Source organism: Perna viridis, chromosome 14 (genome assembly GCF_037379345.1).
Source record: "Perna viridis isolate PV_CMFRI_1.1 ecotype Kerala chromosome 14, ASM3737934v1, whole genome shotgun sequence".
NCBI classification, from domain to species: Eukaryota; Metazoa; Mollusca; class Bivalvia; order Mytilida; family Mytilidae; genus Perna; species Perna viridis.
In genome coordinates, this window is record NC_142458.1 from 8,016,379 (window position 1) to 8,160,557 (window position 144,179).

Genomic DNA, 144,179 nt, shown 5'->3' on the forward strand with positions numbered 1-144,179 from the left:
GGAAAGGCGGCGTGAAAGCCATCATTGGTAAATTTTAGCCATAGAAATGCACAAATTAACAAAAAGGGTTCAACTTTTGTTTCATTATAGATTTCAAAAAGGCATATGATTCCATAGATGGATCATTATTGTTTAATAAATTAAATAATTTGGGTTTAAGTACTAAGTTTATGTTTGTGTGTTGTATTCGTTTGAATGGCAATACTTCGGATTGGTTTAATATAAAGACTGGTTTGAAGCAGGGTTGTGTTTTGTCAACTGTAATGTTTAATATTTTCATTAATAATTTATTTACTTATGTAAAAGAATTAGATAATGGTATAGATACTGACGGTCAAAAGGTTGCTATTTTGTTATATGCAGATGACTTAATTCTTATGTCAGAAAATGGAGAAGATATGCAAGAACTGCTAGATATTTTTAGTGTATGGTGTAATAATAATTGCTTGAATATTAATCTTAATAAATCCAAAATGATTCAATTTAGAAACCAATCAATACCAAGATCTGAATGTACTTTTCAGATCAATGGTGAAAATATAAAATATGTATCAAGTTATCAATATTTGGGACTGGTTTTAAATGATTTTTTTAGATTATAATGGAATGGCCAAAGCAGTGGCTAAATCTGCCAGTCGAGCACTAGGTTTACTTATTGTAAAATGTAAATCTTATGGCGGTTTCCAACACGATATTCTCAATAAACTATTTGACACTTTAGTTTGGCCAGTAATTAATTATGACTCAGCAATTTGGGACACGAAAGAGTTCTCCTGTATTTTAGCAGTTCAGAACCGACCCATGAGATTTTATATGGTGGTTGGAAAATACACCCCTAATAATGCAGTAGCTGGTGATATGGGTTGGAAACCCTTATACGTTCGACAATGGGTTAACGTTTTTAGACACTGGTCTAGATGTAGTGAAATGGATGTAGATAGAATAAATTATAAAGTTTTTAAGTGGTCTATTAGAAAAGGCAGTTATAAAATTAAAAACTGGAGTTACGGAGTTATGGAAATGTTAAAATTTTATAATAAGGAACAATTTTGTAATATGATAGTAAATATACTTGATAAGAGTACCATTTGTCATTTAGAGGAAAAAATGTTTGATAAATATAAAACTGACTGGTGTAAAAGGATGAGTCAATATGGTCAAGATGATAAATTTAGAACATATAAATTGTTTAAATTTTCATATTTTACTGAACAATATTTGTTGCAAAATATACCTTTACGTTATCGTAGTGCATTTGCAAAATTTAGATGTGGTGTAGCACCTTTAAAGATTGAAACTGGTCGTTATGAAAAGTTAGCATTAAACGAACTGTCTCAGCTGTAATGATATAGAGGATGAAAACCATGTATTATTAGCATGCCCATTGTATGATGATCTAAGACAGTCATTATTTTTAGATATTATTAATAATAATGAATTTTTTTTTGTCATTGTCTGTTGATGATAAATTTACATTTTTATGTAACAATGAAAATGTATGTAGCTTAGTTGCCAAAACCTGCCATAGTATTTTACAGAGAAAAAATTGTATTTTATATCATTCAACTATGATACTTTTTATAAATCGTACCCTTTTTCAACTGTATTTAAGATGTATATATTACTATGTTCTCAATAGTCTCTCATAATTCTTTTTAAAATGTCTCATGCATTTTAATTTGTATGTTTTATCTCTTATTGTTATCATGTTTTATATCGATGTTTGTGGTGAGACTTGATTAAACTATTGAATCCAACCACAGGAATAGGGTATGTAAGTCTCGTTCTAGTTTCAGTTTTCCTTCCGGAATTTTAGATGTAGAACGTATTGAAATCCGAAGGCCGATCTGCATTTTATTGTTCACTTTCGGGAAATGAAAACGCTGTATGACTATGCAAAATCTGTTATTTCCATGCTTTTCTTAACATCTTTATTCAGTAGAACTAGATATTTGTCATTTTTATCAGTATTTTTTTCACAAAAATATATTTTGCTTCTAACATTGAACTCAAAGCTATGTTAATGACGAATCTCTATGCATTTGAATGGGAGATGAGGACCCCTTCTCGTGAAATCACGGAGTCACGTGACAAGACTTACATACCCTATTGCCAGCCAAGGCGAACTAGAACTTAATTTGATTACTGAAGAAAATAATTTCTGATTATCAAAACAAATATTATGCATTACGTGATTATATTGGTAAAATATGATTGACGTGTGAATACTTAGTCTAACTAAAGACCTGTCTGACTGACATGTTCATCCCGGCGGGGTTGTTGTCTCTTTGACATATATACACAGTATACCTATTCTCGTTATATTTTACCTTTCAGAGGAAGCATGCATTGTCGTTCTTCAAGTTATGGCATCCCCCCTTTTATTGGAAAGTTTGTCATTTTCATGTGTAAAATTGACAAAAAATGGCAAATAATGTCCGAGCACCCCCTTTTTCTGTGAAACCTCGGATGGCACCCCACCCTTTTCAAAGTGTCTGGATTCGGCCCTGTTGATTGTATCTAACATTCATGCATGGTATACTTTTGAATTTATATCTTTTACGGTTTTGGTTGTTAGAGATTGTGGTTTTAGTTTGAATTTATAGATTGCAGTTTGAGATTAGATTGCGGATCCACACTGAGTTAAAATTGTGGTTCCACTTTGAGTTTATACTGTTGTTTCAGTATGAATCAAGGTGGCTGTTACTCACCGAGTTAAGATTGTGGTTTCAGTATGAATTTAGACTGCAAATCCACTTTGAGTTAAAATTGTAGTTCCACTTTGAGTTTATATTGTTTCAGTATGAATCAAGGTGGCGGTTACTCACTGAGTTATAGTTGTGGTTCCACTTTGAGGTTATATTGTTGTTTCAGTATGAATTAAGATTGTGGTTTCAATATGAGTATGAATTTAGACTGCGGTACGTTCCACTTTGAGTTTAGATTATGGATTCAGTAGATTCAGTATGAGTTTAGATAGCGGTTTCAGTTTGAGTTAGATTGCGGCTTCAGTTTGAGTTTAGATAGCGGTTTCAGCATGAATGTAGATTGCTGATAGCTAAATTACCCGTTACAAAACATACGTTTGATTAAAACGTGGCTTGCAAGCTTTATGAGATCAGTACGACACGTAAATAGTTCTTAGTTCTTGAATCGGAAAAAAGTTCCTTATTGTGCATAAATTTTGAACATCCAATAAAAAGTCCACGGTTCTTTGTTACTTTGAAGACTCTAACAGAACTAGTTCACCCTTAACAAAAGAGTTACTATATATCAATAATATTTCATAACATGAAAACACAAACAGAATGGTGCCCGACTTTCCCCCCAATAATAAACGTTGAAATTCAATAAATGAACAAAAGTCACGCTGTTAATCAGCTGTTTCTTTAGAATTACAAGTAATTCACACAAAAGAGAAGGCAATTCTAATGCTTATACTACAGTTGTTGTCCAACAAAAAAAGTAAACGATACATGGAACATCTCGGAAGTCGTATTTATTCCCGACAAAATGTAAGGCTAAAGTACGGCATAGGTGCGAGACCCATAAGGATAGTCGAGGATGTTATAAGCATCCCCTCGTTAATTTGTAATACCGAGTACGTAGGTAAGCATGTCACCCTGCTCGAACACTTCATTCACACTCCCAGTCCTTACTAAATTTAGACACAACGAACCGCGGGCATATCAAACTCCGCGGCTCAGCATTCGCTGTGTCGCTCCGGTTCGTTGTATTAGGATATACCAGACGTGGTTTATAGTTGGCTGAGAAGCATTGACTACCAATTTTTAAAACTCAGCCAGGGATAGTAAGCTAGTGCTCCTGATGTCGTGCCTAAGCTATTTAATCAAGGAAGGGAGACGCACATGGACCCCGAACTTGGGTCAACTTGAAAACCAATCCCAAAATTCCACATCAAAGATACACCGACTCGGCATTTCAAAGTACCGCTAGAAGTAAAGATCGGCTTCTGAATGTTGATTCAGCTAAAATAAGACCAGCACCAAACTAGCAAACTTAATTGCCATTTTGCTGGAACCAGCCAGATTTGACCATGGAGAGTATTTTGCAGGTTCGCAAAATGTTCAAAATGGCATAACTCGAAAAACATTTTTTGATTTTGCTGTTAATTGAACTTATCCTGTATCTTATGGTACATGTACTAAACAACCGTGCAAATTATAAGAAAAAAAGGATTCATCTGAAGTTTTCACCGGGAAACAGTTGAGGGATGGACACACGTGGATTGGCATGCACCTTTATGGAGGGTATCATATAATACCTAGCCACTTTCGTTCCTAAAACCTATGGTGATTGAGAGGAGGACCATTCAGAATGAGTACTAGTACATTTTTTTATTTTAACTATAAAATTTCACTTCTTCTAATATATCACAGATAGTACAATACAACATATATGGAAAGAACTATTGTTTGTGGGATACCAAAATTTTGTGGTGTTTATTATTTCGTCAATTCACAAATTCAAAGAAATGTATAATTTCCATTAAAAGCAGTAATGAAATCTGTAATTGAAAATTCCATGAACATATGAAAAATTGACAAACCATGAAAATTTGGTACCCACAAATAAATGTACCTTCACAATGATACAAAATAAAAAATATCAATAAATATTCTAAAATTGGCTACAAGTCCCTAGGATCATATTAAACTGGACATTTCCTGAAATGTACTTTTATTTTAGACATTTTCTTGATCTGAGTGTCTACTGCTTCAGAATATTGTTCTCTACTCAAAATATCAAAGTTTTCGGACACTAAGGGCATAAATACAATCTTGCCTAATTTAGAAATTAAGTACAACTTTTTGCAAGGATCAGAAATATAGAAAAATCCCAAACATGCATGTCAAAAACCTAACAATATGACAATATGATTTTACTTAAAAGAGTATTGTCCAATTTTAGAAATTTTCCATTAGATTTTTAAAAAAACTGAGGTTTTTGACAAGAGTTATCTGACCTTGAAATTGCATGTCAATATTTTCACTCATTTTACTGTGATATGGAAAATCTTGTCTTTATTCCTTGATGTTGATGATAGAAGAACTAAAAATACACTGTCAAAGTGACAAGTTTTTTTCATACCATGTTTTACCTACTACCTGATTCTTACAAAGGCTGACACTGAAATACACTGTATTTTAAAAATAGGTCAAGAAGTAAGTTTTAAACTAATATCAATTCCTACATTTGCTAGTTGAAAGTACAATGTAGCTCTACAAATGACAATGTTATTCTGTAACTATGAAAATTGAATGTGTTAAGTAAAAATTGATTTCTAAAGGTATCTTTTTGCCATATAAATGGAAGCATAATGAATATTTAATACTCTATTCATATTTGGTAATAAAACCTACAATACCACAGTACAATATTGAATTAAAATGGAAAAAAAAATTTCAACAGAATAGCTATAAGGCTTAAAAGCACTGTAACTATCAAGTATCCCTGTGTAAAAGCATTAAGTACCATTCTGTGTAAGAATCAGGCAATGGGTAGCACATCATAATTTTCTGTTTGGTCTTTTTTGCCTTTAATATATTCAATACATCTAAAACAGAATCTGAACAGATATTTAAATTTATCCTGAAGCATATGTGACATAGATATTTTTTGACTGCTTATATAAGGAAAAAGGGTGGGAAAATTTTCCAACCATTTTTCTATAGTGCATTTTTAACTAAATTTGACCTATCAATATTTTTAAAAGGCAAACTTTACAAACACTTTGACAGTAATTTCTTGAGGTTATGAGGTATAAATACTTGAATAATGCAATAAAATCTCTGTGTATATTTTCTTCATATGCCACACTGTATACATATTTTGCCTGATTCTTAGACGGAGGAGTACTTAATTACAAAACAAATGTATTGGAATGTAAACAAAGCAAAGATAAAAAAAATCAAAAAACGAATACAACTTTGTAGTAATTACATCATATTTATATTACACCATTTATTATGTTGTTGAAATTACATGTTATGGGGCATTTATTGACGCTCGTTATGAACATGCAAATTTAATACCAAGTAGCACAAATGTTGCAATATGTACTTATTGAACATAGCAAAGTGTAAAAAATGAGGTATTTATACTTTATACAGTGAAAAATGTTTAAACAAAATCCTGACTTAATTGATGCCCATTACAAACCAAATTTCGTCTTAAGTCCTTTTGTATCGATTTCAATACATATCTCAATAGTGGATCCAAAATCACCTAAGAGAGCCCACAAAAAAAATCCCTGATAAACATATCTGAATGCATGCATTTACACACAAAAATATGCTATTTTCATCAATTTTGCAAATTGATAAGAGGGTCAGGTCCCCTATGGCCACCTAGGTCACCCCATGAGTATTGAGCCAGTATAGAACTTTCATCTCCATAATCAGTCCTAAAGAGGTTCTGTTTAGACAAATTTTACAGTACTTCAACATGTAGTATACCATCACTGATTGAATACATTTAATAATACAGTGAAACCCACCTAAACCAAACTCTAAATAAACCAAAAACCTGTCTGTACCAGACACTTCCTTTGAAGTCCCTTAATAAGAGTTTAAATGTTCTCAAACCTGTGTAAACCAAACAACTGTCTGAACCAATCAAATTTTTCAGTCTAAAAGAGATTCATCTTAGACAGATTTCACTGTATGTATCACATTGTTTGGAAGTTACCAGGATGTCACTCACTTTGCATCAAAAGGATTTTCAGGCTTAAAATATTGATCTTTAAACAAAATTCCCTGCGTTGTTATAGACAAAAGCATTGCATTTACTTTACTAAAATGTTCTATATTGACCTGCCTAAATAAAAAATTTAAACAAATAGGGCCAACTTCAAGTTATCTTATCCAGCCCTTTTCTGGATGATCTTAAACGGGATGCCTAACATCTGTAAAATTTTCTTCTTGAAATTTTATCCAGTGTTTTACAAAAAGAAGCAAACTATATAATTTTAAAATGTTTCATGGGAGTAATTTCAATGAACATATAGTAGCTTCACCATAAATTATGATCACTAAGATGCTTTAAGTTTGATATCAGAATGTCACAAAATAAAACGCTTTGCTGATTTTTACAGAGTTATTTCCCTTAGATGTTGTGTACCGACTTTAATGAAAATGACCTTAGAAATAAGAAAATGTAATTTAAATGGTTTAAATAAAATAATTGTTGAATATAAATGTACATGTTTAAAACTCCCATTTTCTTTTTTCCCATACCATAAATACAACAATGAATGACATGATCTGGTGATTTGGAATGACTTGAGTTTGAGTCCAGACTATCAAAGACCACATTATCAATCAGAGTCTGTAGTGCTATCTGGTACCTTCCATGGTGTCTCTGGGAAAAGTCTGGCAGCTGAAAAAAACACAATTATAAGTTAATGAAACCCAAATAGTAATAATTAATGACAATGCATTGTATATGCACTACACTTTTTCTTCAATTTCAGCTCAATTTTTGCACCTCCTGACAGGTATGAGAAAAAGAGTTCTCCTTTTTAGGGACATTATATTTCCACCAAGAAAGATGACTGGTTGAGTTCCATTGCAACATAAGCTAACTAAGTTGCTTTATGATGTTATGCACAAAGACCACAACTATTTTTAACTTTGCAAAGATAAAATAATGATGAAAAAAAAGGCAATGGCAAAATGTTCAAAATGCCCAAACTCAATAACAACAGTTTGGATTTTGCTGAAAATGGAACTTAGCCTGTATTTTATGGTACTTAACTGTGCAAAGTCCAAAAAGAATTTACTGATTTGTTGTCATCTAGAAACTGTTGAGGAAGGGACAGACGGAAGGCTGGACACACAACTTCAAGGTGGGTATCACATAATACCTGGCCACTTCGTGTGGGAGAGAAACCCCCTTTATATATTTTTGGATTAGTCTCAGAGTAGCAATGACTAGACAATGTTCACATGTTTTTGTTCATCTGGATTGGAATCCCTGTTTTATTATATTTTTTTTAAATTTTGTATTCACCTCTGAATAATGACAGAAAAAACAGTAATCATGTTCTTTTATCAATGGTAAAAACACCAAAATTTAGTATACTATGATAAAAAAAACTGTCACAGTAATTAAAATAGAAAACTTACTAGGTGGGTCTCTCTCAGATCTAGCTGTTGGTGGCTGTGATATCTTTTGTGTAGGGTTAACATGACCATGCTGCATTTTAGTCTTTGTCAAATTTTTATCAAACGATACATTGATATTCTGTGTCTGGTGATCTTCCTTAGCCCACGTAGGTCTTTCTGTAGTCATTGCCTCCATAGAATACATCAGTCGCTGGAAAGTAAAAAAACAAAAAGTTATGAATTATTGGTAGTGTACCAGTAAGTTATTGTCAGAAGTGTACCTGTAAGAGTCTGCACACTTTGTCGGTACTGTCAGTCCTGATTGACAAAATTTTAACACTGTCTGTTCAGGATTGGCAATATTTGTGATATTTGCAACAAAGATGCTAGATGGAAATAACAGGATTTTTTGAAGGATCACCTAGGAAATATTTGTTTTTTTTTTTTTTGGCAAACTCTTGATCTGCTTACCCCAAAACTCCAACAGCGTACTATTTTGATTATAATCAGTTACATCTGCTTATAATATTCATGAAATTAGTGGTAACCTACTATTTTGGAGAGAGTTATATGCAGTGAATATCTGTATAAGTTACAGAAAATCAGAAAAATATTGACATTTCTGCTTAGGTCAAAATGAAGAATATCCTAGATTCTTACCTCCTTTCTCCCCCCCCATCCCCCCCCCAAAAAAAAAGATTTAGATTTTGTGTCTAATTTAGGTCAATTTCTTTAAGACTGACAGCATATTCACAAAAATTGATAAAATAAAAAAAAAATAAATTAAAATAAGCCTGCCTGTCCAAAATTTCACACAAAGTTTGAAGAGAATCTAGGATCTTTTTTTTGTGGCCTAAGTATTTTCGGAAAATGTTTCTTACAGACATAGACTGAGACTTTCGTGTTTGGTTGGGTAATGATTTACAGACATAGACTGAGACTTTCATGCTTGGTTATGTAATGACTTACAGACATAGACTGAGACTTTCGTGCTTGGTTGAGTATATTTTGTCCAGTTTTCACTTTACTTCTGGCATTCTGGTTAATATAGTCTGAGTGGGGTCCATAAACCTTTCTCTGCCGTCTGAAAATATGGATAAAAAATTCAGTGAAAGAGAATTGTATGAGATTACAAGTAAATTAGGAAAAAATAAGAATACAAGAAAATAAGAATAACTATGAGCAAAGCTCATTGTATGTAGGTAATTATCTCTCTGCTCTCCATTCCAGAAACCACAAAAGTCATTCAGGTGGTTATATAAAACAGACAGCAATAATGGCATAATTTGATGAAGAACGTATGGAAGTTTCTTAGAATTCTATTCAGTGGTTTCAGAGGAGTTGCAGATTAGATGGTGGTTTCTTCTTGATTGACAAGACAAAGTCCACATTTTGCATCAGGAAACCGCAGCAACCACTCAGACTGAAATAGGAGTTGCACAATGCATCATCTGATGAAAAGTGTGTGCTAATTTCATTGAATTTCATTCTGCTGTTTGTGAAAAGTTGTTAATTTAAACTGGGGATAGCTAGACAAATGGATGGACAGCAGGATCACGATATATACCTCTTGCTTTTGAATGGGATAACTTTCTAAGTTCTATTTTAATTTTATGACATTGAAAACTAATGACTTAGATATTCATAATAATTATATGCAAAGTTTGATTGAAATTTGTTTGAGGATGCTAAATCTAGTCTTACAGATGGAAATAAGGGTGCTTTCCACGGAAACACCAGAACATTGTTTAATTAAACTTTTAGTAACCATGGAAACATCATTAAATCATGTCATGGATTAATTTACCTTTTTGAAACATCAGCGACAACATCGTCATTCTCTAGAACATTATATCTCCATGTATCTTTTGGTACTGGGTCAGACCCTCGCCATGGAGTTTGCGTTTTTGGCTTTCCTTTAGAATGTTTCATAGCACGTTCTTGTTTTATTCTTAATCTTTCTAGTTCAAGTAAAGCTTCATGCTAGAAAAGAGTAATGATTAATTTGTATGCACATGAATTTCTATATACAATAGTGTCTGTGCTATTTCTTTTCTTTCTTTTCCAAGGGCTCATTTGATTTAGCTGTTCAAAACAAAACTCCAGCTCAGCACAAATATTAGTTCTTCTCATGAGGTAAAAGACAAAACAAAAAATAAAGTAATGATGAAAAATAACAAGAAAAGAAAGAAAGGAAAAAGAAAGTGAATAAGATTGAATGTTGTAAAAAATCACAAAAAAACATTTGTTGCATTTATTTCATACAAACTTTCTAAAATTTAAATTTTCTATATCTGAGGCAAAAAAAGTTCTTTTTTAAAAAAATAAATCAGATTAATTGATCGATTGTGGTTAAACATCCTATGGCAATCATTGAATGCATTTTAGGACAAGGAAGTATTTAAGATGCTATCTAACAAAAGCAACAACCTGCACGTTAAAAGCTTAACTCTACACATCTACTATTCCATGATTTCATATTTTCCGAAAGGAATGTAAATATGGCCTAAAAATATACACCTGCGATTCCACCATCCCTACCAACCCAAATTTTTTGTGACTAAACAAAAGTTTCTTTTTGCCATTTTTTGCCAAGCACTATTAAAGTCTACAACACAAACCAGCCAAATACTCTGGAAAAATAAAAGAAGTCCTGCTTACCTACAGATCTTAGTTTTTCAGAGCAGAAACACAGGTGTTTTTTTTCTTGGCCTAATACTGTCTTAAAAATAGCTCAAAAAGTATTACATTTAGTTACATGTATCTTACAGTTCATGTACTTATCTATGTACATGTATCTAGTATTCAAACTTTATGAAATAACCAACACCACAGTGGCACAAATACATGTAGTACATGTACATGTACGTTATAAAGCCTTTAAACAAGTTAGTACAATAGTCCCTTTTCCAAATTAGTTCTATTTTAGTTACTACTGTTTCCATTAAAAGCGATATTTTAGAAGTACTGGAATTTGTTTTAAAATATTAGGTATTCTAGATAATAATCTAATTTCAGAAGTAACATGCCTTTTGATTGGATAAAAAATTTTGTCCATCATCCAACAGACCAAATATGACTGTGATGTCATCAACCTTATTAAATGATTAACTCTGGGATTTTTGCTATTAAAATCAAAATTATAAGGAGTGGCTGTTAATTTTTTTCACTCTCTGAAATAACCTCAATGCCCATGGTGCACATTTGAAAATAAGCCGCTATGCAGGTTTTTAGTGTGAACCATGAGACTGAGGTTATTTCCTCATAGACCAAAAAAGAAATAAAAAATAAACAAATAAACAGTCATTCCTTAAATAATCGATTATTCTTTTTTCCCTGTAAGATATGTATTTTAAGATGTAAAACATGCATATACATGTATTTTCAGATCTACTGAATTGTACATCTATGTGTACTCCCAATTTCACTACACCATACACAATAATAGCACTATTTATTCAAACAATACAGAAATCTAATCTGCACATGCATACATTTCAATGACCTACTGACAAATATTACATGCATGCATGACAAATGCAGGTACAGTTTTGCTAACTTAATGTGTTGCCAAAATTCTGCCCTTAAAACACTCCTGATGGGACATTCTAAATAACCCATTACAAAGTATCAGAAAAATTATTTCATTTCCCCATTGTTAGATATATTTGCTGTTCCATATTACATTATATGGACTGCCTTGCTTTCAAATTAAGGAGGTAGACCTAGGGTAAGGGATACAACTCTTACAAACCATTGGAATGTTTGTATTCAGCATTTTACATCAATCTCATGTCAGCACCACAGTAACTTTGACTGATTTCATTCTGTTTCAAATGAAAGCTTGAAAGGTTTTGGTGTATTGAATATGATACAAACATATCACCGATTTCAAGAGTTACTGTATACCCTAGGTCTACCTCCTTAAGAACATGTTTTCTATCAAAAAATGAAATATGATTTTTCTCTTTCCTTACACAATAACACTCAAGAGTAAACTACATTTGAAAAATATAATATAACAAATAGTTCAGACTGGTTCACTTAACCATTTTGGTACACCATCCAGTCCATTAATTGTCATATGAATCTCAGTACCATGAACAATTTGCTTTATAACATAGAATTTTTTTTTCAATTAAATCAACTTGATACACAGACAATATGTTAAAAAGCACTTCCAAGTTATAGCTACAAGTACCCTAGCAATCTACACCAACTGACCTTTTTGTACTCATAGTCCAGCTATGAACAATCAAGACAAACAGTTAGAAATAATTTTATAATGTACATTGTATTAATTAAGTATCAGTCTTCATAAAAATCAGGCAGGATGTGATTCATGCATGACAAAATAGTCAAAAAATTTCTATATAAGAACACTTAGATCACATAAAAATTAAAGAGTTTGTAATTGGTTTGTTGCACTTTTGAGATAAAATTTATATAGATTATGTATGAAATTGGTTCATTTTTTGTACATTGCAAGAGTTATTGTTCTTGATTTGGTTGATTTCATTGGGAGATGAATGCATGGTATTCTCAAATATCTTACAAGTATTACAGAGACACTTAAGTTTATGTAAAACTATAGCATATGTAGACCTCTCTGCTCTCCCCCCAAAAAACCCATTTTTTGGCACCATGAATCACCTCTGCCAATCATAATTGGTAGTGTCTGATTTTTTTATGGAATGGTACTTGAAGCAAAAACCTATCATCCTATCATACAAAGTCATACATGTATAAAAATTTATACGACTTTTCAAACAATTTCTCTATAAACTAAACATGCAAATTTAACAACTAGTTTTCACATGCAACTCAAATTAACCAATCATAATTCATATTTCATGTGTAAGTCTATAAAAGCAAAGCCCTGCTGTTATAATATGTACACTGTAGCAAACAGAGAAAATTTTAAAATCATGCGATTTATCAAAAGAGTTACTTCATCATTGAAAAGAACTTTCTTTCTTCTGCTGTTGTTGGGGCTTAGTATGAGGTCTTTATATTCAAAAACAAGTTTCTGCAAGTTCAAATAAAATGTGTTATATTGTTTCGGAATGTTTGTGATCTAGCAAATCTACTGTTACATGTGTACAAGGTATAATTATATAATGAAGTGAAAGTAAAACAATAAAAGAGTAGGTAGCTCTCCAGCTATGAATCATGCAAAATGTGATTCATGGATTAAAAGCCTACATATTTTTATTTTTGATATTTTGTTTGAATTGCCATTGTAAACAGAAATAAACATTCAGTTTTTCATATAACCCTTGTTCTTATTAGATAAAAATTATATAGAATGCACTGTAGATTTCAAAATTAAGGGAGATAACTCTGTAAATGACACTCAAATACAATAGAATCTATTTCATTTTCATTGTTGATTATCTCTTAAGAACAGGCAGATTTGAAAGAATAATTACACATTTAATCATATAGACCTATAAAGCAACTTAATAACAAAAATAAAAATATGTAGCCTTTTTTGAGGTGTATCACATTTTGTATAATTTGCATGATTCTTACAAAGACTGCTACTTAAATTACAAAATTTATATATTAGGCAGACCAAGAATAAGGATCAGGAGGGAGTATTCTAAGGGTTGGAACCCACCAGAGATGAATCCAGACACTTTGAAAAGAAGGGGTGCCAGGACATTATTTACCATTATTTTGTCAATTTTACACATAAAAATGACAAATTAAAAAGGAGGGGTGCCAACTCCCCTGCACTCCCTGGTTCTGTCAATGCCCAATTTTTGTCGGAAAATTTGGTAAATTTCATTCTTAATAAGATAAAAGTTAGCAAATAACAATTTGAATCCCAATCTATTTTTATAAATTATTGATCCAACCCCGTTTCTGTCACAACAGCCCTTCCTTGTCTATTATCAATTTCACTGATGAATTATTGTTCATTTTTTAGCTAAAAATAACAAGCAAACAAACAAACACACAAAAAAAAAAAAAAAAAAAAAACATATTCCTCCAAGGACACTTTTCCCCTGGATATAGACAATGCTAAAAGCACTCTCATCACTTTTTGAGTGCTATAGGATAGTAAAAATGCCTCCCTTATATATTAGATTTCATAAAAATGTTCCTGAGAACCCAGATTTAACTTGGAATGGCCTATTATTTGAACTGCTACTTCTTTGAGTAAAGGCTTCATCATTAAAACATTGATTTGTGCAGACCAGGTTGAAAAGAAAAAAAAAGGTGAACAAACTTGTCTTCTATATTCAATTTCCTATTCATGACAGCTAGTTAAACTAAAATTAAAAGAAAAACTTAATTGAACCAACAACTATACCAATGCTATATTTTGTATAATTTTTCATGGAACTTACAAAAAAATATGAAATTAATAATATCTTTTCATAGGCATTTATTAATTTCAACAAAATTGCATTGAACACTCACAATCCACAGTTGAAAAAAATATCAGCTCCAGGAAATATTAAAATGGAATTGAAAAAAGGGGAGAAACATTGACATTTGTACCTATTAATGTAAAAAAAAATACCAAGCACCACAGAACTTGGGCTTATCCTAAAAAAATAAATAGAGCTTAATGATGTCACAAACAGTTAGGACTATTCTCAGACTTTTTCTTTGTATTTTTTTCAAGTTTATGAACCCCACTTTCACTTCAAAAGAAAACTAGCAGCTACCTTAGGTCTTAACACCTGTAGACTTTTGATATTCTCTATATAATTTCTCTTCCAGACTCCAGTTTCATATGGACTGGGAGTAAATGGTAGAGTCCATCCTAGACGGAGACATTTGGGCATCCAAAGCTGGTCTGATTCTGTCAGGAACTTCCAATACCAACATACCTAAATAATAACAATTTTTTTCTGGTTTATCATATTTTACTTCTACAGTGTAGATCTACATGTGCATTCCATTATTATGAAAACAGGTAAATTACCGGTATGAAAAATTAAATTGGTTTATTTACAACAAATGACCCACACTTCTATATTGTGCAGATTTTTTAGAGGTTATCTGGACAAAATGTTCTGGATTTTAGTAGGGCACAGTTGCACATCCAACTTAAACATGTTTTTAACAGTCTGTAGTGCTCTTCTCTTTCCAAAGTGTAGTGGTGGTTCATATTCCCCTGTCTATAGGCCAGTATATGAAATTAAATCAAAAGTGATTTTATCAGAACTTTTAAAAATAAAGTAATGTGACAGCTAATAGTCACAGAAGGTGTACTATCAAGGTGGAAGGCTGCTTCTCATTTGGCTTTATGTGCAAATTAAAGAAGAGCTTATAAAGTCTGTACCTTAATACAGAGATGATTTTACAGTAAAAGAAAACGTAACGGTAAAATATCCAGATTTGAAATAGGGGAATACCGCTAAAAAGCAGAAAAAATCATACATTTTGTATCTGTTAACAAAGGACAAAATTCTTACCCTTGAGCAACGACACAAACTCCTTGGGTCTAAAAATGAGAAAAGGTAGACACAAAGAACTTTAGGTAGCACCCTAGTAAAGTCTTCTTGTTTCATAGGAACTTTTTCATTGACTAGTATTTGGGCAAACTGTAACTGTTTTAGCTTGGATCCATGTACCAGATCTTCTATAATTCTCTTTCTCTGCTCATCTGACCACTTTTCATACTGTTGGAAAGGTAAATAAAGGCAAGAAAAATTAACTTTTTGTACAAAACATGGTATACACATGTATGTATTGAAATATTTTTCACTTTAAAAGTTTCAACTGCAGTAAGAAAATATTAAAAAGATATTTACAGTCCCTGAACTGACCAGGCGACTTTTACGAATAAATGATGGCTGACTTAATGATCGCTATGGATCAATAACTGATGACTGATCTGATCGGTAAAATGATGGCTCATCAGTTCATGTAAATTTAACAAATTCAATATACCACCATATCAAATTTACTTTAAATTTAAGATATTAAATTCACATATTGTGTTTCGTTTAAAATAAAACAAATGTAAAACAGAAGTAATTAATTGATGTTTAAATCTATAACATTATGTAAATACATGTATGTGAAAAAATTGACAAATGAAACAATGGAATCCGTAACATAAATTGACCACTTTGTGGTCGCACGATGGTATCACTAGTTTAATGGATAAGTTTGACCGTTCAATGTCTGATCTGAAACTGATCGGTGACTGATTACCAATCACAATTTTAGTTACACATATCGGTTCAGGTACTGTATAAATATATACAGATATTTATTCAAATGATCTTATGGTACATGCATTTTTGTACATTCGGTACATGTTATTTGATGTTTACCTTAAACAGCTTAAAAATGGGAAAAAATGCAGTTGACTCCTTCTGAAAGTAGCAAATTTTAGCAACTTGTGTAATGTTCAATCAACATGTGTACTTAAGTACCAGTCCACATAAAATTCAGACAGTGTAAAATATTTTACGTTGTTTATGATATGATAAAGATAATTCATTAGGTACCAGTCCACATAAAATTCAGACACTACCAATGGTAAAGTGATTCATGGTGTAGAAAAACCCACCAAACAAACGATGATTTTCCGTTTACATATGATATACATTTTTATTTTCACATTAAAATAATTATTTTTGTATTCAGATCTGCACTTTTGAGAAAATCATACATTTATCTCCCATTAAAACCAACCAAAAGTTTAACAACGAAATGAAAAACTTAGACTGGTTATGTGATCAGTAACTGTTTCTGCACAAGAAAAAAAATTGAATCTGGTGAGTTTCTGACATGCATGAATCACCTTCCGTCCATACATGTACATTTGAACGTGTAAACAAAGAACCTACCCATTTCTTCAAGAGTCCTCTCCTCTCTTCAAATATCTGAAAAAGAGAAATAGATACAGTGTACATATAAAAAAATCCATTTCACTTATTATTCTCATGTCTTTAAGTAGCACTCCACATAAGAATCATGTAAAATGTGATTCATGGTTGGAAAGCCTACATATTTTTATTTTGGACATTTTGTTTAAAATGTCATATTAAACAGAGAGTAACATGTGGGTTTTCATACAACCCATGTTCACAGGAGATAAAAATTATATAGAATGCACTGTAGATTTCAAATTTAAGGGAGATAACTCTGTAAATGACACTCAAATACAATAGAATCTATTGGATTTTCAATGTTGATTATCTCCTGAGAGCAGAAAGATCTGAACAAATAATTACACATTGCATAATATACACCCATAAAACAACTCAATAAAAAAAATAAAAATATGTAACCTTTTTGGGGTGTATCACATTTTTCAGATTTCGCTTGATTCTTACAAAGACAGCTAGTTAATAATTTTGGTTTAGAGCATGTATTTTGGTTATTGAAGTCTCATCAGTAACACTCTATGCCAAAATGTTTTAGGTTAATGCTTTATTTGATGTTTTCTGGGGAATACACTTTTCTCTTTTATTGACACTAAGCTTGTCGTAAAAGGCGACTAAATAGTGCTCAGAACCTTGGCCGGGGGCTAGGCGCTCTGCCCACAGAGCAACTGGAATGTGTGCCCCAGGTGGTGGAATGGGGTACCCCTGGCATGTTACATGCTGGGGTTGTCAGGCTATAATAAAATTTCCAAATATCCAATATCTTTACATATTCTTTACAGACATCAAGGAGTTTGAAATATACTATAAAAATCCTTGCATACATTATTTTAATGAACAAATAATGAATTATTAATTTGTGAGTGTAGCTATATATATCTATAAAAAATCGTCATTCTAATTCTCTTACACCAATGATTTTTTTAATATAGAAATGAAATTCTATGAAAATACCTATTTCACTCCTTCGAGCTTTGGATATTTGGAAATTTTAATTCTGGTATTAGTTATAAAAAAATTATAAAAATCCTCCATTCTTCAAAAATATTACATATAGTATTTTGTCAAATATTTGGGTGAGTTTATTATATTAAATTGGTTATTAATTTTCGAAGGTAAAGAAGAAGTGAAAGTTGTTTTGCTAAACATCAAAATTATGTCATAATCAAATGATACCGTCTTACAATGTATAATGAAATTAGGTGTACAAGTGAAAATACAGTGTTATACCTTCTGGTTATGTAAATTATAATTCCTGTTCTAAAAAGTAAGGTGATATGCTGGTACATTTTTTTGCTTTCAATCCTTTTAATTATTACAAAGACAATTTTATTTTGAACAAGCATTCTGACAGTATTGCTGACGCAATACAGTCTCCCCTTTCGGCCTTTGAACTCATTGCCATTATGAGATTTTTTTTTTTACAACTAACAATGGAAGGTGTTATTTTTTAACAATCAAGAGAAAATAACTCTTGAACAGCAAAAGCAAATTCCATCAAAATCAAACCTGAGCTTCATTTTACAGTAGATAATAACATTTTTGCATTACAGAATTCATAAAGACATTCTCTTTCTATCACCTGGAAAGTTGAAAAAAACTTTGTTATTATGAATTAAAGGGCAAATAACTCCAGAATGACAGCAGCAATTTGCATCAAAATGATGAAACATAAAATTTTATGTAATTTTCTATGTCAAAGGGCCATAAGTTCCATATAAACCATTTTGCCGCAATAATATTTAAATTTAATTTGTAACTTGTCATGATAAGACTATATACCAAATATGAAATCAATTGGATGAGGCATTACAAAAAAAAAGTCCAGAAAACATAAAATTTCATGAAATTTTCTATGTCCATAACTTCTTTAAAAATCGTTCAATGGTAACGTCTTTCGAATTTAACTTGTAACTTGTCATGATAAGACTATATACCAAATATGAAATAAATAGGATGAGGCATTACAAAAAAGGTCAGGAAAACCAAGTGTGACTGATGGACTGACAGACTGACTGACGGACAGACGGACGAAGTGCAAACCTAAGTCCCCTTCGGCATTTGCCAAAAGGGGACAATAAGTGATCTTACTGTTTTAATAATGAAATGGTGTAATATTTTTCATTGAAATAAAATTTATGAAAAGAACAAAGTATTTTCACTCAATATATTAAAGGTAGCAAGGATTTTTATTATCTAAAAAATATCAGTGGAGAAAGAAAAATGCATGTTTGTAATAATTACTATAATTTTTAGACACTAGACAATAAAATCTTAGACACATGGAATGGTATGATGATAGTCTAAGCAAGGGAGGGTGTTCTATTTTTTTAATTCGAGTACATGTAGACATAGACATTAAATACTTACTACTGACAGATTTTTTCCTGATAACTTGTTGCCAGACAAAATTAATATGGAATACATTTAATTTTTTCTGTGTTCTAAATTGTGGAAACTCGATAAATTTGACAACCATACCAGTATTTCATCAAGTTTTGCAGTGCTAGTGGGTAAAGCTACCATGAAAATAGCAACAATATTTTTTTTATTTTAGTTTGTATGAGAACAAATCTATGTAGAACCAATTACAGTCCCATATGTACCAAATTGATTTCATGGCAGCGAATTTTGAAATAAATGCGATCCTACATGTTTCTGTAAATAAATGTATTTAAAATTATAGTATATATCTTTTTGTGTAAAATAAAGAGGTGAGGTGTCAAAATGCAACAAGTACTTATTATTTCCGAATTTTACTGACACTTCCAAACACAGTTGCCCCCCGCAGGCAGCGATTTTTTGACAAGGGGTTGGTCTAGAAAAAGCTGACAGAAGCTCTTCTGTGTGATATTTTGGCTTTTTATTCCTATATTTTAATAATAAAATGAACAGAGATTCGCAGCATATCAGTTAATTTTGCCGATGTAATTGATGAAGAGTCGATTTTTCAGTGCATGTTTTGGCAGTGAAAAATATGGCCATTCTGGGGTCATGTGTCACGTGACTTTTGCAGACTGGCATCGCCATTTTATTGACTTTGCTTTTCGGCTGTTTTATTGCTTCTTGGCACTTATTAGTGAGACCGGACAACATCAATAGTCTTGACAAATTCTCTAATTTGTGGATTATTACTATTAGCATGAAACAGTGTTTTATGGTATAACATTAACTAGACCCGTAATGAGTAAATACAATAAAAATGTAATAGAACTGTTCATGTACAAATTAATGTTAAAATGTTTGCAAAGGATTGTACATGTTGTAGACGTACATGTACATGTACAAATGTCTCGTACATGTATGTTGACACATAAATTTTACCTTGTTGTTCGTTTCTCCATTACTGAGAGGTGTCCATGCACTTTTGATTCTATTTTTAGCAATTTGTGACATCTTTCACGAGTGAAGAAACTGATGATCTCTATTCAAATGAGCCTAACTGTTGGTTTTTTAACAGTCATTCATGTCCAAACATTCCCATTTAGCCGCCATATTGATGCCACCGACGTTACCATGTCGAACTTTACCGAACATATATTTATGGAGAAATAAAAGTAAGGGATTAAATAGACATTTTAATTTTTTAATTGACGCAATAACATCCAATTTAAAAGAGTAATTTAATTAATAAGCAGGTGCCCGTTAATTTTAATTGGATCGTCGTTTCTTATGCGCTTGTGAAGACAGATTGGATTTAAATGGCATTAGAGCGCAGATTTGACATCGATTCGGTACTTTGGGTGCAGACAAACATGGCCGCATGAGTTGTCTGAAATTTTCTTTAATGTTTGCCAAATGAAGTGACGTTTTGAAAAGTAATTTACAACACAAAAATCATACAGAACTCCAATAATTAATTATACTCTCTCAAACAAGATCAAAACAACCAAAATGGTATGTAAAATGGTATCCACCCCACGTGTTTTTAATTCGCCGGGCCCCGTTCAGGTCCGGGTGTTAAAAGAATAGGCCTGCAGCAGCGCTAAGCTTGTCGTAAAAGGGGAATAAACAGTGCTCAGAATACTAGCCGGGGGCTAGGGCGCTCTGCGCACAGAGCAACTGGGATGTGTGCCCCAGGTGGTGGAATGGGGTACCTCTGGCGTGTTACATGCTGGGATTGTAAGGCTATAATACTGAAAACCTGACCGCAAACCATAGTGGTGTACCGTATTGGGAAAGATGCCACGTTCCTCGCATGTTAAAGAACCCTACTGTGGTATTCTCCCGGAGTAGGAACCATAGGGCTCCGCCACAGGAGGCTAAATTGCCCGATCCTACCCACCTCTCCCTATTTCCAGTGGCAATCAAAATTTGTCGACCCCATTGTCCTTGTGTCCCATCCCTTTTTCATTTCATCATCATTTCATGTTCATTTTATCATCAATTTCATGTTCATCGTCTGAATATAGCAGAAGTATTGCTGCTGGGACGTTAAACCCCAACAAACAAACAAACAAATTAATTCGCCGGTTGGCATGTTTAAGATGTCAGCTTCCTCGACATGTTTTTCATAGTTTGTCTCATTGATGAAACATTACAATTACTATAAGTAGTTTAGGGTTACAAGGAAGCTACATAAACTTCATGCTGGACAGGTTCTAATTTATTTACTTGCACAGTCTTTGACTCAAAGTGCCACTGAGTCAATTGATGAAATTTTCAAACAAGCAGTATTTCAAAATTGAAAATAGAAAATTTGTAGAAGCTATTGCCATTACTCTCCTTTATTGCCAGTCACTTTGAAAACAATTTTTTTTCTGGTGAAACCAATGTGCTTATTTGTCATAGACACACCTTAACCCTTGTTGTGCTGCACCCGAATTTATATGGGTAAGGGTCTGGTTCTGCTTTATTGATTGTGGTAGTTTTAATCTTACTTTCGGAAAACACAATTTGGGTCCATCTGCAGGCAGCGTGACTGTGCTTTAAAATGAGGCTATCTGATATAGAGTTTGTTAAAAGTAATGTTGGAGAGCTGAAAAAAAAGGTCATGGGTTTCTGCCTCCCAAAAAAGTGAGATTTTTTAGGGGGTAGGATTCATTTCTTGGCCCTTCGTCAGAGCAGAATTAATGTTTAGTGCTCTATTTCACCTGGAATCACATGAGTGACCCTTCAGGGCTCTTCTTATCCCCTACTCTTGACTGTGACAAACCTTTTTTGGCTTCAGTGGCATTCACAGGGTACAGGCTGTGGGATGAACATGGTTTGGTTCCTGTTTTGCTCCAGCCGAACCTTGCATTTAGCAAAAATGACATTTTTCGAGTGACAGACCCATTTAACTGTGCTGGCCCACCCACCCTCCTTCAAATAAAGAATAATACTTCAAAATTCATACCTGCCAGCATTTCAAAAAGCTCATCCAAGATATTACACTTCATGAGCCTCAGTATTAAGTGTTTTATATAAAATGAATGAATATTTAAAGCATTTCTACACAGATTTATGTTACAGATTAAAAAGTTAATAGTGCAACTAACAATATGAACAACAGCTTTGTCATCAAATTAACAAATATTTGCAGACACTAAAATAACAACTCTAAGCTTAATATTTGGGGTTCATAATTATTGAGTCAGCAGGTATGAAAGTTTTGAACATTTTATAAAAGTTACTGTTTACTCTATAATTATTTCGACCTGTATATAGTTTCAATGTCAGTTTTTGTGGTAGTTTAGAAAATTTTTATTTGCCAAATTCTTAGGTATGAAATAGGCAGAAATTTTCTTATTGTCTCAATTTGATGAACTTTCAAATTTCAATCAGCTTTCAGCTATGTGAATGTTGCTTCTGTCTAGGGCTTACACAACAAGGGATATTTTTTTCTCTCAAAACTGGGAGGAGGTCACACTTTTGAATTAAGGTAAACAAGTCGCACATAGGCTTCAACGTCAAAACAATGATAAAGAAAAATGAATGTGTCCTCGGATACTCTTCTCTAGCTAGATTATCTCTACTGTAGTAAACTTGGTTCAGTTTACTTCTTGTAAGAGTTTCATGTATTGTCCTTGAAATGAAACAATGCATTGTTTCTATTTTAAGCTATTATAATATATAGAATTAAATTGATAATAATAATTCTTAAAATCAGCTGCATATCTATCCAAACTTTAATTTGGCCAACATTGTATGGTGGCTTTTTTCCTTTGAAATGTACTCTCTTTTCAGTTTTTTTTTTATCTGAAAACTTGCAATAAACAGATGGATAAAAACTTTCAGTAGTACATGTAATTTATTAATCATCACCATTTCTTTCCAATAAAAAGCATTCACAAAGTTAAAGATATAGACATCTTATTGTTACTCTTACATGTAGTATAAGTAAACTTAAATCCGATATTATTCATTGCAGCAACACAGTATGAACTCATTTCCACCTCAACACAATCAAGGGATACCACAACCTATGCCTCAAAGACAACAACATAACAGTAAGTTTGACCTGCATGTCACTCATTGATTGATATACCTCTAATTTAATATAAGAGAATGACAGACTGGCATTGCTGATGGTTTGATAAATGTATTGATTAAGGAGAAAATGGTTGATGGTTTGATAAATCTATTGATTCAGGAGAAAATGGTTGATGGTTTGATAAATCTATTGATTCAGGAGAAAATGGTTGATACTATTTCTTCTATCAGTAAATCTTTGGGATTGTTATGCACAAATTAAGTAAGTCAGTATTGCAAGACCATAAAAGTAAAGGTATCCTTATGGATCTCATTTCTATGCAGCCAGGCATTTAAAATTAAAATTGGCCCTACATGCATATCTGTTCTATTCCAAATTTGATTTAGAAATAAGAGACTGTCCAGGTTTTTGAAACTTAAATGTTTGGATGTCTGTGATCACTAGATACATATTTTCTTGTTTTTTATAAAAGTAAATATTGTTTTAATGTGGATCATTTAGTATTTATTCAAGGATTTATGGTTTGTTTGCTATCCTTGCAGGAAATCAAAGGAACAAAGGAGGCATGATGGGTCCAGGGATGACTCAGACAGCCCCAACTATTTTACAACACACCCCAGGCATGGGTCAGCCAAGTATACTCCAGCAGAACCCTGCTGCATACCCCAATTCTCTCCCTCCAACATCTATCATGCCTCCCTTTGCAACCCAGCAGCAGAAACCTGCTCCCTCTGCTGTTTCACAACCTAGCCAGAATGGAATCATCCATTTGAAAGGTGGTGCTACTGCTGTTGGTGCGCAGAATGGTTCAGCCCAGCCATCTGGTGAGCAACAACAGCAGACCCAGGAAAAGGAAGATACAAAAGATGAACAAAATACAACAACAGCTGAATCAGCTACAAAAGAAACGTTGGCAAACACAAAAGAGAAAACCCCAATGTGTCTCATCAATGAGTTAGCTCGTTACAATAAGGTATACTATTAGCTATCATAAAAGGTGATAAACAGAGGATTAATACTTATAATTAAATATTCGAAATAAACTGTCAAATATAGATTACTTTCAGGTACAGTCTAACTTCCATAGCTCAAACATCAAGGGACCATTCAATGTGCTCAAGTTATTAGGAGTTTAAAAAAATTGGAGTTTGAAGATTTCTGTTTTTTTTTTCTTCGCGTGTTGAAGTTTGAATTTTTTGTTTTTGAAAACTTTCAGAGTTTGAGTTCATGGGTCAATAATTTGTTTTCATTCAGTTTTCTTAGCTGCCTTAATTGTGCCAACTTAGGAACATATTCAAATTTCATTCAGCGCAATTTTAAGACTTGTTTCTTTTATGGACTCAAGTCGTAAAAGAAAAAAGTTTGAATATAACTTAAGGATCCTGTTGTAATTTACGCATAGTGATATAATGCAGCATAAATGTGGTCAGTAAATGTCATTATTTTTTTAAAACTAATCAGGAAATGGATGAAATGGAATGAAAACAAAACACATGCTTACCTTTGTATCTGTTCTTGCTATTTTTAACCAAGGTAAAAGTATTTTTAACTCAGGTGAATATCCTGTCAGCAATCTTCGGAAGTAATGGCGAAATATAATTAGGTTAGAGCTATCGATCTTTCTTGGTTTAAAAAAATGTTGTTTTCACAATATTCTGTGGGTATTATCAACATTTATTGCTTCAGTTGCATTACTGCAAACTCATTCATTGAATCAGCAAAATTCAGTAGAATCAAAACTGAATAAATTTGGCACTAAAGCAGGTTTAAAGTGAATGAGAAATCACAAGGTTATTTACATTGATTACTAAGAATAAAATTTTGGTACTTTGAATTGTATTCAAGAAAACCTGGGTATTAGAGTCATCCGTGTTTGATTGAGTGAAGTTCCAATGTACTTGTTTTTGTGATGTTAAACAAAAATTGTCATGCTTTCCAAGCAAATGCAATTTTACATTTTCAAGCACTGATTGATTAGAATCCTGTAGGAAAATTTTACATTTTACATCTTTACATTTTTACATCTTTACATTTTTACATCTGGAGATATGTTGATTGTGCTGTTTAATTATTAAAAAATGTGTAAATGATGTAGTTTTATTTTTGTAATTCTAAGAGCACAGCTAATGTTAATTGGATGTCGAAACCTGACAATTTTTTTTTAAGTGGTCCATTTACACATTTAAGTTAGCAATTTCAATATGCTGGCATTTACATGTAGATAAAATTTACATTTTAGATCTCACACCAGTACACTTTGGATGATGAACAAGGTCCTGCTCACAAGAAGACTTTTTATGTGACGCTGAAGTTGGGTGAAAATGAGACCTATGCTGAAAATGGACCTAGTATAAAGAAAGCTCAGCACGCAGCAGCTGCTGTCGCTTTAGAAAAGACAGCCTATACTCACCCACCACCTAAACCACCTAAGAACAGAACACCTCATGACCGTAAGATATTATTTTAATGTCCAAAAATTGAATTCTTAAAATTACATTTTTGAATTTAATGAAGAGTTAAGGTATGTGTATCAGACATAATTTTCTTCCACTTTTCCAAATCCTTATTTTTACCTCCCATTTCACCAATTTCCGTTTCCTTTTTTTTTGTTGGCTTTGTAAAATTAGTTTTGATTTATATCTCTGATTATATTTTATTGGATTTATTTTTATATCATGTGCTTTTATACCTTCTCTATTGCCATGACCGGTAGAATTGATTTTAGGTGGGTGAAAATTCTAATTTTCATAAGGATGTGAAAGAAAAGTTATTGAAATTGACCCTGTTAGGCTAGCAGCTCTGTTTTTGATATTGATTGACATTTATAGACTGATTTTAATTTACCAAAATTTTGCATGAAATTTTGTAGATGGAGAGAAATAATTGTTGAAAAATGGTACTTTTCTTCACAATAATTACTGTGTAATTAATTTTGCAGATTCTGTCAAATGAACTTATTCGTGAATATCAATTTTTGCAGTTTCAAAAAATTATTAATGTAATATGATGTTGCAGGTACTTTTTTTGTGGTTTTCTGTCCACTGCGAAAATAGTGAAAAATTAGTACACTGCAAAATTTGTTACGTTTAGAATAACTGTAAATAAAAAGATAGGTATGACAAAGATAACATAATATATGAAAATGTCATCACAAACTTGAAGTGAATTATTATAAATATGATTCAGTGAAATCAGTGTTCTAGGATTTTCAGGAAAAAAATGGTTTCCACGGGAAGACTCCACAAGAAAAGTATGCTTTCCAAACTTAACAAATTCTGTAAATATTGAAGTTTTCTACTTGCCAAAAGGAAAACTGGAATATAATAATGAAAAAAAACACACACCAATTTGCACTTGCCCTGGTGTGACAGGGAAGTGGAATCCTAGAACACTGGGAATGGGTGGAAAATAAAGTTGAATGGGCTTGAGTGTTGTATTTTACTTCCTGCTTAGATGTCATTGACATCTGATTGGGGTTTTGTGTATGTTTTCTGTAGCTGATAATATTACTCCAACAGTTGAATTAAACGCCCTGGCAATGAAGCGCGGAGAACAGACTTTCTACAAGCCCTTGGACACTCGATACCCACATTACCCCAACTATAACTACAGAGGAGTCTACAATCAAAGGTATGACAGTAGATATTTATCCCCCTTCAAACAAACTGGGGGTGGCATTAAGGAAACCTCATATCAAGATTTTTATGCACCCCTGCAAACAAACTGTGGGGGCATAAAGGAAACCTCTTATCAAGATTTTTATGCACCCCTGCATACAAACTGTGGGAGAGGGCATAAAGGAAATGTATCTGTCTTGTATAAGTATTATTCAGGAAATAGTGGAAATTTATGGATACTTGTCCTGTAAGCAAATTTCTGTTTTTGTAAAAATCAAGGACCAAAACAGCGATTTAATTATGTTGTCATTATTAAGATGACTGTTTATAATACATGTACATGTATGTGTTCTGTTTTTTTTGTTTGGGGTCTCCAATGGAGATTATTTTTACTTTATCTCATACAGGGTAAAAATTGGGGCATGGATTATACTCTTGTGAAGACTATGCACTTCATTATGTAAACCATAAAACCCAAGTAAGCATTACAAAATGAAAAACCATGAGGAAGTGATACTGTTCTCAAATGACACAATTTGTGATGCATTCTAATGATAAATCAAGCTAACTAGACTGGAACCCAGAGACACCGAAGAAGGGGAGGCCATAACATGCCTGACAGAGGGGACTCAAAATTATTAATACAAAAGAACAGCATTGGACGGGAATAGATAGAAAGAAACTGTAGTGACCCTATGTCCCACTATTGGATGAAGTGGACAAAGACAAGTCTAATGATGAAACTGCTTATTTTCAGGTATCATTATCCAAGAATGCCAAGAGTGTTCTATGTGTCCTTAAAAGTAGGACAACGAGAGTTTATAGGTGAAGGACATAATAGACAAGAGGCCAGAAACGATGCGGCTTCTAAGGCCCTCAATATCCTCAAGAAGCTTCCATTGCCCAATGAAGATGCAGCAAAAAAACCTGAGCCTGAAAAACAAGAAACAAGTAAGACAATATCTTGGTTAGATAGAAATAAAGGGTGCCTACCCCTTCATGATATCTGTGCACCTCTGCCCTTTCAGAGTGGTTATGTGTCCCTCTTCAAAGTTTCTTAGTGATTTGTTAAAATTTGTATTAGGAGTTTTGAATCCATCTTAATATGATGATGAAATATGATCTGTTTTCATATTTTAGTTTTTTGTTCTTCTCATTGTCGATTGTTTTCAAACCCCACCATGTTCAGTGGCCATTTTCATCAACAGATGTAAATCAGTCAGTCAGTTTGTCTGCTTGTCTGTCCTTCCTCCCTCCAATGGTTTCCAGATGAATTTTTTTGTAAACTTAGCACATATGTATTGTACTGCATGTGTAAAATACTGACAGAACAAGAAATATTGCTTATATTTTGCACAGATCTGATCTCATTGTAGAATGTAATCATACGATCCAATTTTTTCCAGGTGAGAAAGATCTGTTAAAGTCCGAGATAAGCTTAGTTCATGAGATTGCTCTGAGAAGGAATTTGAATGTCATCTTTGATGTGAGTATTACAGCAGAATAAAGTAAGAATGGTACCTCTTTTAATACAACTCCTGGTAAAGCTTCTGGGTATGAAGATTGCATTTCAGTCAGAATTCAGAAATAGGTAGTAGGAAACTTTTTATGCAATCTTTATATATTGACATACCCCAAATAAACAAGAAACTCAACTAAAAGGGACACTTGTTAATTCCCTTGTTTCCTTTTAAGTATTTTGATCTTGAATGAAGTAAACACTTGTGTAAACCAAAGAAATTCTATAGGTCGATAGAGGTTTTACTGTACTTTGTAAAAACATTTCAGATTTATTTGAAAATAATTATTGGCAACTTTTTTTGTTTAAATATCAGGAACAGATCCAGGATTTGAGTTTAGGGGGGGCGTTAATTGAATTAAATGTTGTGCAAAGCACGACAAAAAAATATTATGGGGTGAAACTTTTGGTGAACATTTTTTTCTTACTGATTTAAGGGGGCGTACGCCCAGTACACCAGCCCTTGGATCCGCGCCTGAATATTGTAAATCAGTAATTTTTTACTTTATTGATTTTTTCTTTCTATGAATCCTGATTTTGCTTGTTTTTTATTTTATGGTGACTTCTGCTTTAGCCAATATCTGCTTCTTTTTGTTGGGTTTATAAAAACAGATTTGTATTTACTAAATGCAGTATCCTAGAACTTTTATGCTTGTAGGTAATAAGAGAATCTGGACCTCCTCACATGAAGAGCTTTGTCACCAAGTGTAGAGTTGGAGAAAATGAGACGGAGGCTGAGGGTAATAGTAAGAAGGTGTCCAAGAAAAAAGCAGCTGAGCTGATGCTGGAGAAATTGAAAGACTTGTCTCCCCTTCCACCAGCTACACAAAAGCCAAAAAATAAACAGAACCAGACCAAGAAGAAATCCAAAAACATTATCAAGGTAATATGTGATTTGGGTTAATCAAGAACCATACATTACTGTTCGCTACCATGCAATGATGTTGTTCAAGTAGTACTTTACATCTCCCTCCATGCAATGGTGCCGTTCTAGTAGGTTAGAGTTTATTTTACTCTTCATCTCCATGCAGTGGTGCCATTATATTAGGCTAGTGTTATTTTTTTCTGTTCCCTTCCATGCAGTGGTGCCGTTCTAGTAGGTTAGTGTTAATTTTTCTGTTCTGTGCCATGCAGTGGTGCCATTCTAGTAGGCTAGTGTTAGTTTTTCTGTTGATTGCCATGCAGTGGTGCCAGTTGTATATTAGGCTAGTGTAATTTTTTTTTCTGTTCCCTTCCATGCAGTGGTGCCGTTCTAGTAGGCTAGCTTTAATTCTGTTGTTCGCTTGCATTCCGTGTTTCCAGTATAGTAGGCTAGTGTTATTTATGTTTTTGTTCCCTTCCATGCAGTTGTGTCGTCAAGTATTCTGTCAAGATTTTTGTAGGGTTAAAAATTCTAATGAAGAAGTCTAGTAAATTCTGTTTCTGAATTGGAAGTATGTCTTTTTCCCTTGTCAGTCTGTCACACTTTTATATGCGCTACTCCTTAGAAACTACTGCATCAAATTTCATGAAACATTGTAGTTATTAGGACATGATATGTAATTGTGCATATTACTGGGTATTTATGATTCACTGAATTGTGTGGGTATTACACCCCTTCGAACTTTGGAATGGAGAAAGATGTTTTTGAAGGAAAAAACAAAAATGATGAAGGCAAAAACAAATTTTATATAAATTGGTGTTTTTTGGTGAATTGAAAAAAGCAAGTATCACATTCAGTATGGTTCTAGGTGGAGTAACTAAGGTAGCTTCTAAGTTGAATTCTTTCCTCCATTAAAGTAAAAGTAAAAGCACAATTTAACCATCCCATGTGATAATTATTATTACATGATCCAAATGTTGTACATTGTACATGTATTCAATTTCAATAGCTGTCAATTATGACCATTTTGTTATAATTGACTCCATAATTGACAGCTATTTGAACTTGAAAGACAGTGTCCAAAAGATCACACAGGTGTTCTGTGGTATTAAAGTATGATGAATTAGTATAATGTAGGATAGATTTTTACCCAGAGAGCTATTGAAATCTCTGAGTAGTCTAGCTAAGTTTATATTAAAATGGGTATCGCTAAAGTTCTATAATCCTAATAACTTACAACACTTAACTGGTGAAGTAATCTGATTTCAGCAGAATCAGAAGACAGACCCTAACTACGGAGTTGGTATCAACCCTATCAGTAGACTGATACAGGTCCAACAAGCTGAGCAGAAAAAGGAACCAGTTTTTACACTGATCACAGAGAGAAGTCTTCTTAGGAGAAGGGAATTTGTCATGCAGGTTAGTTCATTTTTCTTCAAGTCAGAATGAATTTTGTATCACTGCTGGCTCAGGTAACGACAGTAATGACCATGCACAGTCAAAATGTAACTTAGACAAAAAAAACTGTTTAAGGAGGTAGACCTAGGGTAAGGGATACAACTCTTACAAACGATTGGAACATTTGTATTCAGCATTTTACATCAATCTCATGTAAGCATGTAAGTAACTTTGACTGATTTCATTCCATTTGAAAAGAAAGCTTGATAGGCTTTGGTGAAATTTAATATGATATAAACATTACGCTGATTTCAATAGTTATGTCCCTTACCCTAGGTCTACCTCCTGAAGCCACGAGTTAATATTTTCTTTTGGTGTTTTTAGACAGACCGCTAAAATACATTAAAATAAGCACCCCATGAAAATTACTGAAATGTATATGAAAAATGTATATCATATCGTTTAACCTGTTGTTTTGTTTCAGGTTCAGATAGATGATAAGATATGTACTGGTGTGGGACCCAACAAGAAGTTAGCCAAGCGACATGCAGCTGAACAAATGCTCACGTTGCTTGGCTACAACAAGCCATCCCCTCAGCCAACTAAACCTGCCATCAAAACAGCTTCTACTCCCGAGGTAAGACATATGTTTCAGAAGTTTATATCTGATTTAATTATACCACAGATCATAAAGTTGGGGGTTATAAATAAGAATTTCCTGTCTGTCTGTCTGTCTGTCCTTCTATTCATTTGTCTGTCCACATTTCTTGTCAGCTGTAATCCTCTTTAACAGCTGTAGGTCTTTTGATGAAACTTGATAGGCAAGTTGGACGTCATGTGCATTTGGGAATATGATAGAAAATGGTAGAAAATAGTGAAAAATTTCGCATTTTGTGGTAGAAATCTATAGGAAGATGATTCAACTTTAGGGATTTTGAATGTTATTACCAACTAAATGCAAGTCATTTTGCCCACTTATGGGATCTTGGTATTTTTTTGGAAGATCAGGTATCATATGTAAATATGCATGAAGGAATACAATTATTGTTAGAGAATATTTGACTATCTATGAATGTACTTTTGAAATACAGTTCTTCCCTAAACCAGTCAGTTAAATTTTGTGATACTTCACTTAAAGGTTGGGCATCATCTATAAATGTACATGTTGATGTGCATGAAGCAAGATTCTTTGAAAGGGAGATAACTCAACTTCAAGGTTTTTACATGTTGCAAGTTGGGTCTATTCATTTGTAAGCTCATTCCCAGTTCTAGTATTTGTTCAAGTTATTGAATGTCATTCTGACAGTGGTGGTGTTGGTAGTAAATCTATTTATTTTTGTGGCTACTTATTTTTTCTCAATTTAGGATGTCCATCTATACTCACAGCAATTTAATTTAGGATGTCCATCTGTACTCACGGCAATTTAGTTTAGGATGTCCATCTGTACTTAGACAATTTAATGTTGGTGGGGGGGGGGGACGACTTGCTCACAAAATTAGTGGAAATAAATTGTGTGTGAAAGCAAGTTGGTTTACAGTGCAAGTTTTCTTGATTCTTTTACAGTTCTCTAAAATGCAGTAGAATAACATGTTAAAGAAACACATTTTATACATGAAAGAAATCTAAAAACAAAGAAGAATATTTTGATCAATTACAATGTCATTGTATCTTTTTTATAGCAAACAACATCAGCAGAGAAGAAAGTTACCTTCCAAGAAAAGCAGGAAACTTCAACACCTAGTGCAGGTAACTAGTAATCTTAATTAGAATTATATGTATGACAGTTTTAATTGAACTGTATACAGGCATAATTTCACCAAAATTGAGCTAATGAAATTTAAGTCAGAATTAAGGTGAAATTCTTGAGAATCAAGCTTTCTCATGTTAATGTTAAGTTCATTTTATGTGAATTTCAAATGAAAGCAGAGTGTGTCTTTCTATATTACAACTGGACATAAACAGTCGAGATGGTGGATAGTTAGAATTCTGAGGTTATCTCAATTTACAGCTATTCATAATGAATGAAACCAAACTTTAACACTGGCAAAATTTTTTTTACATGAATTGAACTAGTGAAATTTGTGAAATTCAGGCGAATAGAGTCTTCACGTGAATTCATATGAAATTCGTGTGAATTTTTCACATGAAACTCATTTAAAGTAAATTTCAATTCACATGAATTTCTTATGAAGAAGATTTGCCAGTTTACAATTTGTACCTTTTTACCAATAGTAAGATATTGTCGTCATCACCCTGTAAATCGATGTCTGTATATTTAATTTTCACAGCTGTAACTGTGTCTCCAGGAGAAATTGCCAATGGTAAGAGTGGGAGACAGTTAATGCCTGGCTTACTATTACTTAGAGATAATAATTATACTGGAGGCAATCAGAACATGTATCAAGGTTGGTATTACATTATGACACTGGCAGCTTACTTGGAAAATAGATACAGTGAAAGCTGTCTTAACCAACCACATTTAAATTTATTTATTTTTTTTGGTTTAGACAGGTTTTTGGTTAACCAAGGTTCAAAATACTTTTAAATTGATGTAAAGGGACTGTAAGAACTGTCTGGTATAGACAGGTGTTTGGATTATTCAGGGTTCAGTTTAGGCAGGTTTCAATGTATTTGGTCTTCTTTGTGGAAGGTATATAGTGACTGGTGTCTGTGCATCTGTGCAGTTTCCATCTACAAAATTTCCATTACAGTTTTCTCTGCAGCTACATTTGTTGTACCTATCACAGTCAATTGACATTTTAACTGAAGCTTTATATAGGTATGGTGTATTGTGGAATTCGATTTTAGACTGAATAAGGGTAATAATAAAATTACCGAACACTAATCCGATTCATAATCAAGTCAAGTCCAAAATAAAACTGGCTAAATAGATAATACACCGCCGGAGCAGCTGGTACTGCAACGTTCCTGACTTAATGCAGGCACTTCAGACAAAATGGTGGGTTAAATCTAGGTTTTACAGTGGGCTAAACCTCCCTCTCCCATTGTGACGTTACTATACCAGTGGTAATTAAAAAGGATTTGCATGCTATTGTCATAATTGGTAAATCAGTGGTCACATCAGCACAGCCTCTTACCCCTGATTCAGGTGTAGGTTTCACAAAAAGTGGTAAGTGTGAAATTGATCGTAAATCATGACGTCACAATGCTAAATTACTTACGATCAACTTTACACTTACAACTTTTTGTGAAATCGAGACCAGGAGTCTATTGCACAGATATTTATGGCATTCAAGTAAATCAGAGTAGTTTGTTTAACAAGTTTGATTCATTATTGACCATATAGTTTCTGATATGGTGAATAGGGAATATTCATTTGTATTTTATAGATAGCACTGCTTTACTGAATGTTCCCAGTGTAAAAGTTTTCAATAATTCACACTGTGAAATTTCACTCTCGCACTTTCTCCCCCCAAAACAACATGAATATCAATCCCGCCATTCACAAAATTGAAAATAGCAATGAATAATGGAGAAAACCTATATAATAAATAGTATCAATTGTGATCGTGAATAACCCAAATATAATCACTCGTGCCAAGAAAGCATTACGATTTAACTTGTGCGTGGAACAAGCTTTGCACACTCGTTAAATCTAGGCCTTCATCAGCACTTGTGATCATATTTTGGTTACTCACTCTTTCCAATTAATTATCCTATTAGTATTTGCTTGGATCACAGTTTTTCTAGTATTTACTTCACTGATTCATCAGAAGGATTTCAACCTTTTTTAGTTATAAGAAAGGGTTACATGGACATGAAACTTAATATACATGTATATGTATACATGGTCCTGATGTCAGTACACTTTGACATGTTGAAAATTTAATTCCTTTTTAATTATTTCAATTAACATTAATTTATAATTTCCTTAACAAATATTTATTTTTTTAGCCAGGTAGAGCAATGTTCAGTTAATCTCTAATACAATTTTTTGTTATTTCATTTCTTTTTAGAATGAACTTTATATTTCCATTTGAATATGAAAATGAGTTGTTGATTTTACCTGTACAAGGTGTGTTTGATAGATAAAAAGGTATCAGATCTTCAAAAAAATTCTATATGGGTTGGTAACATCTATTTTACATGTATGTAAAAAAGTTAGTTGAAGCAGAGAATATTCATCCTTCATTTGATTATTTTTATTTTCAGCCCAGCCACCAGAACCTTTGATGTTTGGTGGTGGTCCTACCAGGCCAGAACTACAGCTCAGAGATATTGCCACCAAGAGTAAACTAGAAATTAAATTTGATGAGTTTGCTGGCAAGGTAAGGAAAATTCATTAATTACACTAAAATATGGCATGCTGGCAAGGTTAGTAAAATCCACGAATAACATTGAAACGTGGCATGCTGGCATGGTAAGTAAAATCCACGAATAACATTGAAATGTGGCATGCTGGCATGGTAAGTCAAATCCACGAATAACATTGAAACGTGGCATGCTGGCAAGGTAAGTAAAATCCACAAATAACATTGAAACGTGGCATGCTGGCAAGGTAAGTCAAACCCATGAATAGCACTAAAAATGGCATGCTGGCAAGGTAAGTAAAATCCATGATGAACACTGAATGATGACAAAAAGTAGAATGTTAAATCAGCTGATCTTTCACAGCTGCCTGTGCCACACATGGGAGTCATATGAAGTGCATCATATGTTTCACTTTGCATTTGATTATTGCGTGATTATCATCTGATAATTATATGTCATATTTGCATATGAGAATCATATGACTAACATATGTAAATTTTAATGATTATCTTAATAATCAAGCAATGCATGATTATCACCTGTAGCATTATTGCCCATGGATATCATACACTTGCCATTGGTTGATCTAGAGGGGAGCATGCAGGGTGTAGGCGCCCCTTTTTTAATGGAAAATTGTCATTTTCATGTGTAAAATTGACCAATAATGGCAAATAATGTCTAAGCACCCCCCTTTTTCTGAGGAACCTTGGCTGGCATCCCTTCTTTTAAAAGTGTCTGGATACGACCCTGAGTTGCAGTAGCTTCCACTTAATTGGATACCTGTTAGTTGTATTTTTCTGATAAATGTAATTGCAAAGGAACTCAAAACTTAAATCATTCCCTATTAAAGCCATTTAAAAATTTCACTGCTTAATGGTTAAAAAATCATGTGTATTTTTAATCACAGATTTAGAATGAGAGAAATAATTTTTCAAGATACATGTATACACAAAAATAAAAAAAAAAGAGTTCAGTAGCCAATTGTCTGTACTTTTACAGTGTAAATTAGTGTAAAATATACTTTGAAAAATATACTTTTTAAATACAAGCACCCCTTCCCAGTGTAGATCCTCATTATGTGTATGAGATTTTTTCAAGCATTTTTACTCTCATTTTTAATTCGATAAGATATGAAGAATTTTCACCAGCACAGGCATTACAATGTTGAAATAATGATCCATTTTTATCAAAATCTTCAACTTGAATGCTTCCTATTTCTGAACACAGAAATTTTATATCAAGTGACATTGCTAACTAACACTCATCTATACTGCTGGGCCCAGCTGAGTATGCCAAAAATTTTACATGTTTTTCTCAATTTCAGAACATTGATTTTATGTCGAGTAACATTGCTGACAAACCCTCATCAGATGTTCCATGTGGCTGGCCCCAACTCAGAGTATGCTAAGAATTTAACATGTTTTGCTCTGTTTCAGAACACAGAGATTTTATGTCGTGTTACATTGCTGACAAACCCTCATCAGATGTTTCATGGGACTGGCCCCAGCTCAGAGTATGCCAAAGATGCTGCTGCTCTTGAAGCCCTGAAGTTTCTGGCAGAACTTGGAAAGGAAGAGATGAAAATGAAAATGGCACAAGGGGATGGGTATGAAACTATTTTATTTTGGGTCTTAGTTATTTCATAGATGCCAACCTTTACAATTTTGTCAATTTTTTTGTTGAATTTTTGGGTAGAGTATTAAAGGTCTTACAATCAACAGTCTATTATTACAGATTTCAAATCTTTTTAAGTACAAGCCATTCCTGGTTTAGAAAACTATTCTGATCATTTAGACTCTTCACAGAGACTGTTGAAATAAGCGAAAATGGGGATGGATTATGCAGGGCATTAAATTTCATGAATGTTATTAGTCTTGGTAAAGATAAATCTTATTGATTCCAAATAGTGAAATTAACACATATTCAGCCGAGACAAATTTGAAAGCCAAAAATGTAATCGATTACAGATGATTACGATTATTGATTATGATTACCCAATCCCTGATTTGAGATGATAAGATCAATTTTTATGCTGATTACTGACAAAAGACCCAAATTATGGACAATTGTTTTGTCTTGGTTTAGACAGGTTTTGGGAGTATGGATTATTAGGGATTGTTCATGTTCATGTATGTCAAATTAAAAAAAAATTTCCAACAGATTGCTGATATTTTGCTCTCAAAAATGAGCTATCATACTATGATTTTCATCAAGGAATAAAATTTTGGTGAGCAGATTGGTGAGAACTGCTTCTGTCTTAAATATTTAATTGTTGACAGCTTTGTAACTATTTATTTATATTTTTTTTCAGCCCTCACATTAAGACTGAGGATCAGCTAGCTAACTCATCACTAGGTGGCGCTCCTGGACGAGTCGTCCCGATGTAGACACGGAAGTTTTACCTACCCAATTTGAAGAATAACTTTTTATCCAGTTCGTTATACTGGCATTCACAATTTGTTCAAGATTACTACCTTGTAGCTTATAAAACTGCAGTGTTATCGTTTGATTGAGAATTGTAATTGTTGAAATTACACCAATTTGCCTTGTTGTGGCCGCAATCCATTACTGTATATTCAGAAATTATATTTGTCATTAAATATGTAAAATTTCTTAAATTTTTGTCAGAGAGGAAAATGTGTGGAACAGTTTAAAATCTTCATTTGTATTAGATACTGTTCTTTCTTGGTTGTAAAATTTCTGTCAAAGAAAGAAAGCATTTGACCATGCATTTTTTGTTTAAGAGTAAAATATATTATTTTAAAAAAAATGTTAGGCTTTTTTTTGACTGGAAATTAATTTATGATTTCTGAACCTACAGTTGATTCTGGAACCAGTTTTTGCATGTAGTAGCATTTAATGTCAGCATGTACTTTTGAGCATATATTTGTTTCATGTTTTTATGTATATTTCATTTCATGCAACAACTGGTCCCTGTATTTAAATTATTCTCCCCTTTTAGTATTTAAACTTATTTAAAAATTTTCACTCTAACATATATGGAGCTTGCATTTTAAAAACTTGGAGTTACAAATTTAAAAAAAACATAAATGAATTTTGTATCCATTTTTGGTGTACACTTCAATATTTTTCTTGAAATTGTTGTGAATTTTTCTTCAGCATGGGTTGGTTACCATGTCAACGCAATGAATACATGTGAAGACAACATGAATTTATTTATAATCTTGAACTTTTTACTACTTTGTATTCTTTCTGTCACTTTGTCTTCTATCACCAAGAACAAGATCTAGATTCGTTTTTCATAACAAAATTCACCTGCTGTTTGAACAAGATTCAAGATGGGTTTTGGATTATTTCAAAAATATAGAAATTGGTGATTTTTGTTCATATAACCCCAGTTATTAACTAGTTTTTTTCTGTGCTTTTAGATTTTAATAGTGTTGTCTTCATGTATAATCATAAATTGTATTTGTATAAGGTTTGATTTGGTCGTATTAATCTTCAAGTCAACTTCATCAACAACAAGGATGGGAGTTAGTGGTGCAGAAACTTTTATGATTGTGATAGAGAACTCAATTAATTTTAAACAAGACATGTTTAATAAAAGACTTATAATTGACTATATAAACTTTCTTATGATAAGTATAGACCTAAAAGAAATGGAAAAAGATTAATTATGTTTTGTTTACGGATCTAAACAACTGATTGAAATGACTTGAAGATGATTTGATCGAAAGTATTCAGATATTATGTTGCATTCATTTTGTTTACATTGAGGAAATCCAACTGTCAAAATTTTTACAAAACATGTGACTTAATGAAATATTAAGTTCATTTTTTTTATCTGTGTTCATAATTGTTCCACTGTTACATGTATTCTTATTAATCTGAACTTTGTGCCTGTACAAGATTCTAAATCTGCACTAGGAAATTGATGATAACATTTAATTGAGCAAAGATTTCTATTGGAGCACATGATCTGTTTCTATTTTAAGAAGTCACATGGTTTTGTGTATTTCCTTGTCATGTGATTTAAATCATTTGTTGTTACATGTTAGTTGTCATTGTAGTTTGATTTCAAATGAGAAGGAAATAGCCATGTTTTATTAACAAATTCAGAGTGTTCAGCTTCAGGAAAAAAATACCTCAAATCTTGTCATGATTCAACATGGTTTGCCTATAAGGAACTCAAAATGGGAATCAAAGATGTTGAAAAACAGCACTTGCTACACGAGTTTTTCAAACGGCATTGTTAAAAGTTGTCAATTTTTTTGTCATTTTGTCAACTCCTGAACTCACTGCAAAATGTTAAAAAAGTTGTTGCATGCTGTTTTTTTTACACTAGACCATAATAATAAAATAAAAAAGTTGTACATTGGTATACATGTAAGCTGAGCACTTGATTTTGGTTAGTATGTCTTTACATTTGGTTTAGATATACAGTTTGATTTCCTCAACATGTGGGTTTTTGTATTGGAACTTCTGTTTTTAGGTTTTAATGCTTGCAATGGAAGAACCCACTGCTATATCTTTTTGTCTAAATATAAAATTTTTCTTAAAATCAATTAAAAAAAAATTTCAAAAGTTGAATGATTTTTTTTCTTTTATTCTGTAGTAGAATGAATTGTTCATACTGGAAAGGCCTTATTTATGGAGATAAGTTGAATGTCCAAGGTCCCAGTAGACTTTAGGGATGATTTTCTTCCATTATTTAGCGGATTTTTGCTAATTCAAATCTGGAATTTACCGTAACGATTCCTGTTTTTTACTTTATATTTACTTCCTATTTTGCCAATTTCCGCTTTGTTTGAAGACCTTGTAAAATCATCTCTGAGACTTTGCACTTTACCCCTGCTGTATTTTTTGTGCCTGCCCTAATTCAGGAATTTCAGGACTCAGTATGTGTTGTTTCATTTTCACTTTCAATTTACTTTTATGATGCTGTAGTATATAGGGGCAACATTTTCCTGTACCTGCATATTATGTTGTTTAGGGGCCAGTTGCTGCCTGCCCTGTTGGGTGAGTTTCGCAGTATTTCATTGTAAACCTATTCTCGTTATTTTGTCTGTGGGCCGAGTGGGCCCATACACTATTTGCATTACGTGATTTGCAAAGCTGGCCACTTCCTTATTAGACTGAAATCAGAACCTCAGTGGTTTTATGGTCATAGGTTAAATTCATATAGATTCTTTATAATATACAAGGAGTGTAAAATCAAAAGAAGCCTAGTCTACAGGTTGCTAATTTTTGCTGAATATGTCGATTAAACATATTCATGGTTTCAAAAATAACCAGTGTTATATAGTGTTAAAAATCCATTTTGTGGGTACAAATTTTAGCTCACCTTGCCAAAGGCCATGTGAGCTATTTCCATCACTTGGCGTCCGTCGTCCTTGTTAACAATTTTTCAAAACTCTTTTTCCTCTGACACCACTTGACCAATTAGAACTAAACTTGGTATGATTGTTACTTGGGGTATCCTGCATAGAACTGATGTGGAGATTTTTGATCTGTCGAAAAACATGGCTGCTGTTACTAAAAATAGAACATAGGGGTCAGACAACAGTTTTTCGCATATATCTCCAAAACCGTAAGGTTTAGCCTATTCTGACTTGGAGTAAAAATGTTCAGCATGATGAGATCTATCTGTGGTCAAATTTTCATTCTGATATGTTAAGCCATGTGTTACTGCCTTTTTTTTTGGACATTTTTTTGCTATTTTGAATGTTATTTCTTTCAAAAATCTCCTTTGACACTACCTGACCAATTGGAACCAAACTTGATATGATTGTTCCTTCGGGTATCGTGCATAGAACTGATGAGATTATTGATCTGTTGAAAAACATGGCTGCTGTTACTAAAAATAGAACAAAGGGGTCAGACAGTAGTTTTTCACAAGTATCAACAAAACCGTTAGGTTTAGCAAAGTTATTTCTGCAGCTGAAATGACCCTATTAAAAGGCCTTCAAAGGTTGTCAGGTGACTCCTGTAAGAGTTATTGCCCTTGAAAGAAAAAGTTTTCAGCCAATATCTTTAAAACTATAAAAGAAAGAAACTTTTTATCGCTGAAATGATCCTTATGATAGTCCTTCCAAAGTTTTCTTGAGTCAAAATTGTTGGACAACTCTTTGATAAATTCATTACCCTTGAAAGACAAACTTGAACCAGGTGAGCAATTCAGGCTCCTGGTAGCCTCTTGTTTGTGGTTTTCTGCCCATGCCGAAAATTGATGCATTTATAGTTACTGAATCCAGATGAACATTGTACCAAAAAAAATCCTCAAACCATTTTGAGTTATCATAAGATGTATAAACTGACAATGTTGTACTATAAAGCATCTGTCAAACAAACAAGAGGTACACCAGAAAGTTACTTTAACCTTGGTACTTGGTACAAGGTTACAAGAAAAGATTGTTGATCCCTGCTTCCAAGTCCTATGGAATAAGACAAGAGGCTCTCAGGAGCCTGAATCGCTCACCTTTTTTTTGACTCCATGAAGACTTTGGTAGGACTGATCATAAGGATCATTTCATCAGTTGAAAGTTTCATTCTATCTATTATAGTTTGCTGATGAGAGGTTACTCCTTGAAACACGAGTACAGCATATTGAAATTTACAATATATAAAACTGGTATTTTTGGTATTCAAGATTTCACTGAAAACTGCCAAAAATGTGATTTTTTGCTTTTCAAGAGCAATAACTCTTACATGGAATTGTCTGACAACTTTGATCTCTGGAGACTTTCCTAGGACTTATAATAAGAATCATTTCAGCCATTGAAAATTTTATTCTATCATAGTTTTCAAGAAAACTAAAAAAAAAGTCATTTTTCACCTCTCAAGGGCAATAACTCTTACATGGAGTCATCTGACAACTTCGTTCCCTGGAGACTTTTGTAGGCCTTATAATAAGGATCATTTCAGCAATTGAAAGGTATTGGCTAAACCTAACAGTTTTGGAGATATATGCAAAAAACTACTGTCTGATCCCTATAACGGTGGCCATGTTTTTTAACCGATCAAAAATCCATACAGTCATTTTATTTAGGATACCCTAAAAAACAAAAATACTAACTTTCATTGAATTCTGTATAGTAGTTTCTGAGAAGATTTTTGAAAACATCAACAACACCTAAAAACATCCAAAAAGGGCAATAACTCCAACCTGAGTCAACAGATTTTCACCAAATTTTGGCCACAGATAGATCTCATCATGCTGAACACTTTAACATATGTCAGACTTTGGTTGGTGGCCAAGTTGTTTAATCAATCAAAAATCCAATCATCATTTTGTGCAGGATATTCTAAGGAACAATCGTAATAAGTTTCATCCAAATCCATTCACTAGTTTCAGAGGAGAAGATGTTTGAAGAAATTGTTAATTACAAGGACAACGACAGACACCTAATGATGGCAATAGTTCATACATGGCCTATGGCCAGGTGAACTAAAAAACATAGATTGAGAATGATTGTTATGCTAATGCTAGAATAGAAAAATCCTAATAGACACAAATACCATGCAAATTTCTTGCAAAAACTTCTACATGCTTTGGATCTGGAGTGGAACAACACACACAGAGCTGTTTCGGAATACATATTGAATGCGTCACTATAGAGGTAATATTAATCTAGACACAACAATCCACAGACACATCAAACTCTATGGTCAATTGTGTCCAGATAAACATTATCTCCATAGAAATGTATTCATCCTGATCTCCTAGCCCCACATACATTGTATTGGGATACCTAGAGTATGCTGTACTAGTGCGTTCCTGGCAAATTTTAAGAATTTTGTGTATATCCCACATCTCACATGGGATATTCCACCAGATTTCTATTTTCTAGTATTAAAACCATAAAAAATAAAATGCTTCACAGGATGCAGCTTGATACAACTGTGGAGGTTAAATCTTGAATGTTTTGGGAATGTGAGCATACCATTCAAGTTTGACAGAGTTCTTAATTTGGGTTGCGATAAAATGTAAATGACAAGATTTTGACTAGAATCATAGTAGCCCTATTTTGGCCCCTAATGCCAAAAAAAAATTCAAGTCCTGAACCTCCAAAGCCTTCTTCTGTTGGTATGGCACCTTGTACAATTTCAAAGAGATGCATACATTTTACTCAAGCATTTGTCCAGACATTTAAAACACATGTCCCAGACGACTTTTTCCTAAGTCATAACCACATAAATCAACCCCAAACTTGTGGGGCAATTCGAAGAGATCCATACATTTTTAATAAAGTATACAATTTTCTAGACACCTAATGTTTACAGATAAGAATGACAACGACAGCACATATATATATCCAAAACCATTAGGTTTAGCCAAATTCTTGCAATTGCTGAAATGATCCTTATTATAAGGCCCACAAGTCTTCAAGGGAACAAAGTTGTCTGATTACTCTTTGTAAGAGTTTTTGTCCTTATCTTGAAAAATATGATAGATAAAATGTAACTTTCAATTGATGAAATGATCCTTATGATAAGTCCTACTGAAGTCTTCTTTGAGTCAATATTGTCAGACAACTCCTTGTTAGAGTTATTGCCCTTGAAAGGCCAAAAAATTAACCAGGTAAGCAATTCATGCTCCTGGGAGCCTCTCGCTTTATTTTTGAGGTTTAAATAAGTAAAAGCATTTAGTTGAATTATCTCCCTTAACAGGCACTGAAAAAGAACTATGTTCCGTCATGCACGTCTGATGCCTAAAATTTCTTATCAAATTTTAGCAAAAAAACATGTTGACCAGTTAAGTTGAGCTTATGAGGTTAAATGCGTAAAAAACTTCAAGATTATCTCCCCTGTTAGTCAAAAGTGATCTTCTTTATGCACATCTACATATAGTACCTTACCTTCAATATAAACTCATTAAAATACATTAAGCAGTTTGGAAGGAGATAAGTGACTCCCCATGTTCTTTTTTTTTTGGCAAAAATTCTATAGTGCTTACAATGTAGAATAGATGCAGATTTAGATTTCCTGTCTTACTTCATTTCTGCACAGAGAGTAGCAGGAGAAACAATCATTCAAAATTCAAGGACCATAACTTGGACAAAAATCATCAGAGCGGAACAAAACATAAACTTGATCTGTAACTCATAAGGGTAGACTCACATACCAACAAGCATTCTGAGAGTATTGTAAAACAATATGTAGTTCCCAACCAGCTGTTTACATCACTGACCAAAATACTACTTTGGATCATCAAGTATAAATGACAAACTGAGGAAATGATCTTGGTTTTGAACAGAAGAAGGGATATGGATAGACAAGAAAGATGTTTAAATCTATTTAAAGGATGCAGATCTGCAAAGTTTAATGCACAGACCATTGGACAGATTAGGTTGCAAATAATGGTCGACTGATTTTGTCGAAAAACAACTCAATATCTAAAAACTATTCTAAAACAAGGGGTAGTGAAATAACAAATGAAGCTAACCTGAATGAGCCATCAACAAAAAGTTAAATAAATAATAAGGAAGTAGATAAGCAAGGAACCTAGAACAGAGAGACAGGACAAGTCATCATGCTTAGCATTATACCAAATATCCTTGCATTTCTTCCAATAGCAGTTGAGAACTGTATTATGGAGAAGTGTTATGAATGGACTGAGGTTCAAGGTGATTGTAATATAGCCCAAACTCTAATACATGGGAGCATAATATATAAAACGAATTTATTTTGGTCTATACCAATCCATGGGTACTCAACACTACCCCAAACTGAGGCTGTGTTTACAAGAGACATTTTTTATACTACATCAAGGTTTATTTTATCAAATGATAAATGCACCAAACAAATATAATATCCACCTATTATACAAGAACTCTGAAAGCAACTAAACATTGCCCTTGACCTGATCACAAAAGTACAGCAAATTTCAAGATACAGTATAACCTGTATAAAACAGAATAATCTTGAAACCTGTCTAAACCAAACCTTTTTTTTAAAGGCCTTTAATATCATTTTAAATGTATACTGAGCCTTGGTAAACATAAGGCTGACCTTAAAAAATTGTTTGTTTAAGGACTAATTAAAAACCTACCTACTATATTTTTCTTTCGTCCTTTCCAGAACATTTTTTTTTAAATTCTATTTTCAGTACATTGGTGTCACTTTTTGGTATTTTTCAGAAAAAATTCATCTACCCACCTACTCATATCTAAAATTATATTAAAGTCGATAAACTGCAAACCAACATTTTTTTAAGGATGGCCTAATGCCCGTCTGAGCAATATCAATTTTAAGGTCCAAAAGAGGGTTCAGTTTAGACAGGTTTCACTGTACACAACACGCATCACCTGAAATTTAATGTTCTAATGAAATCCAATTAACAAATATTTTGCAAAAAAAAACTCAAAATAAAGCAGATTTTTTGTCTTTATATCCTTTTTAAAATATTTTTTTATTTAGTATACAATTTTTTAGTTGTTTTTTTCATTCCTTTGTATCCATTTTGTTATCATCATCTTTCCTTTTCTGTTGCTCTTGCATGGCTTTAACAAATGCTTCTAAATCTGAAAATAGAAAAAAAAAAACAGAAAATATTTTTATAAGAAAAAAATTGTGTGTTGGATAATCAAGTGACCTACTGACCTACAGAAAATACCTAAATTGGAAAGCTTGCTTAATGGATGGATTTTTCGAGGTCAACAAAGCGGAAATTGGCAAAATCAGAAGTAAAATATACTGTAAAATAGCAAAAAAAAAAAGATCATCCCTGATAAAAAGTGTGCTTACACGTATACAAGATATTTCCAGTCCTTTAAGTTGAATATAAGGATTATACATGTATGTCTAGTTACCTATTTCACAAAATGTAATGCAACATCGATCGTGGTCGGTCTGTCCCAAATTTTTTTTAGCTTCTAAACCCTCAACTCCCATTATTCCAATATATATATTCAAACAAGCTTTAACCCAAACTGGCCAGGTACGCCCATGTCATTTTTACTAGTCTTGGTCATAGGGATATTAAATAAGACACAGATCACTATGCTCATCATGTCATGATGGAACACAGAATTGTAATAGCTAAACATGACTTGATTGTCGTAAGTGGAAATATTTCCAAAATTTTTTGGCCAAACCTTAAGTTTCATACATTGTCCAGCTAGGTGTACTCCTACTTGTACAGGAAGATGATATCAGACAGCATCCAAAAGCTTATATGTGCAATGCATGCCCCATATACATGTACATAAAACCATAAACCAAATTTGAAAGTGATCCATCTAGTGGGACCAGAGATAATTGTAAGGAAATTCTAACAGATTGATGGACATGGTGATTCCATTGTTGATGTTTTGATATATAAATTAGATGTATCCACTTGTCCTATCTTGAGATGTATGTGTATCACTTCTGGGGTCAGTTCATAAAATCTCCAATTGAGATTTTCCTCAAATCCTCCCTTACCTCAAATTTGGACCAATCAAATCACTTAAATTGGAGATTAAAGGGAAAACTGAAGGATTTGAGGAAAATCTCAATTTGAGATGTTTTTTTTTTTATGAAACTGGGCCCTGTCCTCTATTTATACCTACCTCCTTGTGCTGCAGCATTGGCCACATCTTCCCCCAAACCAAACTGTGACATAAGAGGTCCCAACTGGCCAGACTGTAGAGCTGAGCTGAAGGATGATAATGCCTGAGACAGAAATATGTAAACAAATTGTAGATGATGCATACATGGAAAATAAAAGTTATTTCAATTGTGAGATACTGACAATATTATTTGGGACTGTCTTGATGAGTGTGTAAGCACAATTGAGATATTCCACGATATTGTCAGTATCATATTGAAAGTAATTATTATTCTGTTTATGGGTAATTTAAATCATTTAATGGACTACATTTGTTGGTCGCTGTAAGAGTCCGATAGTGAGTGAAACATGGCATGACAAAACCCATGATTTTGACAGTGTAATTTGACGAATCAAGGAAACAAAGACAAGATTATGCCTGATTCTTACAAAAACTTACACATAAAAGATGTTTGACAAGAATTTGAGCAGAATGGAAGTTGTCTAAGAACTATAAAATTTGTAATTACACACAGAGAGTAGCTCTCCAGATAAGAATCATGCAAAATGTGTACCGTTGTAGGAAAGCCTACATATTTTTATTTTTGATATTTTGTTTAAAACACTATAGTAAACAGAAATAAACATGTAAATAAAAAAGAAAAGAAACAAAAACTGTAGAATTCAAAATTAAGAGAGATAACTCTGTAAATGACATTAACATACAATAGAAGCTACGGGATTTTCAATGTGAATAAACGTGTCTGGGTCAGAAAGCCACCTCCCTATGTAGTATCAAAAACACTGAACCTACATCTAAGCAGAGTAAGTGCATTATTTGTGTGTAGTCTGATCAAAAGTAGTCAATCAAAAGTAGACAAAATAAAGCTGAGAATATGTATTTTAAAATTACATTTGTAATTTACTGCAAAAATGTATGAATATTGTTTACATGTGAGTAATTTGTCTCCATGCTGTCAGTTAGCAGAAAAGGTGAGAATGTGGATTTTCAGTATTATTTCTTCAGGTAAATTTTGTGAAGAATTTTTACTATCATTGTACCATTAGCATGTGATTTTAAAGGCCTTATTTTCTAAGCCTCGCAACTGTATGTAACTTCAAGGTGTCATTTTTCAAGGAAATTCATAGTGAAACTTTGAAAATTACTTTTAAGTAATGGAAACGTTAGAAGTGGTTGGTGACACCACAGGTTTTACTGCACATGTAGAGTCAAACCTGTTTCGAGTGACCTTTCAAGGAAGAGCATGGTAGTTTTTATATACAGGTTAATTTGACATAGTCAGTGCAACTAAATAGATATTTTTATCATACACTTGTAAGACAGGTTATAACTAAAACCAGAAGGTTGCTAAAGACACCTTTGACAATAATTCATTTTTTCACATATACCTGTTGGAATTGAGGGGATTGTATTGTATTTCTGAGCTCCTGTTCTGTTTTTGGCAATGACTCCCCATCTGGTAGAAACTTGACTAATCTCTCCTGTACTTCTGCATTGGCAAGAATGGGAATCATGGACTCAGGGTTGAGAGCCTGTACTAAATCTACATCTACAAAATATTTAATGAAACATGAAACTGGAATATACATGTTATGACATAACCAATCTTAATTTTTGTCTCCTGTCTTTTTTTGGCAATTGCTGTAAGAAACCACTATCTATTGGTAATTAGAGTACAGAAAGAGACATACCATGACTGATCACCGACATAGTGGTACACTACCTGATTAGTAGTAACCCACATTTTTGTATCCAATTAGATACAGGATATATCCCAATTTTTTTGGAAATTTTGAAAGGTTATGCCCAACAACTTTCATAAAAAATTTGCAAGAAATCTTAAGGAATAATAATGTTATTGGCTACCACTCTAAGAGTGGTGGTCCACTACGTCGGTGATCAGTCGCGGTATGTCTCTTTCTGTACTGTACATGTAGTAGAGATATGATGTAGGTTAGAATATCCATGAGACGGCAGCATTCCAAGCACATTATGATTAAATAAAATATGAAAGGGCACTTAATAGATCTCAACACAGAGAATTACCCACACTTTTGTGCTGAAAGACTGCTTTAGTGTTGTTTTAATGTGATGCTCCATAAAAGAAATACTGATATGTTTTCCACATCAATGATGTATGGGGTCATAATATGATTGGAAATTATAACATTTTTTTTTTTTTTGCTTTTTCAGATTTTAATTAATTTCAGCCCTTCTTGAACTAGTAGTCAGGTTAGTATTGGAAGCTTAAGATAGGCAATTACATGATTGATTGACACAAATTTACATCTCCCTAGAAAGGGACTAAATGAATTATATTTTAAAGGTACTTACTATCCTTAGGTGTGGTGGGAACTGAAAAGGAAAGAACAATACATTTAGAAACAAAATTATAGCAAAACAATTGAAATTACAATTCCTAAGTATAGTTATGAGTACATGTATATTCAACCATGATTACATGTATGTTTATTCATAATAAACAATATCAGTATTAATAGACCATGAGAAAGGTACAACATGGCAATAATTGGTAAAATCTCAAATATACTAGACTTGAATCATATTAACCAATATAGTATGCTAATACTGGCATCAATACATGCTTTTTCTACAAGATATGACAAAAAAGTAAAGTTTGGATACAAAACAAGCTGAAGAAAATCATGTCTGTTGTATGGCTTGTTGACAGACAGACAGACAGACAGTGGTGTACCATAAGATAGCATACAACCTCCATGAGAATCATGGCAGACAGACAGACAAAGGTATACCGTAAGATAGCATACAACCTCCATGAGAATCATGGCAGACAGACAGACAAAGGTATACCATAAGATAGCATACGACCTCCATGAGAATCATGACAGACAGACATGAGTGTACCATAAAATAGCATACAACCTCCATGAGAATCATGTCAGACAGAAAGACAGAGGTGTACCATAAAATAACATACAACCTCCATGAGAATCATGGCAGACAGACAGACAAAGGTATACCATAAGATAGCATGCAACCTCCATGAGAATCATGGCAGACAGACAGACAGTGGTATACCATAAGATAGCATACAACCTCCATGAGAATCATGGCAAACAGACAGACAAAGGTATACCATAAGATAGCATACGACCTCCAAGAGAATCATGGCAGACAGACAGACAAGGTATACCATAAGATGGCATGCAAACTCCATGCGAATCATGGCAGACAGACAGACAAAGGTATACCATAAGATGGCATACAAACTCCATGAGAATTAATCTTTCTTATCACATTACACTTACCATTCATTGTAGAGAGTATATTCTGTAGATCGCTAAGCTGTATGGGTGTCTTCCCGCCACCAGCGCTTCCTGCAGCACCAGCTGTGGTCCCTGTAGCTCCAGTCGTTGTAGTTGAAGTAGCTGTTGCTGTAGTTTGAGAAGGTAGGGCTGCAGCTGTGACTGGTCTCTGTTGTTCATTGCTAGTGCCTCTGGTACCAGGAGAGGACTGGACTCTCAAAGGTCTGGTAGAGTAAACAAGAAAAGATTAATTGGTTCTCATGCAAGATCCTATGTACATATGGGTTAACAATACATCTACATCATAGTACTATACAACAGCATGTTGTCCTATATATTTTTTTCAATTTGGAATAAAAAATATTCAGCCGATTTAAAAATGATGAATTTTGTTGAAGACAGGCTTCATTCTTAAGAGTCTTTAACTCGGATCTTAACAAATATTAATGGATTTTTTCCCTCAGAAGACATGTCCTACTTTACCATTTGCTTTAGTAATTTCTCCAATTGTTTGAAAAAAAAGTAGATTTTGACTTTTGTGTCATATTGTATTGAAATCTCAGTCAAATGTATTGCATCGTTACTGAAAGTATTGTGATCAATATCTTGATAAATTTTTTCAACCCAAATGTAAATTTGGTATCATTTCACAGAATTTTGTTCTCTTCAGGACTGCCACATTGATGAAATCAGAAAGCTTTTATAAGGACAAAGATCATGCAGTGTTCTTAGATTCCTGTCACTCGAGGCAAGTATTTGGGAAAGCAGAGTATGCGAAAACTTGTTTTGCCCTGTCAGTCATGGGACTGGCTGGTTAGATTGTCCAGTCAGTCCAACAGATATTAAGCCAGTCCCACTCATTTTCGTAAATTTACTGTTAGCGAATTAAAATTCTTTAATGACTTTATGGTATGCCAAGTTGCTTTTCATTTTGTTGTATTGACTTGGTTGTAGAGCTTTTTTCTCAACCTGTTTTCAGAAATGGCTATTAATACAAGTTTATTTATTTCCCATTTTGCATGTGATTAGTTTAGTACCTTTAGTTTGTATCAATATAGTTATCTGAATATCAATAATTTTATTTTATCATAATCATTCTTCAACAGCATATTATTTAATCCATGAAAAGTTTTCTGCTTCAGTCTGCTCAAAGTCAAACTCATCACCACTGTCCATTTCCCCATTTGTTGCTAAACCGTAGCTCATGAATTTTTTCTGTTTTTGTGATCAAACGTTAAAATCACAAAAAAAAAAAAAAAAAAAAAATACGAACAATGTTTCACAGCCATTTCCCCATGATCATCATCACCTTTTATGTATTATTAGTCTGAATGGCATATGACAGTTGCTTGGCCGTACGCCAGGAACAGCACTGGTTAAGTGTTGAATAGGCCACATTAGTCATTAGCACGATATCAACAATCTGGTACCTGATGTTAAACCGGAAATGGAATTACGCAAACCAGTCAACATCTAATAACCAAACAAGCACTGTGATGGCCATAAAATACATCATGGTTGATAGTCCATCTCCTAGACCACCCATACTGGACCTTGAACCCCGTTCAAACCTAAAATACATCATGGTTGATTGTCCATCTCCTAGACCACCCATACTGGACCTTGAACCCCGTTCAAACCTAAATTCATTATGGTTGATAGTCCATCTCCTGAACAACCCATACAGGACCTTGAACAGTTAATATAAAACTGAGCACTACTTGCAAATATCTGAGTGAAGGCTTACACTGTCAAAAGACTGGTAGATTGAACACCACTTCAATCAGGGTTGACAGCCAAGTTCCTCAACTACTCAAACCCAAAAGGCCTAAACAATACTTACGGCTCTGAGGCAGTAGATTGAGCACTACTTGGTCTGGCACCCATCAGGGCTGAAAGCCCTCCTCCAGGACCACCCATACCCATTGGACCTGCAAAAATTGAAGAAAGTACCTATTTTATACTTTGAAATATGGAATCGACTTTCATGGTGTGTCATTTCTTAGCATGTGGAATAGTCAAGTTTTAGGACTTATTTCATGCACAGAAGTTTTCAATGTAAATTTTACAGTTCAGTCTGGATTAAACCAAAAACAGCAGGATATTAATAGGTATTTCACAATAGCATGTTTTAACAGTTACTCTGTACATGTTGTCTAAAACAAGCATTTTTTAGCTCAAATCTATAAATTCTCACTTTGAGACAAGAGCATACTTGTACTTATTTTTAGCAATATGAGTTTAATACATGTAGCATAATTAATAGGAAAGAGTGAGTAACTAAAATATGATCGTGAGTGCCAATGAACTTCAACCTTACTTGTTCCGCTCACGAGTTAAATCTTGATGTGTTCTTTGCACAAGTAATTATACTTAGGTTATTAAATATAACCAATTAAATACATACGGAACATTGGATAAATCACTGCTTTTAATATAATACATCCTTTTTTGATCTGTTGGTGCCATAGTTGACATCCTTGGACAAGGTTACGATGTTCTCTTAAATTTATAAAACCTTTTGAGTAACTTAAAATCATCTTAGCCTTTGGTGTTTAAAATTATCTGTCTTGTACTCTGAACAATGACAGACCAAGTAAAGGATAATCAAAGGGGTGAAACTCCCACAAAATTCAATGGATCATAAATTCCTGGTAACATGCACACGTACATATCAAGTCCTAACTACCCACACAGTTTCATGAAATTAGGTGCAGTAGTTTCTGAGGAGTTGTGCTTACAAAAGTGTGACAGATAAACAGGGCAAAAACACTATGTTTCTCAACCAAAGTGAGGGGGGACAGGGAGACATAATTTTAATTTCACCTAGTAACTGCATCAACTGTTGCTGGCTCATTCCACCCAAGATACTTTGAAGGTCAGAATCACCTGAAATTATTAAATGACATTCTTAGAAAGTTTACAACAGACACATTCCAGGTTGCAGGAAATTTTCAAAGACACCTAAAACAGTATATATCTTGCAACTCTGTAGGCCCTTCTAAACCTGTATAAACCATGAAGCTGTTGGTTGCAATAATGAATCCTAATATGAAGTGCTTCAAAGCTCTTTAGACCACAGCCATTGTTAAAAAGTGATAAACATATGGCCGACATCATAGACTGTGTCTATTAAAAAATATAAAGAAACTAGTCCTATTAATACCAAAATATATCAATGAAACTCCATTTTATCATTGTTTTACCATGGGACGGCCATTTACGTCATTACTTAACCTCTCGCTCGGGGTAAAACAATGTGTCATAAATGGCCAGCACATGGTACTACAATGATAAAATGAACTTTCCATGATTAATTTCTTAAATAACTATGGAGGGCCATGTTACTGGTTATTTCATTGGTTAGTGGTTGTTGACCTCTTTTTACTATGTTCACATACAATAATGTACATATACAGTCAAACCTCGGTAGCTCGAACTCCAAGGGACTATTGAAATGTGTTCGAGTTATCGGGAGTTCGAGAAATTGAAGTTCGTATATTTCTGGATTTTTTTCAGTGCCGGTCCGAATTCGACTTTATCGTTAGAAATTGCCTACTTCCTACAAAGTTTTGTTAGTTCGTAGATCTTTTTTGTTCGCTTTCGGAAGATTATGTTGATTTTTTGACATTAAAAATGCTGTGTTCGCTTTTTAAAATGTTCAGAATTTGAGTTCCTTGGTCAATAATTTGTTTTCATCTGATTTTCTTTCATGCTTTTATCATACCAACTTCGGAACATTCTCGAAATTCAATCAGTGTTATGTTAAAGATCAAAACTACCTTATTAGTGATGACTTAAATTTTACCTGTAATTAACTAAAATGACACTGATTAATGATAGGGTTTCAGTTTTTCACACATTTTATTACCCAAGCTGACAAAATTGCTAATGAGTTCGAGTTGGTGAGGGTTATTTTCTAAGATTTACTACCGAACGGACCGACTAGTCAGTTCGAGTGTTCGAGAAATCCAAGGTTATTTATATTGATTATATAGGAGAAAATTTTGGTACTTTGAATTGTGTTTGAGAAATCCAGTGTGTTCGAGCCATCTGAGTTCGAGCGAGTGAAGTTTGACAATACATGTTTGTAACTTTCATGTAGAATTTTACTCAGATTCTCCTGAAAATTATAATTGAATACTTTGTATATTTTTTTACCATTGATCAGTTAAAAACCTCTACTTACCCAATCCTGATATATCAGATGGGAGACCGGCTCCTCCTCTACTAGATCCTGGAGTAGGAGGATTATTCAGGTACTCATTCACCTTTTTCCGGTATTCCTCATCTTTATCAGATTTAGGCTCCTACAAAATAATATTAAGTTCTAACTTGGCTTATAATTATAAAAGCATTTGCTGAAAATCTTGGAAAGAAATAAAATATGTGTATCTTACCTCTTTAACATATACACATAGCTATTGATGTAGGTGTGAGTTAAATTGTTTGAGTTGATTTACTGAAGACAAGATATGGTAAACAAAAAATAAGTCTTGTTTCATGCTACCAGCAAGAAAAAAAACAGGAAAACATTTTACATTGAGTTAATGGGGAAATGATCTTAACTGTAACAGTAACCATAAAACATGATTAAGGTAGGTATGGTAGACGGAATCAGACATATTATATTTTTTGCCTAAACATGATTCCTATGACAGGTATTTCAAGACTCTTTGATTATTTATACAGACCCTGTTTTTGTAATACATGAAGTCTGTCACAGTGAACCAGATGGGCTAGCTAAACAGCCCTAAAGAAGGTATTTCATTCCACTCAAGACACCAAGCTAACCAATCACCTTTCTTACATGTATCTCCTATAAGAGGCGAAGCAGTTACTGTCTTATAAAAAGGTTTCTGGTGAGACCCCTGTCATGGATTGAACTCACGATAGCCGGCACTAAAGGCAAGCAGTCACCGCCACAAGACAACAAATATGGCAAATGCAAGTTAAATGCTCTATATTTTGTATCTTCAGAGTTCTAGGATTCCTATTTCATGTTATCCCGGCCAAGTATGTACTTAGTTACACTTTCCCAAGTTGAAAACCTCATATGCTGTAAGGATTTGTTTAGTTAGGAAAGCAGTCATTGACTGTGGAAAAGTTGATTTTATATGGATTTTTCCCGTGGAAACCTCAATTTCTGAAAAATCCCAGAACACTGATCTTGCTACAAGATCAGTCCAATTTTCAACCTGATAGTGATACTGGTGCCCTAATTTTCCTAATATCAAGTTGAAGGTCTCTTTTTTATGTGGTTTACATATACTCATGGCGGAATATAACAACCCCCCCCCCCCCCAAAAAAAAAAAAAAAAAAAATGAGGTAAGAATTTGGAAAAAAGACAGTCCATCTGCTATTTGCTAACGTGTATATTGAAACTTAAACCATATTATTCAATTATGTATTCCTCATGGAAAAGGATTTATTTCTTTAAAAGAACTATTTCAACACTGAAGTTGTAACTTGACATGCTAAAAACTTTACTGGTGGTTCTACATGTAAAAGAGTGAAACTTACTTGCATCCAAAAGAAAAATTTTCTGCTTGAAGTTTTGAACTTCAGAACAAAAACTCTACCAGTTGTACATTGGGTCACTTTCTTGAAATCAACATCATCTGGGAAAATGATCAAATCCTGAAAAGAGACAGTTTCTTTTTTAAGTTATGTAGTGCCATGCGATTTTCAGACCAAGAAACTTTTCCTACTAATAACTGATTTCAGTTCAATTTAAAAAAAAACCAAACAATCCAATGGTGTATCTAAAATGTGACATAGATATAAAAAATGCAGGGTTCTCCATGGATTAAAATTTAACCATGGAGGAAAATTTTACTGCACTATTTTTGCTGACACTGATGCAATCAAGGTATGACAATTGTTCATTTTATTGTTTTTAGGTTTTGTTAGAATAATGATATTTATACCATTAAATGCATTCTTCCATAACTTTTAAAGTTTTCTATATTTTGTCATTACTTCCATTTTTTAGCATTAATAACTATTACCCTGGCCTTCAAAAATATGTTGCCACAAATTGTAGCTAATTTTCAGGAAGTCATTATAATGAAACCAGCATGATATACATTAAGGTGCAAAAATACACTGATGTACATGTGTATGTGCATGAATAAGAGAAGCTGACATGGGGGAGTTTTTATTGACAGTAATCCCATTTACAGTCATAAAATCTGGACTGATATGGGGCAAAGCATGTGCATATAGTTAGACAGTCCATTTTTCTTCATCCTATTGTTGGTACTATGTTTAGACTTCAGGAAATTTGCTTTCTATTTTCCCGCCAAAACGTGTTCTCCTGACAATGGTAGGATGATACACAAGACAACAGCATGGCTGTGAAAACAGAAGCCAGCCATTTATTTTCAATTCAAAGTGTTTTACCAAGCATCAATTGGAATAAACATTGTTTTTAGGGATTATATATATTCCTTATAAAGGTAAATCAGTTTCTATATGTTGAAAAGTTTTAAAATTCAACCCTCAGTAAACTTTGATTTTAAAAATAGCCATGTGCATTAAGCTGACTTACCATTGACCATAGTCACTTTTGATTGGCTCACTATAAATGTTTTCATCTGATTGACATTAAAGATTATTTTGGGTGGGATAACTAATTAAGAATCTTATGGGCAATGTCATAATTATCTTCAGATTGGCTTTAGCTTTATATAATCTGAGTCAGTAATTGGTGGGCTTCTCTGGCATTGTAGGCAGAAAATGGTAATTAAAAGTTAATCATGGCAGATAACAATTTAACCATGAGGGCTAATTTTTTATCACGGCGGTCCGCCATGCCGAGACAGCTCAAGGAGAACCCTGAAAATGTACATGTGAAAAAAATGCAAGTCTTTTCTTTACTAGTATTTCTTTTTGTATTGTGATAAAGAGTGTGACAATTGTAGTTCCATGATCTGGTAAAATGTACAATAGGGGGTGTCAAATGAGTTATTTTGTGCAAAATTTGGGAATAAATGATAGATTAGAGCCCCTTCTATTGATGTCCTGATTTGTGGACCATACTTTTCTAAATCTTAGCCTAGGTTTTGGATCTGTTCCTGCATTTTAAGCCCTACTGTCTATACAGTTCATTTTACTGGAACACCAACCTGAGGTTCAGCTTGAGCAAACTGCTTCATTAAATTTGACGACATATTTGTGTCTTATCAATCTGATGTTTGAAGCTAAAATTGTTATGGAATACCTTGCATATAATTGGAGAACTTATGATATACACACCATTGTGAAAATGTGGAATAAACAAAAATTGGATAACCTGCACTGGTTGTATGAACGTGTACTTTTATACTTAGTTATAGACAATAAAGTTGCCTATAATTGGATTGTTTGGAAATGTTTTTTAAACATCTTCAACTTAAATAGTTGCAAATTGAAATTTTACTTTCTAGTTAATGGTAAAGGGTCAAACAAAGACTAAAATCATGTAATCTTGGAGAAAAGGGAGAAAAAAATAAATGTGACATTGCAAAATTGAATATTTCCATACATCTTCCACGGTGCCGGTTGTACGATCTTTCCAACAGAAGTGCATTAGGGAGTCGTCTGCTTGATAAACATAGAGCAACCCCTTCCTTTTATCTGGATGCACCATTTTCTCTTTCATAAACATTTTTCCTGCCCTAAATTCTACCAAATTCTTGCTTGTTGAGCGGCTACTAGTCCCGAATAATGCTCCACTCGCCATCTTTGTGTATTGGGTACCGGAAGTGAGATGGAATCATTCATTTTAATCCTTGTAGGGTTCTAGGTAATTTTTTATTTGGTGTTCATTAAAAACAAAATTAAAAGTAAAAGATAAGTCACAAAGAATGTAAAATTTTGCTAAAACGTTCGTTTAAAGTAGGATTCGCATTACCAAAATTTCTTCATATCCCCTGATAGATTGCAAGATTGAATGCAATCCCCTCTAAAATGAAATAGTCTGTCTGACCAGTTATTTGGGGTTACAAGGGAGATAATTTGACATTTCCATCACATGTTCGGCATTCTGCAAAGGGTGTGGAGCCGAAGATGGAAGGGCTGTCAAATTTTTGTTCAGATAATGCATCAGCTTTGATAGTTCTTGCATTTGTATTGTCATATGTTGTGTATTATTACATGTTTGTTGTGAAGGTAAGTTTAGACTAAGAAATAAAACAAAAAATGTTCTTTCCTATCTTATGACATCGCATCTTAAAAGTGGAATTAATACTTAATGATCATGCAGTCTATGAGTGATGTTATTTTTACCAGAATTTCTTTGAAAATATTACAAATAAAAAAATATTTTAAAAAATCAGACAAGAAAAGATTATGCTATTAAAGCAAAATCTACCTTTTCATTCCTTAATGGAAAAAAATGTCAATTTAAAAAAAAAAACTGAAATTATTCGAAGTAAATGTACATTTGTACATGCAATACTATATATTTATTACATGTTGTATATCCCAACTGGTATTCAAATCAATAGAGATGTTGTTTAATATTTCCCGTCTAAGCCCATGATTGTTATTAAATAAAAAAAACTCAGAACTTAAGCATTTTGACTCTGAGGCTGTATGTAAAATTCAGACAGGTCCTATGATATCAGTGGCACAGTATAAATTTCTTGTTTTTTTGTTTTGTTTTGTTTTTAGATGTATGTAATGTATATACCACATTTTGCCCCAAATATATTCAATACATTGTAGAAAACAACTGAAAACAGGGCCATTTCCAGACACTCTGAAAAGGAGTGGTGCTAGGCGAGGTTCCTTGGAAAAAGAGGGGGTACTAGAACATTATTTGTCATTTACTCATGAAAATAACAAAATTTCCAATAAAATGAAGGGTGCCAACCCCTGCACCCTCTCTGGATCTGCCACTGGAATTGCTATTTAAATTTATCCTGAGGCATCTGTGACATAGATATTTCTTGACTGCTTATAAATAGGGAAATTTTCCTTCCATTTTTCCATATTGCATTTCTACTGAAGTTGACCTATCAAAATCTGTAAAAGGCAAACTTTACAAACATCTTCAATTTTTTCTTTATGTGCCACAACTTATATTCATTTTGCCTGATTCTTAAAGAGCGAAGTACATGTACTTATTTAATTTAACTGCAATTCAAGTTTATTTACTGTACCGTAACTTTTTAATATTATTCAAAGTCCCCTTGAAAAAAGGAAGATAGGATAGCTTTGAAAAAAGTAAATATTACATAAACATGTAGGAAAACCAAGTTGTCTGAGCTCATCGACCTGTGCAGGTCCGGGTGTCAAAAGAATAGGCCTGCAGCAGCGCTAAGCTTGTCGTAAAAGGCGACTAAATAGTGCTCAGAACCCTAGCCCGGGGCTCTGCCCACAGAGCAACTGGGTTGTGTGCCCCAGGTGGTGGAATGGGTCCCTCTGGCGTGTTACACGCTGGGGTTGTCAGGCTATGATTCGGAAAACCTGACCACAAACCATAGTGGTGCACCGTGTTGGGAAAGATGCCGTGTTCCCCGCACTTTAAAGAACCCTGCTGTGGTATTCAATAGGAGTTGGAACCTTTGCGCTCCGCCACAGGAGGCTAAATTGCCCAACCCTACCCATCCTTTCCTTTTATCTTGTGGCAATTAAAATTTGTCGACCCTATTATCCTTTTGTCCCATCCCCTTTTCATTTCATCATCATCATTTCATGTTCATCGTCTGAATATGGCTGAGATATTGCTGCTCGGGCGTTAAACCCCAACAAACAAACAAACAAAACATCTGAGCTCATCTGTAGGTTAACTTAGTCTATATAATACCCTATGTAAGAACCTAATTAAATTTAATAGGTTAGGCCCATATAGATATTAAAGATAATGAAATGCTTTTCATTAAGGAGGTAGACCTAGTGTAAGGGACATTACTCTTTAAATCATTGATATGTTTGTATCATATTCAATTTCACCAAAGTCTATCAAGCTTCCATTTGAAACAAAATAAAATCAGTCCAAATCACTTTGACGCTTCAATGAGATTGATGTAAATTGCTGAATACAAATGTCCCAATGATTTGTAAGAGTAGTGTCCCTTACCCTAGGTCTACCTCCTTAAATAACTGTTTTATTTTGTCTATTTCAGAAACCCAAATTAGCTTGCAAGGATGAAAAATTTAAGAACTTTTTATTGCAACACTGTCCAGCTCTGAGTGAAAAGTTCAAACCAACAATGTGGTGTTTTGAGTCCAGAGCACAAACAATTCTGAGGTCATTTATTCCAACAAAATTGAAAATTACATATGACGGGTAAGTAAATTTATAATACTTTGAAGGTACTTTTATTCGCAGCTAAGGGCATTTTTGGGTTTAGAGGAAAATGATTACATGTAGTTTGTAGATTCTTGATTTCATGGATTACAACTCTATCATACAAAAGATAGGGAAATTTCCTTTTTGTTGGGAGTCAGATTATGGGTTTACCAAACTCACAAAATCCATGAAAATTGGTTCTCGATGAACAGTAATACTTAAACAGTAGTAGTTGTAAAATTTGGTTTGATATTTTGATCATCTCCAGGATATTACAGCAAAATGCACCAGGTAGCTACAATGAACAAAGAGAAAAAGTTACATATACATACATGTATATGGTCTATTCATGTTATGGAGCACTTCTATTTTGATTAAAATTACATGTACATTTATATTGAATGGAGTTAGACAGTCTTATTCTTGGATCAGTCTTAAACATGTTACATGTGACTTCAATGTTTATAAGTCATAGGGAAAACTTGTGGAAAAGTAGCTATAAAACTGCTTTATCTTCATAGATTTTAATTGTATCTCACTAATTTTGTATATCATGAACAAATTTGATTCATTGTAAACTGTGTTATGCCTTATGGGTCATTTTCAAATTTTCGTGGTAGATTTTAGGCATTGTTCCCTCAGTAATTACTCAAGATTGCTAAAATTGTTGAAATTTAAGTAGAGAAAGAATAATGCCTACTGAAATAGAAACACAATGGAGTATTGCATATTTCACCCCCTAGCAAGAATAACCCCCATTCAAACAATGGAGCAATCGGAACTACTCAGCCATTTCCATTACACTAAAAAATAACCTTGGATGCAGAAAGGAGAATTTCTTCTTGAAAAAATTGCCAGAATTGTAGTCATACGTGAAAAAAAGTAATGGTAAAAAATTCAACCAGTTTAAATATAATTTTAGAATCGGATCAGTCAAAATTCCGGACAAATCCATCCGCCTAGTGCCTCCAAATTTTTTCTTTTGTGGAACTAGGAAGGCTGAGGTGTTCTGATTGAATGATATTGGTCTGTGGAGAATGCTGTATCACACATTACATGTTCATATGCAGTGTTACCTTGACCTGGATGTAGATATAAATATGATCAGCTGATCAATTTAACTTGGTAGTACTCTTGTAAACTTTGTTGGTCATTGTTCAGTTTTTGATCATAAAAGTAGCCTTGAAAGTGCATTCTATCTTTATCATGTACATGTAATGCAAAATTATTAATTTAGAGCAAAGAATGTTATCAATGAGTAAATATTCAATGTTTACTACCAAAACAACAATATTAGGCCAAAATAAATAGTATGTCTGTTTCCTGCTACCTTGCATACCCTAGTATCCTCAGCAATTGTTCCAAAGATTAGTACATAATCAGAATTTAGGTTTATATGATGTACAAAATTATTTCTCTACTTTACTCAGTGGCTGATCCAGAATGGGTGCCAGAGGTTAGCACCCCCCTTTTTCTTGGAAAATTTGTCATTTTCATGTGTAAGATTGACTAAATATAGCAAATAATGGCCTAACTATCCCCCCTTTTTTTGAGGAACCTTGGCTGGACTCCTTTTCAAAGTGTCTGGATCCACCCCTACTACTGTATCAGAGGTAACCGTAAGGACTTAAATACAATGGAAAGTGAATGGGTCCCCATCAGGGATTTTCATTAGAAATTATTTTTAACATACCGTTTATAAATCCTTGCCCCATGTTTATAGATTTCATAAGATCTTGAAAGTTGCAATTTTCACTCTTTTTCCAAATTGCATGGGGTCCAAGCTCCTTACCAAAAGTAGAAGGAAAATCAGCGGTCCTCGTAATATTATAAGCTGGATTGCTGCCTCTTACAACAATAAGTGGTATACATGTATTATAATAAATATATGTACCATAAATTTAAGTATAGGAAATGAAATTTTATATAGATTACATGTAACTTTAAAGAAGAACTTTAACTAACTGTAATTAAATGCTTGACTCAGATACTTGTAGGCTCTTGAAAATAAATTGGAAGTATTCAAGGATTTTCAGTACATGTACATCTCTCTGGTCAAGGTCTCTTTTGTAAAACATGTCGAAGTCTGCAGGACTCCTCCCAGAATACTTTGGTATTATGCAGGGATTGGGAAGGCATGGGGCCACAGGCCATTTGACCTTTCAGATAGAAATGGCTTTTTCATCTAAAAGAAAATGAAAATTATGGGTTTTTTTTAACAAATGTCAAATTGTGAGTATCTTTGAAAAATTCTGAGAATGGCTCCAATTTTCTTCCCAACCACTGATTATGATGTGTTAAACAACATGAAATACAATGGAACCTGTCTCATTGGTATCTCTTTGATACTGAAGGATTTGGTTTGGATATGGCAGGTTAAATGTAAACACAAGTTAATACAATCTTGAAAATGATATGAAGGATCTCAAGGAAATGTTTGATATGGAGAGGTGTTTGGTTTATTCAGGATTCAGTATAATAAGGTTTACACTGTATGGGAATAGTCAAAACATCAGGAAATGATTGCCTAGATAATAATTTCACAAAATTTATTCCATCTATACCCATAGCTGCTAGCAAGTGGAATAGGGTGTGCTTTGGGTACGATCTTTTTGCAATTCATGAAATATCATACTCAAGAAACCTAGTTCTGAAAGTGCCAGAAGTGCCCAAATTCTTCCATTCTTCAAACATTTTCAACAACCTAGCATATGGGAAGGGGTTGGCCCTCCCTGGTTCATATACACTCCTCAACATCTCTGCGGACCGCTCGTATACTAGTTTACCAAAATGAAGAAATATTATTAAATGAACAATATGTACATTTGTATATGTACTGATGTACACTGTATTTTTTGAAGTACAAGAATGAGTTTGTTATATATAATTTGAATGCTAAATACTGTAAACCTTTGCTATTTCTTTTTTTGAAACAAATGTAATTTTCAGTAGGCACATGATGACATGTTGCATTTATGAATCTAAATCTAGCATCCAGCACTTTTCCACCCTTTACTTAAAATGAAATTTATTAAGGAATCCCTAGATATGAAATATTTATGGCATTTTCACATAGAGATACAAATAGAATTAGACCAATACAGAGATATACAGTGAAACCTCTCTAAATTGATCGATTCTCCATAAGGAAAGAAAAAGTTCACTTTTCACAGAGGTTAGATCTATTGTTGAAATGCGTTTGATATTGGTATGAAAGAACATTTTATATGTTTGGTTTACACTGGTAACTGGTTTATTTATTCAGGGGAGTTTGGTTTACACAGGTAACTGGTATATTTATTCAGGCTTTGGTTTACACAGGTAACTGGTATATTTATTCAGGTTTGGTTTACACAGGTAACTGGTTTATTTATTCAGGCTTTGGTTTAGACAGATAACTGGTTTATTCAGGGTTTTGTTTAGACAGGTAACTGGTATATTTATTATTGGTTTGGTTTAGACAGGTTTTACTGTATACATTGATTCTAAGCTGGCAATGGCTAGTGAAACTGACATGATTCAACTGCAATGTGGTATTAACTGATAAATTATTAACATTGAATGCTAAAATATAGATATACTGTATACTTTATGTAGAGGAGGCAGGTGAACTTGTATACAACTTAATTAAATTGTAGCTCTCATTGATATGTGGTTTGAGTTCCCAGGTAATGATTCTCAGTGGCGGATCCAGGATTTTAGATTAAGGGGGCGCACAGTTAAAATTTCGCAGAGCGGAGCGAGGGAAAAATTTTTTGAGGTTAAACTCTTGAAATATTCTTCTAGAGTTGGTGCAATGTAAATATCTTATGTGGTAAAATTAGCGAGAAATTAAAGTTTCATCCTAAAACCGCCTAAATCTACCCCTGACAACCCATCCTTTGCAAATTTAGGGGGGGCACGCTTGCCATGCCCCCGCCTGAATTCCCCCCTTGATTCTGTGTTCTCCAAGCCTACAAACAATGTATGTGTATGGTCAAGTTGGTGCCAGACAAATCGTACAAATAAAACTAGAAAATTGAGTAATGTTTACTGTGGTGCTCTCCCCTCCCCTTTCAAGAAACCATGTAGAAAACCCTAAAAGTCTTCCAGATGGATGTTCAAAGAACATAAATAGGAGGTGCACAAAGACATCATGATAAAGAATATGTGAATGTATCATCATATTCCATTACACAGGTTTAGAGGATTTGAGAATGGGAAGATGGTCCCACCTTGGTCGAGGAATGATTAAGTCCATATTTTTGCATCAGAAGACCTCTAAAGTCATTCAGATAAAGAACAAAAAAGAACGACCTAATATGACATTATGTGACAAAGAATTAGAGGCAGTTAGATGAACAGACTTACAGCTTGATAACTAAAATAACTGAATACTTCCCACTTTGTGGGGTTGGTGGGGGGGGGAGATATAAAGACAATAGGGAAATGAAATTTTAAAAACTCATGCCCATCTTTAAGATGAAAAATTTGAATATCTAGGTTTGATAAAATGAAAAATAACTATAATATATAAATCTTCATACGAGTACATGTATTTCTGATGTCAAAAAATTCTCTCTAGATTCTGCAAAGAGTTTTGTAGAAAAAAAAACATGGTTTTTAAGTTACATTACCTTATTTTCAAATTGTGTTTGATTTTAAAAATTGTCATAGAATTTAAAAGACCTCTCTGCAGCAGTTTGTAAGAGAAGAAATAAATGTCTGGGATTGCATTCAACCATTTAAGTGTGGGGTGCTTTTCATGGTGTTCTATTATAACAATGGACAATACATGTAATTACATGTAACCAATACTATGAGGAATGATATTTGTCAATTTAAGTGTTTTTTTTGACAAAAATGATTACAGAATACACATGTATATTTGAAATGGTCAGGATGTCCTTATTTTGTAAAAGGATTCAAACTTACAATTTTTGACATCTTTATATATGTGGTTACACAACAAGAACATCTTGTTAGCCACAATCGTACTTACTGGGGAGAAAGTCAAAAACATAACATATAAGTAGTCTGTAGAGTAACATATATATGGTAACTTATTTTTATTCAACAGATGTTTAAAAAAATTGTTGTGATGTTTTTTATTATTCCAGAAAATGTGACTTGACTTTAATTTATAATCATGATTGGTACTTGCTTGATGGATCTTTATCCTTCTTGAATTTTGATACTTTTTTTTTCTTAAAACTGCATAAATAAAATTTTTTGCTAAAATTTAAAAAAAATCAATAGTAAAAGCATGCAATGATTTCTGAGTTCACAGTACCTGTTTACCTGTTATTAAATTAACAAAGAATGCATAAAAATAAATTGCATACTTTATATTGAGGAGACTAGTAAAATTGTGTACATAGATATATAGCTCTTGTGAATGAGTTAAAAAGGTAGAAATTGTGTGGTTTGAATGGCAAAATTTTCACAATGAGGTTTTTTTTTCCTTCAAAATCTACAAGGATTAAAGCAACTTATCATGATATTTGAAAAAAAAATCTCATGGAAAAAAAGAAAAAAAAAAAAAAAATGAAGAAAATTTTTGATTGACCAGGAAAAAACATCTAAATGATAAAGGGGAAAATGTTATGTACTACATGTACTAATGTACAAAATATATTCTGTGTTTATGAGTTGACCTACATGTACATGTACACAAGAGATGACAATGGAGATGATCATTGTATGTGTCAAATATGTCATGATACCTGTAATACATCTAACCTAGGGCAGTTCATTGATTTGCTGCAATCCATTTTAGGCCAAAGTTAAAGATAAGTTTGTTTGACGTAGCCCCACTGATCTGTGAAAAAAAACTATAAAGTTTTTATTGGAGAAGTATTATTTAACTTTTTTTCTTCTGATTTCTTGATTTTTTTTTTATTTTAATTTTTTAGTCACTTCAAAATATATTTTGATATTATTGGTTGGTACAGTACCTGAACCGGTCCGTGCAACAAAAATTGCAATCAGTCATTGATCACCAATCAGTTTCTGATCAGTCATTGATCTGTCAAACTGACCTATTAAACCTGTGATCGCGTCATGTGACTGCAGAGCAGTTTATATATTTCACAGATTCTGTTGTTTTATTCGTCAATTTTACACATATAAATACATGTATAAATCAGAAGATTTAAACATCAAGCAATACTTTTATTTTACATTTATTTTATTCTTAACAGATCATCCGTCATTTTACATAACAAAACTGCGATCAGATCGGTCACCAGTCATCGGTTATCAATCTGTCAGTGGTCATTGATCCATCAAATCATTGCATGGATCGGTTCAGGGACTGTATTACGACATACATGTATATAACAACAAAAATTAGTAACGGCAGTAAAACTGTAATACTTATCTTAATATTTATCTTTTTAAAATTTCAAGTTTTGGAATAGACATGGAATGATTGATAGAAAGAAAAATTACCTACCTATCGAACCAATCTTTATTATAACACTTTTCTATGCATGGCAAACAAATATTTTTTTGTGTGGCCTCATAACTCTTAGCGTATGATTGATCCTCACTAATTGCACAAGTACGGATTGGGCCATTGGGAGGATGCAGAAAAGTCAATTTATAAATTGACTGAGACTGTAGATAATATGTGCTAATTGCATGCATTGATGTAAATTGGGACTGGCGGAAACAAAAACTAAGGACAGCAAAAGGCAGAATAAAGGTGAAATAATTTTATGCCGAACAAAAAGATAATTTTTTTAATTGAAAATTTGTGTGGCCAGCAATTGGAATTAGCAATGATTTGGATTAGATGGGGCCATTCATCATGGCCTTGGTAAAATATCATATTATGATAAGAAATTATACATAGAATACCAAAGAATGGCTCAGTCAAATTCTCAAAATAATTTAAAATGACCCATTCACAAGTTTTAATCCCATTCACCACATGGTCTATTAATATAACTGCATAAAGGCTATGAAGAAAATGCTTAGAAGATAAATGACCATGAAAACAGCCAATCTCAGGACTCAAACTACCAGTCCTTTCCTTCAAAACTCTCAATAACTAGCCCGGATAATAGAGGACTGTATAGGATTCAACTAGCCCAAAACAAGAAATGTACACATCATTTCACTAGCCCTAATCAATTTTTACTAGTCTTGGGCTTCAGGCTAGTGGCTAAAGGCAAGTACTGAACTACATGCATGTGCATTTACCTTTCAGTTAGATACATGTACACACAGTTAACATGTAACATAGCAAATTTTTAGACCAAATATCATCGAGTGTCAACCATGAAAAATGCAGATTTAATGACCTATGACATATTATACAAGGTCATCCAAGTGTTGTTATGATAAATCAGAATATGAACACCCATTTTGCATACATGTACTTGACCTTCAAATTCTTGAAGGTTATTAAACTTTATAGACTAAAGTGGTCCTATTTTGATTGTGATAGAAATTTATCATTTTAAGTTCATGATAATCGGTCATAAGGGTGATACCCTGTTGGGTTTGTTTGACACCTTTCTCATGGTTTCCTGACAACACCATCAGCATATGCAGTGAATTAGTATAGATTTTTGTATGAATCAGGCAAAATTAAGCAATCATAAACATATATGTTCATTCAAGGATGATATCTCTATTTGAATATGCCATTATTTGATCTCTGCATCATTTGATTTGCTCAGAAATATTTTGATAGAATATTAGAAAAATGAGGCTTTTGACAGAGTTATCTGCCCTTGAAATGTTAATTTTCAGTGCATTTCAATGACAGTATAATTCAGTTTACCATAGTGATATGGAAAAGTCATTTTCCTTGGTCCTGATGATGCAAATGGTCAAATTAAACTTTCAAAATGGTGTTTTTTTTTCATACCATGTTTCACCCACTGCCTGATTCTTACCTACTGACAATAAAAAACTTATTTTTGTCAGTGTTTGCAGAGCACAAGTAATTAGGAAGCACTGTTTGTATGTATACCTTGTAAGCAAAAGATTAGTTAAATCTGCAATGGAATTGTAGAAATTTGTGTAAAAATTTAGGAATTAATTCATAAAAAATAAAAACTTGATTTTGGCTGTATGGCAATACCTACCCAAATGGTGGACATAGGGAGATAACTCTGTAATTTGCAAATCCAGAATTGGAAGGAGGGGTTGGGTATCAATTCAATAAGGTACGCCTTTTATTTAACACTGAGCGACAGTGAGGTGTTAAAATGAGTACAAATCTACTCCTGGAAGGAATTATTTCTTTTCTAATATAATAAATACGGTAATTTTTGTGACTGTAATTTTCCCTAGGCGTAGCCAAAATAAATATTAATGACATCGTATGTGTTAAATGTGGGTATTTATATAATTGATTTCAATTAGATAACCTCTCAGCCGTTAAATCATCGCGTAAACGTTTTTAAATGATTGTTTTGTCTCGAAGTGACAGTGGAAGAAGAGAAACAGTGCGCAGGTGCTAAAGATGGTGTTGTACCAACATTTACTGTTTGACTATATGAAGATGTCATATTAGAAGTGCTTGTAGTGAGCAATTTTTTTTTCATGTGTAATAAATAAAATGGTTTAAACATATACAAGTCTGGGAAATTCCTGATATGTTTTTTTTTATCTATTTCCAGAGAAATTCTAACCCTGGCTGATGGTGGTCAGATTGTTTTAGACTGGTATGAGAATGAGAGCCCAATGTTTCCTGACCATAAAAATAGACCCACTATTCTTCTTTTACCTGGTCTTACAGGTGAGATTTAATTATATGCTTATGTATTATTCATTATGGTAAATTATAGTTTTAAAGTTTTATTGCTTTACTTCCGTAGATATATATATTTAGCTGACATTTATGTCTGGGTTGTTGTCTCTTTGACATATTGACCATATCCATTCTCTTTATATATGCTGGTTTGGTGGCTTATCCAAGGAGGTGCAGTATCCCCTCTGTTGTAGGAAAATATTTATTTATTTTATGGTCAATCTCTGTTTTGCCCTTCATGAAATTTGCTTTCCATGGGCAAACAGGAGAATGTTCATTTCTACCACTATGTACATACTTTAATTATTCCAAGTAATGAATATCCATTATCAGTGGTTTGGAGGGATATTTTTTAGAAGGAGTCACTTTCAGGTTTTCTTCAAAGGTTCTCAAAATTTTAAGGCTCTATTTGTTAACAAATTATATCAATTTCTTTTATGTGAAGGGGCCTTTTTCTCAGAAAACATTCATAGGAAGTCTTAATTAATTGTAAGTCAAACCTGTGGAAGTGACTCCCTGTTATCAGCAATAACCTGTCTTACATGACTACAATTACTTTAGCGTTTTAATTTTCACAGTTGCTTATTTTCACTGATTTTTTCATGTGAAAGCATTCATAAATATCAAATTTTGCAATCTCAAAAAGTGTTCAGTGTTATATAGTGTGAGAAATTTATTTTTGGAGTACATGTAATATATTCTCCTGGTTTTCTGTCAATAGCAAAAATTTGTACACTGCAGAAATTACATGTAATATGTTTACAGTATATAATCCAGGGCTATGAACTGGTAGTACATTCTTTGTAAAGTTAACCTGTGTATAAAGACCACCTGTATTGTGTAACCATGATTTTTTTCTCCCATGGAAGGTTTTCTTAAAATCTAATAATAAAAATATATTTGTTTGTTTACAGGCGACAGTAGTTGCAGTTATATACTCCATCTAGTGACCGAAGCTGCTGAACATGGATATCGGTAATTGTTCTATAGATCAAATGTCATATTTTCTGTTGTCTACTAAATTTTTTACCCTACCGGTGCACCTGGTCCATGCTCCCAGTTTCCCAGGAGCACAAGTTGCTCATTTACTTTTGTTACTTAAATGTATGCATTATTTTAGTTACTTCGCGTTCTTTGTCTTTGTCCCTGGATTACAATCTTTTGTTTCTAGAAAAGCAGAGAACGCTTACCCTACTGGTGCACCTGGTCCATGCTCCCAGTTTTTAGTGGAGTTCGAGTTGCTCATTTGCTTTTGTTACTTTGTATGTATGATTTTAGTTACTTTATGTTCTTTGTTGTGTTTGTCTGTTTTCCATGTCTGGTCTTTGTCCCTGGATTACATTCTTTTGATTACCGCTATAATCCTGGTTCCCTTGATTATTCTTTGATTTCCGCTAGAATATTGGTTTCCTTGATTACTCTTTCAAATTCATACACGGGTAAATCTAATGTTTTGACTTGTGTGAAGCGTTTTTTTTTTTTTTTTGTGGTACAAAATGTATATTATAATTTATAAGCTTATAAGATTATTTAGGAAGTTGGTACATTTTGTGGGAGGGTGATTGAGGTGTTAGTGTTAGCCAAATCCTTCCAACAGATCTACTAACTATCTAAATAATCATAGACAGTTACAGAGGCTTATTAGATTTTTTTACAATTTTTCTTACCTATGTTATGAGGAAATAAACTAAATCTTTGTATCGAAATATATTTCTTTAAAGTTTATTTGAAAACAAATTCAACAGTAACAAGGTAAAATTTATTTTTGTCTTGGCTCCCAGGTCAAAAGTACACACTGTCAGGTGGTGTTATTGAGCTATTCAGGTAAAATATCTTTAAAAGTGCACACTTTGGGTCATTTCATTGATAGAGCTATATTAGTCTCAACTCCATTCTGCAACTATTATTATCATCGGTGGATGGATTATCCTTTTATGGTCATTTGCACATTGTTCATTCTAATATTTTCATAAATGGTTGATGGGTTTTTCTTCATTTGCCTAATGCTGCTTCAGTTGCTTGGATGAACGATTTTATCCAATGACGAGTGGACAACACAACGCAAAATCGTACAATAATTTCTATTTCTACTTTTTGTAATTTTCAATTAATGCATGTGTGTACATAGAATTGACACATGTATGTACAAAGAATAAATACATTTATTTCCTAAGAATATACAATAAACAAATACTTCTCTGCATATTTTAGGCAATATTTCATCTAGTACTTTTATGATTTTCAGTTCACTTAAAAATGTATTTTGCCATTTGAATTCAATATACAAGTACATGTAAATGTATGTAGGGGACAGAAATTTGAGGTTGTCGTAAAGTTTAAAAAAATTGATTCAGATAACTTATTAGTTGTTGATTTCGTAAAATGTTTTTAATGAGGACTATGAATTTAGTGCTTTCCTGAAATGTTTGTATATTTTGACAAGTTCTAACAATTACTTTTGTGTACTATATATATTATTCAAATTTCAGGTCAGTGGTAATGAACCAGAGAGGAAATGGTGGGGCAAAACTGAAGGCAAGTTAAATATACAGTAAGGGTGTGGAAAGGTACAAATAGGTAGATTGTGCCTATAATTTTTTTATTTTTGGATGAATTTCTCGTAGTGAAAGTTGGGTTATATTATGTGAATCTTGGGCAGGTTGATAAATTATTTTTGTTACACTTTCTCAACAACTACTAATAACAGCCTCTTGATATTTGGTATCCAGCATTTGCTATGGGTCCCATATCGTGGGTTCTAATTTCAGGTCTGTCAGACATCTACTTCCTGTTTAACAAATTTCTGCCTTTTCTGTCTTTGACCAATTTTTCTTGGGTTGTGCGTGGGAAATTTAAACAACAATTGATAGACTGAATTCAGTAATTTACATTATTTGGAATTCTTTTTATTTCTGAAAAACTGTGAAAAATATATGATAGACTTTTATGGTGTACTTTGTCTTTCTGTCTGTTAACACGATATCATCCAGGTATTAACTTTTTTCAAATTGTTTTGATTTAGTATGACGGTATGATTTAGTTTAGTTTAAATCTTAGGAAAAGAGGGGCAGTGTATCATCTGCTTTAAAGCAGTTTTTTATACCATTAGGATCACCTTGTCTGCCTGCATTTTGTTGCAATTATCTCTGCTCTCAATGGATGGATTTTTTTCAGATTTGGTGTTGATATTATATAGATGGGCATACATTGTTAGTCATTTTAGTTGATGTCCAATATCAACTTCTTGTTCAAGTTTTGGTATGGCAAGTAGGTTTATATGTGTAACTTCATATTTTTTTCTCACAATTTATATGCTTCCTTGGATGATAAGGATACATAAAAAATGATAAAACAGTGATTCTGATAGGACTAGTTTCTTCATATTTTTAAAAGACTGAGCCTACATGTTGCACAAAATGTAGAATGTTTTTGAGCAAAATTCTGTTGTCATGTTATGTCAGAAATAAGAATGTCTTACATCTATAAACTTTGTCATACATCTATAAAGTTTGTCATATTTCTATTAAGTTGGTCATATATTTATCAAAATTTTACCATGGGTGTGGTTTGAAGACCTTTGAAGCATGTCATATCAGTATTGATGTTATTTGTTACCATGGTTACAGACACCAAGAACATACTGTGCAGCTAACACTGAAGATTTAAGTCATGTTGTTAACCACATCAAAGAAAGATTACCTGATGCACCAATAATAGGAGCTGGTGTATCACTTGGTGGGTTAGTATTATTATTATCAAGGGGTAGGCATTTTGCATTGTTCTGCATGGATCGACACTAACAGTAGTCCTGTGCCACCCTAATTTTGGAGAAGACAACTTAAAAAATTTCATGGTAGTCCTATGGGCTCTCTAAATTTTGCCTTATTTTTCATAAGGTCTAAGAACAGAACAGTAATCACTGTCTTCAGACTACCTGCTTTACCTCTGAAGTAGTCCTGTTGACCACCAACCAATTGAAGTTGGTGTCAAACCCTATTCATGTATTTATACCCCCACTCAGTGCATGTTTCCCCCTGTAACAATTTTTGCTGTCAAATTTCTCAGGAACTACTCATCATTGCAGCTTGAACTTTTAACACTTAATTCCTGTTTACTGAGAACTTTTTATTTTCCTTACATGTATATCATGATTGAAAGCCGGGATAACACTAGTGAGCCATCGCTCAAAGATTTCTTGTCTTATATGCCCATCTTTCTAAACAGATTTTAGTATGGTATGCCAGTCTGTTTGTCTGTTCATCTGTCATTCATACTTTACACAATAACTCAAAAATGCTGCCACAAACTTTTTTGAAACTTTGGTTACTTGTGAGATTTTACTGCTGTGACATATTGACTGGTTATTTGAATTCCAAGATTTTGTTCTATTTACAATAAAAAGACCAGTGTATTACTTTGTGGGTTTGTAAAACAATAACAGGGGTATTTAGTTTTACAGATTTTCCATACTTCTATCAGTTTTGGCAGAAAATAACACTAAAATAGGGATTGTGAATCTCTCCATAATACCTATGATAAAATCACACAAAGCTCATGGGTTTATGGATCATTTTTAGAAAATATAGTCAGAAATACAGATTTTCATCAAGACCGGTAAACGTCTGCTGTTAAAGGGAAGACACTTTGCTTTGATCTGAATTCTCTTATATTTTTATGAGAATTTACTGCTGTGATAGTTTGTGGACTTTTTTAATTGACCAGTTATTTTGATTTAACGATTTTGTTTAATTTGCTTACACAAGTGAACTTGATGATTAATACTAAATATATTTTAGGGTTTTTATACTACCCGCAAAAAAATTGTGGTTGTTGTTTGGTATGGCGATGTCGTCATCTGTGACATCGTTGGCATATTCGTCGTTGGTGTATTCTTCGTTGTCTGTAGACACTTGATTGTGCCATAACTTGAGTAGTAGTTGGTTGATCTTTTTAAAATTTTAAAATAAGGTTACCAACTACAAAAGGAAGGTTTTTATTGATTTTGGGGATTAAAGTCCCAACAGTTTTTGAATTAGCAGCCAAAAAAGGGCTTAAAACAAGCTTTTCATAGAATTTAACTAGTAAAAACCAGTAAAAGCTTAGAAATGTCTTCAATACCACAATGGCCAGACTTGATAATTTGAAAATAAAAAAAAAAAAGCTTCCTTTTTTTTATGCTAAAAGTAAAACTATATGTTGAGTAAGGCCAAATAAAAAAAAATATGTGCATTTCTGGTCATTGGACTGAACCTAGTGTAAATTTTGTCTTTAATAATTTGTCTTTGTCTTTCAGTATGCAGCTGTTTAATTATCTAGCCAAATCTGGTGACAAGTGTGGATTAGAAGCAGGAATGTGTATCTCTGTTGCATGGAATGTGTTTGAATCTGTTACATCGTTAGAGACACCAGGGATTAATCTACACATTATTAATAGACAGCTGTCCAATTCATTAGTACAGATGGTACAAAAGTAAGGATTGATTTACACGTCTCCTCGGTGGTCTCAGGGTAGTGTGCTTGCCTTTGTGGTCTCAGGGTAGTGTGCTTGCCTCGGTGGTCTCAGGATAGTGTGCTCGCCTTGGTGGTTTCAGGGTAGTGTGCTTGCCTTTGTGGTCTCAGAGTAGTGTGCTTGCCTTTGTGGTCTTGGGGTAGTGTGCTCACCTTGAGTGTGGGAGATCGTGGGTTTGATCCTCTGCTGACTCACACCAAATTTTTAAAATTGGTAGTCACTGCCTCTCTGCCAACTACACAGTACAATGTATTAAAGGGGATAGAGTGATGACCGGCTGGAAGTCAGAATTATGTGTCCTACTGGGGTTGTATGCTTACCTGTAGACTGTTGCTTCTGTGAGCTAGTACAATAAGAATCTCAGCATGTCAAAGTGATTCAAAGCAGGGTCTGGTAAATCGTTATTGTCCTGAAATGTATGAAATATCTGTCGTAGGATGTTAAACTATAATCAATCAATATTCAATTCAGTTTAAAAAATAGGACGCAAAGATTCTGAATGAATTGTTTAAATTCATGCCTTTTCCTTAGTCTTTTCAAAGTTTTATACGGCCAACTGGTTAGAATGTTCTGATATCTTTAGAATTTCTGGTTTTCAAGGTCATACTATATATAGGTAAAACAATCCTGTTCATCTTGAGGTTTTACTTGTCAGGATCTTGGATGGCAAAGACGATTAAAAAGAACCAATTCAGATTTGGTTTAAAGCTTCTAAATGTACATTGTAAGGAATGATGTGTTGTTGAATATTATTTCTTGGAGAATGTTTACGTCACTAGTGGCAACGAAGATTTGGAGAAAAGTACATTTTGATATGAATGAATATGCATAAACTAACAAAGAATTTATATTTTTGTAATTTAGGAATATGGAAGTTTTCGAGAACCATTTTGACAACATAGACCACATTTTAAAGGTAAATATGAAGATTAATGCTTTGTCCTTCGTGCAATAAACTATTGGAAAATTTATGTTATTTTTCAAGAGACAAAATTTTTATCATAGCCAATTCTTAATTGACCGTATATTAGCAAGTGATATACAGTCACTGATTGAATATAACATTCTGTTGTGATGTCACAAATGTCAGTCACTGACTGAATATAACATTCTGTTGTGATGTCACAAATGTCAGTCACTGACTAAATATAACATTCTGTTGTGATGTCACAAATGTCAGTCACTAACTGAATATAACATTCTGTTGTGATGTCACAAATGTCAGTCACTGCTTCTAATTAAGTAGCACTCCACATAAGAATCATGCAAAATGTGATTCATATTTTTATTTTTGTTATTTTGTTTAACATATCATAGTAAACAGAAAGTAACACGTGGTTTTTCATATCACCCATGTTCCTAGGAGATAAAAATTATATAGAATGCACTGTAGATTTCAAAATTAAGTGAGATAACTACGTAATTAACACTCAAATACAATAGAATCTACTGGATTTTCAATGTTGATTATCCCCTAAGAGCAGACAGATCGGAATGAGTAAATACACATTTCATAATATACACCCATAAAAGAACTTAATTACAAAAAAAAAATATGTAGCCTTTTTGGGGTGTATCACATTTTTCAGATTTTGCATGATTCTTACAAAGACAGCTACTTAACTTTTTTCTTGCTTATCATTTTTCTTTTAAAATTTTGTTGCGATATGAAGACAGAACAGTGCATTGACAAAAACTTCATTATTCATATTTACCCCGAAGCTAGCCACAGTCTCGCATTCTTCTGTGGTTCTAAGCCTCATCTGTATATTAGTCTTATGTCATTGTGTATTGTTATTGTATATATATTTGAATGAATGCATGTACCTAGAAAGTGGGTAAATATTCATTTATACTAGTTTCTGTCCCTGTTGTTCACATAAAAGACTCATATGCATATTTTTGTGTTTTAAAGCTGATTTGACCCAGACAAAATAACATTTACGACCTGTTTCAACATTTTCATGCAGAAAAGTACTGTTTCTATGTAACTTTTATTAATTTGGTACCAAATTAGGAGGTATAAATGTGTTTTCCCCAGTTTGTCACAAATTATACATTTGGGCTCCATTTGGCACTTTGGTATCCATGTAATATGTGGATGAGCTGCAAAAAAGGTTTTGGCATTCTCAAAAATTACCCACTATAGATTATTGAGTTAAAAATTTAGCAAGTTTGTGTTATTTTCTGTGAATCTTAAGGAGGTAGACCTAGGGTAAGGGACATAACTCATGAAATCAGTGATATGTTTGTATTATATTCAATTTCAGCAAAGCATCTCAAGCTTTCATTTGAAGCAGAATAAAATGAATCCAAGTTAATTAGATGCTTACATAAGATTGATGTAAAATGCTGAATACAAAGGTTCCAATGATTTTTAAGAGTTGTGTCCCTTACCTTAGGTCTACCTCCTTAAATAACAAATACAGATATTTTTAACATTTTAGAACATTTCCCTCAACCATGTTTTTAAGCAAGTATTTATTTCAGTCTTCAACAAACAGATCATTTGAAGTTTTCTTCTTACCATGTTTTGTAAAACAAAAGTTACTTTATTTCAGGCGTCTACAATCAGAGAATTTGATGAGCGATTTACTGCCAAGATTTTTGGATATGAAACATGGCAAGATTACTACAAAGAAGCTTGTTTACATGACAAAATACATGCCTTAAAAGTTCCTGTGTTAGTTCTGAATGCTGCCGATGATCCATTCTCTCCAGAGCATGGTAAGCACCAGAAGTTCCTAAATATCAGTCTCTGTAAGAATCAGGCAGTGTGTGAAAATGTTTTTGCTTCCTGTTATTTTTGTGTTTGAAATTACCCTCCACTTTGACAAGGGGAATTTGACTTTATCATGATTATCATCATGGTTAAAGAATAAAGAAAAAAACCCAATATTTTCTATGTCATTTTCGTAAAACCAGTTATAATTTCATTGAAATGTACTGTAAATGAATATTTCAAGGGCAGATAACTCTGTCAAAAACCTCATTTTTCTGACATTCCAATTAGAACTTTTCAAACATCTACATTTATGCAAGGATCAAATAATTAGTCATTTCAAATAAATGAGTGTGACTTCTTTGAGTACAATTGTATTGTCAGATTGGTGTTTTTTTTTATTAGGGGGGGGGGTGGGGGGGGGGGAAGGCAAGATATATTTTAGTTATGACAGTATGATTTTCTGCCTTATTTTTGTTTTTGAACTGAAAGAAATTGATTGTTGAATCATTATCTGTTGATATAATTACTAAAGCTGATGTAGATAAAAAAAAAGAATATAGCAACTTTCCCATTGCATGAAGCTACTTATTTCTTCGGTTCTCTGATTTTTAGCAATACCTGTAAAAGAAGCAGAAGAAAATGACAACATAGCTATAGTAGTCACCTCCCATGGTGGACATATTGGATTCATGGAAGGTTTCATCCCTAGAAACAGCACTTACATGGACAAACTGTTCTCCCAGTATATCAAGGCGGTTGTTACACATGGACCAACTCATCTGAAACAGGACTAGTGGTCCAGATTGTGCGGACCATTGACCATGGTATTATTTTTTCTTGACAAAGCTTGGTGGACCATTTGTCTTGTAGAAAAAATCTCAAAATCTTAACACTTTGTACTAAACCTACTTGGTATATTTTAAAATTAGAAATACATCTAGGCGTGAGCTGGATTCAAAGTTAACTTCAAAAGTTGAACCATATGGGCAGATTCTTGTGAAAATTTGGACCAAATGAACTATTTCTTGAAAAAGCTTGGACCATATGAGCTGATTTAGTGAAAACCTAGTTCTTTAAAAGTCCTGGACCATATAGGGTAATTCTTGTGAAAACTTGGACCATATCAACTAGTTCTAAAAAAAGCTTGGCATATGGATGAATTTAAGTTCATACATGTATATTAGATTTGTATGCACAAAGTTCATATGATACTCTTAATAGGCTGTTATTAAGTTACATTGAGGATTTAGTCGTTATTGTAAGTTATGCAAAGCGGGGAATTTTTTGCTGATGCCAAAATTTTGCAAAGTGTTCCTGATATACACATGTATTTAATTGATTATGAAATCAAAATGTAATGAAAAATTTTTTTCAAAAAATGTTGTTTTATGTGTGTATAAAGTTTTTTTTTGTATTTTTGTGTTCTTCCCCTTTTTAAAAAAATTGCTTCCATGTAAAGAAGAATTTGCACTGATCAAACCAATGTATTTGAAAATATGACAGTATTATATATATATATATATATATATATATATATATATATATATATATATATATATATATATATATATATATATATCCTTTCAGCGGGATTTAACTCCTTTAAAGAGTTATCACCCTTTATTTTAGTCTTCTTTTATAATTTACCCTAATTTACAAATTTGTATGAAAATTTATTGATTTTGAGACACTAGAACCAAATCATAGCACTGTACAAATTGTTACTAATATTCCTATTTTTCATTTTTTTTAAAGAAAGGATAAAATGCTTCTTATGATACTGATGATAATGAAATTGGGCTAAAAACTTAATATTGTTACTTATAAGAAAGTGCATCATAAGCCTTAGAAGGCTGGCTGACTGTTAATGAATTCATAGTTGTACAGAATGTTAAATCAGGCCGCTTTATGATGACAAAACATATATTTATATATACACAGTGGTGAATACAGGAATTGGAAAAAAACGTGAGGGTGCACCGACTGACCAATTGGGGGATTAACACACCATCAGAGTTCAGTAATTTTCTTCAATTTCATCTCCTGATAACATTTTCCAAAAAACAGGAGGACATGCAAGGCACTAGTCTAAAATCAGCCTTTGATATACTTGGCCCTATGAAATATAATAGACAGGTTTCACCCTGGATACTTGTGTCATAAGATCATTGGAGTTGAAAACGTTATAAAGGAACGATAAGTAATCATAACTAACTATGGACATTTTTAACATCTTTGACCACCCCTTTTGAGCCTCGCACAGACCAAGATACTGTAAACCTTGTATGTTTCTTTGTGGTGCAATAATTTTTCGATTTTTTGATGGATAAATAGTAGTAATGATGTACAAAAGTGTTTTCCTTTTTTATGCTTTTCCTCAGAACAAATGGCAAGTAAATGGCTATAACCAATTTAGTTGATATACAGTTTTTGAATGTATCTTTTTTTTTAACTCTTTATTTTTATGTGTGTATGTACATGTATATGTGGATTTTTGCAGTAATTTATTGATTTACATGGTTGAACAATTTTTTCAATGTCAAACCCTCTTAAACTGTAAACCAACATATTTTTTTTGTGGATATTTAGGCCAAGAAAAAAAATGTGTCTGTTCAGGTTACATTGGATGAAAAAAAATTAGGGTAGGTAGTTAGGTAAATCATTTACTGGTAATTTTTTAAAAATAATTTTATACAGCCCATATAGGAGGATATCTTGACTTTAATAGTACTCAACTAAAAAATGATGGTTAAGTGGCATTTCATCGATTTCATCAACTACCAATAAAATTTTCCAGGGTAAGCAGAAAAAAATGGGGTAGGTAGGTTAATCTTAAACAGATGTTTTTTTCTTGGCCTTTTTTTGTGATTCATGTTAAAAATTATATATTTCACTACTCAGATCGGCTTATACTACTACACTGTATTTAGTTTCTTGACTAACACTCACTTTAATGTGTATTTAATAAGGCCAAATAAAAAAAATATGTGTGTTTCTGGTCACCTCATAGAGAAGAACAGGAATGGTAGGTAAGGATTTTTTTTAACTCTCTCCACAAGTTATTGTCATTTTTAATAATTAATACTGCCTTTGACCTAAATATGAACTAAAATTCTGGGTTTCAAAACCTTAATCCTCCTTTTACCATCGACCATGATGACTGAACCAAGCAATGGTTGAGGTAGTGAATGAAAGTGATAGAAAACTATGTTCGGTCAGTTATCTAGGTAAATAAAAAGTCTAACACCACACACATTTTTCCATTTACCCAAATAAAGGGACTTACAACTGTAAAAAAATGTGATTATTGTGATTATCTTGCTTGCCAAATTAACAAAAATAAATCCCTTGCTATTTCTGGTTTGCCAAACTAGTGAAAATAAATCCCTTGCTATTTCTGGCTTGCCAAATTAGTGAAAATGAATCCCTTGCTATTTCTTGCTTGCCAAATTAACAAAAATGAACCCCTTGCTATTTCTGGCTTGCCAAATTATTGAAAATAAATCCCTTGCTATTTCTGGCTTGCCAAATTAGTGAAAATAAATCCCTTGCTATTTCTGGCTTTTATTCTTGCCAAAAAACTAATGTTATAGAATGTGTTCAGTGATAGGTTATGTTTTTATAATTTTTATTTTGCACAGTGTAATTGAAAATGAATTAATAAGTATTTTTTTTATTATTGTGAAAATGTGATGTGAAAATCATAATTACCTTCTTGTACTGCTGGTAGTGTTCTAGGATTTTGTTTAAACTGGAGATAAACTTTTTCACAATTGAAGTATGCTTCCTTACCTTAATAAATTCAAGATTTCTACTTGCCAATTTAACACTGTTTCTCTGTATCCAACATGTCCACATTGAAGTTGTCCTGGGTGACATGAAACCTAGAACACTGCTTATGTAGATTTGTTTTTTTAGAAATCACAAACATTTAAGTACTTCTCCGTCTAAGAATCGGGCAAAATGTATATAAGGTGTGGCACATGAAGGAAAAAAAATGCATAGATTTTATTGCATTAACCAATTGATCATACCTGATGACCACCAGAAATAACCATCAAAGTACTTGTACAATTTGCCTTTTTAAGATATTGATACGTCATATTCAGTTGAAATGCACTATGGAAAAATGGTGGGAAAATTTTCCCACACTCTTTCCCCATATAAGCAGTCAAAAAGTATCTACATTACTGATGCTTCAGATTAAACTTAAATAGCTTTTTGGCTGTTTTCTAGATGTACTGAGTATATTTTAGGCAAAAATTTCTAAATTGGGGAAAATGATGTGCCACCCATTGCCAGATTCTTACACAGAATGGTACTTACATATAAATTTCAGCGAATTGGCAAATTTGTAATTTTAATACACATAGTAGTCATTAAATTGACAGTTTCTTTCCATCAGCCCCATTTACAGGATCTAAGTTTACCATCAAAAACTTGGTCAAAGTTTTCTTTGATGAACTTGAATCAATTTTGTTTTATCATGTTAACCCTATTCAAAAACTTGGATCAAAACTTGGGTGGACTTTGACATACTTTGATGGAATAGAAACACATTCTATTTTTTTTCTAAAACTTGGGCAGGCTTTGATGGAAATTGACCAATCAGAAAGAGTTTATGACTTTCCCAAGAAAGATATAAACAAAGCACATGGATCAAACTTGGACCAAACTTTGATCTTGTAAATGGTCAAGAAAACTTTGACTAAGTTTTTGACAGAAACATAGATCATGTGCATTTGTCATTAATGTAGTTCACATTAGTAATTCACATTGCTGCACTTGTCAATGCAAGACACATTATAAGAAAGATCTATATTAAAGTTTTTTTTTATTTGTCTGTTTGTGTGTGCAAGATACTTTTAGAGTATTAATTAAGAAGTAGTCTTTATAAAAATTAGGCAGGAGGTGATTCATACATGTTGAAAACTCATCAAAGTCAGTTTTATTTCTAATTTGGAAATACATTGCAGACCTTATTGTCTGTTGTTGTACTTCAAGATAAAATTATATGTCTACACTTTTCAAGAATTATTGTTCTTGATTTGGTTGAGTGGGAAATAAATGTATGGCATCATAAAATATTGATCTGTAAACAGAAAGAATTATAGATACACACATACTGTATGAAGACAAAAAAAAATATTTTATTTGGTGAGTTTTTCTGTACTTGGAATCACCTCTACCAGCTCTGCCTGAATTTTTTGTGGAGTAGTACTTAAAAGTTCTGTTCTTGCTTTAGTTGTAAAATTATATTTTTCATTGATTTGTCTGTTTATGTGTTATTTATAACTTAAAACAAATAATTAATCACTAATTCATGCATGTCATACATGTACATTTAGTTTCTTCTGAATTCTATTTGTAATTCAAACTTGTAATGGTATTCAGTGTCTATGTAATTTGTTCTTTTTGAATTATTAGATTCCCTATATTTGCTAAAGGAATAGGTCTGATCACATGATCAATTTAGTCATTGGCATTAACAATGTTCACTGCTCCATTTAAGAATAACAAGGATTTCAAAGGGTTGTGAAATCTTTTAAGATCTTTCATGCTAGAACAATATTAGAGTAAAAAATAAATAGGTCAATGTGCTTGTTTTTGAGACATGCCATATGCATTTGAAATTTTGGCGGGAAAAGGATTTCTCTAGATTTTCCATTGGGTTTGTTTTAGTAGGTTTTGGCTCTTAAAACCACTGGAAAAATAACAAGGATTTCATTAAAACTTGCCAAATAATATTTTAAGGTGTGTATAATGAAATTATGAACAGAAAAGTGGGAGTTACTGTGCAAAAAGGTATGAATGCTATGGAATGGATAAAACCAGAGGAGTCCGAAATTCTGTCAAAAATGTCTGAGCATGTCCAGTGAACATCCTTAATTGCAAAACAAGAATGATTCCACAACTTAACACTTCATGAAGCATAAAATGCTCAAAAGTTGGTTATTTCAAATAACCTGGTAAAAAATTAAAAACAGTCCTTAAATAAAATTAATTGTTTGAATGATTCTTGTTATTTATAAAATATACTGTGTGTTATGATCTACTGTAGTTTTTGTTTTCTCATGCTTTGTTAATGATAGATTACTTCAGGCTAAATAAAATAGTTTCTTGGTTATCAGGCCACCCTTATTTCTTTTGAGGATGCCTCAATACTGTAAAAGTATTATTTTTCGCAGTTTACTAATTTTCGCTGTATTTGCAGTGGACAGAAAAAAGTGAAAATTAGTACTCACATATTTGATTTTTAATGCTATTCAATGCTTATCAATTTCTAAAACTGTAAAAATTGATACCAGTGAATATATTCACTTGATAGAATCTGTAACAATGAACAATGTTAAGAGCATTCTCATCTTTTAAGGGGCAAAAATAAATAATGAGGCATACCTCATTCTCTTTGCTTTTCATCAAAAATGACCTGAGAACCAAGATATTAACTTTGTTTGGCTTTAGGTGTACAATATGATGTGAAAGTACTATTGTCTAGCAGGGGACCAGTTCTATAGTCTAGACAAACCTCTAATTCAAAATTGACTTGAAATTTTATGACTGTCAATTTCATTGGAAGCTTAGTAATTCTTATTTAACCCTAGAATTATGAAGACAACGATGGGGTTATTAACGTCCTTGACTACTCTAATGAGTCTCTCAGGGAAGGCCCGGGGATGACAGTACTTTTACATTTATATGCTTTTAGTTGTTAATCATTCCATAAAATGGCATTTCATTTTTTTAGTTTTATAAATTTTATATGTTTTTCACTATTAATTTATCAAATAAATGTCTGAATTCTAATTGTGTGTTGTTCTTATATTCAGGCAACAGGCTCTGGGGGTACATAACTTTAAAATACTTAAGTGTAAGATTTGTAAGAATCAGGCAAAAATATCTACTGGTCTGACAATATTATTTCACACAAACATGCTTTTTCTATTTTAAAATACCATTATTTGATCTCTGCATCACTGGATTTGCTCTTAAATTTTTCAATAGCAAGTTCGAAAAATTAAGTTGTTGAAGGAATTATCTGAAATGTTCATTTTCAGTGATTTTCAATAAAATTATAACTCAATTTACCAAAGTGATATAGACAGTTTTTATTCTTTTTACTTGATTCTGATGCTGCAAATAATCAATTTAAACTTTCAAAATAGTGTTTTGTTTTTTTTTTCATCCCATGTTTTACCCACTGCCTGATTCTTACAGAGACTTTTCCTATTCTGCCAAATTCTTACAAAAACTTACACTTAATTATTTGTTTGCTGTTCATTGATGGACAATTTCAATTGTGGTTAGGTAGGTAATTGAATTTTTTTTTTGATTTGATAAATTGGAATGAAATGATTTGTGTTTCAGAGATAAAGAAAAAATGATTATTATCAAAGGTAGGTTTTTAACATCTTAGTTGTTCAACAGAAAACCAACTTATTATGAAGGAATTGGTTTTGTTATCTTTTTTTCTAAATGTTACATTAGGTTTCAATGTATTCAAGTTGTAACTGTGTTAAGATTTTAACTAGAAATTGTGCATACCTTACTAAAGGATTCATCCACGCCCCATATGGTTGAAATATAAACATAAAGTTGATGTTGCTTCAGTCTAAAAACGAATCTCACAATATAGCATACATTTATGGAGATTCTTTGGAAATAGCAAGAGGATGCGACTGGTCGTTGCAGAGAAAAAAGGTGTGGGCAGATTGACAGACACCATGATCACCATATACCTCCTACAAACCTTGGGGTATAAGGTAATCAAAGTGACTTTAGCTCAATACAAAAACTAGGCCATGGTTTCATAAAAAATAAGGGTCAAACGATGGTGCGTTTGTTGTGTTTCACCATATCTGTTGTTTTTTTTTCTATCTGGGAATTAAATAAGGAACGATTTAAGGAAAATCACATTTGAGATTTTTAGGAGATTTGTCCATGCTATCATGGATGATGATTCATGAAAATATTTGTTTGACCAAAATAATTAAAAGAAATATTTGGTACTAAGATTTATTACTTAAGTTGTCTTGTTAATAAGTGACTTAAAAAAAAAACAATGTATCTAAAATCTATTATATATACAGAAATATCACAGAATTGCCATAGTAACAAATAATTAAAGCCTGAGAGTTTTTAAACCCTGTTTATGTCAATAGCAGAGTGCAAACTGAAACCTTAAAATTTGTGAGAAGGTAAAAAAAGTGAAAATAATTATGAAGAGATAGAAGGAATAAATTAAAGTGTTTCATCCAATCAGTGATCATTTCATTAATGATATAGGTTAAAAGTAAACCCTCATCAACCCCAATTATCTCTGATTTCTGATTGATCAGATGTGACTGGAATATAACAACTAAATTATTCAGGTTAGGTTAAAAATGATAAAAAGATGTAAAAATGGAAATTTCAATTCATTACACAGTAATTATAAATATATAGATGTATATGTGAATTATAAAATGTTAGCACAAGTAAAGCTTAGACGAGAGACATTACTTTGGTTCAAAGAAAAATACTGTTTTACGGTATACTTATGATCTTAAATAAAGTAATAAAAATCTGAAACAGAAGTATGGTATAAAACCTATTTGGATTGGGAGTTGTCAGTTAAAATGTAGAGGTGTTTGTTAAAAAATGAAGAAAAACCAAAATGTATCATTTAAAGCTACTAGGATGGAAGCATTTAAGAATAAAAATATACAACACTTCAAAAAATAACAATATATATAATAAACAAACAAAATATATTGATAACACAAAGGGAAAAACAAAGACAAGTGTAATGCATGGAGTTATCTTTTGTTAAATGTAAGATTTTTCAAATTCATTTTAATATTAAGAGTTATCTCTCCTTGAACATTTACAAGAGGGTATAATATTGGCACATAAATGGTTCTGAATAAAATATAACATGAAATATTACAATATTTAAAGTTGAGACTATTTACCACATGAACATCTCCATATAAATGAAAATTATAACCAACTATCGTACGTTGTCCGACACAACAAGTAAATTCAGATTAAAAAAAAAAGTTCTGAATGCATGAACATATAATTCAAGTTTATTTTACAACCTGAAAGAACAGCCAACTTAAATGCTGTCGATTGTATAATGACTTGTAGTTTCGTAAATGTATCCATCAAAATTATATTTCTCATTGTTAAAACCAATTTGTTCCAAAATTAAAAGACCCTGATAAAACTCGTTTCTGAAATTCGACAAAACATCCAAAATACAAAAAAGTTCAAGTTTCTAGACTCAGTAGCATACTAAATCGTTTCCGAGTTTCCGTCTTCGTTTTTCTGCATAGAATTTATATTCTAGGTTCTGCATTTGTCTTCCCAGGTCTGTGTTAACTCTGTTGCCATAGTTTCCTGAGTTAGTGTTGGGCATATCTGAGGAAAATATACTGGCTTTCTCCGGAAGTGGTTCTTTTTCCATCTGGTTTCCCTGTAAATGAGCACAAATCGCTAATTTGATTTTTTTTTGTAACAAATACCTTTTAACGCCAATACATTAGATTAGAAAACCGTTCGTTTTATGTAAAATGGTGATATTTCAATGGACAGGAAACCCGCTAACGACCGCTGTTTTGAACAGGTTAAAATATACAAACAGAGAAGTTGATCAGTATGAACGTTTGTCATCCGGTCAAGCCATTATAGACCGCGGCAAAAGACCAATTTCGATACCAGAAAAAAATAGAATACATAGATAATACTGGATAGACGGACTCTATGGTGAATAGGATACTCAATAATGTTCATAGCTTATTCAATTTCACCAGGGCCTATTAAGCTTAATTTAAAACAGAATCAAATTATTCCAAGTTACTTTGACGCTTGCATGAGACTGATGTAAAATGCTTTATAAGATCGTTCCAATGATTTGTAAGAGTTAAGCCCCTTACCCTACCTCCTTAAGTAATTTTCCGATTTTTTTTTCGCGTGTATTAGCCCTGTTAAAAATACCTCTCGACTCGGTGAGCACTTTCATGTATATATGCACTTAACCAATTGGACCAAAGATCCCTCGGGCGAACCAAGAATTATACGACCGAATAGAAAGGACACCGAGTCTAAATTATTCACCCTGCATGTCAAGCTGTTTTGAATGAGTAAAGTGAAAATCGTATGAAGCGACATTTTTGTGAAAACACGAATGTTAGACAAAAACACAAAACCAATAAAGACGAAAATTTCGACCGACCATAAACGAACTGACAAAACACACACACAATGAGCCAGATCGTATAATTTACATGTAATGACTAACAACATGTACACATATTAATACAGCTCTGGTTTTTAGATCATACAACACACACAATGAATTTATGATTTGTTAACAATAAAATGCAATTAAATGTGATTTTCAAACGTTTACCTCATCAATCTGAAAAAAAAAACGTCATGTGAAATCGAGGTACCTGAATTCAAATTGTACTTTATTTCATGAAATCAAACATTTTGAATTTTTCTACAAGTTTTTTTTTGTTTTTTTTGTTTTGTTTTTGTTTTTGTTTTTGTTTTTTTTTTGTCCTTTATATAGTGCACTGACTTGACATAAAAACCGATTTACAGACGAACTTTTAAAAACCGCGGGAAAATGCGAGACTCTGCCGAGCATATTCACCAGCTCAAGCGGATTCATGTCACTGCGATGTTTAGAAAGTTGACAAAAAGTTTCCACCTATCGCCTCTTTCTTAGTGTAAAATTCTTTTAAAATCTCCAAAGTCAAACAAGCGATCATTTATAGCAAGGGGATATAACTCTAAACCTTTCTCAACAAAACAATTATTGATTTACAACCATAAATAAATCTCAAAGCGCACTTAGAAAATCGTCAAAACTCCGAATTGTTTGTTAAATATCTATTCAACCAAGTTATGACTGTGTATTGATAAGGGTATAAAATATTAAAATCAATATTGTATAAGATTTATGTAGATTATATTACATAGGTAAATAAGTACAGAATAAGTAATAATCTTGTGGTTATCCTGCTTGACAAAAATCGTAGCAATTGAGAATACAGAGACTCCCATCTAAACTGAATATAGGATGTACATTGGAACCTGTCTAAACCAAACATTGCATGTACAGTGAAACCTGTCTATACCGAACATTGTAGGTACACTGGAACCTGTATAAACCGAATACTGCATGTACAGTGGAACTAGTCTAAACAGAACACTGCATATAGAGTTAAACCTTCTAAAACGGACTTATTTGGGACTGAAATTTTTTTCTTTCAACAGCTAGAGATGTTCGGTTTATACAAATTAAAAATGTATTGAAATTGATATAACGGGACAAGTTTAGAAGAAATCTGGTTTGGACAGGTTATCAGTTTACTCAGAAATAAGTTTCACTGTATCCAAATCAGGAATATAATTAGACGTAGGGTTCTTTCAATTTCAATGCAAGAAAACTAAACAAAACTTGCAGTCCAAAAGAGGTGCGGACAAGCAAGGTTTCAACTTCAAACCGTATTTTTCACAGTCATTAAAGAGATACGTGTAATTTTTTTTTTTACTGTAGACGACAGTTCAATGTAACTTAAGGCAACGATATATCTTAAATTTCAGTATTCTTATAGAAGTAAAAGTTAATTCTTGACAAATCATGATCACTATATAGTTAACTTCCACTACTTGCTAATCAGATTGATTGATTGTGGTTCATGTCATGTTTCAGATATTTCATTCATTTCCAGGACAAGAATGTTTGATAAATCAAACAGATCCCGATTAGGACAAGTCCGATACGCTGTAACAGATTTTATTTTAAATTCAAAGCTCCCACATATAGTGTAAGCACGTCACCAAATTCGGAAACATTACCTTGACCAAGCAAATCAGCCGATATGCCACATGCTAGGCGGAAAAGCAGAGACTACCAATTTTAAAGTCTTTGGAATGGTTTGGCAGGGTATAAAACCCACGACCTCCAACACTTGAGGCAAACACAAAATACAGGAAGACCACTGAGGCAGTAATGTTCAAGAGAAAACAAATCATCGTTCTGAACGGTCGGTGACGCATATTTTTTCTAATGTGCAAATTTTCAATTCTCTTGCAGAGCAGGCACAGACTTACTTTTGAAATTTAAAAAAAAAATCTATACCAGACTTAGTACATGTATTCCAACATCTCATTCTGTTTAAAGCTAAGAGAAAGATATCAATTCGACAAAATCAAACTTGCAATTCGCAATAGGCATGTCTGATAGATGTAGAAATATACAACGGCGAACAGAAGAAGTGAGACTTTGTGGTAGTAGGTTTTGTATACATGACATCGCTACGTGCTTTAGATTTACCAAAATTGTATGCAATTTACGACGTTCATTTAGACAAAAGGCTGTCTTCTTTGAAATATTTGTATAACTAACAAATCGCGATGACATTTTTTCCTCAATACACAAACGTGAAAATTGGTAACACAAGATGATACAGGTAAAATTAACAGAATACTCTACATACGAACTCACCTTTGAATCGAACTCTGTTAAGAAACCCCAATCTTGTTCCCTGAAAAATATCAAAACAATATCTTTTGTTAGCATTAGGCTAAATTAAAGATGTGTGTTTCATATTATCCATCCTATTTTTCAATTAAAAATAGTGTACCATGAATTTTTTTGGTTCATTTTTTCAATAAGCATTGTTATAATCAGATCGATTTTTCAGCAGGCTCAATGTGAAAAAAGTGAAATAAAAGGAAGTCCCTACCTACCTACCTACCTACCTACCTACCATATTTCTTTCAAATGTGTAATAGGCAACACATATCGTATTTTTTGGCCTTATAACAGGCGTTTTCTATATACAGAAAAGTATGCATATGATAAGTCCATTACAAAAAGCTTATTTTTTTCTTATTTTTTAAAGTCAGTTTTTCTAAAATAAACAATTAGGACCAAGACACACTGCATTTACATATTCACAAAAAGCTAAAAAATATACACGTGTTAACATCGGAAGAATAATCAAGGGAACCAAGGTTATAGGTAATCAAAAGAATGTAATCCAGGGACAAAGACCAGAAGATAAATGAACAGGAGAACGGGCAGAAATATACCAATTTATTGATAGGCGTACGAAAAATGAATACAAAGTGATAGAAAAGATTGCAATTGACCACCGATCAGACATTAATACAGATAAACTTGAAGCGTAATGATATGATTTCTGTCAATTGGTAATAAAAGATCAAATATAAAAGAGCCATCAGTGAAAACAATAAACTTAGAACTCGTAAATTTAAAGGAAAAAGTGTCCGTACTTTTCGGATCACGCTTTTTTAATCGACACGATTCAAACTTCAGTTTCACAACGCATAATTACACAAAAAAATACATCGATCAATTCGCAGATTTTTTGTAAATCTGAAGATAAGCAAAATTACAAATAAATGTTTTAAAAAATCAATTTTCCGGTTGATCCGTAAAATGACAACTGTTATGTCGATTGAGAATTTCCTCAATAAACTAACTCAATACCGGCTTAGATCGATTTTACCATGTCGTTTGTGGAAACCATGGTGTTTTGTTGTTTTCTGATTCGACCTATACGAGAATGGTTAAAGTGTACATCAGTATACCTGTTTCATTTTCTTCGAAATTAGTTTTTGTCATTAATTTGAACGGTAAAATAGTATGATTAAATTTGTATCAATTTGAACGGAAGGATGCAACAAAAGTCGCTTATAACTGACTGAACTTCGTGTGGTCAACTGTCCTGCAGAGCCTAAGAAATAATTATCTTGAACTTGGTGTCGAAAATTACTTTTTGTTATTTCGTAAATTAAACACTTACCAATTTTTCAAACACCGTCTTTCACCGGTCACTGACTCTTTCCATATCGTATCTTGTTTGACGGCATCACATTGCACATAATCTCCCTCTTGTCTTTTCTTGTCTGTTGTTACCTGTGTGGCCTGGTCCCTTCTATCAGCAGGTATGCAGTTGTCATGGTAAGCACTATCACGATAAACGGAGAATTTGTAAGATTTTTTGCGAGTAACAGAAAACGTATATGTTTTTGAGCGACTACAGGCGACCATAACCCATCCCCACCCCGGAAACGTTGTACGACGTTACTATGGCGTCTCTACGTCGAAACAGTAACGTCAACGTCTCTCACTCAGTACAAGGCAGTGAAAAACGTTCAAGGAGGTCTCATACATAGGAAGAGTATGATGATGTTTCTAGTGGTGAACAAACACATAGAAGTAAGAATCATGCAAAATGTGATTCATGGTTGGAAAGCCTACATATTTTTTTAATATTTTGTTTGAATTGCCATAGTAAACAGAAATTAACAATCAGTTTTTCATATGACCTGTGTTCATAGGAGATAAAATTATATAGAATGCACTGTAGATATCAAAATCAAGGGAGATAACTCTGTAAATGATATTCAAATACAATAGAATCTATTGGGTTTTCAATGTTGATCTCTTATGAGCAGGCAGATTTGAATGATTACACATTTCATAGTATAGACCCATAAAGCAACATAGTCACAAAAATAAAAATATGTAGCCTTTTTTGGGGTGTATCACATTTTTCAGATCTTGCATGATTCTTACAAAGACAGCTACTTAAATTATGGTTGTGAGTGAGTGTCAGTTGGATCCGGTTTTCACTGCTTCGGATTACTTAGTCCTTTCTGGTCGATATGTTTTGCCCTGAGACTCCTGATGGCATCCGTCTAAGAGTGAAACAAGTGGACCAGAAATGAATAATCATCCAAAGCAGTGAAAACCGGATGTTGTTGTCTTTTTGACAATACAAGTAATACGAATGCAGAAGTATTAAATCAGCGTAAGCTTATGAAACCAGAGATCAAATATATTCAGAGGGGAACGCTTTCAAGAACGCCTGACAATAGCGTCCAGTTGATGTACATAACGCGAAAGTGTATAACGCCCTACACGATTCAAGCACACCCATATAACGCGTGAAGGAAGTGGCGATCCAAGTTGTTCATGACCATATATTCAAGATGTAAATATTAAGGTCACTCCACACTTATATAAATTCAGACCTATATTGTATCTTAAAGACTCATGTACTGTAACGATGTTCATCGCCAGTTCAATCGGTGCGTAAATACACTTTTCAGTACAAAGGCTTAACACTATTTTCTATTGTTTTTTGTTTTTTTTTGTTTTTTTGAGTTTTCCTGGTTTCAATACTCAAAGCAAGAAGGGGGTCACTTTCCTAAATTTATAATAGGGTCTACGTCATAATTTGCTTATTTTCTCTAATACTGCATAGAAGTAACAAATTTTCAAAATAGGAAGGGGGTTCCGGCGGGCCCCTGAATACAACACTTATACTTTTCCTTTTTTAACATTAATTATAAGCTATATCATCATGTCTATATTTTCTAGTACATGCATGTAAACAATAAAAAACATACGTATATATACCGTTATATATTTTTTGGCCATACTTTGGCTTACTCTGAACGAATATGTATTTAAATAAACCCCAAGAAATTCTCTTCAATGGTTTTCCACTAAATGTCAACAATTAATAAATAGGGGTATTCATGTATTGATTGAAATGAATAGCGGGGAATTATTTTGAATACACAGGCATTTATAAACCAATTTTAAGACTCTCTTTTATGCTTTTTGGAGATTTAAATCAATATAAAAGCTCACGTTTCTAGAATGTTTTTGATACTTTTTTATGTTTTTTGTATTTTATTACATAGAAATCAAGGAATAGGTAAATTTACATTGGCAACTTCGGTGATTTACAGCGGAGATCAATTTCGCATTTCAGATTAGAATTACAGAATTATTTCATTTATTTGTGATAGAGTTTTCATTCCGCGTGTCACATTTTGGTTACTGTACTATTTTTTTTATTTTGTTGATTGAGGACGTAAACCTAAGGTATGGGACACAACTCTTACAAATCATTGGAACGTTTATATTTATCATTATACAAAATCTCATGTAAGCATCAAAGTAACTTGAATTGATTTCATTCTGTTTCAAAGGAAAGCTTAAAAGGCTTTGGTGAAATTGAATATGATACAAACATATCACTGATTTCAAGAGTTATTTCCCTTACCCTAGGTCTATCTCCTTAAACCTATCTTCTATCCAAGATCATAATTCGAGATATTGCGTTTTTTTCATATGTTAGTCTTTTCGTCGAGCAACTGATAATTCATTCTATCAATAGGGTTCAAAAGATATTTCGCTCTTTTCGTTCGTTCTTAAACTGATCCCTTCAAAACTTTTCTCTCTCTCTTTTTAACGAGTGAGTGAATTTATTACAATAAATAAACAAAACAAACAGACAATCACAAACGAAATAAAAAAAAAATACGAATCAAAACTAAAGTATGAAGGATTCTGAAATTGTATCTTCTTTCTCGATTAGAATTTTCATACTGCTTTTATAATTGCTTCGCTGTATAAAAATAGGATTACAATTTTGTAGAGAACAGTGTCTATATAATTTTCAATGAATTGTACTTGAGTAAGTAAAAAACCAACAAGTTCACGAATTTAGAAAACAATGACCCTTTTTGTATACTGATAATACGTTAAAAATGGAAACATAACAAAATTATGAAGGGTACAGTAGTCGAAAATTGTCTATTTTTGTTGGGACGGTGAATTAATGAAAGTACACCATTGTACTTGCAAAGAGTGTACACACTTTTACATTAAACAGTTAAAAGGACATGCACTTTGAGTCTCTTTATGAATCCAATAACTAAGCATAAAAATTAAGTTATAATATAAAATGAAATCCTTACGTTTTGGGGTAATACGAAAATAAAATCCCACTATACTGGCGAGCCATGTTGTTTCGTGTTTACGCTATCAACCGTCGTCTCATCCGGAAAGTTACAAACAAAGCTAGGTTGATGGTTGTGTAGAGGGAAATTTTAATGCATTTAAAATTATCCCTATTGATTTCAAATAACGTTTAAAGGTGGTGCCTATCGTTATCAGTGGCTATAGATGGGAAAAATTGATCAGATTAAAAATACCAGTAAGTTGTATCGACTCACCTGTCCTTTAGAGGTGAAACATGTAATTATTTGTTACTAATAAAACGGGCGAATAGGCCTCACGCACCTAGATTTATGGAAGTTATGGGGAAGATAGGGGAGTGTTAATGGGCAGCTCAATATATTTTGAAAAGGCGAGGCGTTACAGAAAAAAGGAGCTCTAGGCTATTATTGCCCCTCCTTGATATGTCGTGGGGGGTGTGCTAAAAGAATATGCCACAATAGAGCGATCGGACTAGGGGAGGTGTATAAGATAGGTCCTTCAGAGTTATCGTTAGTATTTGCAAAATATAACAGTTAAGCTTTCAGTGGGGGTCCAGAGAAGTGTGTTGGAGGTTGGACCCCCCTTTTCGAAACAATTTGTTAATTTCGGTCAAAATTTGGGCAAAAGTGAAAACATAAAAGCCTGATCCCATCTCGTTTTAATTTGTCCTTGGCTTTTGCTAGTATAACCTCAACCTGGATGTGGTTCTCAAAGGTGTACATAGACTAATTTTAAAGTTTGATCTCCCCCTAATGTGAAGCAATTGCACCCAAACAATATGATTGTCATCTTCAAAGGTGGATCCATCGGGAGAGGCGGGAGCCCCCCTTCCCCCAGGTGCTTGAACAGTTTTATTGATTATATCGAAACAAAATGGATATCACTGGAATGCCACCACCCAAATAAGCCAGTAAGCGCCCCACTTCCCATTTGGAATTTCTGGATCCACTACTGCACACTCATTAATTTCTGTATACGCTTCAAATAAAATTTTCGGTAATAATGTGTATAACGCGATTTTTGTTTGTATAACTTATATTATTTAAATTTCTTGTCCTTAGATAAAGAAATCCTGACACTATTTGATTTGACACCGCTTTCAAGTGGGAACTTGATTTATCTTACCATTAAATGATCTTGTGTAAAATTAAATGTAATCGAATACATTTTCAAGTTTTAATTCAGGTAATTTTTACCTGATTGCATTAACATCATGATATAGTGTGACGGCATTTAAATTTATTACTGAATAACACGCAAAGTTATTGCTCAAAGCGTTATAATTTATTGAAAATTTAATTATAAAAAGTAGAAAAAAATTTGCAGTGCATATGATATATAACGTGCACTTTATTGTAGGATAAAACTCGAACTGACAAACATTTTATTGTTTTTTTTTTTGCGGGGGGGGGGGGGGAACTATCAGATTAACTATTATTATTATATAAGGCTAACTGCAGTGATCGAACCTTTCTTTTATTAAAAGAAACCGACTTCTTTTACAACGGTTAGGCGGATACTGCATTAAACTGCTTGTACTCTGCCTGAGAATTAATCGAACTGGGAAAAATTAAAAAGATATCAAGAAAAAAAATCCGCCAAGATATACATGTATACAATTTTATAGATAACTTGACTTGAAGTACAGAATATCAGATATCCAGATATCCATAAAAAGGAGGAAGGTTCCAAGCTATTGTTTGTTTTTTTCTCCAAATGTTGCACAAAATTAACGAAAAGTTTTGACAAGGGGGGGGGGGGGGGTCAACCTCAATTTCTTCTTCCCTGGATCCACCGCTTGTTAATCGAGACTAAACATGGTCAATTTTGATTTGTAGAAATCATTTTGATTATTTAGTTTAATTTTTGGGTAAAAATAACCAAAAAGATGAGATTACACCAACTTCAAGTTTAACAGACGGTGCGCCATCAAATATCCGACTTCCAAACATGTTTTCTCCTTAGGGCACGAAGTAGGGTTTAAATGCGCTACAAATAGCGGAATACGCTTGACATGACGGGCAAGCAAGCGAATCAGCTAAAATAAACACCAATATGCCAGAGTTAGTTGGCAATACAAAACCTGACAAAAAAAGGGGGACAAGAAAAAGGGAGGTTCCTGAAAAAAGGGTATTCCATGCTTGCTATTTGCTCTTTTTTCACACTATCTGCACGAAATTAAATAACAAAATTTTAAAGTGGGCGGGAGGGGTTTGCAACACCCCGCCCCCTGGATCAACCACTGCTTGATTTCATTCAGACGACCCTTTTTTTGTCTCCGTGATGTTACTAAATTACTAAAATTTACTTACATAAAAAACCTCATTCAGTAATGCCTAAGTTCAGGTGCGAATTATTTCAATCACTGTACACAGATATATTTTTGTAATAGCATTTACCACAAAAAAAATCAAACATAAGTAAATACTAAAAAGAAAATCAGAAAAAAAATAATAGATAAATAAACTTGAGATTTCCGTACATACAACATGTATTCCAGTGGTACCAAGGTGCTTACTTTTAGGATGATCATCGCTGGCTCTTTAAACTAATTTTACTTACGATTTTGGATAGCTTGCATTAGCCAATCTCCCTTCAAACGAAGGCATAATTTCACTTTCAAGTAAATTGGATACAAGAACTGAAGAAATCCTTAACCTCTAAACCTGAGTCGTTACTAAAACAAAAGGGTCCCTAGAGGGAATCCTTAGAAAACTTCGTTACGAAACATCAATTATTCCAAGAACAAATCGTTTGATACCATGATGCAGAATGTTATACGGCAACGAATCAAATGAAAAATATTATGGTGTGAAATTAAGAATTCTTTGTTTAGTTGGTTGGTACCGCAAGCGTTAAAGCAGAGTTAATCTCGAGTAAAGCCGCGTGACAAATTGGTATCTTTATATTCTAATGAATGTTCATGTAGTTACTGCCGTAGAAATTGATTTCGCACAATTCAATCCCATTAAATGCATACCATGCACGGAGTATGCATACTACCAATGGGATATTATCTTGTTTCCATTATTAATCTCGTTAAATTTTGACAGAAAACGTATTTTAAATACAGCTAAACATGATTCTAAGGTAAAACTTGAGTCAAGAATATGCTTTTCCTAATCATTCTCAGTATATGAATACGCAAAGGCTCCCAATGCAACATTCTTGCTGAATTTAATTTTTCTTAACCCTTTTTGGGACCTCTAGCTGTTGTTTAGGTACTCTGAGTGTTTGGGTATACGCTTTGTATGTCCCTAAGTCTGTTGCTTCCTCCCTATTATTTACCTTCAATCACAATTTGTCTCATACAAAACAGAAGGTTTGTTTTCTTTCAATATACTTTTCATTTGGTTGATTTGACAAAGAAAATAATGTTTAATCGGTCTGAAAAGTGAACAAATTTGTGTAAATACGTATTTGCTACAGGTACGAAGTATACTGAGTTCTTTAACTGTCACTCCTGATTTTGTATATAGCGTTTAAAGATGTCATATTTAAGCACCAAGAAATGAATTACCCGAAAGAAAAAAAAGTACTTTTATTAAGAATTAACTAGGCATACAATACAACTAAAAAACATATACAGAAAAGACCAAAAACACTATTTGTTGTTCATTTCCAAACAGTATGAGTCGCAATAATTGACGACTTTTTCCCAACGAAATTGAACAAAATACCCTAAAATATTTATAGGCCGGTCAAACCAAAATAAACTTGTAATCCTATAGGCTAAGCTACAAATATTTTTTTTAGTTACGCTGGTGATTGGAAATACAGCGAAAACTTGTCAGGCACAGGTCCAGACATTTGGAAGGGAGTCAAGTTAACATAAGTTAATACTTGCCTAAAATGCAACAAAAAATATACAAGATTCGGAAAAAGGCGGGTGAGTCAACCGACGAAACCCCATGATTCTGCCATTGTTTGTAAATCTGTGTGCAAAAACGAATATCAATATTCCTTTCCCGAACGTATTTTTGATCACCGAAGTGTATTATTTAAAAGTCAATTCCTTCTCTTTCCAGAAATCATGAGAAATATAGAAAGCAATCATAATAACTGTTGACATTCGGGAAAAAAAGACAAAAACAATTAATAGTTACGAGGCTACAAATTGTAATTATTATTATGGTAATTTTGAAAACAAAGTAGTCGATTTCAAATTTCAATAATACTTCCTCTCAAATTAACGGTTCTTTCCTTTTCCAGATCACACCGCCGTGTCATGATTTTGCCGGTATGGGATAAATTATAAATTTTCATAGTTTTTCACATCAAAGAAATATTGAAAATCGGTAGATATAATTATTTTAAAGCATTAATTATTCATGACAGACATCATGGATTTATAACGAATCATTATCTCTAGATCTGTATAAGTACCTGTAAATCTGCGGAATCGACCGACCTTAACATTGTAGATCTACAGGAGCGGATCAAAGATTTCAGAAATGGGGGGGGGGGGGGTGACGTCCCTATAGATCTGTCTCCCTGAATCCACCACTAAAGTCAGTAAATCAAGTTCAGTAATGAGAAATCTTAGACGGGTACTTGCTTTTGTGAGTCAACATGAATTAGTATAAAATAAGTATTATTTCGATAAAATAAACTTGGGTCTAAAAAAATGAGGTTTCAGGCTATCAATATTCATGTGGGCATTGTCTTTACTTTGTACAAAAGTTTAAAAAAAATCTAACGAAGATCATTTGGACGATTTGTGTTACCAATCTCAGTCACGCAGAGCCTACATGAGCCACACATGAACAAGTTATTTATATATGTATATCCCCGTGCTACAAAACAGTCATACTCGCATCTTTTAAATTTACAGAGGCGTTGACGCGATGAACGACTCTATTTATAACCATATATCTTTTATGTCATGAAATATATGCATTTCAGGGGTTGAAAATCAATCGTAAATCGTCAGTCAATTCATGCCATTTAAATCGACCCTAAACAAATTCGGCACTCAATTGCCCTTATATATATTTCACCCTCAGACTCTGTATTGTTCAGTACTTGGCAATTTTACAAACTTTTCAATTTATTGTTTCAAGTTTTTAAACTCCTTGAGAAGTAAATTAAAGATTTTATGTTCTAGTTTATTTAAATTTATGAACCTTGACACTAAAGACAGCTCAAAGCCTTGGTAGAAAACTTTTAGCCCATTTGATGAAAACCTCAATGGTGAAATGACCTCTGAACTTCTTCAATACACCCGTGATATACTTTTGTAAAAAAGGAAGTAAAATGGCTTTAACAGAAGAGATTGGCCGTCCTGTCAAGACATGGTAAAATTGATTTTTTTTTTAGATAGTTTTATATTTTTACATTGATATACAATAAATTAAACAAAAAATCGCACAAAGTTCTTCTTTAATATTGCCTTATTATTACAACTGAATATATTGCATATGTTTTCGCTTACTTCTTGAGGAAAAATTTGAAGCACAAGATTAGCCCCCCCTTTCGGATCCACCATTTACTACATTAACAGCCAAAATTTTTGAGTATGGGAGGGGGCGCCCACTTTGTGTATCCGCCTATTGAATATCTTGCTAGAGATAAAATGAAATACCGGTAATCGTGACAACGCTTTTACTAAAATTTCCGTCTCGTTTTCGACCAACTTCACAATTACGCCCGCTGCACGATCAGAAAAAAAAACCCAAAGGTGTATACTTTAAACACTACATATTCAATGGACACAATTTGTATGCTCAAGAAAGGAGCGAAATGGTAGAAAGCCCCAAAAATGATGAAGTAAAAAATGTGTATCTGCTTTACCTGCCACCCCAAATCAAATCTGCAAAGATTCTAAAAAGTTTTTCCGACACGTGAATTTCTCCAACTTGGTGCAGTAGAAGGCACCTTCGATCCGTAATTATTTCAACTCACGCGATATCCTATGGTATCATTCAGGTAAATTGAGTCTCGTTTTATACTAAGCTGAATGTTTTTGTAAGAATTGGGGAAAATGGGGAAAAAACAAGAAACATGCATGGCAAAAACCTACCAATCTAATATAATTTCACTCAAGGATGCTTTCTCTGTTTAAAAAAGACAATTATTTGATCTCTGCAGCCTTAGACTTGCTTAGAAATTTGAAATAGAATGTAAGAAAAATGAGGTTTTTTAGTTATCTGCCCTTGACATGTTCATTCTCATTGTATTTCAATGAAATCATGCATCGCTAAATTTACCAAAACGATTTGGAAAATCTTGTCTTTTTTACATGATTCTGATGGAACAAATAGTCAAATAAAACTTTCAAAATGGTGGCCTTTTTCATCCACTGCCTGATTCTTACAAACAGACATTTACGAAACATAATTTGGTGTTGTCTGTTTTTATATAAAAGAAGAAATATGAAATGTTTTAACCGTCTGGAGAATTTTAAGTTGCTACTCTTTAGAATAACTAAACACAAATAGAGATTTGAACAAAATCGATGTTTCAGTAATAAACTCTTTGGGAGTCTTAGTAGGCTCGCGGCAACAAACTTATGCATGACACCATTTGAAAAGTAAGTATCATGAACAGTATATAAATATTGATCGTATGCTTTCAGGAACATCTAAGGTTAATCGAAAGGTCTAGATTTGGAGTCTTCGTAGGTTTGTTTAGACATTTTGTTTATCAACCCTGTCTCGTCTCTAAATTTGAAAAAAATATACTAACAGAACTTAGCAGTAGTGGCTGTATGCCCCAAATAAGAAAGAGTATATCAAGTGTCAGTCTTTATAACAATCAGGCAGTGGGTGAAACATAGTATGAAAAAAAAACCCACCATTTTGACAGTTTAGGTAGACTATTCGCACCATCAGAATTATGGAAATAGAAAGAAGATTTTTCGTATCATTTCGGTAAATTGAGTTATAATTTCATTAAAATGTACCAGAAATGAACATTTCAATAGCAGATAACTCTTTCAAAAACCTCATTTTTTAAACATTCTATTGAAATAATTTTAAGTAAATCCAGAGATGCGGAGATTAAATAATGGTCTTTTCAAATAAAGAAAGCATCCGCGAGTAAAATCATATCGTCAGATTGGTGGGGTTTTAACATGCATAATTCTGACTTTTCTCATTTTGTCTTTTGTCGATTTCACAAAAAGTCGTAGGTGTGAAATTGATCGTAAATAATGACGTCACAATGTTATTTTAGGTTGTGACGTCATTACTTATGATAAACTTTGCACCTACGACTTTTTTGCGAAATCGACGCCTGCAGCAATTTTCACAAAAAATCGTAAGAGTAAAATTAGTCGTAAGTTGTGACGTCACAATACTTAAATCTATTATGACATCATAACTTACGACTAATTTTACACTTCCGATTTTTTGTGAAAAGGACCGCTGATTCATCGGTTGACTTGGGGTGCAAGGTAAGTATAGTCAGGGGCGGATCCAGGATTTTAGATGGGGGGGGGGGGAGGCGCACAGTTAAAATTTTCTTAGGTTAATTTTATGAAATATTCTTCTAGAGTGGGTACAATGTATATCTTTTGTGGTAAAATTAGAGAGGAATAAAAGTTTCAACCTAAAACCACTTGAATCTACCCCTGACAACCCATGCTTTGCAATTTTTTTTTTTGGGGGGGGGGGCACGCCCGCTACGCCCCCATCTAAATCCGCCCATCAGTATAGTCGACATGAAATAACTTTGAGCTACGAAAGATACATTCCAAACGTATTCAATAGAACGGAAAAACGATGTCATTGTGAAAATTCGACCTGTGTATTCAAAGGATTTTGATTCATGAGTCAATATGAATAAAATGATTATTATTTATATAAAGGATCTAACAATTCATTGTTCAGGATGTTTAAACTTATATTCTGTAGCTAGAACATTGTTTGTCCACAATAACTCATTGTCGGCTATTCATGCTTACAATTTGTATATCCAATTCACATAGAAACATTATATGTCCTTATGCAAATGTTACTTGATTAATCTGTGTATGGGAAAGGAAATGAAAAGATTGAAGAAATAAAGAGATTCAAACACAAAAAAAAGAAACTCTTATTTGTACATTATATGCCATTATACGCCGACACATTTCTATGGCTTTAACAAACATACACGTATCGAAACCGTCAGGACTTTTTCTGAAGAAATACCACAGTATCAATCGTCTATTCCGACGGCTGAGTATTCCAGGCATGCTTAAAGAGGCGGACCAAGAAATCTTTAAAAGGGGCTTCGAATATTGGGATCGTCCCAGAAATAAAAAAAAATGGAGGTTCCATGCTAGCATTCGCTCATTTTTACCAAAGTTCCAACTAAAAGGAGGAAGCTTACAGCCCACTTGATTCGCCATAAATTATTGCTTATACATGTATATGCCAGTATTTATTCTGTATTCAAACACGAAAATAAACGTAGTATATATATGAAATGACCCCCGTTTGTCATACGAAGATTACAAAATGTTCATCATTTATTGTAATTTAAAAGACAACATTTTAAGATAGAAATTCAAACTTTCAAAAAGGTAGAGTAAACAGACTAAATTAGAAGTAATTCGCCAAATTATTTACATTTTTAATCGTTTTAAAGATACTGCATAAGTAGATTTACTTTCTAAAAATACAAAAAATGTGTTTTCTTCAATTGTGAAAAACATAAGTGTGAAACAAACTTTGGATCACAATTTCTGAAAGTATTTTATAATTACGGGCCTGATATGGATCTTAATGACCTAACTCCTTAATATAATGACAACTGAATTGAAGCTTTTAAAGTTTTTGATATTTTGTTTTATTTGAAAGACTCGTCTTGTACGCTTGTCTTCGGTTTCTTCCGTTTGTTGTGGTCTTACATGATTTTTTATTCAATTTCCATATTATAATATGACTTGAACGGACAAAAAATATAAAATTTTAATTTTAAAATTTCTCTAAAAATAAATAAAAAGAAGTCAGCTCTTGACAAAATTCCTTGTGTGAAAGAACATGAATAAACAAACATCCGTCTCACTCTGAAACGTTTTTTGGGTATGTACTGTTCATTTATTTTTATTGTTTATCAATAATCTTACCTCTTACGAGTAGCCAACATGTAACTCCCTACCATACCACCACTCATGTTGCACAAACTATAATATCAAAAATCCACAAAAGTATGAAATTATCGAAAAGCTATCACATAAGAAACTAAAAATTCCTGTATCAGTCTAATTTCATATTGTCCACTTCTGTTTATTTTCAGCGGATTAAGTCCAGTCAAAATTGTATATATTTTTCCCGTTCGTTACTAAGAGTGTATAAGTCTATACTAATCTTTCGCCTTTATAATAAGGGTATTTAACTCGCCACGGTAATAATTAAGATCTAATTAACTATGGACCAAATCCGTCTTCATACCAATCCGGGCATGACCTGACCTGTTTAAAGGTAACGATTTCCGTTACACGGTTATTAATTTTGATTGAGAACCGCGTAGATCGAAGTTGAAGGCCAAGACCCAAGTATCGATTCCGGATTTTTATCTACCTTTTGAAATGTGCACCCTTTATGATACTTTATACAATGGAACGCCAATACACATTCCGAGGCAATACACAAATCAGCTGATTTGTATACCTGGGCCATTAATTCGCAATTCAAGAGGATTTTCTTTCCGCTAAGGAGTTTTATTGGTTGGAAAGTGATTGATTTTCCATATCACTCTCTTTGAAGATGTTTGACATAGCTGCAAATAATCGATATTATGATATAAATATATATATATATTTCCTTTGAAAATTTCTTTCAAATTGATTTCAGTTTTCCTTCATGATTCCAAGACATATTCTATAGATTTTTTTATTTCGGAATAATAACGCGTAAAGTATTAGAACAATTTTCTAGTTCCTTATGCAATACCTTTTCAACGTAGGTAATACTGATGTAACTTTTTTCAATAAAGACATTTTAATGTTTATTGTCAACAAAAGTTTACTTAGCTATAAGCTATGAGGAAGAAGTAATGTAACCATAAGGAAAAGGAGAGAGGTAATATTATGTTTTAAAAGGTTGGACAGAATATCATTTAAAATACGGAAAAAAACATTATTGTTAGCACTGCAGTAAGTCAGTTTACAGACAATAGTCATATTTTTAGGTTTGGTTGAAAAATATCGGGATCGATACTATTTGGAAAATATATTCAGGATCATTAAAAAAAAAAAAAAAAAAAAAAAAAAAAAAAAAAAATTACGCACACATAACTACATATTTATTCGTTCACAAGATGTTTACGGTTCCATATTCCTATTTCGGAATTCTTTGGGTGCAGACGTTTTTAATAGCTTTGTGTTTAACAGCCATACTTCCTTTCCTTAAACTTTTTACCTGCAGCCTGGGCACCTTTTCGGAGGTTTCAAGGGGCGGATCCCGACACTTTGAAAAGAAGGGATGTAAGCCGGAGTTCCTCAAAATAAGGGGATGTGCCAAGACATTATTTGCCATTATTTTTCTTGATTTGACACATGAAAATAACAAATTTTCAATAAAAAACAGGTGTGCCAACACCCTGTACCCGCCACTGGCCTCATAGTAACATGCTCACTCCAAATGTGTTTGATCGGGGTTCTATACCGCCCGAGTCGATCCAAATGATTCTCCGCCAAGCACGTGGCATATAGAAGAATCTAGAGAAACTATTGGTTCGTTCGGAATCAGAACAATAGGTTCGAATGGAGTGACAGGTTTGTTGCCTTCATGGCCTTGGTTATCTGTGAACTAACATAATGTAGAAATTAATGTTATTAGTTGTTTTTAATAAGGGTGAGAGTAAGGGCAAATATTTGAATCATTTCAAAGGCCTTAAAAACTTTTTATGGCAACATTCGCTTGTAGTTGAAAATAATTGAAAGTAAGCTAGCTTGGTCCAGTGCACTTTTCGAAAGTTTTAACTATAAGAACTAATTATACTAATTAATGAACAGTGTGAAAATAACAGACAAGCGCTTTAATTATGGTTAAAATTGACCTTTCCTCAGTTCTAATATATCCTGATTAAATCATATTACAAGAACAAAAAAAACAAGACATTTAATTTAGAGGCATGATACAAAAATTGATCTCGAATGGGGAGCAAAACAGACCGTTAAAGTTTCAGCTTGCTTTAAACGAATAATTTTAACATTTTTTGGTGTTCATTTAATAGAAAAGGAGTAAACTGTGACAGCTGTATGTTTTTAAGTCATATTTTGGCGTCTGTCGTTGTCGTTGTCCGTTATCCGTTAACAGATTTTCAAAACTTTTGTTCTCTGACACTACTTGACCAATTGGAACTAAACCTGGTATGAATGTTCCTTGGGGTATTCTGCATAGAACTATTGTGGGGAGTGTCCGTCGAAAAATATGGCAACTGTTACTAAAACAGAACATTGGAGTGAGACAGTAGTTTCAGTTGACATATATATATATCTCAAAGACCACTAGGTTTAGCAGAATTCTGACATGGGGACTTAAATTGTTCAGCATGATTAGATCTATATATGGTCAAATTTTCTTGTAATCTGTTAACCCACGTTGAAGTTGCTCCTTTCGACATTTTGTTTCGCTATTTTTAATGTTATCACTTCCAATTATCTCCGCAGAGACTACTGGACAGAATTTAATAAAAATTGATATGATTGTTCATGTATGATCTTGAGGAATTTTTATCCCTGAAAAAACATGGTCACTTTTACAAATAAAAAAATAATGATAAAATTATAAGTTGCTTTTCAAGCTAGGTGTGCGATTCATTTAGGTTTTACATGAAAAATACTTAGGAAGGAATATAATTTTAATAATTGTGAACATTCCTTGTTCTATATTGTGTTATCATCGACACAAGTGAAGCTGATGTTTATTTTCCATATTTTTGTTACGAGAAAAAACTGGCTCAGAGTAAGACCTCCTTTTTGCAAATATCTTGATCCATCACTGAAACGTGCTGTTGCTACAAAAAAAAAGCTCACTCGCGGATCTAGAAATTCCTTAAAGGGGGTCGCTGACTAGCCTTAGGGTGGGCTGGTTAAATGATTAGTTATTTCCATTTTTCTCTCTTTAACCAACAAAATTTTTCGAAGAAAAGGGGTAAGGGCATTTCCCCATAGACCTGCTTATGTTATTACATGTACATCTTAACTGTAACATATCCTGATCAAATCAAGTCATGGTTAAGACAAATCAATCAATCAATCAATCAATCAATCATATCATATCGGTTAAAGGACTTTGATAATGTACTAGATTTACCGTGCAAACCACATTCGCACAAGCTTCGACAGGAAATTAAAATAACATCGCAAACGGCTTTTCTTTTACCTCATTTTACTTCTGTTTTCTTGGACACAGGTACTTGCATACAAATTATTTTTTCAACTTTTTAAAAAACGTGCTCATTGAAGTTATTGCCCTCGAAAGACAGAAAATTAACAAGCTACTTGAGGTTGTAGGTAACGATCATCAGAATAAATATTATATTTATATCGGGTTTTCTAGCATTCATTTCCTCAACTCAAGTACAGAGGAGAAATATGAGCACTGGTGCATGTAGGAACATATTACATAATTCATTTTCGTACATCAGAAAATCCAATGTGGATAAATACAGAATTTTTTGTAATTTACGTACTTTGTTTTGAACATGAACATGAAGGTAATTTCTTGCAGAAATTGTTTAGTGCTAGCTCGTTTGTACAATGGAATCTGTCATGACCGAAACCTGATTTTGTTCGTTTCAGGCAGGCGTTCGGTTTACTACGTTCAAAATACATTGAAAGTGACTTGAATGGACTTCATAAAATATCTTACACAGGTTTTACTGTAAAGTTCGAAATTAGCTACAGTGAAACCTGTCGAGTAAACCGAACTCTGATTGAAACAAGCCTTAACAAGATATAAATCCTTCAGTCCAAGCGCGGTTTTGAAAAGGTTTCCATTGACCACAGGGGCTTGCTCCCACGATCAAATATGCATACCCACTATTATATAGCCTATACTAAAAGTGCTGCATATTTGATAGTGGGTGCAATCCCCTGCGCTAATGACAGATAAGTTAAACGTATCAGTCACTTCTGTAATCTTACTCACTTTTAAAAATAGAAATTACTAACTGTTTAAATAAACTTTTTAGAAGTGTGTACCGGGACCACCACAGCAGGTAGGTTGTTCTTAATTCAATAAATTAGATATTTTTCTTTGTATTGAATTTTTGTGGAGAAATAATTTAATTCACTTGCTTGATCATAAAATTAATTTTGAAAGGGTAAAGACAGCGTGGCTTTTCTGTGACAAGGGAAACAACCGTTTCTTGAAATACGCGCTTAGGACATAGAACTAGTAAGCTGTTCTATAAGACATCTTGCATATGACTACACAGTGGCGTATCCAGAACGGAAACACACTTCTTTCGTTAAACAAATTGGTTGATTTCGCTCAAAATTGCGCTGGAACCTCCTTGTTTTTTTGCCATCACTTGGCGTCCGTCGTCGTCCATCGTCGTCGTTAACAATTTTTCAAAACTCTTCTCCTCTGAAACTACTTGACCAATTAGAACCAAACTTGGTTTGAACGTTCCTTGGGGTATCCTGCATAGAACTGACGTAGGGATTTTTGATCCGCCGAAAAACATGGCCGCCGTTACAAAAACAGAACATAGGGGTCAGACAGTAGTTTTTCGCATATATCTCCAAAAACGGTTAGGTTTAGCCAAATTCTGACATGGTGTAAAAGTGTTCAGCATGATGACATCTATCTGCGGTAAAATTTTCATTTTAATCTATTAAGCCATGTTGGAGTTATTGCCCTTTTTCAAAGTTTTTTGTTATTTATAATGTTATTTCTTGAAAAAATCTTCTCCTCTGACACTATATCACCAATTGAAACAAAAACTCGGTACAAGTGTTCCTTGGGGTATCCTGCATAGAACTGAAGTGGTTTTTTTGGTCCATCGAAAAACATGGCCACTGTTACTAAAAATATAACATAAGGGTCAGACAGTAGTTTTTCGCATATATCTCCAAAACCGTTAGGTTTAGCCAAATTCTTCCAATAGCTGAAATGATCTTTATTTTTAGGACTACAAAAGTCTTCAGGCATAAAATTTGTCAGACGCTTTCTTCTAAGAGTTAATGCCCTTGACGGGGGAAAATGATAGGTGTTTTTTTTAGTTTTCAGCCAATGTCTTGAAAACTATGATTGATTTAGACTTTCATTTACTGAAATGATCCTTATGATAAGTCCTATCAAAGTTTTCTTGAGTCAAAATTGTTGGACAACTTCTTGTTTAATTTATTGCCATTGAAAGGCAAAATTTAACCAGGTGGGCGATTCAGGCTCCTGGGAGCCTCTTGTTTCAAACGTGTTATTTAACATGGGCTTAATCTCATTGCCAAATATATACAGCCCAACCAATCTGCTACACATATAGTCGACACTGCAATTGATACCTTGTGTACTTTATGAAACACAAGACCGTCGCCGAATTTATTGATCAGACTTTCATAATTACCGCAACATGAAAAAAAGAATTGAAAAACCGTGCATAAAAAAGAGATTTGCAGTTCAGCATGACAGCTCAATGCATATCGTCAGGCTTTATTACGCATTTCATTTTCCTACCCACACTTTGCTCACCACGCTTTCACCATGGCCTATCCCAATCCAAGCCTTGCCCGTTAACCCATTCTCATCTAAGCTTTGCACGCTGGCCTATTTCATTCCAAGGTTTCCGCTGGTCCATTCCAATCAAACCTTCGTCCGTGGGCCATTCCCATCCAAGCTTTACTCACGGGCCCACTCTTATGCTAACTTTTGCTTGATATTTGGTTAAAAATGGACTAGAAGGGGACCATTGGGTATTTTATGGTTCGGTGGTAGAATGAAAATTTTATCACCATTATATTTTTGCTGCAGTGTCCATCGCCGTCGCGACTAATCTTTCACGCCTATTTTTTAAAACTTTGTAACGAATCAAATGTTTTATTTATAACCATGAGGTCTGGTCCTGTTTCTTACATAATAATAAATTGTTGAAGTCGTTGTATTGTCCGACGATGTATGTCTCTTATTGATCTGTGAAGCAAAATTTGATAAAGTTACATAACATTACATTAGTACTAGGCAGACAGAAATCCAATAATAAGATGCACAAAGTCCTAACGATGAATCATCTATTTCTTTCTCACGTGTTTTGTAGAATGATGTGATTTAAATGGTGTCTGGGTATTAGAATTCGAGTTATTGAGGTAAGGTTCTCGTCAGTGGTAGATCTAGACAGGGGAGGGAGGGTCCAGAAAAAAATGTGCAGTTCCAGGCTATCATTGGTAATTTTTAACCAAAATAATGTAGATCTACGAATTTAACAACATTATTCAATAAAAGGAGGTTCGTTCAACCCCAGATCCCTCACCCTCACCCCTGGATCTGCCACTGCTTATAGCAACCTTTTATCAAATCGGGAACAGTATTTCATAATGAACACGTAACAATGACTTTAAATTTCTCTTTGGATTTGTAGAATTTTAGAAGCCATTTTGACCATACTTGGTATTTTCACAGACTATTACCATATAGAACCTAAGCTTAATTCCCTATCAAGACTCCGTAGATGTAATTTAGTGTCACAATTTAGGACGTTCAATTAAATTCTTGAATCGATTTCTCAGAAAACGATATGACAGAGTCCATGTGCATTGGTTATGTCGTCTGCCATTTTTATTATCACAAAAAACTGCCTAATTTTTAACAGAAATCAACAAGCTTTGTGCTTGAGCATGGACTTTATATTCCTGTTTCGACCTTCGTTCTAAAATGACCCGATTTTCTCGGAATTCTGCTTACATGTCATATCTTTTGAATCGGAAATTATGTAGAACAATACGTTTAGCATAGAAGGGTGGATATTGCACGGTAGAACTATATTTAAGTTATCAATTGGTTTAGCTACTTTAAAGTGTTTATAAGAATCAGGCAAAATGGGAAAAATCAGAAACATGCATGTCAAAACCCCACCGATCTGACAATGCAATATCACTCAAGGAAAATTTCTCTATTTGAAAATACCATTATTTGATCTCTGCATCACTGGCTTTGCTCAGAAATTTTTTCAATAGAATGTTAGAAAAAATGATGTTTTTACTGAGTTATCTGCCCTTGAAATGTTCGTTTTCAGTGCATTTCAACGAAATTTTAACTCAATGCCCCAACATGATATGGAAAATATTGTCTTTTTACTTGATTCTGATGATGCTAATAGTCAAATTACACTATCAAAATGATGGTTTTTTTATACCATGTTTCACCCACTGCCTGATTCTTACACAGACTGAGATTTAAGTAATAAATACGATAAAAATCAAAACTACATATTCAGATTATTTGATGCAATATACCCTTTTGTGCTAACGTTGGGGTAGTCTATGAGCATGCGTAGAACATGCTCAACATACACTTCCGCGTGGAAAATTCTTTTGTTCTACCCAAGCTCTACCTCGCGGAAGTGTATATTGAGCATGCTCACCATCTTACCACAAAAGGGTCTATATGTTGGTTTTGTGTGATAGAATAATGGCGTACACGCGCTTCTTATTTTTAAGCTGCACGCGACAATCATGGCTGAAGCAAATCAGAGTGATGGTGAGCAAACTTGTTCCAATATCTGCCCCCAAGAGTGTAAAACGATGACGGATAGCCTATCTGTGTTATGCTGCTCTCCGGAAATGGCTGACATACAGTTTGTATTTCCGGAATCAAGCATACGTCTGCCAGCACACAGATTCGCGCTTGCCATTCGAAGTTCAGTTTTCAAGGCCATGTTCTTCGGAAGTCTTCCGGAACAAAGTGATGAAATTGTTGTGACAGACGTTCCTCCAGATATTTTTACTTCACTCTTAAGGTACGAGAGGGCTTACATTTTCATGTATATCACGTTGCTAAAACAACAACAAACTGAGTAAAAAGTAAAATATCCGTGTTTCCTATTATACCTTTGAAACAAATACGGTAGGTAAGTAGGGATTTTCAATATTTACTATTTTTTTTGTTACAATGAGTCTACGGGAGAAACATTTAGATTTTAACAGTGCTTACTGAAATACAGACCAAAAGAAATCTTAAGGGTACACCATTTTCTACTGAAACTATGGTTGGTAGGTATAATACGAAACACACATCAGTTTTAATTTTATCTGAATTTATAAATTTGAATATACACATCCCGTAATTAATTCAAATACATATATTTACAATCAAGAATGTTTATGGACATTCTTTGGAGATTTGTCGAAAATTTCAGTTTGTAACCAAGCACAAGTCTCCAAGTACTAGTATGTGTATTTCTATAGTAAATTCCTTAATTCTTCTTACCAGGAGCCAGCATTATATTATGTCTCAATAATCTGAACTGTATACGCGAGACCCGAAAGGGTGGTCAAGGACGCTAAAAACCACCCACAATTATCTGGTTTTAGTTTGAGAATAGTTGTATACGACTAATATATTTTCGGTACCTCCACCGTTTGCTATAAAAAGTAATTTAAGAACAATACACAGAATTAATGAAAATATGTACAAACAAATGTAATAAATTGAATAAATGACGATTACAATAAAAGAAATCCATATCACAAAACCGGTGGAATCTGTATATAATCGAACCATGATTAAACCAGTAACATGTCTCAAAACCCCTTCATATAGTTTCAATGCAATTTGAACTAATATAAATCGAACGGACAATCCATCAGTACTTCCAAGAGGGTGGGTCATTACTGGTTTCATTGTACACAAGTTGTTTTTACATCGTAATGTGTATTACATTACTAAATGCAATTTATTTTGCACACTTATTTAGAATCTTGATGTTACAAAAAATTCAAAGCCAAAAGAAATCGGGCTCAGGTACCTATGTGCAACATAAGCAAACATATAGCATAACATAAGGGTGTGAAAGAGTAATCAAGGGAACCAAGATTCTAGCGGAAATCAAAAGAATAGGGACAAAGACCAGACATGGAAAGCAGACACGCACAACAAAGAACATAAAATAACCAAAATAATACATACAAAGTAACAAAAGTTAATAAACAATTAGGACTCCACGAAAAACTGGGAGCATGGACCAGTTGCACCGGAAGGTAAGCGTCCTCACCTTTTCTAGAAACACCCACCGACTTGCTCATAAAAAGTCAAGCCCAGGGAAGACGAAAGATGAAATGAAAACTATGACGCGTTGAACAACAGAACGCTATTCCAGAGACAGGTATCACTGTAACAAGATGTCTGTATACATTACAGGATGCGGTTGATTTTACACACTTAGCTAGAATCTTGATGTTACAACGACACACATTAAACCAATAAATAATGTAATCAATGACTTCCTCACACACACATGAAACCAGTAAATAATGTAATCAATAACTTCCTCACACACAAACACATGAAACTAGTAAATAATGTAATCAATAACTTCCTCACACCCACACACATGAAACTAGTAAATAATGTAATCAATAACTTCCTCACACGCACATGAAACCAACAAATAATGTAATCAATAACTACCTCGCTTACTTGAAAAAACTTTGAGTATGAAAAAGTTATGTAAACGTTCATCAATACTACTCTTAAACCTGCCAAAACCGTACCCTGTTCGTTCTATACAGAACACAGGTTGAGCATTCTAATTGTTATGACACGACTTAAGAAAATATCTTGTTAAAGGCAGGTCGCTAATTTATCTAGAGTTTGAAATAGACAGGTTTCAATATAAATTCATTTTCTTTAAAAGGTATATTTACACAGATGAAGTTAACCTTGATGGAAACAACGTGACGCCGATGCTTCATGCCGCCACAAAATACGCCCTTACTGACCTTGCAAAACAGTGTGAACGGTATCTGGAATGTGCCATTGATGTCGACAACGCATGCGTCATATACAACCAAGCAACCTTCTTCGGGATGAATGAACTAGCCAATATGGCACTGCTTTGTATTGAGGTGAATGCAAAAGAAGTTTTTCAGACGGACGGATTCGATACACTCAGCAGAGAAAACCTTTGGACGGTTTTAAAAAGTGAACGCCTCAAAGCGCGGGAAATTGACATTTTCCACGCAGGAACAAAATGGGCGAAGCATCAGTGCTCACTGGCAAACGATGAAATCAATGGAAATAGCGTACGCCGGAATTTGGGAGACATTTTGTACCTAATCCGCATTCCTCTTCTTTCACTGGAAGACTACTCAAAAATCGTGGTCAAAAGTGAGATACTAACGGGGGAAGAACAACTGTTGTTTTATAAATACTTTACATTAAAGGACGACGAGGACATCCAGGTACCCTTGTTTTCATGTGCTCCGAGAGATGGTATACTCCCGTACTCACTCGATGTCGATGATCTGATAACAAGTAACGTCGGTCAAAAATCTATTGAAACATTTTGTTTCGAGACTTTGAGTATCACTACTAAAGTCCAGTTGAAAATTCGACAGATCACGTTGCTTCCGATCCCAGAGTTCATGTCTGGTCAATCCAATATTGATCACGATGCGACACATGACGTCATTAATGATAACGTTTCCGTAGTTGTCAAAAATATAATACTCGACCCGCCAAAAATTATTCACCAAGGTGACCGATATCCTTTAAAAGGAAGCAATGTTCGCCTTGACTACATGCTTACCGTTTACCCGGAAAACCGACTGAAAATTTCAGTTACAAGAATTTGCCGCCATTGCGGAATATTCCACAGTCCGCCTTACCGTAAAATCAATATGATATCGTCTCGCTATGGTAACCGTATGACTCAACGGGCACCACTGAAATCGTTATCGATATGCGATACACAGGTCGACATATCGTTCATGGGTCAACACATCGTTCAGACAATTACATTTGAGAAAGTGAGCACGCCCAGTCCTGAATCAAATTCAAGTGTCGAATCTCTTACACAACAATGCCAGACAGTTAACGTCAACGAGAGCTGAGGAGTGTATATTGAAAAGAACCTGCTTACTCGAGCATATGAGACAATTCTCAGACCTATGAAAAGCATAATCGCAATTTTTGCTTGAAACAGAAAGACAACAAAAACCGGCTAAGAACTTTACAGATATTGAATTTAAACAAGTTAGTATTGAATTTTGTTTTATGAAACCTTCAATGAACTTGTATACTATGAAGATAGGAATAACCGTTTATACTGTATTTTCGCCTTTTGTAAGCCGGTGATTAAAAAATGCACGTAACTTTTTAACCAATTATGTTTCTGCGCGACTTATCCCGTCATTTAACATTTTCTCCTTTATCGTATTCTTCATCAAATTATATCTTTACTCTGTATGGTAAAAGAAGGTTTTTAACATGCTTGCTAGGAGTTTTTTTGCCATCTCGACAGGAAAATTAATTCAAAGCAATCATTACTAAAGAAAAGTCTATAATGATACAGTTGATCTTCCATAATCAATACTTTATGGTATTTAGACTTAGTTATATATATATTTTTTGACACATTTTGAATAGTTTCGTATTTTACCCTTTGACCTTAAAGACGCTCTTCCATAGAAATGCTAGTCATCTGATCGAAATTCTGCATTCCGAATGGCAAAATGCCCAATGCTGAAAACTCAGTGGCGTTGGAAAAAAGACTGTATCGGAAATTGAAATTAAAATTGCATGCTAAGTGTTATTTCTTGAATGAAATGTAGAAAATTATAAGTAAAAAGAACAAATTTTATTTAGTCGGCCATCTTTTTTTAAAGATAGTACTTGTTTTACTTTATGAAGGTTTCGGATGTAAGAGCTGATCTGGTGTAACAATTAATGAAGGCTTTTTTCAACTATTACCGTCGCGAAGCTGTCGGGCAATTCTTTGGTGACGTTCGATTTTGCCGGTAATAACGATAACATGTGGCGGGTGATCCTTGCTTGCTTGTGAAGGGGCATTTTTTCGGATGTGACCGGCTGATTGCGGATCAGTTGGCTAGTACGCAAAAGAAATAAAGAATTACATATAAAATGTATTGGAATGGAATTACTTGCAAAAGAGAACATTCATTTGCTTTTTGGACGCATGGAATGGAATTTATAAGCAAAAGAGGGTATAAAATTGCTTTTGGAATGTATGAGGATGTACATTACTTGCAAAAGCATGTAGAATGCATAAGGATGTAAATTATAAGCAAAAGAGAGTAAAAGAATTGCATGTTGAATGCATGAGGATGGAAATCATATGCAAAAGAGAGTACAAAATAGCTTGTAGAATGCACGAGGATGGACATAAGCAAAAGAGAGTACACAGTTGTTTGTAGACTGCATGAGGTTCAGGGACTGATCATTCTACTAAAAGGGTAGAAGTTTTGGAGGGTCTACATATACAATTACATGAAACATACTATACTGCTTTACAAAAAGTAAAGTATGCATGGTAGATACAATACTTTTTATTATACTTAATAAAATAAAATCAAATTATATGTTCTATTTTGTTTACAGTATTGTTGGGAAATGAATTATAAAAGAGGTATTTAAAATAAAACAATTGTTTTCGAATTTGGTTTTTCGTAGGAATTCAACAGAGGAATTACATTTATTAGATAGACAGACTTAATATATGAGAAGAAACTGAATACATGTTGAAATAAGATTGCTACGTTGAACAACCCATTTTAAACGTTGAAACAACGTCATGAATTTCAACGTTTATCCGTGAATGTTGAATCAATGTTGACTATTGGGTGTCAAGTTCAACGTTAAAATCGCAACGATGAATCAATGTTTAATATCGATTACCTTGTTCAACTTTGAAATTGCAACGATCAGGAAACATTGAATATTGGTTGACTTGTTCAACGTTGACAATGCAACGATGAAGAAACGTTGAATATTGATTGACTTGTCCAACGTTGACATTGCAACGATTAAGAAGCATTGAATATCGGTTGTCTTGTCCAACGTTGACATTGCAACGATGAAGACGCATTGAATATCGGTTGACTTGTCCAACGTTGACATTGCAACGATGGGGAAACGTGAAATCTTGGATGACTTGTTCAAAGTTGAAATTGCAACGATGAAGAAACGTTGAATATTGGTTGACTTGTTGAACGCTGACATTGCAAAGTTGAATCACCTTTGAGTTATGGTTGATATTTTCAACGTTGAATCAAACTCTGTCTTGAAATCAACACTGGATTAAGGTTAATGTCTCAATGTTGAATCAATGGTATATTTAAGCTGATTTCTCAACGTCATCCTTGCAAGGTGGTTATACAATTTCAAATAAAAAGAATAAAACTACTGTGTATTTTCGAACAGAATACTCCGATGTCGAATCAATTGAGCTCTTAAGTTGATGGCAATTTCTTCCACTTATATTCAATTTATTTGATTGTAGTGTGGTTTTGAATCTTTGATATGTGTTTTTTCGTTTAAATAAAATTATATTTTAATTACTTCATTCAATTATTCATAATTTACTATCACTTCATTGGTTGGATAAATAAAATCTATTGTACCAGATCTGACCTGAAAGCTCTACCAATTAACAACATAACCGAGCATATAGCAGGGCATTTTCCGCTATGTCTTGAATTTTTATTATTGTTTTGCAACTGTAAATGCGAATCTTTCATCTGTAAAAAATGAATTAACTAAGTCATTTGTGTTCATTGTTTTGCAATCAGGTATTTATTTACTTCGAGACTCTAACAAAAACGGTAAGAACTGCTATATAAGTTTTTGCCAAGTCCGTACATGTCCCAAAAATACATTATTAGTAAATCTAAATCGTAGGATATATCCGTTGTCCGATATACACAAAACGTTTCCAGACGAATAAAAACAAACCGTAGCCAAATACCACTTTGCAAAGTACCAACAAGCGATAATGCTAAGAAATGATTAAGTGGTCCGACATTATTTCGATTAAAACATAATGTGTAAAGTAAATATTTTAGTGATGGGTTTTGTGAATTCCTATTCATTATACCTCCCTTCAGCAAAAAAAAAAAAAAAAAAAAAAAAAAAAAAAAAAATCAAATAAACAAACAACCAAATCTTGATACATAAGAAGGTGAAAATCGTAAAATTGTGTTGTCTCTTCTCATTCTTAGCTTCCTCTACAATATACATTATTATTAAAATGTACTACTTTTAATACAACAATATTCTTTGTACTTCACTAACCCATTCTTAAGCACAAATATTCTTATAGTGTGCATGCATATTTTTCAACATGAACATTGAAATACTTTGGATGAAATAAAAACTAGCACATAGAAACTTAATGTCCTGTATTGCAAACTAAAGATAAAATCAGCAAGTTTTGCAATTATATAATGTGTTATAAAATTATTGTGTCCATACATGAAACATCATAAAACGTGTCTTCTTTCTTTCTGTGGTTTGAACTCTGTAGTCAGAGGAAGATTACGATTTTTTGCTTTTGAAATATAAGTGGATAAGAATAATGTATTCATTTTGAACAAGAAGCTTTGCACGTCATTAATCCATTCTGCAGATTAAAAAGTTCCAACAGATTTACACATTACTCTTATGTTCAAAATGCTTTACAAATTACTAAAAATACAATCAGCAACTTTTGCAATATATAAAATATTATGACCATAAACACAACATAAGAAAAAACTCAAAACACAAAACAGCTTGCCTTGGTCTACTACTCCGAAAGACGTACACTGATAGCGGTGTGAGTAAGAAAACATATCTTCAGTACTGTCTGAACTTTCAACTTTGCGAACTCTTTTCTGAACTCTTTTTGCCAATCTTGCCACCAAAATCTCCATAAAACTAACGTCATTGTCAATTATACCACCGAATTTGATTTTGATTACTTGATGAAACAAAACAATAAATCATTTGATAAAAATACAAAAACAAAACAATAAATCATTTGATAAAAATACAAAAACAAAACAATAAATTATTTGATAAAAATACAGTGTCAAACATACACAGTCAAAACACTTTTGTAGATGTAGGTATCGGATGAAGGTTAGAAGAAAATATAACAAAAAGAATAGCAACCAAATCAACGAAAGTAATAATATTAAAATTAAAGGATGAATTGTTACACAAACGAACAATGATAAAAAACAGCATTAACACAGTTTTCCCTTGACACCCGGTTGCCTGTTTCTTGTATGAAGTAATTGTTTAAATAAGGTAAGAGTAATCAAGGGAACCAAGGTTCTAGCGGAAATCAAAAGAATGTAATCCAGGGACAAAGATCAAACATAGAAAATACATACATACGAAGTAACAAAAGCAATTAAGCAACCCAGACTACACCAAAAACTCAGGGCATGGACCAGGTGCACCGGTACACAGGCAAAATTATTTCACGTGATTTTCACATGAATTTCACATGATTTTCACCTGAATTGAGCAAATAGATTAAGGGACAGAGTTCACGTGAAATTCACACAAACTGTTCACATGAAATTCGTGTTAAGTGAATTTCACATGAAAATCATGTTAATTTCATGTGAATTTCACATGAATTTCATGAGAAGCTCGATCAACATGAATTTCACGTGAAACATATTTGCCTCTGTAGGGTAAGCGTCCTCTGTTTTTCTAGAAAAACCTGCCAATGTGCTCATAAAAAGTCAAGTCCGGGGTAGACGAAAGCTTTAAATGTTTTGTAAGTCACTTGCAGGAACCATATCACAGATGACCTTTAAATATGTACCAAGTGAAAAATATGGAATAATTTATAATTATAATTAATCAAATCGTACTAAATGAGGGTTTCAACACTTACTCATTGCGCAGGGGCGGACCTTGAAATTTTTAAATTGCGTGGATGAGGGTGGGTGTTCCGAATCAAACATTTCCCTGTATATAACTCAAATAAAATATCGACGGGAATATTTTGAAAGCATAATAATGCATGTATTTGAACATTCAAAGATGCTACAGTTCTATTCATTAATGTACACTGAAAATAAATTTGATAAATGAGAATGAACTAACAAAACTTGAGGCGTGAATAATACCATTTTAAAATATCACGCATTAATTATACGTAACAGCTGCCACGATGATTGATGGATATTGCTACACGAATAGAACTGTGCATGTCACACTTTTATAATGACTTCGAAAATTTACTCTTAAACTCGTTATATTTGAAATATAAATAGGCTTAATAAACATGCCGACACCCACCAAATCGATCCCTTGAAATATTGACGATAAATATTTTTAAGGAATAGTAGAGGAACCAGGGTAGAAGAGTAATAAAAAAAGAACGCAAACCAGGGATAAAGTCCAGACACAAAACACAAACCAGAGACAAAGACCAGAAACAGAAAATAGACACTCATGACATAGAACATGAAATATCCAAAATAACACGCACAAATAACCAAAAAGAGAAAGAACAATCCGTACCCCAATATAAACTGAATAGAATAGATGCGCCGGTAGAGTACGCATCCGTATATATTCATGTTGTTGGTTAAGGTATCCAATATTGTATACTTAAGGGTACTAAGTACTGGTTATCCGGTATATATAACACTGATTCCGAAATTCGAAAATTTTGACAAGCCTTTATAATATTTACATGATTCGTCTGTTACATCATTGTCAGCATTCACGAAAAGAAAACGGTTCTCAGTAAAAACCCTCCGCTATTCCCTTCAGCTTATACTTTTCTGCTGTATTTTTTCATTATAATTTTCACCTATAACCACAGTTAATCACAAAAATTATTCCAGTAGAGATTTAGTCGCCAGAAGGATGGATGCCTAAGTGTGTAACGTCATCTTACGTGCAGGTATTTATAGCAAGGAAGCACAGCTTTATTTTACACTGATATACAGTTATTGTGTTTGTAGACAATAAATACGTGAAAAAAATGCATGTGTATGATATACGGTTGGGGTTCAAAGCATTAACATTTATAGTCTTGAAAAGCACAACATTATCATTTTACATGTATCATGCAGGTTTTTTTTTTTTTTAAATAAAAACGACTCACAAGGTGTCATATATTTTTTCCCCTTTATGATGAAGGTTTTTGGATATTTACAAGCTAGCGAGATGCCGCATCATCGTGTATATCTTTTAAACCGCTGATACTTACAGACTCGCGAGGCGCACATCATCTTTATTTCCGAGTTTGGATTTGTTATTCAAACTCCAAAAGGCAAAATAGTGTTTGCGCAATATGATATAGATTTGACTCTTGAGATGTAATCAAAATTGCAGTATGATTTGCCATTATGATGTTCATTCAATAACCGGAATGGTCTATGAACGGAAAACTCTTTCATCTATACGATATACATCAGGGTCTGAAAAATTCCCAACGATGTTAGAACTGTCAAATTTGCAATGCAAATTTTTAGTCGTTCCCTCCGCGGGACTCGAACTCGTACCGCTGTGACATCTATGGCCACACCGCCTGCACAAAGTCCAATGACCTAGCCAGCTAGGTTAGGATATAGCTTTAAAGTTTATGAGGATTGTATTAAAATTATTCGAATAATTCTAAATGAAATAAAAAGAAACCGCAGAAAGATCAATTAGTCTTATTCAGAAATCTCTACTATCCCCCATTTTTGGGATGCACTTAAAAACATAAACTTTGGTACCCCAGAACAGGTAGAACTATTTTTTTCTTTGACTTTCATGTCAAGGTCATAAATTAATTTAAATCCCTTTTCCTGGCAAATTAAAGCAAATAAAGTAAATAATACTTATTTCTCGTAAATATGGGTTGGTGTTTACTCTGCACTTTGGACGAAAATTGCCAATATGAAAACAAAACATAGCAGAGTGAAAAACGAAAATACTTAAGAAAAAAAAAGAACAAAAAAAACATCCTCTATATAGCTAAATGAAACATGTAGGTATGCTGCTCTTTCGAACATATTATTCAAATCTCTGATCCATCTAGTCACTCTATCCCCTAAAATAACATGCTTTGAGGAGCGACCACCAATATTTAAATTTTATATTCAGCCAAGGAACGAACCCACGACCCCGCCACACACACTCGAGGCGAACACGTTACCCTGACACTACTGAAGTGGTTATCTAATTAACGTTTGCATGGAAACTTTATAATCATATGAACCACGCGAATTTCGCCGTATTATATGAATGAAATTTCAATTGTACTTTTGAATGAGGGAAAAAAGTAGGGTATTCGAAGATAATATTATTTAATAGTAATATTTATTGATGTATACTGAATATATTTGATAAATGAGAATGATAAAGGAAAACTTGAAGCGCGAATTATACCAATTTAAAATATTGGGCACTGATATTACCTGCAGATGCCACGATGATTGATGGATATTTTTACTTGTCGCACTCTTAACTGAGAAATACTATTAAATTATGCTTCATATAAAATTCTACGTTTTTCATGGGTTTTCGAAAGAGTATCGCGGGAACCAAGCCGAAATCAAAAGAAAGCAATCTAGGAACAAAGGCCAAACATGGAACACAGACATACACAACAAAGAACATTAATTAACTAAAATAATACATACAAAGTAAAAAAAGACAAACGAGCAACTCGGACTCCACTGGGAGCATGGACCAGATGTACCAGTAGGATAAGCGTCCTCAGCTTTTCTAGAAACACCCAAAGAGTTACTCATTACAAGTCAAGTCCGGTGTAGACGAAAGAGGAAAGGAAAGCTGTGACACGATGAACAAATAAGTTTTCAGGGTGCAGATGGATACATCGTAACGATCAATGAGTTCATGATGGCGACCATCAAACTTCTGTTTTGATGACTTCAATCTTGTAGCCAAATAGCCTTGTTCAAGAAGCCTTACTGTAAGAAGTCTAGGGCGATACAAAACGTCGGTGTAGTTAGGGCAAGTTCTGGCATAACGCATGAGTTGTGATAGGAAAACTCAATACGCCTGTTCTGAAGGGATGTTGCCACACATGAAATGAAAGATGAATTCTGATATATATACCACCTTTACTTCATGAATACTAACCTTTCTTCATAGATACCACCCTTCCACACAGAATAAAACTTGCTTGAAACATCTAAAAATAGTAATTTTTAAATCTTTATTGTTCATAATCCGCACGGTCAAATTTCCTAAAAAAATGTCAGAAGAGTAAATAAAGTGTACTGTGAATGTAACTTCGTGTACAAATTTTAAGAAAATTGAACTAAGGTGAAATTTGGGAGTACCCCAGGTCTACTGTCTTAAAACATCTCATTTTTTAAATTTAGTTAAATTAAGTTCCGGGATGCAGTTTCATCAAATTTCTCAGATGGCGATTTTTTGGCAATTCTTTAGTTTAAATCTTCCTGATTAGTCTAGGTTTGAGTAGAGGATAGATTTGAATAAGAATGAAGTTTGCTTAAAATATAAAACATTGCCATACACCATACAAAGACCGAACAGCTAATGAGCCTTTGGGAGATATAACGTAGAAACAAAAATACTATACTAACTGTTGACGTCAATAGGAACTGCTCGAGCATTTTCGCTATACTTAAGAATTAACGTTTTTCTTTTGCGTAATAGAAAAGGTCTATGTCGTCCAGGTCCTATGCAAAAGTTACTGACCTCGTTCAATTTTTCTGGATAATCGGAAAACAGATATCGCAAAAGTTACTGCAGAATATCTATACATATTTGTTTTTCGTTTAACTTTTCATGTAAAAATATACAGTAGATATTTCAAATTCTTTGGACCTACATTTTTATCATTTATCAGTTTTATTAGTTTCTGGCACATAAAACATTTGTTATCGTTAAAATTAAGAGTGTAATTTTATTCGTTTACATTCGGTTCTTGACCTTTCCGCACCCATTTTATTGATAAATTATTTTTTGAATTTCGACTTGGAACCGGCTTAAGAAAGTAGTTCCCAAGTAGGCAGGTCTGTGGGCGTGACTTGTGAAGTTCTGTTTATTTTTCTATGAGCATAATGTTTTAACAAACAGAGAAACAGTATTCCTCTAAGAGTTATCTATTCTACTATAAATCATAGAGTATTTATTAGACTGTAATTGTAAACCTGGTGGTCCCTTTTTTATGACCACACCATCAGTTTGATTAGGTTAACATCTGTTACATTCCTTATACTATTTCGGTAAATATATCATTGTGTGTCCTCTCCTTTATTTTGCTGTTCATACAAAATCAAGCAGCTGCTGTAAATTTATCTATTCTTTACTTATACATTTGAGCAAATTTTAAGTCAATCAAATTTGTATGTGCTATTTTTGTACTATATATATATATAATAAGCACTAGCTTTCAATATTTGTAAAAGTTATTGAAATCTTTAAATAGTTTTTATTTCCATTTATACCATATGTTGGTTGATGTACTGTATATATGCAACATATTGCGTAAAGTGCTTACAATCTAAAGATTTTACAATGTCAGGCATAGAAGGGAAGAAAAACGGACTCAGAAAAGGAGGAACGTGTACAAAACTATTTCGGAACATTCGTCGAGGCAAGTTCATATCATTTTCGGCAAAGCCTGAGGTTCAGAGATTAGGTCGGAAATATTCCAGAGTAGTGTTTGAAAAAATCAGGACTGTGCGACTTGTATTTATAGGAAAACGTGAACGATTAAATAAATGAAATACTGTACAACTGAAATGCACATTAAGAAACTTAAATTTCAATGGATATTGTGCATGCTTTTTAAAAATATGGACAGCCTTCTGTTTTGAGGAACAAAAATGTCTTGATTTGATTATGTTGAACTAAACGTTACGTTTATGAATATAGCTTGGTTCATTTATTACAATAACATTAACTAGTATGCAAAATGACAATTTATAAAATACTCTGCAATTGTCAACATAAAGTTTCTCTGTAGAATGTTTGGAATCTGGAATTTATGCAAATATTTTTTTGGACAAAAATGGTGTACAAATGTATATGTATTGAAGTTGTTTGAATAAATGGCTTCGACTACAGTTGATACGTAAGGTAGTAAGGTAATTTAAATTATTAAAAAAAAAATATATTCTGCACATCAGGAAAATGAAAAACTGTGTTCTGGTATCATGAACGTTGTATTGTACTTCATGCAACTAGACATGACTTGCTCTTGTTGCATTTAATTGATTGATTGATTGGCGTTTAAAGAATCTAATAATACTTTTATTTTTTATATTATTAAGAACAAAACATTAGTCACACCCAACTGCAAATAAATATAAAGCTACAAACGATTAAAATATTAGTGTACTTGCAAAAAAATGCACCACATTTCGTCTTTTCGACCAAGCTTTACGACAAACGTGATGACTTTTCATTCATAATTGTCAACTTTCCTTTCATCTATGGCAACATCCCTTCTGCATCTGCGTATGGAGTTTTGGTATCGTGCTAGACTACTTACATTAGGCTTTTGGAACAGGTTTATGTGCTACAAAAGTGAATTCATCACTACATAAGTTTTATGGTCGTCATCATGAACTTGTGGATCGTTACGGTGTATCCATCTGCACCATAAAAATTGATTTGTTCAATGTGTAATAGTTTTACTTTCCTCTTTCGCCTACTCTGTACATGACTTTTTATGGGCAACTCGGTGAGTGTTTCTAGAAAAGCAGAGGACGCTTACACTATCGGTGCACCTGGGCTATGCCCCCAGTTTTTAGTGGTCTGAATTGCTCATTTACTTTGTTACTTGGTATTTGTCTTTTGATTTCCGCTAGAATCTTAGTTCTCTTGATTACACTTTAACATTCGGGTCTGTCTGTAATTTATATAATCAGAGCATTTTGTTTTGTCGGAGGATATATAAATGTGTACGGCTTTTTCCCTGAAAGCAGTTAACAATTTGAACTCATAAATGTTCCATATGAAGTAATTTTAATCTTAGATCAATGTTGATATCATGGTCTAATAACTACATCTTTGATTGCAAACCAAAATAGAGATTCAAGTGATAGAAAGGTATATTTTGCCAAACTGGGGGATTCTAAATTCGGTGAATGCAATGGGTACATTCTTTATCACATAATGATTTATATTTTGCTTTTAACTTTTTTCCTTTACATTTATAAGTCCCTACACAAAGTATCTAAATCTGTTCCCTATTTTTTAAAAACTTTTCCACTCCTGCAATTTTAAATTGCAAGCTACGAAGAGTGCCTAACGTTCGAAACTCATCCTAGACGCAGCAGACAAATCTCTTAGAAAATGTAAGAAACTTGAAATGTTTGGGAAAAGTAAATGATTTTACACAACATTATCAAATTGTCAAACTGTATTTTATTGAATTATTCGAGAGGAAACGAACGTTTACCGCTTGTGGAGCTTGGTGAATATTGTAAAAAGTGTCGCTACTGTAATTGCTGTGCTTGATCAAACAATTTCCATTTCAGTTTTGTGGTTGTAATTGATTTTAAATAAGCCAAAGATTATTAATGTATTTAATTATGACATCGACAAAGCATGATAAACTACTTGTGCAACAGTTGCACAGTCACGAAGAAATAAGTCAAACTTTGACCACAAAAAGTAGAACACAAGAAAACATAACTTTGGAAGAAACCAAACTGAACTTTGAGAAAAATGTTCTTTCAAAGGAATTAAGTTGAAAAAAAACCAACTGAAAAATCTCACTGAATTTGTGACATAAAATGTTAAGCAGCTATTCAATTCCATTATTTTTGCATTATAGGGCAGCTGTTTATCACACCGTTATCAGGCTTGTTTATTGTTTGTTATATGTATTCTGATTTCTTCCCATTTTACCCCTTTCTTTATCGCGCCACCTTTAGTTTCGGTAGGTCTTGGTATCTGAGGTCTCTGTATGCATTCTGTGTCTATCGTTGTTATTTTATTTTATTTTTTGGGAGTTTAATTATTGTGTACATTATTGCCGTTGAATTTAACTCCATATACATTTTATATTGCGTTAACTACTAATATTAAGTATGTATCGTACTCAGTTATAGATTATCCTTTGCACTCATGTAAAGGTACTTTCCCTGGAAAGTTCAATATTTGGAACATTTTTCACGTCACCAAAACAGAGCGGAGGAGTTTCCAAGAAACTCTTAGATTTATCAAGTCTGGTAAACTAGTACACGCGTAATAAGCAATATTTTTATTTGTTTGTTTTTTGTTTACGATGCAAAAATCTTTCATCCATGCTACCTGTTTATAAGATGACACACCACATAGGTCACCAAAACTAAGAAAAAAAGGTCATGCCAATGTGCGACCGTGAGAATCGACAGTTGCTTTTTTTCAGTTGACCTACTTAAATTTTACCTTAATGTGACAATTAATTTTGCATGTATGATTTTCCAATGTCTGAAAATTGAACAGTTAATTTAACAACAAACTGATCTTATTTTAAGAATCCTTATTCTGTAACAAATAAAACTATCAGTAACACTAACCATTTCTAATTGATGAATATGTATTTGATACCTATAAATGCATATGATATAATCAATTACCTTAATCTCGTAAAAAATGACGATTTATCATCAAAGTCTAGATTTTCGTTATGTCGAAAGTCGTGTATGAAGTACGATTTACATGTTTTCGACTCAATAATGTGTAAAGGACTCTGATTTTGCTGCCGAAATAACATTCTCCGATTCACATATCACCCTAAGTGAAACTAAAACATATAATTTGCATAAACGGACCTACATTTTCACTTGTAGCCGTAAGGTGATTGATGGTCTAAGCGTAACAAAGTACAAGCCCTCAATACATGAAACTAATAATAAAAAAACAAAAACAACAACAGTATTTTTTACCAAATCAATACTAACCCAGGATGGTTCCGAATTTGTATATAAACGCGCTAAAAGCCGATGACAGCATGGAATTGTTCCAGACGAATTTTGACGTTCAGCATGTACACTATAGTGTTATTTCTCACAACTTGTGCAACAGCATTCGGGAATTTTTATCCTATTGGAGGCGATTCCCTTACCAGTAAGTAATTATTTTCCTGGATTTAAATATATTTTAACCAGTTCAGTTTTGATCGTATCATTTTCATGTACTAATATGTATCGTATGTTTTTCTTAAATTGGCTTTTACAGAATACCGGTAAACAATTAGAAAGTTACAGGTACACACAGAGGTTTATACAGTCCATCTTTGTTTTGCAACTGATTGTTATGGTCATGCCTATCCTTTATAGCTACCCACACGAAACACTTCAAGATTTTTAAAATAAATGAACATGAAATGTTACAATCTCAAACGTCGACTTATATCACCCGCGGGCCGGTAACCCTTGGGGTGATATAGGAGTCTTGAGTTGATACTAAATGTGATACAGAGTTTGAAATATCGCATACCTTAGGCCTATATCGCATACCCTGGATCACATATCTACTCAGCACACACACACACACACACATTCCCTCTCTCTCCCGTTATATATACAACGAAGAAAAATCGGATGACATCTATAACTATGAACTTTTAACGCATTTTTTAACTTAAGAAACCGACCGGGCTGCCCGAAGCGAAGTCATGGTACAGATAGCAGCTAAATTAGATGAGATGGTCAAAAGCGGACAAGCTGCAATTGACGCATGTGAAGTTTCAATAAACCAGACTATTGATGAATGTAATGCCTGCCGAGCCAATTTATGTCAGCCAAAGTGAGTTACCTCTCTTTTTACAACTTCCAGGCAGTCGCAATTTGCAAATTTCAATTGTTTTTGATAAAAAAACTTTTTATTCGAGATTCCAATAAGCTTTTTTACCTGTTTAATCAGATGTCGTTTTAAAATTTATGCAGGGGGAATTACTTTTTTTTAAAATCCTATATAGATATTCATCTTTATCGGTGACATCCTACCTAACCAGTCTTATTTTGTTGTTCGGTTGATTTTGCAGTGACGGGTCAGAGGAGGGGGTGTCAGGGGTTAGCACCCTTTCTTTTTGTTGGAAAATTCGTCTCTTTCTTGTGGAAAATTGAAAAAAATATGGTAAATAATGTCCCCCTTCCACTCAACCCGGGTGGCATGCACATTCAGGCCAATCTTCATTACTTTATGAACACTTCTTATTCTTTGAGATTACAATAAGCATTTCTACCTGTTTAATCAGCTGTCTGTTTTAAAATTTATACAGGGGCATTTAATGTTTTTTCCCCCAAATCCAATATAAATATTCACCGTTTTCTGTGACAGACTATCTAACCAGTCTGATTTTGTCGTTTAAATTGATTTTGCAGTGGCAGGTGAAAAGAAAGGGTGTCAGGAATTAGTACCCCTAGTTTTTGTTGGAATATTGGTCTCTTTCTAATGTCCCCCTAGGGAGGGGGGGGGGCTGGCATGCACATTCAGACCGACTTTCATTACTTTATGATACACAATTTTTTCAGACCCCCTCTGGACCAGCGAATTCTCATTACTTTATCGACTGGTGCCAACGCAGCCATTGTTTCCATCAGCAAAGTCACAGATGACGCTGGTAAATGGTTCCAGAAGTCAGGAACTGAACTTGGAGACAGAGCTGGAAATTTTGCCAGTACTTTAGGAAAAACTGCCAATTCAGTCGGCGATGCGTTAGAGGGCGCTGGAAATTTCGTTCTCAATGGTTTATCTGACGGATTCAAAGATCTGGGATCTAAATTTGCAAAAGCTGGAGATACCTTAAATAAAGCTGTTCTTTCGCCATCTTTGGATGGAATAAAAATTGGTTTTAAATCTCTCGAAAAAGAGCTCGGTAGTGCATTGTCTGGTATTGAAAACTCATTTAAATCCGTTGGAAATTTCTTTGAAGGAGTCGGCAGTGACGTCAATAATTTCTTTAATGGTAAGAACCGATTGTGCATAATTCAATCTTCAAAATATTTTGACACTGCACTTATCTTGGATGCATTGACAGTTGGATCTCCTTACTATAGCATACTAAATCGGAACAAACAGTAGTTTCTGAGAGAACAATAGTCAATCTAGTCAATTTGTAGCATGTAATGGAATTTCCTTTCCCATCCCATTATTGAAAACTTTATCAATTGAAACAAAAAATTGATAATAAATCGTGAAATTCCTGTTTCCTAGGTAATCGTATTCTTTATTTTGTTTCAGGTTTGGGAAGAAAGAGGAGGTCTATTGTTGCACTGGTACGAAACAGGCGCTGTGTTAATAGTTGTCCTGTCTGCGACAAACTTGACAATTCAAAATATACTGAAAGTCAAATTTTAGGAGAAGGTAATCTTTTTTCTTTATTTATTAACTCGTTTTAGTTCAAAATCATAATAACAAAAAATACATGTATATAATGTAAAGCATTAAGAGACTGTCAGACAATGGATGGCATATGACAAATTTTGTTTTAAAAAAAAATCACCATTTCATATCACAAATGCATCCTTACTAAAAGTGGCGTTGGTTTTGGATTAAGAGAACGAGTTACATAGAAAACATTGAAATTTATTAAAAAGGGAGATAATTCTTAAATTTGAGCACAATTTGGTTGCTTTGTGAGGGAAATATCAATAAATTTTCTGTGCCATCTATTTTCTATGCAAAACAAACTCATTATTTTGACATACATGTGGTATATACCCTACATTGTAATGAATGAATTGAACATTGTGAAAAAAGATTCTTTGGTCTCAGAATCGATCAACTAATATCATGTAAAAAACTGACACCTACATTGAGGAGGTAGACCTAGGGTAAGGGACACAACTCTTAAAATGATTAGGACGTTTGTATTCAGGATTTTACGTCAATCTTATATAAGCATCTAATTAACTTGGATTCATTTTATTCCGCTTCAAACAGAAGCTTGATAGGCTTTGGTGAAATTGAATATAATGCAAACATATCACTGATTTCATGACTTATGTCCCTTACCCTAGGTCTACCTCCTTAACTGGACAAAAGCTTCACCCCGGAAGAGGTAGCAGATACAAAGATCTTATCTTTTGTTGAAAGTTTTGCTATTGTAATGCAAAAATAAGTAGAGAGGAAATATTTTGTTCAATTAATAAATTACATATTTTAAACATAAGAAATACCCATCTTTGTAGACATTCATTTCAAACTAGCGTTTTTATCTTCAGTATGTGGTACAACATTTGTCAACAACCAAGAACAAGCTTTGAAAGACATAACATGGCTCGAAGTATCTTTTAATAGTACAAGGGACAATACTCTTATAATGGAGGTGGGTACTCTGTAACATATGCGAGTCAGGCGGTCCGGTATACATCTCTTCCGCAAACATAACCACTTTTTTCATTTACTACGTATCACTCTCCTAGTGTATGTATACTTAACTTTGAATTCAGAGTGATAGTTTCGTTTTCCGAGCTTAAACAGTCACAAGTGACGTCTTCTGTCGTTTAGTTGGCTTAGTGGATATGTCGTTATTTACTCACTTTTATACGTACTAACATTGGATTTTTGAGAAAAAAAATGTGTCAGTATTTCTTATGTTTCATTTTTACAAATGTACGATATTTAAAAGTATTTGGAAATTTCCTATGTCTGTAACAAGTCAGGAAAATTGCGTTGGTTTCCAACTTCAGGTTTTGTTATACTCAATGTTATCTTGACTACTTCTTATATTTGCCTGTACAGTAATTTGGTTTTGATCCTTAATTGGTTGTATCAAGTTTCATAAGCGACAGATTACTCATAATCGCTGATTGTGATGACTTGTGTTTATATTTTAGCGATATTAGGGTCGCTTGCTCTATTGACCAGGACCTCAAATTGCTTAGAAATTATTATGCTGAACAATACTAATCTGCAATAAGAGTGCAATGTTTTAAAAGTACTAAGTGTGACAGACGTGTAAAGTGAATAATTATGCCCTCTGAACAGTCAATAAAGACGCACCTACGTTTGTATTTTACAGAATGTTTTAGTTAATACAACATAATAAAAATGGTGTTCAGAAATCACGTTGCAGAGAGGCAACTACACATTTATTATATTTGAAAAAAAAATGGTCATGAACTTTTGCAGTTACTTGTAAAAAAAAGATCAAGTTTACGTTTTAGGCAATCTAGTTTGTATTATTTTGTTCCACGAGTATGGAACCCAACATAAATGAATTTATTTCCATCACTTTGTTCAGAAAGGGGTGGGTGGGTGGGTGGGGAAATAAAATAGCCAATTAATTAAAAAAAATGATTGTCAATTTCCTTTGCAGGTTAAGTTCGATTCCACAACATTTGACTTTGCAACACAAACTGCTGACATAGCTAAATACGTAGCAAAAGCAGGAGGCCTAGCCACTAATGCAGCAAATGAGCAGGATTTCCCTAAACCCCCTAAATTCAGCATGGGAAGCAATGATCAGAACGGGAAAGCTATTGGAGCAGATTACTTCCTCTTAGCTTGGAATGGCAAAATACAGAGTTAACTCCCTTCACTGTACTATTCATCGTTATTTTTTAATATAAAAGAATTGCGAAGTTGCTTCTTCACGTACAAGTAACAAAAGTAAATGAACAACTCGGACTATACTAAAACCTGGAGTATGGACCAGGCGTACCGGTAGGGTGAGCGCCCATAAGGTAGGGTTAACTGACCCTATCATTTCATGACACACAACTATATCTGCATACTGTAGTTAAATGTTTTGGGCAACTCTGTGACAACCCTAGAATTTTCTCAATGTTTCTATAGTGTAAGATACTCTACTAGTAAGCGATTATTGCCTGTTTTCTACTGGAATGGTCATAATTAACTATCTTAACTTTCTTTGTTAGCCTAATATTAAGATTTTCATATGATCTCAAGTTATCTTTTCATTCTTCAATTATATATTTTTCATTTTGTTTGATTCTAGTCATAATAAAATATTACCGCATATGTAGCTTTTGTCTTAAATAAAATCATTTAAAAATTCAGAAAACATCAGTGGCATTTATAAAAAAAATCAAGCAAAGCAATTACAATAGAGACACTTTCTACAGGTACCAAATTTGCTAAGCTCCGGAAGCGGTAGACGTTCGTGTCTTCAGTCACTTATTGTTAGGCACTTAAATGTCTTTCCTCACTACATCAGAAATGTTATCGTACCTGTGGACAAAGCTTTAAACAACATTGTATTAGTTGTAAAATCCCATATGTAGCTTTTGTCTTAAATAAAATCATTTAAAAATTCAGAAAACAGCAATGGCATTTATAAAAAATCACGGAAAGCAATTATAATAGGGACACCTTCTACAGGGTAAAAATTGTAACAATAGAAAATTCATTGCAACTTTCATAATTGTTAGATCATTGGTCCATTAAGGTGTTTTTATATGTATATTACATAATAAATTTGCATTGTTGAGAAAAGTTCGTGAGGCCATTTATTTATTAGTTGGTTCATGAAAAGCAGCTCTGCAAAATTCGGGTAGGAGGAGGTAAAAAAAAGCTATTCGTGTTTTTTTCATAGTTGGTTTACAGACAGCAGCTCTGCACAATTTTGAGTGTCAGAGGAGATAAAAATTATTAAAAAACTTTTTCTTGAGCCTCAAGTATATGTATTGTTCTCTAATACATTTAAAATTCTTTCTTTTTCTGTTTTTTTTTGATATTCCATCAGGTTGGAAATTAACACTAAAATGGAGGGGTCCGGCGTATTATACCTGTATTTGGAAACTGTCGTTCAGTAAAAGGATAAAACTATATAGCACGATATATTTCTGTCAATTTTTTTATGAGGTTTACTGAAAAAAATTCAAGAATAGACACCATAATAGTCAACTCAATTATCGGAGAAAGGGATAATTTCTAATGATGTCGACTTTCTTTTCAAGTTCAATTTCATTATTTGAATGATCTGGTGACAATGGGTAATGTTAAGGTCAAGTGAATTACATTTATTTATACCCCACTGCACACATTATCTATCGTCACCATGATAAAAAGTATCACCCAAGTCATATACATTTGTACAATATTTGAACCGAGGTTTTGTTTCCGACCTATACAAACCCTTACTATAGTAAACATATTCATCATCAGAATTGGTAATTGAATATTTGACCTAGCTGGCTTGTTTTCTATGTTGAATGTTAAAAGTTAATTTAGTTAAAATTCTGCTGACAGTTGTTTGTTAATCAGTAATGTTTTGACCCCGAAAGAGTGTTCTTGTTTATATTTGTCATTTGTGTATGTAAGTTATTTCAAAACCTTACCCACAAACCGTCTTACAGTTCTTTTAGAAATAAAAAGAAATCAGTAGAGTAATTAGAATAACTTGAAAGTAAACGAAGTTATCTGTTTTTACTACCCTCACCTGAATCGAATGCATAGGGGAGTGAAACCTGTCTGCGTTTTGCGATCTACGTCATTGAAATGCTTTTATCGATCTGAGTTTTAAAAAAGCATTTTATTGATTGACAAATTGATTTTTGGAACACTGCGGACTTTTTTTATTAACACATTGGAAAATACCATCGGCAGTTAATTTTGAAATTTTAATTTTATTCCACTTTTGATCAAAATCGGGTCGGCGGCTCCACATGGCCTACACATGACTAAAGGGCATGGACAAAAATTGCCAAATTGTTACATAGCATATAAGTATGTATTGAACTTACATCAGGACACTTAGTTGATAGTGAGGAATTAAGACCAAGGTACCAATTCCATACATAATCTCCAATTGAGATTTTCCCCGAATCCTCCCTCAGTACAAATTTTGACCAATCAAATCCCTTGAAATTGAACATTTGAGAAAAATACCAATTTGAGACTGTTTTTTTTTTATGAAATCCAGGCATGAAGAAACAACAAGAATATCACTGAAAGATTCAATACCACAAAAGAAAGATTTGTTTACTGCGATATAGTGGTTTTATTTCTTTAATCAAGTACATTGTTCAGGAAACATCTTAAAAAATGCCTTTATAATAGAATATACCTACCATTGCGCATAATGACTACACTGCTCCGTGCAATTATAATTGCGATCGTTCCTCAATCACTGATCGGTTGCACATCAATTACCGACCCATCAAACCGATCCATTATACCGTTACTTGCTCCCTTTTTACACCATGTGATCAAAGATCGGTTTATATATTTTCTAGTTCGGTCTGTTTTGGCTTTCCATTTTATACACATTTACTTTGTTGTCTAAATTTAGACATAAATTAATTCACTTGCATTCTAAAAGTAACTTTCTTTTGCATAAAATTACCTTCCTCATCCATCCTACAAGCATTGTTATAATTTCTTTTGCATAAAATTATCCTCATGTGTTCTTCAGGCATTTTTATACTTTCTTTTTCTTATAATTGCCTCCTCTTGGAATCCACTAGCAATTTTATATTTTCTCTTGCATATAATTACCCTTCTCATCCATTCTACAAACAATTTAATACTTTCTTTTTCTTGTAATTTTCCTCCTCATGCATTCTACAAGTAATTTTATTCTTCCGTTTGCATACAATTTTAATCCTCATGCATTCTACAAGCAATTACATATTTCCTTTCGCATACAATTTCAATCCTCATGCTTTCTACAAGCACTTTTATACTGTCTTTTGCATATAGTTTCCTCCTCATGCATTCTACAAGCAAATTTATACATCATTTTACATACAATTTTTATCCTCATGCATTCAACATGCAATTTTATACTGTCTTTTGCATGTAATTTCCATCCTCATGCATTTAACAAGCAATTTTATACTGCGTTTTGCATGTAATTTTCATCCCCATGCATTCTACAAGCAATTTTATACTTCCTTTCGCATACAATTTCAATCCTCATGCTTTCTACAAGCAATTTTATACTGTCTTTTTCTTATCATTTTTCTCCTCATGCATTCTACAAGTAATTTTATTCTTCCGTTTGCATACAATTTTAATCCTCATTCATTCTACAAGCAATTTTGTACTTCCTTTCGCATACAATTTCATTCCTCATGCTTTCTACAAGCAATTTTATACTGTCTTTTGCATATAGTTTCCTCCTCATGCATTCTACAAGCAAATTTATACATCCTTTTACATACAATTTTTATCCTCATGCATTCAACATGCAATTTTATACTGTCTTTTTCATGTAATTTCCATCCTCATGCAGTTAACAAGCAATTTTATACTGCGTTTTGCATGTAATTTCCATCTTCGTGCATTCTACAAGCAATTTTATACTCTATTTTGGATACAATTTCCCTCCTAATTCATTTTAAAAGCAATTTTATACTGTCTTTTGCATATAATTCCCATTTCCATTCATTCTAAAAGCAATTATATACTGTCTTTTGCATATAACATACATGCAGTTCTTACTTTCAACCAGGTTTATTTTAACCCTGACAGAGAATCGAACCTTGATCCACTGTTAAAACAGTTGTAAGTGCCATTATACTACCAGCGTTCAAAGTACATGTTCTGAATAAGACAAACTTTGGTGATCTGTATACATTTACATGTATCATTACAGTACCTCAACCGATCCGTTCAACTATAATTGTGATTGTTCATCGGTTTCTAATCAGCCATCGATGATCTCTTCTATATGTATTTCACATCCCTGTAAGTTTTTAATGCATTACATGCTATAGTCTGCATATGAAATTATTCCTGAATACAAAATATGCATTTGTTTGCTGTATAAAGCAACAGAAATACCTCTTAAAGAATACTTAATGATTTTTTTACACATAGATCTGCTGATTAAGTCACTCGATATTATTATGCATAAGTATGCTTTGATAATTGGATATTGTTATATCAAGATTTTAATCCTGGCAGGATTTATTAAGCTATATAGATTCTAACCATTATAATGTTTTCGTGTATTCCTTTTTTATTTGTACTGACATGTAGGTGTATATGCATGTACAATATATTTATGTCTATGACATTGGTGATTTTGTACAAGATTAATTTAAACATAATTTCATATTTTGACCAATCAACGCCTGGCAATTTTAAAAATCACAGTGTACCTAACAAGGTGATATGTGACGTTCTGTGGCTACGTTGAAAAATATCATCAGAAATGTCGATATGATGTAATGCTGTCATTGGAAATTGCTGATGTTTAGTACCAGGAAAGTAAAACCTGGGATAGAAATATCAGGCAGTAAAAATTATAAACAACATAAAGTAAAGTATTGCAAAAATTCTTTGTTTATGAGGCATCACGTACATAAACATGTTTTCTTTATATTGTGAGCCTAGTGTACAAGTGGCTTTTACTTATATGATCTACTGTAAATACGGTATATACGATCTTAGATTGGACTGCACAGTTCAAGATATCAAACATAAAATGAGTACTGTAACCTATAGAAAGAGTTATACTTTCACCGGTTTTATTGGTGAATACACTACATGGTGTTGCAGCGCCCCCATAGCGAATTACCAAGAGAACTAGGTCTGTGAAAAACAAATATAATGTAGAGGGGAAAAGAATATATTGATTTCCCTGTTCTCGTGATAACTCATGAGCAGAACTAGTGTGAACCCAAAATAAATATTCGAATTGTACTTTAAAAATATAAAAAAAAACTGTACTTTGTTAAAGAAAAGGTGTCTATTTATGTTTACTTAAAAAGATCGTCAATCACATTTGTTTTAAGAACATAATTTCAAGAGTTTTGCTCCTGGCTTAATAAAATCATAGTTTGCTTACACACAGAAGCCAGACTAGGTTAAAAACAGAACAAACTTTGAACTTTATAAACTAGAAATGCTGTGAGAAAACTTAAAAGAAGAATACACCCGTCCTCGTTTGAAATTCAATCAATCATTTTTAGTTATGCAAGAATGTTTATAATGTTTATATTTAAGCCCTTGACTTGTGTAAAAAAAAAGGGCAAGCTGCGTGTAACATATTGACAAGCTAAATCTTCATATTGGATTATCTCCCTTTGCAGACATTGTACATTTGGTATCTTCCTTCACGCACATCTTACATGTAAACATGATCTTTCTTTAAAATCCAGTAAGTAATTGAAAGAGTAATCAAGGGAACCAAGTTTATAGCGGTAATCAAAAGAATGTATTACAAGGACAAAGACAAGACATGGAAAACAGACATACACAACAAAGAACATAAAGTAACTAAAATCATACATTCAAAGTAAATGAGCAACTCGGACTCCACTAAACACTAGGAACATGGACCAGGTGCACCGGTAGGGTAAACGTCCTCTGCTTTTCCAGAAACACCCGCCGAGTTGCTCATAAAAAGTCAATTCCGGGGTAGACAAACGAGGAAAGGAAAACTATGACCCGTTGAATAAATCAGTTTTCATGATGCTGATGGATACATCATAACGATCCACGAGTTCATGATGACGACCATAAAACTTCTGTAGTGATGACTTCAATCTTGTAGCAAAGGTTCAAATATTTGATAGTCTCCTTTCAAGTATAAGGGACAAAAGATTTTAGCATCTTTTATGCACATCAACATTAGACACCCACACTTCCTATTAAATTCAATTAAAATCCATTGAATTGTTTGGTATTAGCCAGAGTAACGCTTAATATAAGTAGACAGATAATGAATGAATATTGACAGATGGACAGCGTGATTCCTAACAACAACAAAAACAACTATGTAACTATGTGCATTGTCCTTTACAAATTGGCTCTTAAAATGTATTAAGTAAATTTGAAATCAAGTATCAAAATAATATAGTATCATATGATGCCTAATAATGCGAAAGCAAAATTATGACACTTTTAAAATAATATTTCTCAAATCTACCGAACTCGTAACAGTTGTGTCTAATACATGAAACTATAAAAGTAGATAATGCATATTGTTTACAATATGAGTAAAACAGGCACTTACTTTATGTACTATACACACAAATGGACACAACTCTAACGAATCATTGGAACGTTTGTATTTAGCATTTTACATCAATCTCATGTAAGCATCAAAGTAACTTGGATTGATTTCATTCTGTTTCAAATAAAAGCTTGATAGACTTTGGTGAAATTGATTATGATACAAACATATCACTGATTTCAAGAGGAATGTCCCTTACCTTAGGTCTACCTCCTTAAAGTTCAATCGGCAGGCACACACATGAATTGCACTCACAGTTCCAAGAAGTATGGAGAATCCGTAAGAGTATACATCTCTGCACATAATCAGACTTCACACTACAAACTGCAAGTACAAATTAGCTAAAGTTGTTTTATATGGTCAATGTGTTTTAAAAGTAAGAAAATAATAACTGAAATATTCTTTTTTTTCCTTAATTAACATATCTTATCTATCAAATGCAATAGAAAATTAAACTAGAAAAAAAAAGGTTTTACATGTAAGTGTATCTATAATTACGAAATTTAACAATAAGTCACCCATTATCATTACGCATGTACAATGTACTGCTTTACATATTTGAATCTATGTTCTGTTGAATAAAAGACAATTTAATTTCAAAGCAGAAAACTATGAGAGTTCCTTGCCACTTAGGAGAAGAAAGGTTTCCGGTTTGAATGGTGGAACATCATTGAATAACTTACGTTCTTTACGCATTTAAAATTGAAATACTCAGTAATTTTAAGAAATGATAGCACATTCTAAATGATTATAAAGTATCTGTGCAAATGTTAATGATAATACAGATTCGGTGGTATGATGGTAATATGCTCGCATCGAGTACGTAGGGCGGGTCGTGGGTGCGGTCCCCGTCCGGGTTGCAGCAAAAGCCTAAATATTGGTAGTCACTGCTTCTTCGCAAAGCCAACGTCATTTGAGCGGAAAAAGTGACCATTAGCTAGCCGAGAGACCAGGATAACGTGAACGGGTGTGGTAGCATGCCTACCTGCTTCTGTAAGTTAGTACAATAAATGTCCGACCCAGTGTGTTGGACTAGTACAAAGCGGGGTCTGCTCGATTGATCAATAATACTCATCCTCTAATGCGTGAAATATCTGCAAGATACTGGGTTTCATGACAAGAATTATGTCTTGATAAGTAGAGGTGCACAGTGCTTGATAACGATTGTTTTGTTTTTAATACATTTTTGTTTTCTTACGTATTTTTCGTTTTTATTTAGCATTTTCGTAATTCACTCTGTTAAATGAGCACTTTTTGCAAACAATTAATATTTTTCTGCAAAGCAGAAAACATTGTTAACGAGAAAAAAAATGTTTTATTTAAGTAACACTCCAGCTAAGAATCATGCAAAATGTAATTCATGGGTGGAAAGCTTACATGTTTTTATTTTTGGTATTTTGTTTGAATTGCCATAGTTAACAGTTAAAATTCGGTTTTTCATATAACCAATGTTAAAAGAAGATAAAAATCATTTATAATGCAATGTAGATTTCAAAATTAAGGGAGATAACTCTGTAAATGACAGTCAAATACAATAGAATCTATTGGATTTTCAATGTTAATTATCTCTTAAGAACAGACAGATTTGAATGAAATAGTAATTACACATTCCATAATATTGAGCCTTAAAGCAACATAATTACAAAAATAAACATATGTAGCCGTTTTTGGAGTATAGCATATTTTTGAGAGAGTAATCAAGGGAACCAAGGTTATAGCGGTAATCAAAAGAATGTAATCGTAATGGAAAACAGACATACACAACAAAGAACATAAAGTTACTAAAATCATACATTCAAAGTAACAAAAGTAACTGAGCAACTCGGACTCCACTAAAAACTAGGAGCATGGACCAGGTGCACCGGTAGGGTAAGCGTCCTCTGCTTTTCTAGAAACGACCGCCGAGTTGCTCATAAAAAGTCAAGTCCGGGGTAGACAAACAAGGAAAGGAAAACTATGACCTGATTCTTACAAAAAAGCTACTTCATTTGTTTTCCTTTAATTCGTCGGAAAAGATAACCGTTTTTTTTATTTTGATCTATTCTGGGATACGAAAATTTGCTTTTAAGTGGTACATAAACAAATTCAATACATGACCAAAGCAGCAAGAATTTGACAAGAGTTACTGAAAAAATTGTTTATATTTAAAAATATAGAATAAAAAAAATTAAGGTTTACTATGTTAGGCTACGGGAAAATCAGTACAAGCTAGTTTCATAGTTATTGGGATTAAATCAACGGGGACGGAAGAGACTTAGACTATTTGATCTTATTGTTGTTTCTCCTGATGTCACTTAGAATGACTCCGATATATTTTTAATAAAACGTAAAATCCTTTTAACTTGAAATATATCTACCTTGTAAAGATAAGTTCATGGATGCAGTTTCATCAAAATTCTCAAAGTGGGATTTTTCGCAATGATTTAAGTTCATTCTACCTGATTGGTATAAAGGAGGATTTGAATAAGAATGAAGTTTACTTAAAATATAAAACCGATGCCTTAAACTATACTAAGATCGAACAGCTAATGAGTTTGTGGGAGACATTACGTAGTAACAGAAATACTAACATTACTCTTGACGTCAGTAAGAACTGCTCTAGCATTTTCACTACACTTAAGAATTAAAGTTTTTTTTTCTATGGGGAATAGAAAAAAGGTCCATGTCGTCAAAGTCTATCGTGTCCACATCCAAGAGGTTTTCTACTAGTTACTGACCTCGTTCTTTTTTCTGGATGGTCGAAAAACAGATATGGCGAAAGTAACTGCAGAATATCTATACTTATTTTTAAGTGTTTAACGTTTCATGCAAAAAATAAACAGTAGATATTTCAAAGTTTTTGGTTTTATATTTTTATTATTTATGAATTCTTTACCTTTCCGTACTTATTACACTGATTAATTATTTTTGAATTTCGAGTACGACCGGATTTAGAAAGTAATTTCCAGGTAGGCAGGTCTGTGGGTGTGACTTGTGATGTTCTTTTTATTTTTCTATGATTTTGATTAAGTTAACATATGTTACATTTCTTATACTATTTCCATAAATATATCATTGTATGTCCTCTCTTTTATTTACTTAATATTGTCGGTGTATTGGCAGCATTATCAATGTTTCGAGTAGTATCATTGTCCCGTGGGAAATCGTATTTTGCTGTTCATACAAAATTAAGCAGATGTCAATCTATCCATCCTTTACTTAAACATTTAAGCACATTTTAAGTCAATCATATTTTAATGTACTATTTATGTTTTGTATATTTGTAAACAAATAAGCACATGCTTTCAATAAATTTTAAAAGTCACGTCATTAAAATCTTTAAAATGTTTTTTTTTAAATTTCCATTTATACGATATTTTGCTTCATATACTGTATATATTCATTGTATATTTTTAAAAAAATAAGCACATGCTTTCAATAAATTTTAAAAGTCACGTCATTAAAATCTTTAAAATGTTTTTTTTTTAAATTTTTCATTTATACGATATTTTGCTTCATATACTGTATATATTCATTGTATATTTTTAAAAAAATAAGCACATGCTTTCAATAAATTTTAAAAGTCACGTCATTAAAATATTTAAAATGTTTTTCTTTAAATTTCCATTTATACGATATTTTGCTTCATATACTGTATATATTCAACACATCGTGTAAAGTGCTTACAATCTAAAGAATTTGCAATGTCAGGTATAGAAGTGGATGAAAATGGAATCAGAAAAGGAGGAGCATGTTCAAAACTATTTCGGAACATTCGTCGAGGCAAGTTCATATCATTTTCGGCAAAGCCTGAGGTTCAGAGATTAGGTCGGAAATATTCCAGAGTAGTGTTTGAAAAAATCAGGACTGTGCGACGTGTGTTTATAGGAAAACGTGAACATTCAAATAAACGATATACTGTACAAAATTAAGAAACTGAAATTTCTATGGATATTGCGCATGTTTTTAAAAAATGGACAGCTTCCTGCTTTAACGGATAGAAATGTCTTAGTTTGATTTTGTTGAACTAAACGGAATGTTCTAGGAATATTACTTGGTACATTAATTACAATAACATATATGTAACATGACCATTTATGTAATCTTTTGTGCTTTTCAACATCATGTTTCTTTCTGAAATTTTTGGAATCTGGAATTTATATAAATTTATGCAAATAAAAATATATTTTTGACATAAAAGGGGTACAAATGTTTATGCATTGAAGTTATTTGAAAAAATGGCTTGGACTAATTTTTTTACGTAAGGTAGTAAGGTTAATTGTAATTCTTTGGAAAAAAAATATTCTGCAGTCATAATTATTTTCAATAAGGAAAATGTAAAAATGTATTCTTGTATCATGAACATTGTATTATACCTCGCTCGTGCGATTATGACTTGATTTTATTGTATTAAATTGATTTATTGATCGATTGGAGTCTTAAGCCCAAGCAACAATAGTTCAACTATATGCTGGCGATAAACATGGAATGGATGAAATTAAAAATTGGTATTGAACACAAGAACAATATGATCGACGAATCACTAGAAATAAAGAGAGGTGGGAAGGATTGGGCAATTTAGCGTCGTGTAGCGAAACTGTGGCTCCTCCTTCAGTTTAATACAGTAGGATTCTTTACCGTCTGAGGAACGTGGCATTTTTCCAAATACGGTTTACTACTATGATTTACGGTCATGTTTTCCGTATTCTGGCCTCAAAACACAAACATGTAGCATGCCAAGGATGCCCCATGCCATAAAAAAAACTGCAGTACACAATCATTGCATTTTAGAGTAATCAAGGGAACCAAGGTTATAGCGGAAATCAAAAGAATGTAATTAATGGGGAAAGACCAGACATACACAACAAGGAACATAAAGTAACTAAAATCATACCTACAAAGTAACAAAAGCAAATGTTTTTTATAGGTGCACAGATATAGTTGCTTATATAACAACACAGTCAACCGTTTGCTTATTTTTTCCCATCACTGTTGATATGAGTGAATTTTTATTTACTTAAAATACGAAAGTTCTTACTAATTATCAATAACATCAATTACTATTATCCACGTACTAGTTGATATGATTAGGTTATAATATGCATTATATAAAAAACCTATTCTTATTGATAAAAACAGGGTCATGTGGTATTTATTTATGTGTGATAAAATGTCAAGAGGTCATTATCATTTTATAACATAACTTCTTAACATTATTTGACTTACTTTATTTTGAAGAAGTGTCTTTGTTCTGTTAACGTTGATTTTATTACTTTTGTTGTCGGCGCCTTTCAGACCTAATTTGAACGTGTGCATACACTAACTGAAGACCTTTCGATAAGTTCTGTAAGTGTATTATTTTCATAAAGATTATTCGATTATGAATTTGTTGCGTTTTACCATATCAGTTCCTTTTCTATTGACTTAGTACAAGCAATTTAAAGTTAAAGGGTCGGTAAAAACGTTTTAAGGCTAGCTAAACTTTCTTGTTGGCCAGAAGAATTCCCTCGAGGAACAATTTACACCTCAATTTCCTCGAATTTTGCAGTTAAATGTTAACAAAACTATAACTTGAGAACACATTTATTCCTTATTTTGCATTTATCTTCTAGTATTCACAATCATTCATCATTGTGGAAGGAATTTACAGTTTTCCACTATACTCGGCGTCACATAAATAACATACTGTTAAAATTTGAATAAAAATATTATCTACGACTTTATTGACACCTACCGTCGTTTAAATTGTCGTAAATGACTTGCTCATTCGTTTAGCCAAACGGCTTCTCCCTAAACATTGAATCGTTAAATTCCGGTCAGATTTTAATTCCAGGTGCCAATATTTACATTGTAAAAAGTCGGCCATGTTTACAGTGATCGGGTTGCTAGGAGATGTTGTTTACGTTTAAATGGTTTGTCCAAAAACCGAAGAACCCAGAATGCATTTCGGCGTTATTTCGGATATCTCGGATTTATTTTACGCGAACAACGTACAATACCGAGAAGTTAATCAAGCAGACGATTGTCACCGGAGTTCGACGGGAACTTACGAACTTCGTTTGTAAACAAATCGCCCCGTAGAAACCAACATGGCGGATATTAGTATGGGATTTTCCCGTAAGGATTTGTTACGCATGATTTAAGCTAAAAGCGACTTGTTCAGGGAGAAGCCGTTTGACTAAACGAATGAGCAAGTCATTTAAGACAATTTAAACGACGGTAGGTGTCAATAAAGTCGTAGAAAATATTTTTATTCAAATTTTAACAGTATGTTATTTATGTGACGCCGACTATAGTAATTAATTGCAACATGGACGTTGCATTCATTATAACGAATAGTTGTAAGCATTGCAAATTGCTTTATTAGAGATTTCCACGGAATTTGACGGAATTCGCCGAAAACGCATGTAACTCAAAATAATTCTCCCCTATAGAACCTAATGCGAAAGACCGTGAAGTTAGGGAGAAATTAAT

The 144,179-nt window shown here is 33.2% G+C and overlaps 7 protein-coding genes and 1 pseudogene across 17 annotated transcripts; 5 read left to right on the forward strand and 3 right to left on the reverse strand.

Moving 5' to 3' along the window:
* The first annotated feature begins 453 nt into the window (after positions 1-453).
* Positions 454-1,649, forward strand: LOC148598009 (uncharacterized; annotated as a pseudogene).
* A 2,690-nt stretch (positions 1,650-4,339) lies between these two features.
* On the reverse strand, positions 4,340-20,516 carry LOC148598010 (F-box only protein 16-like). Of its 3 annotated transcripts, none has more exons than XM_088561064.1 (9): positions 20,315-20,516; positions 16,952-16,987; positions 15,566-15,772; positions 14,813-14,977; positions 13,081-13,158; positions 9,937-10,112; positions 9,099-9,213; positions 8,151-8,340; positions 4,340-7,401 (listed from the first exon to the last, which is right to left on the reverse strand). In XM_088561064.1, exons 1-9 carry the CDS (start codon positions 20,384-20,386, stop codon positions 7,340-7,342), a joined length of 1,101 nt encoding a protein of 366 aa, XP_088417190.1. In that variant the 5' UTR covers positions 20,387-20,516; the 3' UTR covers positions 4,340-7,339. The 3 variants fall into 3 exon arrangements, with proteins under 3 accessions (XP_088417190.1, XP_088417191.1, XP_088417192.1); XM_088561065.1 differs by lacking the exon at positions 13,081-13,158 and adding an exon at positions 12,354-12,374 and having other exon boundaries at positions 20,315-20,515; XM_088561066.1 differs by lacking the exon at positions 13,081-13,158 and having other exon boundaries at positions 20,315-20,515.
* A 210-nt stretch (positions 20,517-20,726) lies between these two features.
* Positions 20,727-39,625, forward strand: LOC148598011 (double-stranded RNA-binding protein Staufen homolog). 6 transcript variants are annotated; one of them, XM_088559987.1, is made up of 15 exons: positions 20,727-20,887; positions 23,343-23,421; positions 23,948-24,378; positions 25,645-25,855; positions 26,903-27,035; positions 27,780-27,973; positions 28,429-28,508; positions 29,200-29,424; positions 30,673-30,822; positions 31,286-31,438; positions 32,482-32,548; positions 33,091-33,207; positions 34,976-35,091; positions 36,511-36,680; positions 37,386-39,625. In XM_088559987.1, exons 1-15 carry the CDS (start codon positions 20,885-20,887, stop codon positions 37,459-37,461), a joined length of 2,205 nt encoding a protein of 734 aa, XP_088416113.1. In that variant the 5' UTR covers positions 20,727-20,884; the 3' UTR covers positions 37,462-39,625. The 6 variants fall into 6 exon arrangements, with proteins under 6 accessions (XP_088416113.1, XP_088416114.1, XP_088416116.1 ...); XM_088559988.1 differs by having other exon boundaries at positions 30,676-30,822; XM_088559990.1 differs by having other exon boundaries at positions 26,924-27,035.
* A 5,075-nt stretch (positions 39,626-44,700) lies between these two features.
* Positions 44,701-57,620, reverse strand: LOC148598012 (proteasomal ubiquitin receptor ADRM1-like). Its single transcript, XM_088562508.1, has 10 exons — positions 57,404-57,620; positions 55,399-55,515; positions 54,064-54,184; positions 52,701-52,763; positions 51,718-51,805; positions 49,878-50,098; positions 48,922-48,942; positions 47,976-48,136; positions 46,588-46,690; positions 44,701-45,558 (listed from the first exon to the last, which is right to left on the reverse strand). The coding sequence occupies exons 1-10, from the start codon at positions 57,599-57,601 to the stop codon at positions 45,479-45,481; spliced, it is 1,173 nt and encodes a 390-aa protein (XP_088418634.1). The 5' UTR covers positions 57,602-57,620; the 3' UTR covers positions 44,701-45,478.
* A 254-nt stretch (positions 57,621-57,874) lies between these two features.
* LOC148598013 (phospholipase ABHD3-like) lies at positions 57,875-83,947 on the forward strand. Its single transcript, XM_088562507.1, has 10 exons — positions 57,875-58,029; positions 59,991-60,154; positions 68,776-68,894; positions 69,821-69,881; positions 71,396-71,441; positions 72,533-72,645; positions 74,200-74,376; positions 75,280-75,331; positions 76,977-77,142; positions 77,753-83,947. The coding sequence occupies exons 1-10, from the start codon at positions 57,928-57,930 to the stop codon at positions 77,932-77,934; spliced, it is 1,182 nt and encodes a 393-aa protein (XP_088418633.1). The 5' UTR covers positions 57,875-57,927; the 3' UTR covers positions 77,935-83,947.
* Positions 83,948-85,142: 1,195 nt separating this feature from the next.
* LOC148598014 (ciliary microtubule inner protein 5-like) lies at positions 85,143-103,415 on the reverse strand. Of its 2 annotated transcripts, none has more exons than XM_088562510.1 (4): positions 103,024-103,415; positions 90,973-91,137; positions 89,646-89,685; positions 85,143-86,600 (listed from the first exon to the last, which is right to left on the reverse strand). In XM_088562510.1, exons 1-4 carry the CDS (start codon positions 103,068-103,070, stop codon positions 86,409-86,411), a joined length of 444 nt encoding a protein of 147 aa, XP_088418636.1. In that variant the 5' UTR covers positions 103,071-103,415; the 3' UTR covers positions 85,143-86,408. The 2 variants fall into 2 exon arrangements, with proteins under 2 accessions (XP_088418636.1, XP_088418635.1); XM_088562509.1 differs by lacking the exon at positions 103,024-103,415 and adding an exon at positions 93,947-94,101.
* A 3,583-nt stretch (positions 103,416-106,998) lies between these two features.
* Positions 106,999-117,021, forward strand: LOC148598015 (BTB/POZ domain-containing protein 6-B-like). 3 transcript variants are annotated; one of them, XR_015918448.1, is made up of 5 exons: positions 106,999-107,123; positions 109,161-109,209; positions 110,560-110,858; positions 112,755-114,094; positions 114,752-117,021. XR_015918448.1 is itself a non-coding variant. In XM_088561007.1 (4 exons), the coding sequence occupies exons 3-4, from the start codon at positions 110,575-110,577 to the stop codon at positions 113,950-113,952; spliced, it is 1,482 nt and encodes a 493-aa protein (XP_088417133.1). In that variant the 5' UTR covers positions 106,999-107,123; positions 109,161-109,209; positions 110,560-110,574; the 3' UTR covers positions 113,953-117,021. The 3 variants fall into 3 exon arrangements, 1 of the variants encoding a protein (XP_088417133.1); XR_015918449.1 differs by having other exon boundaries at positions 115,532-117,021; XM_088561007.1 differs by having other exon boundaries at positions 112,755-117,021.
* A 9,774-nt stretch (positions 117,022-126,795) lies between these two features.
* On the forward strand, positions 126,796-131,779 carry LOC148598016 (uncharacterized). The gene is made up of 6 exons (XM_088562148.1): positions 126,796-126,916; positions 127,438-127,597; positions 128,326-128,759; positions 129,035-129,157; positions 130,018-130,121; positions 131,115-131,779. Exons 1-6 carry the CDS (start codon positions 126,835-126,837, stop codon positions 131,325-131,327), a joined length of 1,116 nt encoding a protein of 371 aa, XP_088418274.1. The 5' UTR covers positions 126,796-126,834; the 3' UTR covers positions 131,328-131,779.
* The last annotated feature ends 12,400 nt before the right edge of the window (positions 131,780-144,179 follow it).

Excerpts from the sequence above, each read along its gene's own strand:
- LOC148598010 (XM_088561064.1), bottom strand. The coding sequence starts at position 20,386 with ATGTCACAAATTGCTAAAAATAGAATCAAAAGTGCATGGACACCTCTC. Across the intron at positions 16,988-20,314 it reads ATGGAGAAACGAACAACAAG|ATATTTGAAGAGAGGAGAGG; the intron begins GTAAAATTTATG and ends TCTCTTTTTCAG. Across the intron at positions 9,214-9,936 it reads GTCGCTGATGTTTCAAAAAG|ACGGCAGAGAAAGGTTTATG; the intron begins GTAAATTAATCC and ends CCATATTTTCAG.
- LOC148598012 (XM_088562508.1), bottom strand. The coding sequence starts at position 57,601 with ATGGCGAGTGGAGCATTATTCGGGACTAGTAGCCGCTCAACAAGCAAG. Across the intron at positions 52,764-54,063 it reads ATCTGATATATCAGGATTGG|GTGATTCTGACCTTCAAAGT; the intron begins GTAAGTAGAGGT and ends TAATAATTTCAG. Across the intron at positions 51,806-52,700 it reads ACAGTTGATGCAGTTACTAG|GTCCAATGGGTATGGGTGGT; the intron begins GTGAAATTAAAA and ends CAATTTTTGCAG.
- LOC148598014 (XM_088562510.1), bottom strand. The coding sequence starts at position 103,070 with ATGAGTGGTGGTATGGTAGGGAGTTACATGTTGGCTACTCGTAAGAG. Across the intron at positions 91,138-103,023 it reads ATGTTGGCTACTCGTAAGAG|TGCTTACCATGACAACTGCA; the intron begins GTAAGATTATTG and ends TTATCGTGATAG. Across the intron at positions 89,686-90,972 it reads AGACGGTGTTTGAAAAATTG|GGAACAAGATTGGGGTTTCT; the intron begins GTAAGTGTTTAA and ends GATATTTTTCAG.
- LOC148598013 (XM_088562507.1), top strand. The coding sequence starts at position 57,928 with ATGGAAGGGCTGTCAAATTTTTGTTCAGATAATGCATCAGCTTTGATA. Across the intron at positions 72,646-74,199 it reads GCTGGTGTATCACTTGGTGG|TATGCAGCTGTTTAATTATC; the intron begins GTTAGTATTATT and ends TTTGTCTTTCAG. Across the intron at positions 74,377-75,279 it reads TTAGTACAGATGGTACAAAA|GAATATGGAAGTTTTCGAGA; the intron begins GTAAGGATTGAT and ends TTTGTAATTTAG.
- LOC148598015 (XM_088561007.1), top strand. The coding sequence starts at position 110,575 with ATGGCTGAAGCAAATCAGAGTGATGGTGAGCAAACTTGTTCCAATATC. Across the intron at positions 110,859-112,754 it reads ATTTTTACTTCACTCTTAAG|GTATATTTACACAGATGAAG; the intron begins GTACGAGAGGGC and ends TTTCTTTAAAAG.
- LOC148598011 (XM_088559987.1), top strand. Across the intron at positions 28,509-29,199 it reads ATTTGAATGTCATCTTTGAT|GTAATAAGAGAATCTGGACC; the intron begins GTGAGTATTACA and ends TTATGCTTGTAG. Across the intron at positions 36,681-37,385 it reads AAAATGGCACAAGGGGATGG|CCCTCACATTAAGACTGAGG; the intron begins GTATGAAACTAT and ends ATTTTTTTTCAG.
- LOC148598016 (XM_088562148.1), top strand. The coding sequence starts at position 126,835 with ATGTACACTATAGTGTTATTTCTCACAACTTGTGCAACAGCATTCGGG. Across the intron at positions 128,760-129,034 it reads CGTCAATAATTTCTTTAATG|GTTTGGGAAGAAAGAGGAGG; the intron begins GTAAGAACCGAT and ends ATTTTGTTTCAG. Across the intron at positions 130,122-131,114 it reads ACAATACTCTTATAATGGAG|GTTAAGTTCGATTCCACAAC; the intron begins GTGGGTACTCTG and ends TTTCCTTTGCAG.